We start from the raw sequence: 111,100 nt of genomic DNA, 5'->3' as shown, positions 1-111,100 counted from the left end.
ACACTGCCACCATGTGGCCAGCAGTCCCATGTGGTCCCTGACCACAAACTCAGTATGCAAGCTGTTCCGTTCTAGATTTGATCAAAACTTGAGAGGAAGTACAAGATGTTCAGAGGATGTTTTATTTGATCTGTCTCTGCAGCGTTTCCATGGAGGCAATAAATTCCTTCCGCCCAAAAAAAGCCAGCCAATGTGTCACTGGAGTATTTTGTAGTGTTTGTGTCGACCTGCCCAGCGGCTGCAGATCAGAAGGAGCTAGTAAATCTTCTACAGAGCAAAAGTATGACCTAATTCCACATTACATACTGTGTGTGTGCAGTATACTATATACTAATTATCTTATTATGCTGTTTTTGCAGTTACTTTAAACTGTAAGGAAATAATGGATGCATCAAACTGCAACTTTGTGATGACGCTGCAGATTAAACTTCACAAAGACAGTAAGATGTTTTCTTTCCCCATGGGCTCTTAAGGCCCTTCATAATAAAGCCCCTTTCCTTTCTGTCTGAACTCCTTCATATCTACACACCCTTCCTTACTCTTAGATCCTCTTCTGCAATCCAACTCACATCTCCATCTGCCCACTTGACTACCACGACCTCTAGACCCTTCAGCCGTTCTGCCCCCCGCCTCTGGAACTCTCTCCCCCACGACATTTGCAATATTGACTCCCTTTCCACTTTCAAATCCCATCTGAAAACATGCCTTTTCAAGCTGGCATACTCTGTCTTATTTAATGCTGACACATATATGGTAACCTGCACAGATATTGACTTTATGATGATAATTTTATACCTGATATCTATAATTAGGATTTTGTCTAGTCATTTTCATTAACTTTTATTGCACATTACAGAACTGTTTGATTTTATGATCTATAGATACATTGCTGCTTTTTTTTTAACTGTGTCTTGTAAGGTGTCCTTGAGTGCTTTGAAAGGTGCCTTTAAATAAAACAGAATGCATTACGGAAATGTTTTTAGTCTGCATACGGACTGTTTTGAGAATACCAAGTTTCACATTTCATGACAATTAAGTACTGACAAAAAAGAGATGAATATTAGGAGTTTGGGGCTGAAACAGTGAATTTATAAATTGGTCGACTGACAGAAAAATATTAAGCAATATTTTGATGGTTGATCAGTCTTTTCAGTCATTTTCAGCCACAGATGTCGCTCTCAGTTATTAACATTTGCTATTTTTGTCTTGACTAATAATAAACTGAATATCTTTGAGTTTTTGAGTGTTGGTTGAGCAAAACAAAACATCTGATGACATCTGTCGGGTTTTAAAGAGTTCTGATGGGTTTTGCTAATTTCTGACATTTTAGGAACCAAATGATTAATTGATAAAATAACTGGTAGAGTTGTTTAGAATGAGAATACATGTTGTTATCTTCAGTGAAATGTTGGATTAACTGTTGTGTTTTGGTGACAGTGGCATTACTTGTTCATTATTTGAGGTCCCACAGGTCTCAACTGCTCTACTGTATATATGAAACTAATTACATTGACTTTTTCCCACAAACTGGGCTTGCACATTTGATGATGGTGACGAAATACGGAAATGACCATAAAGCACTGTTAATACACCAAATGAGGCTGGCACATTCAGTCTGATCTCACTCTGGTGGTGATGGTGACACACACACATTGCATTTTGCAGAAATGATGACTTTATGATGACGATTTTATACCTAGCTTTTACGACTATGATTTTATACCTAGCTATTTTATTAATTTATTATTGTCTATTACTGCTTTGCTTGATTTTATGGTGTCTGGATGCAGCGCTGCTTGTTTTTTAAACTGTGTCTTCTAAGGTGTCCTTGAGTGCTTTGAAAGACGCCTTTAAATAAAATGCCTAATTATTATTATTAGGAAATATAAATAGCTTTATATTCTACATATGGGCAATTTGTTGAAAAATAATAAATTCCTTTCATTTGCTAGAAAGAAGAAAGCATCAACAGAGACAGTACATAGAGACGTTTCTTATGTTTAGAGTCAAGTAGACGCCTTAGAGACAGAAATACAGTTATTTGGGATTTTAAAAGAGGTGATGCTGCATAAAAATCTTTGTGTTTAACTGTGTTTTACAGCTACAGACATCAAACACAAGTAATGCATAATTTTCTGTAGCAGACATCTGAAGCTTGTCATCAATTCAAAACCATATTTATAAGCATGTCTCATAAAATTAGGAAATGCCATTAAGTTCCAAGCTGATGTAATAATGTAAGGTATGTTTTGTGCTGTTAAATGGAGCCTAGGGTGTCGAAGACCCTCTACACAACATTAGTGTTAATAGCTAATGTGTGGGAGCACCTCTCATGGTATTAAAACAAGACGAGCATCTTTTAACTGCAGCTCAACTAGAGAAGAACACGGCTGCTCTGTGGTTCACGCCTGGAGCGATTATGTTTCGACAATTTAACTAACCAACACTAAATGTTTTATTGTGCCTTTGTTCTCATCAGCAGTTACATGCTCAGGCTTTCTTGTCTGAGCAAAGAAACCCCAGGATGCACATGGATTATACATAAAAAGCCCTTCAGCGACTACGCAGAACTAACATGAATATTTCAATCAGCAGCACTTAGGGCAAACACGGTCGTCAGGAGATGGGGGGCCACAATAGAGCCGACATGACAACTGAGCAGTGTGAAACACCTTCAGGGTATTTATGGTCACTGACTCAGGTAGCTCTCTCTTTGTGTTTCTAGGAAATAATGTTTTTTATAGAGCAAAAGAGCAAAGCAAAGTTGCAAAATACATCACAGAACAGCAGATAAAAAAGACTGAAACCCAAACTTATCAGCCGCAACAATGAGCCCAAAGAAGGCACGTTAAACTGCACAATGAAAGATAACGATGATTTCTCTGTGTGCAAAGCCCCCAAAAAATTTATAATAATGTGATTTTAGGAGTAACTGGAAGGAAGACTCTGAAGATGCTGGCAAGAACTCCTCTGGCAACAAATATTATATTTATCTAGTCCTTTTTATGCTGTCGATGCATGAAGCATTTCATTTCTTTGGACACGGTGTAGAAAGACTCAAAGACCCAGGGTGAAAACAAATGGGAATTTTTTTTTTTACAAGGCGTGCTTTTTCAAAGAGATATAAATACATCTCCAACGCAAACAAGTGCAAGCTTTAAATTTGGGAATTTAAAGAGGCAAAAAAGGTGCTTTGCCAAAGTGTGTATTACCACCCTAAACTTCACTTTTCTATGCTTTGAAAGCCCAGCACAAATACTCAGTTAGAAATGATTATCTGAAAAAAAAGAGGACTTCATCTCTCCACAGTGGGAGATTATAAATTAGTCTCCATCAACTTCATCCCTGGACATCTGATGTAAAGTTGGAAAAACTGCAAGTTTTCTAGCTTGTGATGTTCCAGCACAGAGATCAGAAGTTGGAGGTGGGGGCATCTTCTTACCTTACATGAGCAGACAGTAAACAGCAGCTGCAGCACCCAAAAGGCTCCAGGTGGACCCATCTCCATCACTTTCTCTCCTTTTGGTCTCCCGAGTCCTGACCCAGGTTTGGCTCACCACAGGCATGAAAAAGAAAAAGAAAAAGGCTATGACCCTGCAGAGCACTTAGGAGAGGCTCTGGCGTCTGCTTCAGGTACCACTGGGGACTGTACACCTCCCTTAGTTAGCCTCAGGGTTATGGACTACAGTCGTGGCTGGACTGGACTGGCTGAATCCCCTCTGGCTGAGGAAGAGGAACACAGTCCTGGTGTTGGCTGCATGCTGAGGAGAGCCACTCAGGCGCCAACTGGAGAGGACAACAGTCTTAGAGAAGGTGAAAGAGGGGGATGTAGGGGAGGAGGAGTTGGAGAAAAGGATGATTTTCTATTACGTCAACACAGGCAGTGGATACAGTTTGTAAATGGGTGTGTAGGTGCACTTGTAAGTGATAGATTGCATGTGAGATAACACTGTTGTTTTGGCCTCATGAACTTGTGTTTAACATGAGCAAGACGAGTAGTGCAAAAATAATGCCAGTTTTATTTCGAGCCCTGTGTTGTGCTGTAAAGATATGGCTGGGGAAAATAACAAACTGTCCCCAGTTCTGGTCCCTGAGGATTTGCTGCTTTTATTTGTTCAATGTGATAATAACTGACTTTTGTTTAGAACTGTTGTTCAAACCAAACAAGCAATGTTAATACAGTGACTTGAGGCTATAGGAATTTGCATTTTTCTGCATTCCCCCCATTTTCTGACACACATCAACCATTTAAATGATTAATTCAGCAGGTAATTGCCAATAAAAATTAGCTGCAGTCCTTCTCTGTAACAGTAGGGCTGATGCAATAAATGAGTTTCAGTACCAATCTCAAAACAATATATTTTTTCAAACCCTTTGCGGAATATAAACAGTTAATCAACAATTTTTTGTGCCCTGTTTTACAAATGTTAAGATGTCAAATTTTTTAAATGATAGCCTTAATGTTTCCTAAAAACAGAAGTTATAGAAGATCTTTGCCAAAAGAAAAAGTCTATAACTACTTAAATAACGGTATAAATCAGGAATTATCTGACAAAAGAAAAACATTAAAATGAAATAGAGTGTGAATATGGAGGCGTAATGTGTTCACTTGATAACAGAAAATTCAAATTAACAAGATAATTATGTCAAAATTATGAAAAGTTTTCATGGAGAAAAATAATTACTGAGATTATTATTATTATCTCTTTAATTAAAAAAAATATATATATAGGAGATTATCTTGTGAATTCAGAGAAACAAAACACTTTTTTTTCCTTTTCATAAAAACCTTTCTCAGGATCATAAGACAACAGTTCAGAAAAACAGAGCAAATATTTTTTCCCCATAAAATATTTTCTCTGAATTTTTGGATAATAATCTGAAAAAACCCCGAATGAATGCTTTATGCTTCTGTATGAGTATTAGACAGTTTTCATACATACATATATAGAAGGTATTACACAGAATATTATTATTATTTTTCATTTTCGTACATTTGCCATGTCATGAAGTAAAAAACGGGAGAATATTCTAACCGTTGCTGTGGGATAAACTGTACTTTAAGCTAGGTCTTCTTAGAGCTAGCTAGCTGAGGCTACATGCTAATCCTTAACATCAAGTATTTAGCTGTAACATGTTAGAAAGAAAGTTTTACCTACTTTTGTTGACGCCTGGTTGAGGTCAGAGAATCGCCAAAATTATTATTTTAATCTCTGAGGACCATAAATGTCTGCATCACCTTACGTTTAGCTATTCAATAACGTTAGCTATGTCCAGATATTTCAGTTACCACTTATTATCATTAGCTACCATTAGCCACACTGCTAATTTAAACGTTAATACGTTAGGGACAGTTCTCTACCTGTCATAGGAGGACTGGGTTTGACTACCTTTTTTATTTTTTTATTTTTTTAATTCGAAATAACTCATTTTTTTCCTCTTGTCTTGCATGCTGGTTAGTAAGTGCAAACAGTTTATTTTGGGCCAAATTTTAAATGAGACGTAAAATAAAGTTATTTGATGAAATATCATTATTTAAACTTGAATTTATTTTTTTTTTCGTGACTGAAGCATTCATAGCATGGGTTTGAAAAGGCATGTTTTCTTTAAAAATCGTGCTAAAAAAAATAAAAATAAAAAAATAACACAAACAGAAATCCTCTCCGAAAAAAAAACAGTCCCTTAGTTGTTTAAGATAAATGAAGAGACAAAATTTCTTTACTGTCTTTCTTGGCTTTCACATGATCTCTGTGGACACTTGACATCTATCTTCAGTACACAAAAAAGAAATCAAATATTGAACAGTGTTGAACCTTCCCTGGGTGGAAGCTCAAAGAGCATAACCTCAAATATGCCCCTTCCCAAGCTTGCTGCCACTGTGGGTGTATTTAACTACTATGTAACTGACTTTCATGTCACACCATCTATATTTAATTGCTAAAAAATTAGCGGTTAAACACTTGTGGTGTTCATCTGCTTCGTCTCATTAAAGTTTCAGCATCATTTTCTCCAGTGTTGGCTGTACTGCAGATGTCAGGAGGATAGACAGAGGAACAGAGAGAGAGGTCATCAAAAAGGGTGAATGAGGGATGACTGGGGCAGGAGGAGAGAATATGAGTGATGTATCCTCAAGCTGTAGGACAAAATGAATACAGAATACTAGCACATTTTCTGCACACATACACACACACACACACACACACACACACACACACACACACACACACACCTTAGACACAATTTCACTTGAGAGTGGAAATTAATGAAAAGCCTGGCCTCACGCCATCCCAGTTTAAGCTTCCTGCCAGAATGTAGGAATTATCTTCAACTCAAATTTGACATTTGAACAAGGGGTCTGTGTGCTGCCGACCTAAAGAAAGTTATTTATGCCTTTATTTCAATTTATACTCCCCATGTTCTGCACTTACACAAAGCACTTTGGAGCTGGTTCAAAATAGTCACTGGGCTTTTATCTGGAACACAGAGCGTACATTTTATCATCCCTCTACTGGCGTCCAGTTGCTTTAAGAATACATATTTCAGGATCTTCCTGATCAGTTACAAGGCATTAAATGGACTGGCCCCAATCTATTTCTCTGACCTTTCAGAATACAGGTTTTTAAACAGCCATTTGGTGCATTGTCATATTACTCCATCTTTTTATTGATATGCTTTTATATGGTCATCAAATACCCCAAAACCATCTTAAAAATGCTATAGGAATAGCAGAAACAATAAATCAAATGCAGATCTGACAGGACAAGTTTACAGCCATTGTGGCTCTGTGAGGTTTTACTAAGGCAAAGCTGTGCTGAGATTATCGGTTTTTACAGTTCATCCTGAGAATGTTAATGCCTGTATCAAATTTAACTGCAATCTTCCAAATAGCTGTCGAGACATTTTACTTAAAAAAACATTATCAACTTGTTTGTGGTCAGAGGAAGTCATTAGGATCAACCATCTCTGCACCACGAACACTTGTTGATAACAATCCATGAAATAGCTGTTGAGACATTTAACTAAAATACAAACATCTCAACCTCATGCTGACACTTTAAGAAAGAGGGATCACTTAAATTGGTATGCTTCTTCCAGGGCCAAAAAAAATTTAATCTGGATCAGAATCCCAGGTTTTGAGTCACATGACCTGGACTCGAGTCACAAATTTGGTGAGTTTAGACTTGACTTGACAAAATCGAAAAAGAGTTGCAATTTGACTTGGACTTAAACACAAATGACTCGTGACTTCACTTGGATTTGAGCCTTTTTGGCTTGAAAACACTTGATACCTTCCCCCAAGCCAAGATTTCTTCTCAACAATTCGGGGACCACGAATGTCTGTCGGAAATTTCATGGCAATCTTCACAATAGTTGTTGAAATATTTTAAAGTAAGTGGACTGACTGACATTGCCGTTCCTAAAAATTGTTTTTAACAGACATGCATTAGGGTACAGTCACACATGAGCGAATACAGGCAAGTGACCATCGCCTGCCGAGGCAATATTCATGTTGAATGTGGGCAGTGACTGATGTGATGGAAATGGAAAGCCAACTTGTTTGCTGATGCTGGCTAGCTTGCTAATAAACACTCTGTAATATGATGTTATTAGTACATTTCCATTTTCTTACGTTCTATCCTGTCTGCCAGCTCACTACCAGTGAGGCAGTGAGCACACTCTCATGTGGGGCAGTTTGTATTTTTTTGTGACTATTATCAATTTATCATACACTATCAGCTGTTTAAACAAAGCAACAATTGTTATCTTCTCCACACATATTTCTTTGTTACTGATTGAGGCTGCGACTTCCTAAAGTTCACCACAGATGAACTCCATGCCATGTGATCATGTGTTGCTTTGCCACCAGAAACTTTAGGTTACTTGTGTAACCCCGGTTCTGAGAGTAGCATGAGTGAGATGTCTCACTATGGGATACGCCTCCCTGCATATTTCTCAAAAGCATTTATCTCATTAAGCCAGACCTGATTGGCTGGTGATTGCAACGTCAGCAACAAGTGTATCCACCTAGCATTAAATTGCCTGCGCTACAACACAGCATTATTCAAACACCTCTTCACGCTTCGGAGCATATCTCAATCTATAACATAGCCTAGCTAGCTTCACTGTCCACTTTCCAAGCCATAAGCTAACAGCTCCATCGCCGGGTGCTACCTGCCTCCAATACACTTCAACCGTCTGGTCTTCACCATAGACTGGAATGTCACACAGTCTACCCGTCATGGTAAGGTTTATATCAGTTAGCATGCCAGCTGATGAAGATGGTCTTATATGTAGGGAGGCGTATCCCATAGTGAGACATCGAAACAAATGCTATGAATGAGAACAAATGTTTTCTTCTTTCCTTCGCTCACACTGAATGGAGGCAAATATTCACCAGTGTTCATTTTGCTCATGTGTGCCCATGCCCTTACACTGTATGTAGCCATCATGCGACCATATGTCACAACAGTAAGAGAAGTGCAGTGTGTGTATTAGTAGAAACAGACTAGAGTGCGGACCTAAAAAGAGCTCACTGAATGAATTCCCTGGTTGGAGAGCAGCAGATGGTGTCTCTCTCTCTGCTCCTCAAACCTTTTCTCTGTTGGCACTGCTTCACAAATGCATTCAATAAAACTTAATGTCATCATATTAACTTAAATGTACATTATGTACTTTTATTAAAATATGTTACTCAGTCACTTCCCCACACAACTATGCACAGAAAGACCTCGAGGCAATCATGTACCACAGTTTGGTTTTGTTATGTTGAAAAAATATAAAACACAGCTTCACAATATATATATAAAAAAATGCACTGCCCCAGTTCCCTTTTACAAAGAAATGTACTCCACAGGGAGCCACATAATAGCACCGTGATGAATTACACTCCAATATACATCACATAACAGATAATTATAACAACAATGACAACAACAAACAAAAACAACACAGAAAATTGAGGTTTGATGACATTGCAGAACCACATGGTGGGTGAATGTTGCTAAAATATGGTGTTTCTGAACATGACTCATAATGTCTGGAGACTTGTGTATGGTTATGAATATGTTATTATTGAGTGCATAGATCAATGAATGTATGAGCAGACATGGATGGGACAGTGAGAGCACCACTCACTCCTTCAAAGAGGAATGACAGGAAAACAAAATGTGTAAGTGAGGATGTGGTTGACAGTCAATATGCACTGCTCCTGAAAACACAGTGAATGTATGAGATGACTAAGGTGAACTAAAGAGAGTGAATGAATGTCTGTATAAAAAAAGTGAATGTGTGGATGAAGAACACTGTTGTAGGTAAATCAACTTATAAATATGTGGCACCAGGTAAGTCTTGAATGTAGTTTTCTCCCTGCATGTAAAAAGTGTCCATGGCTCTTTTTCCTATTAAATTATTCTTGTTGTAAATCTCCCGGCATGGTTAACCGTTGTAGCAGACCGGGCCGACTTGGAAACCAAATTTCTGGTTCCCCTTCCCAAAATCAGGCACAGCCACGTCAATGATGGGGAGCGTGTTGGACAGTGGAGCGTCAAATTCCAACACCGTCCTCTCCTGCCCTGAGCGCGTCTGTGGCACAGAAACACATCGAACAATCAGAAAACAAATCTAGGTGTTCACACTCGCACGTACAGTATATCTGTGTTACTCACCTGACACCCGTCATACAGTGCAGTGATGTAATGTGTGTTCTCGTGTGTCAGCTCCTCCCCGTTGGCGCCTCTGAAGCGCAGTGCATGCTCGTGGCTGTGGGTGGCGGCATGCAGCCAGGCGGCAGAGTTGAGGCAGTGGTAGGTGAAGGTCTGCTTGGCTGTCGCACTCAACAGCTGCAGGAAGGTCAACTGGACCACGTGGACTGGAATGTCGTCTGACCCGCTGTAGGTAATCTGGGGGAGAACGCCAGAATCACACACATGTAAAGTATACAGAAGGGTAGCTGCGTACACTGTAAATTGTGCACATTTCATCCTAAATTAAATCAAGTGCAAGAAAACAAACTCTGGATTATCACTACAAATTTGCATTACACCTGGACTCTACCAGATTTTTATAAGGCTAAAATAACAAAGGGAAAGGTACATATGGGTACACCATCCTAGCATCTTAAAGCAGCACAATTTCGATGAACACCTGGGGCATACTGTTTTAGGGACCGAGAGGTTTATGATGCTGTGTGCAGCTTTGTCCTAATCGTGGTCCTTCATGAAAAATCAGGCGATCATTACAATTGTCTACACAATTGTCTACATTTAATAAACGGTATAAAGTGTATTTTTTGGCAAAATTCTGATGTTTCACACAAATCTTCAATGCTGCAGCACAAAAGATCTATACAATCACATCTTAAGATGGACACCCAAAATTAGTGCCATCAATTCAGTATCTGACCAAATGTCTCCTCTTCTGATCCTGAGTTACAGCGTTGAATAAAGGCCAGAAAACATTATGATGTCACAGTGAATTTGACCTTTGACATTTTGGATATAAAATGTCATCACTTCATCATTTTATCCTGTTAGACATTCATGTGAAATTTGGTCATAATTAGTATATGAATTCTTGAGTTATGGCCAAAAACATGTTTAATGAAGACACAATAACCTTGACCTTGGACCACCAAAAAATATAATCAGTACATCCTTAAATCCGAGCAGGTGTTTTTGCCGAATTTGAAGAAATTCCCTCAAGGGATTCCTAAGCTGAAAACATAATGCCTCTGGCCACAGCTGTAGCCAGCACAGACATATAAAACATAAACACAATAAGAAAATATGTTGACCTGCACTAGAGGTATAATGAGAGAATCACCAAAGTCAGTAGACCAACGAAGACCATTAATATTTGTAAAATTTCATGACAACCCATCCAATATTTCGTGAGATATTTCAGTCTAAACTAAAGCGGTGGACTGACCAACAGACCCTCCCTGGAGCCACTTATATATAATGTTATAGTGCCGGTGGCCACAATTTTAAATAATGAAGTAAACATACGTAAAAGTAATCTCTATGAGTTGCCACTTAATTGCAAGTGTTGACATTAAGTAGCTTACACTGCTACATGTAGCTACATGAAATCATGTGAAGACATTGAATATATGTGTAATGTGTACATATGTGTGTATGTTAATACAGGTGATTACGGGTGTTCCAGTACAGACAGTGTGAAGAAAATAAAGTGCTTTTGACTATTAAAGTGTCTAAACATGTTGTACAAGAGTAACCCAAAATACAATTATGAACCAGGAAATGAGCATAATAAGTATAATACTCTGGTTTTTCCAACAATAAAGTTCATGAGGAATGGCTTTGAAATCCCTATATCACTGTTGTAACACCTCTACAACACTGTGTCACACTGTACAAGGTTAAATGCTAATTATGAGTTTTTCTCAACCACTCCAATTATACTGAATATGTTAATCATCGCTGTCACTGTTTGTTAGTTTTGCTGTTAATCTCTGTTTTGTTTGTCTTTATGAGGACATGTTTCTCAAGACTGCAACTCCTGACATAATGTTTAAAAGGGTTTTTTTTAAAGCCCAGAGCGGACCAGCACCTGTTTTCCTCCAGGCAACCACGTTCCTTCCTTTGGAGCAAAATATTTCCGATCTACTCCTCGCCCACAGCCGTCCTCACACAAAACTCCTTGCAAAATTTCCCCAAGACTATTTTGTTTTCTCTTCTGCGGTTATGTAAGCCCTGGGAGAGATCTGGGCTGCAGAGCGACTCGCCATCTTCACATGCAGACTTTCATTAGCCCTCAAAAACATGCTGCCTGTTCTGGTGGGAACTGCCAGCCCTTTGTTTAGTTTTACTTGCCATGATAAGGAGTAGTTTTCATTGCAGTAATTTGTGGCCCTCACCTAACTATCACTTACTAACACTTCTTTTGCTTTTGCAGTGCAGCGAAATGGACGAGAATCTTTAACCTCATTCAATTTAGTTTGTCAGAATACATGACCGAGGGTTGTGGTGGATGGGAACTTTACTCCTACCCCATCAATGCATCATTGTAAGCAAGGAAGTTGGTTCTAAAACAGAAAAAAAATATGTGTGGTCGGCTCATCACTGATATGATCTGGCTGCTGCCAAACTTCTGACTTTAGTTGATCTGATTCATCTCAGTCAAACACTTTGAATATCAGCGTCTGCCAAATGTTTTAGATGCTGCTTTGAAAACTCACTTAATAAAATTCTGAGTGCCTCTGTATAGCTGACAAATGCTGCTAATTAGCATTCAACCAAATACGTCCCACATTTGCAGCAGTGATTAAACTATTTCTCATTTGAAGTCTTGTATTTAAAACACACACTGGTTTACACTCAAGTAAAATCTTCTCACTGTACCTGCCGTCCTTTCCTGAATTTACTGTACCAGGTGCCGGACTTCTCCCCTTTCCAGGCTGCTAACTTCACCTGATGGCAAACAAACAAACAAAAAAATCAGTGTCCAGTTCTGAATCAACACACAGATGACTAGATAATGTTAAATCTCTTTCTGAGAAGCTGTTAAGCTTTTGGCAAAGGCTCCTTTTTGCTTTTAACGGCTGCTCAAAAAATGCAAGTGTGTGTGTTTCTGCATGCAAACTAACCGACTGGAACTTCTTGTCAGGGTACAGACACGTCTCTCCATGTGCAGTGAAGTTACAAAACACCTTGAAGGAGTCTCTATGGCAACCCTGGTTGGGATCTATCCAGTACTCACCTGGCAAGAGAGAGAAAAAAAGGAGAGGAGGACAGAGGGGTCAAAAAACTCAAGGCTAATACTACTGTCAACAACAAAAACAGAGATATAATCGCACAGACGATAACAGATTCAGAGGCAGACACACAGTCAGCTGAGAAGAAATATAGATAAAATGAGTCAACACATGCAGGCAGACAGCTGTGATAAGCAAATGGCTGGAGACACAAACTGATAAAGTACCATCAGGGAGCTGTGGGTGGAGGAACCAAAGCTCCTTGCAGGTGCGCGCAGGGCTGTGGTATGTCCCTAGTGGGTTACGCAGACCGTCCACCTCCACTTTCATAGAGGACAGAGACGCAAACACTTCCTCCATGCCTTGGCCCTGCTTCTCCTTCATCCAACCATCCTGCTCCGCTTGGTCTCTCTGCATCCATTCCTCCTCTCCCCCATCCATCGCCTCCGCCTCCTCCTCCTCTTCAAATGCAGCACCATCCACCAAGGAGTGGGCTCTCCTTCTCCGTCCTCGCTCTGGCAGAGGGGACATCCCAGCTGCTGGCTGTCCCTGTGGAGCAGAGAGGAGCGGAGAGGAGCGGAGAGGAGCAGAGAGGAGAGGACAGGAGAGGCGAGGTGAGGAGAGGAGAGAGGGCAGATACAGGTGTTGGAAAAGTTAAGGAAGCAGCGTAGGAAACAGATGTTTTTTTCTGATAATTTTAAGTTAATGAGAACTGTAAGGTTGTTTAATTAAATTTGTCTAGGTAAAACTTACTGGTGGTCCTGGAGGTCCTGCGGGCCCAGTGTCTCCTCTGGGACCTATTGGACCCTAAATACACACAGAGCAAAGGGATCACTTAAGGGTGGTAGAGGTATGAGGCTAGGATGTAATAGTACGGACTACTTCAGTCTAAAAACACAATGAGCATCATGGTTACCTGGTTTCCTTTAGAGCCCTTTATACCAATGGCACCCTGTGAGAGAGGTAAAGAGTTAAAAAAAATACAGAGGGAAGATGTGTCAGTAATCCTGATGCTAAAAAGGGTGCCTACATTTTTGCATGTTATGTCAAGATTATCTTGTATACTTACAGACAGACCCGTGGGGCCAGGGGGGCCGGGGGGACCTGCTGGACCAACTGGACCCTGATATTAAACACAAACAAAATTGTCAGATCAAGAGAAGAAGTAGATACTACAAAGTCATTGTTTGTGATGACAAACAGAAAAATACAGATTATTGCCAGCTTTATCCTTTAAAGGTGGATTAACCAGCTGGAGCAAAGTCCTAAACTAGGTTGGGTACCCATGCATCCAGTGTGGACACTCAGCAGATTCTACCTGATCCGATAACTGTATTACACGGTAGACTGACAAAATATGCAGAGGACGTTTGACGAAATGTCACTCTGAAGCTGAAGAAGCAGCAGACTGACAGCAACGGGGCAGTTACTTTGGGTATATGGACAGATAATAATCACAAAACCTGTTATCTTTGTGTCACTTCACATTACATCAACGGCAAGTGGGAGCTGACTGAGAAGGTGCTTTGCATGTATGAATGGGACAGCACATTATGCAAAAAGACGCAGAGGCAAAACAGTGTGTTTAATTACCAGTTAGGTGGCGGGAATTAAAATTATTAGTTAGGGCCGGGTCCAGAATTGACTTGGAAATAATTATGAGTAATGGGTTGGTTCTGGTACTGAGCTGTGCAGATGCAGGTGGGTGCGGGTTTGTAAAACTGCACCCGTGCAGGACTCTATGCTGGGGGTCCCCATGGATAAATCTAATCGGGGTGTATGTACCTCAATAAAAATTAACTTTCCGTAAAGTATCTGAAACCTCTGATAAAATGAGGTGGTGTCATCATACCGAATTTATAAGTTACCACAACATTCACTAGCTATTTGCTGTGTGTCAAACTGATGTTCTTGGTTTTGTTAACTTAATTAATCTGAATGTTGCTTAGGAACACACACCACATAAGCATAAGCAAGGTTCTGTACTGCATGTTCATGCATGGTGTTACAATCTTTGAATCAAATAATAATGTTTACAGTAATTACAATGTTAATAGCAACCTAAAAAGTTTCACCTGAAAAGCTTTGACAATATCTCAGTTGCTTTATGTTAGCTAACTCATGCTAGTCAGGTTAGCCCAGTCTATATACTGTAGTCAGAGCTGGAAGAAAAACTATGCATAGACATTGTTCAACCCACAGAAGGTAACATATCTGGTAACAGCAACATGATATAATATCCTAACTATTAGCTGTCACGACTTTGTAATAAAATAGGAGCAATACAGATCCATTACCTTTTAATTTCATTAACTTAATGACCACATGCTTACGTTTGAGTGCCTTGATTTTTACAGCAAGAATTACGGCCCATAAACCACTTCAGTGTTATTGGGTGTCTTCACATTAATGTAATTAAAGAAATTCTATTTCATGTGTTTCCTCCTCTACAGAAAAAACATTCTGACTCATGAATATAAAACCATGCCGTGTATCAAACTGTATCAAATTCTGCCCACAGCTGCAAACTTAACATAATGACAGAACCCACAAACCAACCTAGTTCCAGGGTTTTGTGTACATGTTTGTGTATATTTTCAGCACCTCATCTCCTTTCGGACCTGGCAGTCCCTGGTTTCCTGGCAGCCCTCTGTCTCCCTTCTCCCCGATGTCTCCTGGCGGCCCTATCAGACCTATTAGACCGCCGTGACCCTGCGCAGATGTCACAAACAAGCTCAAGGTCAAAGTTAGGTCATGGTCAGAGTGAGTGTTTATGTGCGTTAAGTATGTACGTACCTTGTCTCCCTTCTTGCCATGGTCTCCCTTTAGACCTGGTAATCCTGGTGGACCCTGAGGAGATGAACTTATGATGAGGTCACATGCAGGTTGAAATGTAGCAGGTGCATAAAAAACTTATTTAGTTATCACTCTGACAGAAAATATCTGATAGTAAAGGATCATCCTGCAACAGCTCTACTATTTTAACAGCTTAGAATGTAAAATCAGTATTTTTCTTTTCATACTCTCTTTTAACTCTCAGTGAAATACTTTTCTTTTCTCATTTGAGAGGTTTTTTTTTATGTTTGATGAGTCATCTTACCATGGGACCTGGTGGTCCTGTCTGGCCAGGTGGTCCATTTAAACCTTGCTCACCCTGTGCAAAAGACACAAATAATGTCATCTCCTTATTTTCTATGCTCCACTGCAACTGATTTCATTCTTCGCTCTCTGACTTACTGCAGGGCCAGGGATCCCTCTTAAGCCTTGGGGGCCAGGCTTCCCAGGATGTCCCTGGGCACCTACAGGCCCTGTCTTCCCTATAGGACCCTCCAAACCGGGTGCACCCTGAAACAAATGGAGAGCAGGGTGACCCTCAGAAGCTGTAAGCATTTAGATGTTATTATTCAAAGAGTTGTTCTGAACTCTCACCTTTGTTCCTTTCAAGCCTGCCTTTCCTTCCTTGCCTGGTTTCCCCAAATGGCCCTGAAGAACAACATTTTAAAACATTTTAACCTGAATCTGTCACACAGATGCACAAACACACACACACTGTGAGAATGCATTAAGAAAAATACCCTCAATATCCCAACAGGAGAAGAGGGTTTAATCTTTTACTTAACAAAAAAACACACAAACCCTTCGTCCTGGAGGTCCAGATGGTCCAGGTTCCCCTGTTGCTCCTGGTGGTCCCTGAGAAATGTAAAGAAACTATTACATGGCCAGTCGCTGCACTGTATGGTGTCAGCATCTTTTTATTATATAAATTAATGAACATCATGAACATTATGGTGTATGATGCAGAAGGGAGAAGCTCACAGATTTCCCAGGATCTCCTGTGTCTCCTTTAGTTCCAGGCAGACCGTCCACCCCCTGATGAGGAAAGAAAACCAGTGGGCAGAGGAAAACTACACTTCGTTTGCACCAGAAAATAAAGTTGAGGATGTTTTCATGGCAACATGAAAGTTTTTAATTTAGAAAACTTGTATTACTAGAGATGTGATGCTGATGTTGACACAGTGATACAACATATTGAAGAAAATTAATAAAACTGCCAGGCAGTTTCACAAAAAGAAATACTAAAATCAAAACCTCCTCTCTAAAACTTTTCAAAAAATTTTTTTTGTTGTATATACAAAGTGATGTGCAAATATTGACCTCAGATGTTTTTTTAATTTAAAAGTTTCACTCATTCTACATTTCCTTCTACCATTGTCCAATCTTAAAATTCTTAAAAGAAGAAGAAGAAGAAGAAGGAGAGAAAGAGGAAGATGACAAGAAAGAGCAGGTACTCACATTGGGTCCCGCCTCCCCCTGCTGTCCGAGGTCCCCGGTGAGACCAGGAGGACCCTGAGAAGAGAGACAGTTTGAGCTAGTACAGTATTTATGTCTTTTTGGGCTGATTATTTCACTCAAACTAGAATTGCCGCCCCGCAGTTGTATGCCTCCACGCACCAGTCAAGTTTCTCTGACAGTTTACATCCATGTCTGTGAACACATGGATGCTTCACACACATCTTTTCCCCAGCAACACAGATCTATACAATCAGTGCACTTTCATGGTGGACACCGAAGATTAGTGTCACCAATTTAGCGTCCGACTAAATGTCTCCCTTTCTGTTCCTGATATGTAATGTTGAGTGATGGCCAGTTACATGATGTATGCAGAACATTATGATGCCACAGTGAAGTTGACCTTTGACCTTTGGATATAGAACGTCACCTCTTCATCATTATATCCAGACATTTGTGTTTTTTAAATTTTGTCATAATTAGCGTAAGAATTCTTAAGTTATGGCCAAAAACATGTTTTGTAAGATCACAGTGACCTTTGACTTCAATCAACAAATTCCAATTCGTTTATTCTTCAGTCAAAGTGAACGTTTGAGCTAAATTTGAAGAAATTCCATTAAGGTTCATCGTTGAGTCCAAGGGGACATTTCTGCTAAATTTAAAAAAAAAATTCCATGTAGGTGTTCTTCAGATATCGTGTTCAATTGACCCTTGACCATTAAAATCTATTCAGTTTATTGTTGAGTCGAAGTGGATGCTTTAGCCAAATCTGAAGAAATTCCCTTGAGCCTTTCTTGAGATATCGCATTTAAGAGAATGGGACCGATGTATGGACGGACAGACAACCCGAAAACACAATACCTGTGACTACGGCTATAGTTGGCGCGGAGGCATAAAAACACTGCCACAGAGCCTCCATAATATCTAAGAAATGCTGACAATGCACTGTGCCTTTGGATAATGTTCATGGAATTGAAGAGGAAGATGCAGTATACCAACAAAATGTACTCATTCAGCTTACTTGTCCATTTTCCTACTTGTTTGTGTAAGAAAAATAAACTTTATTTTGATTTGAAATCCATAGATCCTTCTGCTATTATCTGTATTTATATTAAAATGAATATAAAAATAATACTGTACAATTATTAACCACCCAACTGTATGAATTTCATTTGTCGAAAGCCAAGATGGCAGTTATTGGGATCTGCTAAGCTACTTAGCTTTAGCACAAACTAAGCAAGTTATTTTCATTCTTGGATTTTGCCACAATGTCATTCAGTTACGTGGTATACTGAGCTGTCAGTTCAATGAAATGGATTTTTCTTTTATAGATAACAGCTCTGGGGGAAAAAAAAAGTAAATTTAATTTCAGCCTTAGCTGAGACAACCTGGAGCTGCTCAACAGCCAACTTTCACCTTATGTAGCTCTCTGTCTTTGGCTGTTTATCTCTCTGTGGTAAAGAGTGCAGTAACAGCAGCTCACAGAGGCCAAAGATTACCAAAGCAGATTTCAGTATCTGCAGTTTGCCTCAGTTTTTAGCTCAGTTTCGTAGCTAATTCAAATTCAAAAAGCTGTTACGGGGTTGATACATTATTATGGTATAATATTGTTTATAGCCTATAGTAAAAACAGATGTCAGAATATCATAATCAGGTCTTAACTTGATTTTAACTTAACTTAAATATGTAGTTACTGTGTTAAGCCCCTCCAGGGAGGTAAAAACTGTATCTAAGTGTACTGTATAGTATAATGTAGGTTAAAAGTGTATTACAGAGCTTTGTGTTGCATTGTGTTGTACACTACAGTGCGGTATTGAAGAGTGGTTTTACTTACAGAGTTGCCTTTAGCACCATCCTCTCCTGTGGTGCCCCTGGCACCTGGAGGACCAGCTGCTCCTGGAGGGCCCGTATCTCCCTTCTCCCCCTGGTCTCCTTTTTCTCCCTAAAGTAGTAAAGGAGCAGAGTGAGAGATTAAGAGGGCTGGAGCAGAGGAGCAGAGCGAGAAAAGCTTAAAAACTGCAGATGGTGGGAGCTAGTTTGAAGACGTCTTTGATCAAGAGAGCAAACTCACTGGCCTTCCTGGAACACCAACTGCTCCAGGGTCACCTGCCTCACCATCCTCCCCCTGAGAGACAAAGACATTTTGTGTAACGCATCCAGAAAGAGACAATATGCATGCAGGAGGTGTAACTGTCTGTTTATTTACCTTCTCTCCAACAATACCTGGCTGTCCTATCATCCCAACTCGACCAGTTGGACCCTGCACAACACAAAGGGGAGATCAGTATTTTCCAAATTCAAAACAACTGCCTGACCATATGAGGATGCATGAACATAAGTGAGACTTACCAGTCCCCCAATAGGTCCTTGAGGACCAGTGGGGCCTTGTTGACCAGGTGGACCCTAAAACCAGGTGTGTAACAAGGAAGAATTAATAATAATTAGTTCATTAATTTGTGTAAATGAAGAATAATGTGATGTAAGTAAGGAACATGTCTTTAAACAGGATATGAGCTCACCATTAGCCCCACATGTCCACTCTCACCCTTCTCTCCTGGTAGCCCAGGCATGCCCTGAGAAAACACACACACAGGATTAGAGGATTAAACCACAGAGAGCCAAGTTCACTCCATCTATTAAGAAGACATCACTTTATCAATCTGCACCATGACTGCTGTGCAAATCTCACCTGTAATCCTATTGGTCCTCTAGAACCCTTGAAGCCACGGAGTCCTTCATCTCCTTTTGGACCGTACATGCCCTGCTGGCCCCGGGGCCCCCGCAGTCCATCTACACCCTGGTACACAGAGCAGCAGAGTGAGGAGTGAGTTTCTTCATGACTTTTAAATGATTAAACGCTCCATGAAATGTTTTATTTAACTCCCTATTCCCTATGATGTCATTTCTGCTGAAATGGGTTGCGCCAGACAATAAACAGTAAAGGATCAACACAAAGTACTAATGTTTTATCAATTATGAATAATTATGATTTGATAGGACTGGCAGAAAAAAATGTGTGATGTTTTTATAGATTGGACTTTTTGGTTACACTTACTAGTGCAGCTAAAGGTCACATTTTGAGGAATAGGCTAATTTGCTTTCTTGCCGAGGGTTAGATAAGAAGACTGATACCATTCTCATGTCTGTCAGGTAAAAATGAAGCTACAGCCAGCAGCATAGCTTAACACCGACTCTGGCATGACGTTTAAGAGGGTAACGGGTGCATTCACACGTGTGGTTTGTTTTCATGTTTGCTTTCAGTGAGCAGCTGTTAAGAGCTGCGTCCCACATCTCTGATGAAAAGAGAAATGGACTGAGATGCAACAAGGTGGAAATGCTTTACAGAGAAAAACAGGCATCTTTCTAGGAAGTACTCTGTGAGGTACCAGTGATTTTTGTCATTAATATTTGGAGGAGCTGGTGTGCTGTATGAAAAAACAAACAACAACAAAACCCCACTGATATCAGCATCAAATTATTAATTTAAAGATCAGTAGTTTCACAAGTAGCACATCCAATCCCTGATATCCCGCATGTGATCAATCTCACTTCATTGCTCTATTTGCAAATAAACACATAGCTACATCGCTTTTGTTTCTAAAGACCAAATGTGTTGTTTTAAAACTGGCAGGAGGTAAATGCACACTCCAGTGCCAATTTATTAGTTTGCCTCAAGGGGAAAGACTGCAGGAGAATGTGGATAGCTTCGAGGAGAGATTCCCCAACACGGGGGAGCAATACATGGCTCTAATATCCCCATCACTGTGCCCTCCAACTATGCAAAGGATTACTTCAATCGCAAAGGAAGTCATTCCATCATGCTGCAAGCTGTTATGGATCACCTCTCTCAGTGAGTAACACGTACACGCACCGTCACGTCAGCTGAGAGGCGGTCCTTCAGTGTGGCCCAGGACACATAAGCAATCACACTGCACGAATGTGGTTTAAGTGACTAGATCTCAAGACACATTGGGTGCATTCATATCTGTATTCAGAGCTGTCCACTTTTGATCTGATTGCACAGAATGCATGTTAATATCAGGTGTAAACAGGGCCAAACAGAACCTCTGTTTTCTTTTAATATGTAGAAGAACCTAAGTGTAAAAACATGGTTCTGTGGGGGGTTGTGTGGAGGCCTATTTCTTGGGCAACAACAGTGATTTCCTGGAGTTTCTGCAGGGTGCCTGGCTACCTCATAGCTCCCCCTCAAATCAACGTATTGTACTTTTTACACTTTGATCTTTGTTCAGATTAAACAACTGAGATCTAAGGTGTTAATAAGTGGGTTTTCCAGCTTCATATTTAACAGGCAGACATGAGGGAGATGTTAATACACTCCTCTGACTTTCAACAAAGAGCAAATGAGCATAGTTGTTAAAAAAGAGCAAAAAAAATTTATTTTGTGATTTATTTATGTGTCAAAGACAAAAAATTATACCAGAGTTTTAAAAGCCAGAGCGAGTGAAAAATACTGCATCCAACTAGGTTTCCTCAATGTAAGAAATGTTGACTTGTCATACTTTAGGGATTTACAAACTTTTCATTATATTTATGTTACAGTGCCCTTTGAGGTTTTTCAGTTTTTTAAGACACGGAACAAACGTAAACAGAATACAAAGAAAAGAGCAGACTCACCGGAAGTCCTGGCTGACCAACTACACCTTGAGTGCCAGTGGGACCTGGAGGACCCTGTGGAGACAGAGAGAGAGACGTTCAGACACGATCAGATCTGTCCTGGTTATGGAGTACAATCAACGTTGATGTGAAGCTCCAGACTCACTGCTTCCCCTTTGTCTCCTTTGCTGCCTTTCTGCCCTGATTCTCCCTGCTCTCCCTGTTAACACACAGCGAGACAGAGAGAGGACACATACGTTATCACCGCGGTACAAACAAACACTCACTTTGCTTCATGGACTCGCAAAAACACACAGTTCACCTTATCCCCATCGTCTCCTGGAGGTCCTGTAGGGCCCGTAGCCCCAGGCATCCCTACAGGTCCTTGTTCTCCATCCTGACCCGCTGGTCCGATCGGACCTTTCTCTCCCTGGAACACAAACACATTCGACATGTGTTTTTCTGCATACAAGCTAAATATACAAACACAGATGTTAAAGAACAACTGATCCAAATGGATATTTTCTTTGACGTTTTCTTTCTATTAAAACTGATTATGAACTTCTACTTCATGTGCTGAAAGTGTAAAAGAGTGTCAGTGAACTGTGGTGTGACTGAAAATGAAATACATCTAAATTGAACACATAATAAAAAAACACTAAATACAGTAAACAAGAAAAAAGGAGATGTAATTACAGGCTCGCCCTTCTCTCCCATTGGTCCAGGTCCTCCGATTGATCCGGCCCGACCAGGCTGTCCGATGGCACCTGCTGATCCCGGAGGGCCCCTCTCACCTGTCGACCCCTACAAAACAAGACAAAACAAGGTGGGCACTTAAAACTACTGATGTAAAAAAAAGGCTAAAATGATGGATGCAACAAAACTCCGTCATAACAATGTTTGATACCGGTATAAATTATAAAACATCATAAAATAGTGGGGAAAAAAGTTGATTATTTATGTGAATTTGTTGCTGTATTCCATGGGAATCAATTTGTGATGGTCTCAGCGGTTTTGTGTAAAATATTGCACTGAAAGCATATGCAGCTGGAGAAATATGCTTTCATTTCACAAACAAAAAACAGATTTTGGAAGGCATCCTGAACATGAACTGTAGTTACACAAAAAGAGATGTACTGTAACTCACTATGGCTCCTGGTGATCCAGGAGGTCCAGACCCTCCTTTCAGCCCAGGTGGTCCCTGGAAAGATCACACACAATATTCACTATGTAGTTTCTATCATTTATAATATAAATGATTTGCAATGAGTTTGGTGTATTTGTGTGTGTGTGTGTGTGTATGTGTGTTTCTGTGTGCTTTACCATAATTCCAGGGGCTCCTCTGCTCCCCCTGAACCCTTTCAGTCCTGGAGGACCATTCTTTCCAAATGTCCCTGGTAAACCTGGATCACCCTGAGAAGCAACAACAATACCAACAACAACTTAAAAAAACATTGCGCAATCAAAACACAAACGATAACTCTATTATAAGATGATGATGATCAGTGTTCATGTGTGAGTGACTGTGTGGACCCACTTTTCCTCCTTCCTTCCCAGCCGCCCCAGGTAAACCATGCTCTCCAGGTACACCTGGTGCTCCTGGGTGACCTCGGTCCCCTGTTGGACCAGATTCACCTGATTTTCCCTGAAACACACACAAGTGATTGGGTCAGTTACACCAATACAGACATGACGCACAGCGTAGGAGGTGGTAGGATGTTACATGACAGGACGGAGTCACATAGTTAAGCTCACCTGTGGCCCCACAACACCTGATGGTCCTGGAGGTCCCGTCTTCCCTTGGAAGCCCTGCAGTCACAGAAAAAGATGAGTAGAAAACATATTCTGGTGTGTGTGTGTCTGTGTGTTAAAGACCATTTCTGAAAGACACGATGCAGTAACTGCTGACCTCTAATGAACTCTCATGAAATTTGACCTCACTCACCGGTTCTCCTCTTTGACCTGGGTGACCTGGAAGTCCATCCTTCCCAGCAGGACCCTACAAACACACACATGCATGCATGTACACACAACCACACACACACATACGCCAAGGTGAGAAATTAATGGGAGCTCAGGATAAAATCTGACCTTCACCCTGCCAGCATTTTATTCATGAAGCTATCAAATATTCAAGTATAACTGCCGGCATATATTTTTTTCTTCACAGTGTCTTCTCATTGAGAATTGCTTTTGTCAGAAAATGACACAGTGCAACACCTGAAGCACGCAGCTTGAACCACAACACAATACCACCTACCATTCGAGCCACAACATAAAAGAACAAGAATTACTGTCTTGGGGTTGTTTGCCTCCACCAACCAGTCAAGTTGCAGTTTACATCCATATCTGTCCAGACTTATGTAGCCATGACAGTAGACAATGCTTCAAATATGGATGTTGCTGCAAAGGAGCTACAAATTCTAAGACATGGACACTTAAAGGGAAATTTCGGTTTATTTCAACCCGTCTCCTATCGTCCTAAATTTCTTTCAAGTCACTAGTGACATAGAAATAATAGTTAGCATGTTAGCTGTTAGCCTAGATACAGCCGTAGCGTCAGACCTGTTAAAACGTAATTGAACGGGCATCCTTTCAAGTGCAAAGTTAGTCTCCTAAACAAGCTTTTTCTCCACAAAGACCGCCTCATATCGTTAGGATAAATGTCAGAGAACATATAGAAAACGACATGTAAACGTGTTGTCTTACCTTACCAGTGTGCTGCCATGTTTGTTGTTTACCATTTAGCTAAGGCTGCAACCGGTCCCATTCCTTGCAACAGAGGTATTCCTCTTCTGTGGGCATTGGGGCACAGCATTCACAGGTAACGTTACACCACCGAGCTCCAGAGCTAAAGCCTTCCAGCAGCCATTCCTCCTCTGTCGTCCTCTAACGTTACCTGTTGTGCCTCTCTCTCTCTCCTCCTCCATTCTTCCATTTCACGAAGCTCTTCGTCAGTGTATTCTGGCTCAAATAAATAAGGGCGGCCATCGCCTCTCGATGTGGAAAGCCTATATACTAACATTCCACATTTAGGTGGTCTTCAGAGTTGTTGTCTTACCTTATGTGTGTTTACCATTTGCCTCTGCTTCCCAAAGCGCGGCCGAAATATCGCGAGAACAAGCAGCGATCTCATACCGTGCCTGAAATATCGCGAGAACAAGCCGCAGCAGCTGCAAGGCAGAACCGGACAGTAGCCTGAAAGGTTCATTCATTTATTTCATGAAAGATTTATAGAATAATGGCTGACTTTTTGCCAGACTTTGACTTTGTGGAGGAGGAATTTGATTTTGCAGAGTTTGATGGCCGCCCTTATTTATTTGAGCCAGAATACACTGACGAAGAGCTTCGTGAAATTTAATGGAGGAGGAGAGAGAGAGAGAGGCGCAACAGGTAGAGGACGACAGAGGAGGAATGGCTGCTGGAAGGCTTTAGCTCTGGAGATTGGTGGTGTAACGTTACCTGTGAATGCTGTACCCCAGTGCCCACAGAAGAAGAATACCTCTGTTGCAAGGAATGGGACTGGTTGCAGCCTTAGCTAAATGGTAAACAACAAACATGGCACCACACCGGTAAGGTAAGACAACACGTTTACATGTCGTTTTCTATATGTTCTCTGACATTTATCCTAACGATATGAGGCGGTCTTTGTGGAGAAAAAGCTTGTTTAGTGGACTAACTTTGCACTTGAAAGGATGCCCGTTCAATTAAATTTTAACAGGTCTGATGCTACGGCTGTATCTAGGCTAACGGCTAACATGCTAACTATTATTTCTATGTCACTAGTGACTTGAAACAAATTTAGGACGATAGGAGACGGGTTGAAATAAACCGAAATTTCCCTTTAACACACATCTTCAACACAGCAGTAGAGAAGATCTATGCAATTAGTACAGTTTCAGGGTGGACACCAAAGATTAGTGTCACCAGTTCAGTAGCTGACCAAATGTCAGAGATATGATGTTGAATAACGACCAGAAAATTTATGAAACATTATGATGTCACAGTGAAGTTGACCTTTGACCTTTTGGATATAAAATGTCATCTCTTCATCATAGTAGACATTTGTTTGAAATTTTGTCAGAGTGAGTGTATGAATTTATGAGTTATAGCCAAAAACATGTTTTCTGCGATCACAGTGACCTTTGACCACCAATTTTTTTTATCAATTCATCGTTGAGTCCAGGCAGACGTCTGTGCCAAATTTGAGGAAATTCCCTCAAGGTGTTCTTGAGATAGTGTATGGGACATACGGAAAAATCAGATTGTTGCTTAGAGGTCAAACCCACCAGTTTGTTAAGGTTTGGGATTGTTGCAGAATTTATTTTGGAAGACTGTATTTTTCACTGTAAAAGCTTGTAGATGAGTTTTCTTGTTTTAGCTATTTTCTGTTTATAACGTTGAGATTTTTGACAGAACTGGACTTGCTCTGCTCCTAGACTCACAAGTCAGTCTTTAGACGCTTTGCTTAACTAAAGACTGATGGCTTTCTCCCTGATTTTGTGTTTAGATGGGCGGATACAACTTCAGAGATTTAAAAAACTCCCTACGTTGCAGAACCAATAGTAAATCCGTAGGGCGGTCCTTCGGTGGCTCGCTGAACTCTTGTGCTCGTAAACATAGTCCGACTAGAAACACGTGCAGCGGTACAAAATGGCTCAAGTCGCTGTAAGTCCTTCATTTCCACAATCTTGTGGACTGAGCACACGTTTGATAAAATGGAGTTAAATCACTCGGCATCAATTTTCAAGCTCTCTGTGTGTTTGTTTCCTTGCGGACGAGAAAAGGGGGAGCGCACATTTCCGGGAGGGTGTGTCCTTTTAAAAAATGCAGGAGGCGTTGCTTTGTTGCCGGCCATTTTCGCCAGTGTGTTAAACACTTTAGAAAGGAGTGTCCCCAGACTATCAGCAGGCGGAGATCTCTGACTGTCTGGTGGCGAAACTACTCTACTCCTATCTTTACTAAAAATGATTAACAACAATCTTTAAGGAGGCAATAATATAGAAAGGAAGCAATCAAAGATGGATTTGCTGGTGGAAAGAGTATAGTGCAGCTGAGTTGAGTTTTTAGCAGCAGAAGTATTCCTATTTAAATGAGAAATGATCCATAGCTGTACAATATATAAGTGTTTATTTGCTAATATGTCATGCAAATGTACTATTGTATACTTAAATGATTTGTCCAATAAAAGATAGGATTAGATGGAGCAGAGTGGAGTAAGTCTTTCTTCTGACACACAGTTACAGATAAAGATTATGATAAATGAATCAATTTTATTGTTTGTGTTATGCCACAACTCACAGCTGATCCTTTAGGTCCTGCCTCTCCATTCCTTCCTTGTGGCCCTTGAGGTCCCTAAAAACATAACCAGCCATTATAACAGGCGATCAATCAAGTGATCAATCAATTCATAACATATGCTAACAGTGTTTTTCTCACCCTTTCTCCAGGAGAGCCGGGAGGTCCATCATGTCCTGAGGCGCCCTATGAGACAGTGAGAGTGAGGAACATGGAGGCAGTGATGGGTAGAAACTGGTGAAGCACAGCTAATAGTGTTAAGTGTGTTCAACCATTAACAATGACTGACGGGGTGTTAGTATTGGCTGAGAGAGAGGAGAGTCAGCTGACCTTTTCTCCAGGTTTCCCTGTTGGCCCTTTTGCCCCTCTGCCACCTCGTGCACCCTGCCGTAGAAGAAACATGTGTGAGACCAAACCCAGGACGGCCATGAACTTTGACTGACCTGAGCCAGAAGGTGTGGTTCGAACAGATCTCAGTTCAGTAGGTAGTGACTCACTGTACAGTGAACTTTCAGGGACTGGTTAGGTTAATGGTTCAGTAAACACGATGTTGACTCAGAGACCTGGTTTTAAGTTGTGTTTCCATTCATATATTTCACAAAAAGAAATATGAGATCAAAGTGAATGCAGCAAATAAAATGCCCCAGCACTTGTCAAATCCTTTGGTGAGCATGTCATTTCCTAATTTCTGGTAGATTGTAGCATTCCATCGCTGTTTTCCATCTAACACTGCTGTGATGTTTTTTTTCGCAGATGAGATCGAGTAGTACTTTGGTCTTATCATTGATCCACACACACCTGTTGTTGCTACTACCAGACATGATTACGTATGTCATGGGATTATCTGGGAAGACGCCAACAGCGGACACAGTTGGTCCATCATGTGACTTAAAGCTATAGTGCTTAACTTCTACAGGTCCGTAAATGTCTGTTTCACCCAAGCCACTACTCGAGGAGATGACACAATGCTGATTAAGCTGATCAGCTCCTCTAACATCTCGCTGTATTTTTCAATATATACGACCGGCGACATTCCCGCGCTGGCGCACAGGAAATGCTTCCTCACAACAAGAAGGGAGGGGGAGGAAGAGCGGAGAGTGTCATAGCAAGAGGTAGAGCGCAGGTAGAAGGAGAAAGCAACATGGCCGAGACACGGTTCAGAAGTGGATCCTACCACAAAGGCAAGTGTTACTCTATGTACGGTGTGTGGTGACTGGCAAGTGTTACTCTGTGTACACGGTGTGTGGCGAGTGTTACTCTGTGTACATGGAAGTGCCGCCGGCTTATTAGTTGTAATAACGCATTATCTGCTGGGAGGCGACAGAAGTTACGCACTATAGCTTTAAATGTTTGCTTTGTCAGAAATTATTCGGCAAATGGGTTTCCATATTCCGTGTAGCGCATCGGCTCTTTTTCGACGAAGGCAAAAACCACCTCAGGTGAGCGTAAAAACTTTTTTGTGAAACTGAGGGCATTTATTGAATTTTACAGTTTCCACACAGATATACTAAAATGATCAGGATGCAAAAGTATATCATAACATCTGTGTCAAAACTCTCACACATCTCGTGCAGTATACCGAGTCTTACGCTCAGTACTTCACATGCATGCATTTTGCGCTAAAACTTCAAGTTGAATTAAAAGTGAAACTCATCCATGCGCTCTTCAACCCCAGACTCCAACACTAAGGTGAGGTCAGAGAGAGGGCAGGACTCTCTATTCCCAGTCACCTGACTCATCTGGTTTCTAAATTACACTGTGCCAATTCTCTCAGGAGCTGAATTCAATTTATTTTTGGCACGTTACTTTCTTTCTGAAAATATCTTACTGTCCGTGCAATTCATTACCTACTGAACGAGGGAATGTTTTGAGACACAGCACTCACATTTGGACCCCTCTGGCCTGCACCTCCTGGCTGTCCTGCAGGACCCTGGATAACACCACAGAAGATAGGACGTTAATACAAATGTCTGATTTCACGACACAAGATCATCATGATCTTAAACCCTCTACTCACTTTCTTCCCTTTCTCTCCTGGAGCTCCCACTGCACCAGGAAATCCATCAGAGCCCTGGGAAACAAGAGGTGCACACATTCACTTTGTATAAATTATATCAACTATACCTTTAACTTCACATAAATTTCATCAATCATTGATTCATTTATTTGTTTCACCTTCGGCCCCTGTCGACCTGGATATCCTGGCAGCCCAGGAACTCCCAGCTTCCCCTAGAAAGAGAGACATTGTGGCTCTTTACTCACATTCCACAAGTTTTTGTACAAGTTCAAGAACTTTTAATACAAGTTTAAGAATATTTAATGATATTTTTATCAATGTTGAGCTTTGTACCTTCTCTCCAGGAGCACCAGCAGAGCCAGCGTCTCCTTGAGGACCCATCTGTCCTTTGGGCCCCTCAGGCCCGTCTTCTCCTCGGCCACCAGGAACTCCATTGTCTCCAAGATCCCCTTTTGCTCCCATCTCCCCTTTGGCCCCTGGGAAACCATCCTCTCCCTGCAGACAGAATAAATTGGAAGAGATAGAAAGACAGACAGAAAGTCCAGTTCGACAGACAACAGAAAATTAGACAGTGAAAAAGCAGCAGGCATACTGTAGTTAATATGTTGGGGTATTGTGAAATTTTCAGACAGCAAAACATCCTGAATGGGCACAGACTGAATCACTTATCTGTCTCTCTCTCACCTTTTCGCCTTTGCTTCCCTTTAATCCTCTGATTCCATCTGCTCCCTGTCAAACAGGAGAGAAAAAACAAACAGGAAGTCAACAAGAAAACAGAAAACACATGATATTTTATCTCTGGCTGTTCTGAACATCTTCATGAGGTGGAGAGCATATCAAATTGCTAGCATGATTTGCAGTCAACCTCAGTGTTGGCGAAAAACCATGATCTGCTTCAATGTTTATGTGGTGACTTTTCAAGAACTACAAAAATACAGCCTTACTTTCAGATGGACAACGTGTTATCTTAATTTATTTAGGGGGGTTTCAAAAGATTTCCTCAACCAACAGAGGACCATGAATTTCATCAGGTGTTAAAGCCAGAGGATCGATAAAACTAGAGTCACAATACTTTAACAGCATTTCCTACCTTGACTCCTCGTTGTCCAGGGTATCCTACAGGCCCCTGCACTCCTGAGGGACCCTATAAATGAACACACACACACACACACACACACACACTAGAAATAGTTTGACATTGTGGGAAATATCTTATTTCGTTTTCTTACTGACTGCACTCTCATATCTCTCTGTTGAAAAGGGTGCCACAGCCAGCAGCCTTTTAGCTTAGCTTAGAACAAAGACTGGAAACAGCTAATCTGCTCCTGTTAACCTCACTAATTAACCCGTTGTATCTTTTTTGTATAATCCTTTTAGTTAAAGGGTCATTTCAATATTTTTTACCTGGGACCAATTTGACCATGTTTCTGTGTCGAAGTAACTGATGGGAACAACAATTTTTGAAACTGGTCCAGTACTGAGCAAGAGGGCTACAGCTAGCAGCAGGTTTACCACTCGGGGCATGTGCACACTGTCATATTATGTCCTTGTCCATTTTCTCCAACTTCTTACATTGTTGGCTGCTGCTTTATAATTGTCCATGGTAACGGATGGTTCTGGTAATCTGCTGTGTCTGGTTGTGGAGTGATTTAACTGTCCACACATCTGACCCCAACAAGATGGCTGCATTGTCGCTTCTCACAAACATGGGCAGCACCGCCTTTGACTGGCATATGGCCGTTATCCACAGCAGGAATGGGACAGCACCTCTCATTCCCACCAACACACCACTCCTCATTCATCTTACAGCACACGTCTATTCTCCTTCTCTTGCCAGAGTCCTCAGCTCTGTCGGATCAGTATCAAAGAGCCTCCTGGTTGAGCGGTGCTTTCCAGGATTTAGCTGAGTGTCTGTAAATCAAAGGCTAGCACAACTCCTGATTTCCTTTGGAAACTGATGCAGCAAGGAAGTCGTCCAGTTTAGTATTCAACCCCTGTACAATGTCTAGGGGGATGCTAGTTCAACTGGTGCCATCTTCTCCATCTTTTCCTCAATGTTCACTGATGTTTACAGTTGAAAACCTCGACCTTGCTAGTTAGCAGAAGTAGCAGGAGAGGAGAGTTTACAGACTGTTGAGTTGATTTTCACATTCCGATGAGTGACTCGCAGCCACGTGCCATTACTTGGTTTCTGTTAACTTTGAATGAAGCGTGTTTTACGATGTTAAAATGTTTATTTAAATGGAGTCTGGTGTGTTTGGCGATGGCGATTTCGGGGCTGTTTCTGGTTAAACAAAAAGGATCTTACACTTAAACAGAAAGATCTGTCTCTGTAGGGATTCTTTCCATAATGTTGTCAGACACTAAGAATAACAATCTGAGCTTGCAAGTGGCAAAAATTAGCAAACCGTGCACACAAGCCCGAGTGGTAACACTGCAACCTGTGTTGCTGTTACTGACTGCAGCTGTCTTGCTCAATACTAGAGCAATTTTGAAAACCTGTTGTTCCTATTAGTCACTCAGACACAAAAGAAAGGAAGATTGGGTCCAGGTTGTTACCCTTTAACAGCAACACAGCATGTGTATGTTGTACTCAAACACAGACAGATGCATACAACAGACTTACCGGCAGTCCTTTTTCACCTGGAGTCCCTTCTCTTCCGGGGTGACCCTGTTGACAAGAGGACATGTTAATATCTGTAATGAGACATGTAGTTGTAAAGTTAAGGTTAGGATTAGGGACTAAAGGCACTGTATCAATAAGAGTCCTCAGCAACATGAGAACAAACATCATTGTACTTACCCCGGGCCCGTCATTTCCAGGTAATCCCTGCATCCCTTTCTTCCCTTGAGGCCCCTATAAAACAAACATCAGTCAATTTAAGACCTGCTTCACCCTTGAAGTGAAGACTCCAAATAAAAGTGTCTTACCTTCTCTCCTGGAAGCCCTACTAACCCCTGAGGTCCAGGAAAACCCTGTAGGAGAGATGGAGTATTTGTATTTCTGTGCATGCTTATGCAGCGGTGTTATTTCTGTGAGTATTTCTTCTCTGCTCGTACCACAATCCCAGGGTTGCCTTGCTGTCCAGGGGCTCCGATGTCTCCAAGGGGTCCCTGTCACAAACAGGAAGTGATGTCATGGTAACCTCTATGTTATCAGTCTCTACTGTCTTTACGACTACCGATAAAATACTCACTATGTTTCCTTTTGAGCCTTGAACCCCGTCAATTCCTCTGATGCCCTGTGAGGAGAGAAGAAGAGTTAATGGAAGGGACAGATTTTTTTTATCTCTGCATCCTTGAGTAAATGCATCAGAACTTTTTATTACAAAATAATATGACATTGGAGGAGAATGCATGTTTTTTAAAAGCAGACTGTGAGCTGCCAACATGATGCTTCAAGTATTAATTCTGCTGTACTGGGTTTATTTTCCGGCTGTACCCTTTATTTCTAAAAAGGATTTTATTTTCCTGTCTGAAGAAAAGATATAAGGCGGGTGCACTGCCTCGTATCTTTAACAGAACTTCTCCTGAGGCTTGTTATATGAGCCTCCTGGGACAAAAACGAAATGAAACTGAAAATTATCAGCCACCCTATCGGTTTTGGCAACACCCCCTCCTTGCTTGAGGCATTTCATGCTTAATTAACCAACACCGAGTGCAAATATATATTACAAATGAAAAAGTGCTTCTTGGTTCCATTAGATTCTTACAAGTGCTTACTTGTGTTTCTACACATGCAAATTGGAAAGAAATCGCTTGGGGCGTATTTGGCAGAGAGACAGTCATCTTATCAGATGAGATAAGAATTACATAACATCATGTTAACAAATGGAGAACCACAGTAACATCATAATGAGGCATTATCATGTGACATTATCTAATAGCGACACCACAGCAACTGGATTTATGTTGGTGGTGAGAGGAGGCGTATTTTTACTGCATGGGTAAACACAGAGAGAGAGATGAGATAGCAAGATAATTACTGGTATCTTATGTCTTTAACTGTTGTCAAAGGTAGAGATTAATGTGGGAGACTGTAGATGTTGTGTGCTTTGTGTGTGTCTGTGTGTGTGTGTGTGTGTGTGTGTGTGTGTGTGCAGAAGTACTGTGTGTGAAAAACTGTAGAATTCACACTCACAGGCTGGCCTGGGGGACCAGGACGACCTCTGGGGCCATTCAGACCTCTGGAACCCTGAAATATACACAACAGTTACATACATTGACATATAATTGCTTGTAATTGAGTGTTGTACTTCTCTCTTTATGAGGACCAATTTGAATATTAGATATTAAGAGTAAGGAGAGTAAAGTCTGAATGCTTTGGCTGGTCCTCACTTCTTCACAGGGTTGGTTAAGGACCAAGACTTGGTTTTAGGGTTTGGACTCTTTGTAGATTAGAAGTCATGGGATTTCTTTTGTTCACATCTGTAACTTTGTCCATAAACCTCTTATAGGGGTTATCGTGGTATAGAAAAATAGACAAAATACAAATATTTGTTTTCTTGCTGAAAATTAGATGTTGGACACTTAGATGAAAATATCGTCCACTCTCATGGAATTTTGACTTTAGTTTTCGTACAGTCTAAACAAATGAGATAATATCTTTGGGCAGAGTCAGCCTACGTTTGTTTCCCTTTGTCCAGGCTTTATGCTAAGCTAACCAGCTGCTGACTGTAGCTTCATATTTACAGTATAGATATAAGAATGGTATCAACAGTCTCACATAGGTATTGGCAAGAAATCAAAGAAGCTTGTTTCTTAAAATGTCAAACTATTCCTTTAAAGGGACAGTTCACCCCAAAATTAAAAAATACATTTCTTTTCCTCTTACCTGTCACACTATTTATTAATCTAGTGTTGAGATATCGCCTGCAGAGATGTTTGCCTCCTCTCCAATATGCTCAAAGCACCCCCCAAAAAAAATGCATTTGAAAAACTCAACAGCAATTTCTCTTTCCAGAAACTATAACCTGGCTTCTCAAGATAATCCAAATACCTTGTTGTGAGCAGTTTAATGTAGGAACTATTTTCTTTTTTTATCAAACTACACCCGTATCACTGTGCAGAAGGAAGCGTGAGAAGTAGATGCACGCTTCCTTCTGCGCTTTGATACACCTGGCAGGTGTAGTTTGGAATAAAGAAAAAAGTTCCTACACGAAACTGGTCACAAGGTCTGTGGAGTCTCTTGAGCAACTCAACTATCTCGAATAACACTCAGCAACTCGCACCAAAACAATCTAGATAGATAAATAGTGCTTCAGGATTTTGGAGTCCGTTTAAAGTTTATAGGTAAAAGTAGGACTTTTTATTGTCTATGTTTGTGTTTTTACTGTTTGTGTGTTACACTTACAGCATCACCTGGCTGTCCTCTTGGCCCAGATGGCCCCTCAGAGCCCTGTGAAAAAACAAAAACATTAATAATTCCTATAAATACCAAAACACGAACCTACATAAAAATGAATACACACAGCCACAGTGACCTCTCACCTTTTCTCCCGGCTCTCCAGGAGGACCTAGAGGGCCCGGCTTACCCCTGTCCCCCTGAGAAAAACACACACATGGAAGTTGGTATTATAAATTATCTAACACCACTCACTCATTCAGCCAGATAACTCACTTTATGCCCTTTGTTTCCTGGGAGACCCGGCAAGCCATCAAACCCTCGATCCCCCTGAGAAAAAGAGACGGATTAGTTCATAATTTAAGAAGACAGAGCAGTCAGTAAGTGAACAGTGTGACATCATTTCTTCTTCACCTTTGCTCCAGTCTCTCCTATTGCACCGCGACCCCCATCTGCACCTCCTCGACCCTAATAAACACAAAACAACAAGTTAGACATTCATTCTCTGACATGAACATACATATACAGATGATAGAAGTTGATATTCATAGCTAAAGGACTCCAGTGAGTAGTCTCACCCTTTTCCCGGGTCGTCCGTTCTGACCTGCGATACCTGGCAGTCCTGGAGGACCCTGGGGAGAAAAGGTCCAAAGAGAGCAGATGAGCATGTTCACATAGAGTTCAAGTGTTCTATAAAAGGCATGAGGTGCTGAGTGTGTTGCCATGACAACCAGACAGCTCACCTTCGGCCCCATATCCCCGCTGCTCCCCTTCAGCCCAGAAGTACCAGGTGCACCCTGGGAGAAAAAGTTTACAACGTTCAGTTGTTTAAACAAGTCAGGTTTGTTTGTTTGTTTGTTTGTGTGTTTGTGTGTTTGTGTGTGTGTGTGTGTGTGTGTGTGTGTGTGTGTGTATCAACTGGTGTTGAGACTGCCCTTCAATTAGCTACTACTATCGCAACAAAACAGAAAAGCTCATTAGTGACAGCGCATCGGCCAAGACTTGAATGTTGATTGTTTCACTTTTATCACCTTACGTGTTGTAAGCTCGTTGTTAACTGCCTAGTCAACCCTCTGCTTAATGTCAAGATATCGTTGTCATAGAAACATAACCCAAGCGTAGCGCTGGAGTGAAGTGTTCCCCAGTGTCCTGCCACTGCTTTTCTGCCAAAGAAAAACACTATATGAACACAGGTCCCTAATGTGAAGCAAGGACAGAAACAGAGGGCTCAGTGGGGACGGAGCACCGGCCACAGCAAATGAACACGCTGTCTGCGGTCATTTTGACTTGATCAGCAGACTTCACCACAAGCCGTTTGGCTGTAGACGCAGGTGACCATCCTTACATTATAAAACCAGCCTCCAGCAGTTTGACCAGCTGAGTTGCAGGTGACAACACCAGTCGGCTTGAGTTGAGCTCAGAAGGCCAGTTCATACTGCTGCTTGTTCTAAAATGGTTTTGTCTCGTTGCGAATCTTTGGTCTGAACTGGGATTTTCAAGTAAAAGTCCTGCATTCAAAATACTGTTTAAGTAAAATTACAAAAGTAAATATAGGCCTACTTAAAGTGCAAAAAGTATAAGTATTCATACAGCTTAATATAATATTATATAAAACACTATATTACTAATTTATATTATTGATACATTGATGTGGTCATCACTTTAACGTTGTAGCTGGTAATTTAATATGAATCACTTTACGTGCTGCTAGGGATATAAACATGAAATTTTACCTCATTGTTTAGTGGTTGATTTATAGTTTGTATTTATAATCCAAACTGGCAAAGCAGCTGGTAGCTAAACCTTTAAAATACATGTAGTGGAGTAAAAATTACAATATTTCCCTTTGAGATTAGTGTATTAGTATAAAGTAGCATAAAGTAAAAATACTCAAGCAAAGTACAAGTACCTAAAACTGTACATTAATACAGTACTTAAGTAAATTTTCTTAGTCACTTTGCTTTGTAACATCATCTATTTTTCCACTGAGTACCAAAATACTGTGCATGACCAAACACTATGTTGTTCTATTGTGTGTAATCTTGAAGAAAAAATAAACCCTCAGACATTATCTATCCTTCACCTGCAACTCTGCATCTTCTGACTGAGGAGAAAATCAAACAGTGGACATCTCTCACTCACCAGTGGTCCAGGTCGTCCCCTGAGGCCGAGTGGCCCTGGGGGTCCCTTCATAGCCAACTACAAGAGGAGAAATAAAAGGAAAAAGTCAGACAGCAACACACACACACACACACACACACACTGCAGTAGCTCTACGTCAGCTTGAGACTGTGATTAGGATGAAGCAGTAATATTTCAGAAGTTTGTGTACCTTGGTCTGCTGCAGGATGGCCTGAGCCTGTGCCTCCTGTGCAGAAACTGCAGTGCCTGTCTTTGGATCCCCACCTGACTGGAACTACACACACAAACACACACAAGCACACAATATGCTTTCAAGTCAAACTCAATACTCCACCCAGTGGCCAATATGCTGCATTGCTATTTAAGTTTTTTTAATAAAACGGCGCAGATGGATGAAATCAAAGTAAAAAATCTGAATCATTTGGTGGGGAAACACAACATGCAGATGCTTCCATACAGGGCACGAGGGGACTGTATGATGTGATGATGTGAATCACATGTTACGGTCCTCACAGTCACTAGATGTCAACCCCAATAAACACCCAATTACGTTTTAAAGAGATGAGTTTAATGAAGGAACACGCCTGTGCCTACTGAGTATGGCTTACTTATTTGAAACAACAATTAGACTGAAAAACTGAAAATCTAAATTGAATGGTTGAAATTTTGATTGACACCTTTATAGCGCATGTGTTTTACATTGCTTCTGGAAAGGTAAGTGAGGGCCAGGTGATGTAACAGTCCTGAGCCAGAACATTTTTTAGTTACGACATTCACACATTCCCACGTGCCCCGAGGCTGTTAAGAGTTAACAGGGCCGAAAAACTGCTATAGCAACATCACTGCAGCTTGTAAGGCTTCAGGCATCACAGAGGGATCTTCATGTTACCGGTATGAGCATAATGTTTCCTGGGGGACCCGGTATCCCATCAGCTCCATTAAGGCCTGGCCGCCCAGGAGGGCCCTGTGAGAGGACAGAGGAGGACAGTTATGGAGAGCACCAATATGTGGTGACTTAGCCACTCTCACAGCAAACAGAGGACAGTCCTCACCAGCTCCCCGGGTTCTCCCCGAGGTCCCACTAGTCCTGTGACTCCGGAGGGTCCTGGCTCTCCCTGCACACACAGACCAAAAACACATAAAGTCAGAGTTTGATGGAATTCTATTTATTATTACAAACATAATTGCAAGCTTTCATTCCCACATTTAAATTCACTGCAGTTGCATGTGTGTCTGCCTCTCACACGTGCAAAACAGGTTTCTCACCTGAACACTGAAGAAAAATGTGCGTCATGTTTCATGTCATGCAGCAAAGATCACTAACCTCAGGTCCTGGCGGCCCGTGTGGTCCTGTAATCTGTGTGCCCTGCAGAAATTTCACAGGAATTTACTTTTTGGTTTGTTGTTGGATGAATATAGAATGTTTGAAGCCATCACGAATATTTGAGAGTTTAACAGACCCAATAAAATAGTGTGACTAGGATATGTACTGAGTGGGGACAATTATAGATTGTATTAGTACATTTTTTCATTGTGTGAAAGGCACTAGTGACATTATAATGCCTATGACAATAAATCACTTCCTTAAACCTTCTAGAAAATCAATTAAGACTTTGTTTATGGATCAAATAAGCAGTCAGGAATATCATGGTTTGGATTATTCAGCAAATCAAACACGCATTTTTTCATATTGATGCAAAAATCATGAAATTCCATTACTGCCATGAAATAATCCTGATCATTGATTTACAGCATTAACCACAATATTCTTATATACCCACAGACATCAAGTGGATAGAAACCATGTTATAGACACAATGGAGTTATCTGTGACGAAGAAGAATGTATATTATCCAATGGTATGTATGTCGTCATATTATTTTTTCCAAGAATTGTTAACTGACTTTTTTTTTTTTTATCACTGTTGTCTCATGTCTGAAATTATTTCCCTCATACAAATCAGGAAATATCTGGTGATCTGATCAAAGGGTTGGTAAAAGAAAATAAGAATCTGACAAAGCACTCGATGCCATTGTTCTGGCACTGGACAGTTTTTGATACTCGACACTGTGGACAGGGTTCTGACCCAATTTGTCATTTCAAAATTCCTTACTTTTCCCAACTTCTCAGTAGATTTTTCAGACCATATCTGACATGTGAGTACAAATAGCTAGCCCTCAAATAACTTGTATTTACCCACTGGGGCTGTTCATTCCACACGCCTACACAGATAGTTGGACAATATTCCACTGCAGTGCCTAACACCTCTGTCCAGAGAGGAAGTACACAATCCGATGCTACTTATACTCCTGCTATTTTACCTTAACATATTTAATAAGTCATATTATATTATTGTTGCCACCGTATGTTTTAGTCTCTTTTATGAAAAAGAAACTAAAATGAGTTGGAAAAAAGTTAAATAATTTATAATATCGCAGCATCTGTGCAGCCTTGTTTATCCACTGTGTCCATTGAAACAACAATGAACACAGCCATTAAAGGAAAAGGTATGTTTACTTTTCTGATAACTCAAATACTGCTGACTCATAAATGTCCAGACAAGCTAATATTTGGTTATTTGTGATGCAATATAAAGATGTAATTTGGTGGCAGATGTCCACATTTGGTTTAGTTACAAGGCACTTGGGGCAGAGCTGTTTTGCAGGCTGTGATGTGCAGGCATAGAGGCAGCTCTGTGTATGAGTGTGCACTCAGTCGACAACATCGCTCTGGCCGGCAATTTCTCACACAGCCGTAAACAATTTGGCTGCACTGCCTGCTCCGAATGCCATGAAAAACTGCTTATATGATCAATTTATTTTTAGAAATTCTACATTTTATATTATAGAAAACAAAACAGGGGCAACTGCATTTCTCCATACTCTGTTTTATTCTTTTTCTATACTTATCCACACCTGCAAATTACTAAAATCATACTCCATACTTTTTCATACTGCGTAAGAACCTTGTGTGGACATGTTTCAGTCGGCATTCAAAACATTTTGAGGACAAAATCAAGGGCCTGTGCGGTCGTGTTTGTGTGTTTAACTCACCGGTCCCAAGATGCCTGGCTCTCCTTTCTGTCCTTTCTCTGGTATGTCCTAATGAGAGAGGATAAATATGAACAGCATTAATGTAAATGAATAAAAGACACAGTGAGGTAGTTTCTTTTTCTTTACACAGGATTCCTTTGTGTAAACTGCGCATATTCTTGGTGTGTGATAGTGTGGATGGTACCTCTGCATTTAGAGAGTACTCGCGTTCTCTCTCGGCCGGTCCGTAGCGATCATCGTATTCTTCCTCATATTCATATTCATTCACATGGTAGTAATCTGTTGTGTTGTCATAGTCTTTGTATTCTACAATCTGTCCAACAAACATACACAGAGACAAAAAATGAGGGACAGAAAAGCCCTGACTGGCACAAAGCCAAGTTCATGCTGCTGAGTCTCACCTCATATTCAGTGACATTGGAACCTGCCGTCACCGTGGAAACTGAAATGTCCTCGTAGAGGTCACTGTAGTCAAACTCCTCAAACTCCTCCACTACATGTTTCTTAGGTGGTCTCTCCACCTGAGGACCATAAATGAATCAAAACAGAGATGATGCATGATTGTAAGCACGTGTAACATTTTGTTTTTACATACACAGAGCAATGAAATGGATTAACGTAACTGATATATATGAATAGAAATGTAACTTTTAGGCCATAGAGGATGCCTATTGAGATATCAGATTCCTCTCGTGGTGCTGTCTGGCTGAGTTCTCTGTTGCTTGAAACATATCATGAAAAAGCCAAGAAATACATGGCACGACTACAGTTCAGTCTTTTTTTTTCTGGCTGCATCAGGATAGCCTTATTAAGCATGACGGCTTCATCAGTGTCATTAGAGTGTCTAAATCCCATGTTTTCCATTGGCTTCTTCTCGCCGATTGCATTTCTGGTGGTGTTACAATAAAACAACTGAATACAATAAACCAGGAATCCTGCAGAGTTCTGAGCTGTAAGCCAGATGATGAATCAAACAGCAGCAGCGGAAGAGGATTTGAAATGTTTCCCAGGAGTCTGGAGCGTTGGCACATAGAACCTGGCAAAGTATACCAGACCACAACACCATGTGGCGTGTTGTAATGTGAAGAACCAAAGATAAAATGAAAGAGAGAAGTATAGTAAGAAAGAGAGGGTGAGAGCTCAATGAACACTAGAAGCGTTTTATGATTTATTACTGTATTCGAAAGCTGAAATATTGTACAGACAGCGAGGAAATAAACAGTTGGAGGCACCTGACTGATGCCTCTCTAACTGCGACTATTAAGGCCCAGACACACCAAACTCACATCAAAGAACTAGTGTGAATGAAGGCTGACTGTTGAGTCACCTCATGTCGTCTATGTCTAGACCAAAAAGTTGCGCCTGAACACACCGCAAAGACAACAGCTAACGTCCAACAAGCACATATGTTCAGCAGGGATATAAATCACAAGTTTGATCATACATATTATACAATATTATATTGATTCTTTGAACAACAATACCATACTAGCTGATATCACAAAGTTTGCCACGACACGATTACGAATCGATTTAATTCAGGGGTCTGCGATCAATATGAGACAATGTCAGTAAATATCCTCATTGTCCTTTTCTTGGCTGCATACCATTATCTGCCTGGTGCTGGGCCGCTAGCTCTGTTGGATTAATTAGAAAAGGATGTGTACTTGGACAGAAACTGTGACACAGATGTGCCATGGGAATTTCAGAATAAAGGTGTATCTTAAAGATGACGATATGTACTGATGGTTTCACCATGCATCCAGATACTGGATTGCTGATCACTGAGTCGTTATATCAATCCAGATGGACATATCGTTACACCCCTAACGTTCAGCACCTGCATGAGAGGAAATAACTTTTCATACCAGCAGGGGGCGGTAGTCTGTATTCGTCATTCAAAAAAGGAAACCGGAAGACCATCAAGACAGATTCAAGATGCTAGTTAGCCAGTTAGCATATTAACAACACTGCCCGATTTTGAAAAAAAAAAAACAAAGGATATTTATCGTGCGCCCGCAAACAGCAGCACAAACAATTATAATCCGTTTCTGCTTAAGAGCTCAATGGCTAGACAAACAATATCACCTTATATAACAAGTTTATCTCAGGCCCTTTTGACTTTAGCTGTTTGCTTTTCTCACGTCCTTTTTTCTTCTCGTGTACTGAGCTGAACTGCCATGAGAGTGACATTATTCACTGAGGGCCTTTGCCATCTCTGAGGCCAATTAAACATGCTGAAATGGCAAAGAAAAAAAAAAAAAGCTGACAAGGGCCAAGTAGTGCAAAAGGTGGGACACACACACCGCAAAAACTAGGGACTAGGGACAACGAACACTGTGTGTGTTTCATGCAGATGCAATCTGCACATGCAAATATTTACAGTTTAATGACAGCCCACTAGTGCTGAGCAACATATCTAAATAACTCTCCAAGCAGTAAATGTTTCCTCACAGCCCACAGTGATCTTTTAATTTATGTTGCCCAGATGGTTTTCTGGTGTGAATATATGACTGAGAAATAATTAAACCATTCATCTTTTTGTCATATCTGCCTACTAAACTGTACATAAACACCTGTAATAGTTTCTCCTCTTTCAGATGAAACCTTGGGGGCTCCTTTGCTTTAAAAATGCCAGTCTGGATTTACAACATTCAACACCTGAGATGCCTCACAGCGTGCGTTATGTGTGGAATGAGACAGGTAGACTGATTGCAATCCCTCTGCTCTTTGAGGGTTCAAGCTGACATGTGTTTCAACTTTCTCTCTCTCTCGCTCTGCCTTCTGTGATTGGCCGTAAGAAGGGGGCTTACCTCTTCAGCTTCTACTAGTATGCTGTTGTAAGGCAAAGGTGCATAACAGTCTGGGATGTAGTCCTGACAGTACGTCTCTGCTGCCCTGGGGTCATCGACAATCAGCAGCTGCTGGATCTCTCCCTGTGTCACAACAACACACACAAATAAAATTAAGCAAATCTGTGACTCTTCATCAGTAAAACCATACCAAGAATGCACATGATGTCACTGCTCCTCACTGTACAACATGTCATTAATTACATGCAGAACATGGCACATGCATCTGTCTCCCATGTCTGTATCTTTGACTGTATGTGTTCATTTAGTCAGATCAAAGTAACTTAACAGGCTGCTTTTATTGTTGCTCTGCAGTTAATCGTCTCCAGAGCTTCAGTCTCAAGTGGTGCCAGTGCGTTAAGTCCACAGACGGACACAAACTCTTTCTCCCTTTTGCTCTGTTTCACACATCCACACACGGACGGGAGTCCAAGCCAAACATGGGGTGGGCGTTTTTCAGTTAAACAGATGGACCACCTGACATTGCACTGAAAACAAAGGTCAAAGTTCACACTCGGGATCTGTCAAACTACCTCCACACTGCTGAGGACACAACAGAAACAGAACTCGTAAAGAGTTTTACACAGTTAGATTGTTCCAGTGCTTATTTTGAGTAATTTGCAGCATTGTGTTTGCTTAAGTAAGACTGGGTTGGTTTCTGCATGAACTAATGATGAACTTGGAGAATAATTCATATAACAGGGCATCTACAAACCTACTTATCTGTCACAGGTTTGAGCTTTGGAAATATTTAAATCATCCACAGCTTTGTAGAGCTCAAGCACTTGAGGTTTGGAACAGAGGTAAACGTGCAGTACATCATCACAACCACTGGAGGGCAGTGCAAGGAGATTAGCCTTCATGATTATTCATTTGATGTATAAAAGCAACAAGCAGCAACAAGTAGAGACACTTCCTTACCACACACAAGGAACTTATTGTGTGTTCTCATTCTCTGTAATTTTTTGCCAAGGTTTTTTATTAGTTTTGACAAAAGCCAAATGAGTTTACACTTAACAAGGTGAGACAGTTTCACCTCCACTCAGTTACCCCCGTCCATGGCTTATTACATAACACATTAACACACAGTAAATGCACTCACCTCAAACACGTCTTCGTCCAGTAGTCGAGTTCCAAACACAGTGACCCCCTCGGTGCTGACGTGGGGGTGGTGACCTCTGAGCAAGTCCAGGGTGTCCAGTTTGACACAGTCCAGGTAGAGAGTCACTGACTGGCCCTCCACACTGTAAGCTACTCTGTGCCACCTGGCAGGAAGGAGAGAAGAAGAAATTCACATATTTCCTGACATTTCTTTTCAAAGAAGGTTTTGTGTCTGAAGTTTATGTAAAAATATGAATGCGAGGCAGACACAAAAGCATGTGTATGGGGTCTGTGTGTGAGTGTGTGTGAGTGTGTGTGTTGTTACCCACTTGCCATCAGCCAGGTTGACCTTTCGAAAGGTGGGATAAAGTTCTGGAGGTGGCTGACCCTCGTGGTTCTCGTACAGGAAGACAGGAGAACGGCCGACTTCTAAACCCAGCTGCTGTGTGCCCTGAGGAAGGAGAGAGGGATGACTGGATAAAATGATAATGGGAAGAGGGAGATGTTTTCATGCCAGACAACTAAAAAATCCTCTGACAATCCACCGCAAGTGAACTCAGGTTCTTTACATTTGGAATATACTGTCTGTTAATCGGTGTATGTGGGATCGGCCAGTGTCCGAAATCAGCTTTTTGACTGGCCAAAAGGAGTGGTCGATGAAAAAATCCACCGGCCTTTGTGTCGCATATACATTAGTTTCAGTACATTTAATTGAGACCATAAGGTATTACGTTGAATACAAAGAAGAAGCCAGAGCATTTGAAGCAAAATTATTTTAATATATTGAACAACTCATCACCACAGCCTCAGCATGTGAACAAGTTCTCTCTGGTAAACAGTGATGCACTGTAGCTGTCTTGGGCTTTCATTGTGAAAGGTAAGAACGGAAGGAGTAAAGATGCAATGCGCTGCCAGTGACAATATAGGAGGCAATAAGGAGTCTGCTATCTTAGTTCAGACTACAGAGCCTCTGTGTTATTATTTTATTACCTTTATGTGAGTAGATGAAGTCCCATTTTAATGCAAAACTAGGGGCACTTGAGACGGTCAGTTGTTTTGCAGCACTGTTTATAAGTGCGTAAAATCATATCTGTAGTGTGTGTGTGTGGCTCCAACACTGACAAGAGAAGTGCAGCAAAGCAGCGTGCCCGTAAATGACAACAAAATTGGTAGAACTCTCAGCATAGTTTTTTATTACGTGACTGTTTTGGTACATTAATCTGCCAATGTGACGTATAGCCTACTGAGATTTCCTCGGCAAACAGAAAATCTACCTGCATTTGGCACTTGGCGGGTGTTAATGTCAGACCCTGAAAATAGCATTTATATAATATTTACATTTAAAAGTAATATTAATGTGCACTTTCAAGCATGATGCATACCTGCGAGTCGTACAAGGAGAGGAGAAAGACCTGTGAGCCTTTCGCAGCTCTGACTGTTGTCATCACTGAGAAGTTCATGGGGAATGGTGAATCTGGAGGGAATGCACACACACACACACACTCATTAGGGCACAGTCTCTCCATGACTAAACACATTCATACCCACATGTGGTTATTTACTTCACTGAACAAGTCCACACAGAGTTTCATTAAAATGTACCAGGGAAGAGTTGACTGGTAGGGGCGCTCAGTTGAATCTTCTTGTCGATCTTAAATGAGAGGTCTGTCTCCTCTCCTCCCTGCCTGCCGGTGCACAGTCCTGACTCCAGTGACACGCCCTCCATGTCCTCTGACAGCTCCAGGACCTTCAAGACATCAATAGGATTGGCTGCAAAGAGACAAGACACAGGATGACTGAGATGATTGGTGTGTTCAATCTGCTGTTGCACATCATTCAAGGTTTAAGCAACTGAAAGGAAAATGCCAGGTTTATTGCCCTTTTAGACCTGAAAGTGACCTGCAGAGGCCTCTCCAGAATCAAACACTGGCAAGCAGTGTTTTGCTCTGCTTCCAATGGCAGACATTTGACATTATCAAATTTAAGCTGCAGCAGCAAAAAGAGATATCTGTGATATCTGTGCTTGTTTGAGTGTGACAACTAAATCCTCCTTCACTTTCTGCAGCTGCTGCCAACAAATTTCCAGCTCCCATTCTGAAAGAGCCTTTAGCCAGTGCTGCCTTGGCCGACCTTCTGCCCCAACCCCAGCCTTACAGAGCCCCTGTGGGCAGCAGCGACCCTTTGTCGTGACACAGAAAAAAAAAAAACACACTCACTGTCACACTTCAAACAGCATACAAGAAGTAAGATACAGTTAAATGACAACAAGTCAAACTGTTTTTAAGTTGCTTCTTTAACACACTGTTGGACTAGGATAATTGAATAAAAGTAGAGTGGGAGAGCTCTAACTCTGGCCACTGACAACACTTTTTCAACATACGACTTTTCTTAAAATGAGGGATACCACACAGGGAAGACGCCTGTGTGGAACCAAACTATAAAGAAGATATAAAGGCTTGGACAGAAATCAGAGGGTCTGACCTGACGCAGTGGTGTCAGTACAACCACCTTTTCCTGAATTTCAGCAAGACTAAAGAGATGATAGAGGACTTAAGGAAGGAGCATGTAGGGAACTACACCCCTTTAATATCAACAGGTCCTTGGTTGAGAGGGTGGGCAGCTTCAAATACCTTGGTGTCCACATCACTGAGGACCTGAATTGGGCGCTGCATACTGACTTGATAAAAAAAAGCAAGGCAGAGACTGTTTCACCTCAGACCCTTGATTTCTACTACTGGCACCATTAAGAGTGTCCTGACGGGGAACATCACAGCCTGGTACGGAAACAGCACTGAACAGGACTGCAAGGTCCTGCACAGAGTGAATGATTCAGCTGGACAGACTATAGGCAGAGCTCTATGCTGCCTAAAGCATGTTTACATCAGATGCTTCAAAAGTAAGACCATGGGAGTCATTAAAGACCCCAGCCACCCAGATGACAGCCTTTTCTCCCTGTTAAGGTTGGGAAGAAGGTTCTGGTTACACCAGGCCAACACTGAGAGGCTCGGGGAGAGCTTCTTCCCTCAGGCCACAAGGATCCCAAATGAGGACCCTGCCTAGGACTGCCCAATCATATGTTCACTATTACAGTCTTTTTTAACAGACAAGTCCACCCCTAAATCCTCAACAGCTCCACCCTCTCGTTCAAATATGGTCACTTCTAGCTAAAAAAAAAAGCTGTCAACAGCCAACCAGAGGCTTTAAAACAGGAGTCCACAAACCAGTTGGTGACATCACAGTGGCTACGTCCATCACTTTTATACGCTGCTATGGATACCTTTAGTTGAACATACTTTGCTTAGTGATTTAAGACAGTGGTGAGACTGCTGACTAAAAGTATGTTTGAGAAGTTTCGCTTGTTTCTACAGCTTTTCCAATCAATATGGTTTACATTAACAATGGATCTCACACTCCATGGAGCCCTTTAGCCCATTTTAGATCATTTTTGGAGTCTTCTGACTCAAAACCTTCTCTTATTACCCTCTCCTGCAGCTGAGCAAACAGCTGTTTTTAGCAAACAAGCTCTGATTGACCCACTGTGCATTTCTAACCCAATAGCTGACTAGCTGATGTTGAATATCAAAAACATGGATTTTCCTTAATAATGGTAAAAAAAAAAACCACAAACAAATTGACAATGTTCTGTAACTGTTTTTGTGTGATGTTACCAAGGCCCTATAATTAAGCTACATTGTAAACAAACTAATGAAATACTTAATCAGTCAAACCATGTGCTCTTTGTTTCTCTCTCTTTCTCTCTCTCTGTCTGTCTCTTTCTAGGAGACGTACTTGTTGCAGAAGCTTGCTGTAATCACATGATAACACCCATCTTGGCACTGACACACACAACATCACACAACAAAGACTAATACCAGAGGGCAATGAAGAAATACATGTGTTCTGATGATGATTGAGCCTGAGAGCACACACACACAGAAACACAGAAAGAAAAAGAGACATTTCTGAAGGCAAGATGTGGTCAGAGTTGTAGCTTAGGCAAAAATGCATATCATATGCATGCACACATTCTTTTGAGCACTGCAGACACAATGGTCACAGAGATCTGTGAGATGGACTAAGCAGAAAAAGATGGGATGTAAAAGATGAGACTGGGAAGGAGACGGGAGGGAAATGTGCAACATATTGAAAGTGAAAAGGGAGAGAAGGGGGTAAAGGAGGGAGACTAGAAGAAATAATAGATGGTAGGGGAGAGGAGGGCATGCCTCTACTGGTGTGGCTCCTTTTCACACGTATTTCTGGGGCTTACGTAAACCCTCCATCTGCTTTGCACCTTTCAACACACACCACCACACAGATACACACACACACACACACGTGCACACACAAAGTTGGCATAATGTCTGAGTCTGAGCGCCAGATGTATTTGTCGGCCTTTTTTTTGTTTGTTTGTCCATCTGTTTGTCCATATGTCTGTCTGCCAGCCTGCCTGCCTGTTGGCATTCTGTCAGCTTGTTATTCTGTCAATAGTGTTCAGGGCACCATATTATTTACTGACACAGCTAATACTGCGCTCCTAAAACCCCCAATTATTTTTGTTGCTTTATGATCTGAGAAAGATTCTGACATTTGCTTTCAGGGATTTGTGCTCTGATTGCTCACTGCAGCTTCAATTTCAATCACGGGCCCCTTTCACACATCAACTGCAAACCTGAAATTACCCTGACATTACTCAGAGACGCTGTATGAGAGAACAGAAATGTCTGAATTAGTTGGATCAGACATTAAATGGACTTTCCCCTGCCAGCCCCCTGGTACAAAGTTTGATTGAGCCCATGTGTGAATATAGCAGGCCACTGACCAGAGAATTTACAGCGAACAAGTGGGCGTGTTGATGATGCATCTATTATGTGGCTCACACAAAACCAGAAGAAAACAAACATCCAAGGGTAAAGAAGATGTCCCATTTACACGAAGACTGCAAAGAAAATATCAGACTGGAGAGATGATGAAATTCTGGAACTTCTCGCATAAGGACTAAAACCAAAATCGTCAGACAGAATCAAGGAACAACAAATGACTCTGTTGTTTATGACCAATTATGAACCGGCTGCGTGACTACAGTGTAATTTGCATCATATCCTGCCTCCTGCAAGCTCCAGACCAAACAAAGTATTTCCAGTAGGTGAGAATGCTTCTGACTTGGACAATCTCCTGTTGTGTGATACATGTGTGTGAAAGGGAAACTCAGGATAAAGTCTGAACCTGGTTCTCGGGGCAGTGTGCGGAGTTCGTATGGGAAAACGACTATAAACTGAGTGATAAGAAAATTTTGAAAAAGACTCGTACAGTGTAATACAATGCAATAAAAGAGCCCTGCAGTACGCTTACAGTAAAAGGTTTGATTTCTTATTGACTACTACTCTACTACTCCAGATGTTTGTGTGTGTTGATGACATTCTGCTGCACAGTTTGAAGCTATATTTTATGTTGGTGGTGCATTGGCCTGCATTGTATTTAAAGGTATTTTAAAATTTACATAAATGGAGGAGCAAAGACATTAGAAAAAACTTCATGATATAATGCAGTAAAATATGACATCACACACTACAGCCACAAAAATGACTGGGAATAAGGGACAACAGCTCATCTGGCTCTGACCAAAGGCAGAAAATCCACCAACAAGCACCTCTAGAGTTCGATAAAGCTTATTATCTTGTTTGTTTAATTGGTACAAACACCATAGTGTAAAAACTACAAGTTGTGTAGTAGACTATTTCTTGGCCAGGTGCAATGTTGCTAAGTATGCTGAGCTAATCAGCTAGTAAATGGATGGATGGAGCTGCACTTATAACACTACATGTCACATTCACCCATTCACACACCGGTGGTCGAGTCTACCATACAGGGTGCCACTTGCTATTCAGTTTTAACACACTCACACACTGATGGAACAGCCATTGGGAGTATAAAGGGGCTCAGTATGTTGCCCAAGCATACTTTGACATGCGGACTGGAGGAGCTGGGATAGAACACCCGATCTTCTGATGACAGGAAGTCCCGCTCTGTCTCCTGAGCCACAGCCACTGCAGCTTCATATTGTTGTGACCCTGCAGGACTAACATGGGAGAAGCTCGAGGGGAGTTCATGGGAAAAAGACGTTGCCCAAAGTCCAGCTGAATGGGTCAGGTTCAGAACGGGGAGGGGTCAAGGGTGGAAAAAGGATGAGAGACTATAAAGGAAGCCTGAAGAGTGATGCTCCTGAAGTTAAACCCAGTTATAAGTTAACTAGCTACCTTCTACTATCAGTCTTTTTGTTGGTATGGGCACTCTTCCAACCCTGTTATTAGCCTGTAGGCTAGGGTAAGCTAGGTTACTAAATCCTGGTTCTCTGGTTAAACTTAAGCCATTGTGTCCTCATCATTCAGGTGGCTAGCCAGCTGTGCAGCTGAGCCAATATTTGACACACATATGACGACGTAAAACATGCTATCACTCTGTAAGGGTGAATTTTGTTTGTTAAAAAAAAAAAAAAGACAAAGTAATGTGGGATTGCAAACCAGTCAACAAAAACTGCAACACAACATTACGATCATTCCGAAATATGACAGAAACGTTGCCTGTCTTTTGGTTTGCATTTCTTATGGTTCAGTTGTGATTAACAGTTTTTCTTTGCGCTTCTCAGTTTTTCTGAGTTTGGTCATTACTGTACATGGACCAATGTGTTAGGGGTGAGGATTCTGTGTGGTTCTGCTGCTCTTCTATTTGTCCAACAAACTCAGTTATATCCTGCAAGGAACTGTCTTCTTCTCATCTAACTCTCAGCAATATGACAAATAAACTGTCGAACTATTTCTTAAAAATCCTCCCTCCTATTTTCCTTTCTATATCATGAGTCTTTTCCCATAAACGCGTTTTAATTGAGCACCATGTGCACATTACTAAATGTATCCATATTTTCATTTCTTTTCAGTAACTCTGCACGTCTGTAGGATTGTAGTTGCAGTATATATTACAGTATAAAGTGGTTTTATTTTTCCGGTCAATTGTTAGCATGACAAGCTGCCAACATGTTTTTCATAAAGCCAGAAATAGGCTACAAGTTAGCTCTTGGTGTTCAGACATGTTAGAGCCATGGTGAGATTTAAGGTAACACTGCTTCTGACATTCATAAGCAGTGTGTACAAGAAGAGGGGTTTCAGTCGTACATACCAAGAAATGATCTGACATCTGAATGCAGCAGAGGACAAGACGAGACAAGGCAACGCTCTGCTCTTACTCTATATACACTCAAACAGGTCATGTATCAGGTAAAGTTTCCCTCCACTGCTGATTCCTAGAATGTACAAGAACAACACCACATGTCTGTAAAGTGGACACACATATTGTGCATATACTGGGCTAATTAATACCAGCACTCAGTGCTGGTATTAATTAGCTGCTGCTGTTATCCCGAGGCTCTAAACTGTGGTGTGAGGGGACACCACGATCAACATGCACACACACGCAGAGCATGTCAAATTTAAGTGTCAACATAAAGCAGAGCAACCGTAGTTTAAACACACAACAAGACTCAACTATTCAACTACAGCAAATAGATAGATAGATAGATAGATAGATAGATAGATAGATTAGATCACACTAGGATGATCTTCTTATGTGCTTACTTTGCAGTAAGGGCATTGAGGTTGTTTACATTCCTGAACAATGTAGGACTTGTAGCCATTTTCATACAAACTTCCGCAATTTTAGGCTGCAGTAGAGGAACGAAAGAGCATCACAGAGGAAGCTAGTGTCTGCTGGTCATAGCCATTGACTGCAATTTATGACAGTTACTGAAAATTATAACTTAAATTTATGTCTATTTGTCCTGTGTGTTCTTATCCTTTATAAAGGAATACGATTCCAAACCTTTCATTTGGTGTGGATGTAAACATCCTTAAAGCCGGGGTAGGCAGTTTAATTTGCCTACACTGTCAAAAAGAGAGTCAGACAATAAACAAAATAAAACGTGTCATTATTAGCAAAGCCTTTCAGAGATGGAGAGAAAACGTTGCTAATAGTTTAGCCTCTGATAACCGGTGTTAAAACTTCAAGGCTGCTGTGTCACGTTCACTTTTGTGTAGGCCTGGCTAACATTAGCTAGAGCCTCAAATCATAGTGTGTTCTCCGCCTTACTGCCTGCCACTTTAGACCACCTCACCGGAAGGAGGGCTGGCAGCAGCTCCCAAGTTAGGCCCCCAGTAAGCGGCTGCAGAAACACCAATCCTGTCAGCACAAACCCTAGCAAACAGGTTAGATATGGCACTGCCGCTGGCCACCAGCCCATTGTCACACCCAGCGCTGGCCAAACTCAAGCCACTACAGCCACTGCCCAAAGGTCCATCTGCCGAGCTGCTGCTTGCTCTCCTCTAGGGGAAGCAGTGCATTCATAGCAGTGGGGAGCAAGGCGAAGGGACTGTGGGATGGCTAATGTTAGTTTGCTAATTCTTGTCCCATTTGTGGTCTGATAAACACAGAGAGAAAGCAGGGCAAAGAGAGGCTGAGTCAATGAACTCTGTGCAACTATACAATGAAATAAGATTAAGTCATTAATGTATGGGAAACACCGGGTTACCGTATGAAGCGTGTGCATACGCCCGTAGTCACCTGGTGGGAGGGCTTGAGACAGAGAGGAAAGAGAGGAAAGCTGCAGGAGGAGGCTGTATTTTCAAATTCTGCCAATTTTTTTCAGGTTTCTACATAGCCTAGCCTCAATTTAAAGCTAAACGTCAGCAGGGTTAGGGTCAAAAAATTTTTTTCCATTTCAAATCCGGTGTGCTGAAGTGGAGAGACATAACAAAGACAAAGCCTTTCTAATACTTTTTGACTGTACTATAAACAGGCGTGCATCAATCCGACTTTTTCCTCTACCAATACTGATTCAGTGATCTCATTACAAATCCAATGCCAGCGCTCTCTCTCTCCAAATCTAAAACCTGTATACCACACTTTGTGGAACTACTACCGGGATCACTTTTATGTGAGTTATGTAACTGATATGTCAAACACTAAATCCCGTGATGACACTGTTGATGATGGATGGATGGACAGACAGACAGACAGACAGACAGACAGACAGACGATGCAAGTGTTGAAATAACAAAAAATAACAAAAAAGTTAAGCAGTGAAGTGTAAAGTGGATGCCACTGTCTTTCATCAGAGATCCATCTCTGGATAAGGTTCCACATTTATACATACAGGATGCACAAGAAAGTGGAGCAGTGAAGCAGACGCACAGACACAAACAACACAGCGACACACTGACACACAGACAACTTAACAGGCACCACATTGGAAAGACTATGGATTTTCTGGAAACCAGATGTGTGTCTGTGTTTGTGTGTGTTTATGTGTTTGTGTGTGTATGGATGAAGACTTTTTTTGGTGTACATGTGTGGTTGTACGTGTGTGTTTGTGATTAGTCTGTCATTAACTCAGTAAGGGCGAAGAATGCAATAACATGCCTTTTGCAGAAACACGAACTAATGTTTAGTTGAGCCTCCTGCATTGCACCAAGACACACACACACACACACACACACACACACACACACACACACACCACACCAGTGTTCAGATCCCCCACAGATGATTTGCCCCAGGAGTCTATCATTACAGTACTTTACTTCTTTTGCCCTTTCTCCAGCTAAGTATCTCTTTCTGCTGATTTTCTCAAGTGTCTTTCTCAAACATCTGACACGACTCTCTGCAGAGACTAAACCAGGAGAATGATAAAAAGAGAGAGATGAAAACCAGAGAGGAGAAGAGAGGGAGAAAGAGCGCAAAGGGAAGAATAGGATGTAGGGACCATATGTTTTCTTTCCTCCCAGTTCAGCTGGCTCTGATCAAAGAAACACACTGGATAGCCTCTCCTGCTGTCTGATGCACACACACACACACACACACACACACACACATGTATTTACTCAGATGAATCTTTAATATAAGTGACAGAGAGTAAGAAGCTAGCAGACAGACAGTCATGCTCTTTATCTCCTTCTAGGAATCTGTGGCACTCGTGTCAAAATCACACATGATCTCATGTCCCAACATTTCCACCGTAATCTCGATTCCTCGTTTCAAATGAACAAAGAAGGGTTTTACAGACATTCATTCCAACAAAGTCACTCTTCCTCTCAAACACAGATCAAAGACTGCATCAATATTTGTCATTCACGGGGCTCCAACTCTTCTCGGACAACTACACATTGCTTTTTGTGGCCCTGTGCTCTATTATTGTTGGATGTTGCATCATACAGTGACTTTGATTTTGGGGAACAAAGACTGAGCGCATTTTAAACATCAGACAAATTTATAGCACACCGACTTATTATGCCAGAATGCAAAGTGCACGAATTTATTTTACAGAGAAATGCCCAATAACTTATCAGTTATTCATGTACAGATGTATCATCTGTATTTTCATTATGCACTTTTTTGTGCATTTCAGTGTACCGCATGATATATTATAAGGCCTCGTCCACACCATAGACTGTAAAAATAACGACTGTAGCCATTGTGACGTTACGCACTGGTCTGTGGACACCCGTTTTGACGCCTCCAGCATTTTGGCTGCCGCAATCTTGGTTATTTTGGAGCCAGAAGTGACCATATTTGGACGAGAGGCTGGGGCTCAAGTAGACATTCAGTAGATTGCAGTATTCAGCACTTCCATGTTGGCTTCATTTTTCAGCCCCAAGGTGGTCCACATGTGCATAGGTATTATTGAAAACGGGGTTTTTCTCTCCTTCATTTCCAAAAAAATTCTTGTCAATGCAATTACTGTTTTAAGAAAATCTCCACATTATTGACCCTAACCCTAACTCAAAAACACAACAGAAGTGCTTTCAAGAGCATGCAAAACCAACAGGCGGCGATATAACCCTAACCCTGAAGCTAAGCAAAAAAGAAGATGAAGAAGAAGTGAAAGATTTTGGCCAATCAGAAGTCTGGGAAAAAAAAAAAGCTGTTGCTAGAAAGCTACCTGGAGGAGTGACCTCGGCTCCGTAGTGCATTCTTCTGACTCCTCTGTTGCTCAGTATAATGGAAGAGTAACTGTACATTTATGCATAAACATGTAAAAAGTCCTGATAGCAAGGTTAGAGCCAGAACTATTTTAGCCATGTCCACCATTGTGCAAAACATTGCCTCATTGGTGACGCCTCACAAAGGAGATAATTGGCACACACTTCAATGATACAACCAGAAACTCAGTTTTCCCTGTCTACATGTCAACACTAAAAAAAAGAGTTTCTGAAAACCCTCACCATGGAAGGAGTTTTACGAAAGGTCCCTTTTCATTGAGCTAAAACGCAGTTTGCATTTGGATGAAAGGCAAAATCACATAGAGAAAGTTTCGTTTTCTAATATACCAGTTTACGTGCAGACGGCCTAAATTAGAAGTCTAGCGTGCATAAAATCAGCTTCACTTGATCAAACAAAATAATTTATGGGGTGACACATCACATCCTGTGTCAAGTCAAGTTTATTACATGCGGTGATGGTTGAAACATCTGGGCAAAAAGAAAAAAAATAACTGACTTTGAGACTAAGCAAAAGCTAATCGCATGCTGCAAAGATGCAACACCAAGACATTGTTTAAAAAATAATCCCTTGTAGTGCAGTGAGGAATATCTGTATTGATCACATGAAACAGTGAGCATCACCTGTAATGAAAGCCACTTTTTTAAACAAGCAAAGAAATGACCAAAGTACCAATTACAAATTCATGGATGTTACCGAGCAGACCAGTTAAATTAAATTATGACCACAGCTGCTCATCTACCTGATATTTTTGCAGCAAACTCCAAGTCAGTGGGCGCCACCGCGTTACAAGTTGAAAAAACTCCCTGGTGTCTGTCAGTTTGATCTTTTTTATGGACTATTAGCTAACTGATCACTACATCTGACTTAACAGTTTTTATACTTACTCAGATGAGTTCAGTCTCATATTTATGCTGACAGTGTTAAATGTGGCTCCAATTATTCTATTCCCACTGCTAGATCTTGTTTTTACTTTAAACAAATTAAGATGGCTGGCTGAATCGACTAATAAGGGATAAAAAGAGACATTATATCAGAGTCAACTATATTTGCTGTAAAATAGGGCAAATCTGACTTCAATTACAACAGGGCACAGTATTAAAAATGGTTTGATAAATGGCACTAAGAACTGTCAAAACAAGGCTAAGAGTCTACAGCGATGGTGTAAGCTCTGTGTGGCTGTACTGAGCTGAATGCTAACGTCAGCATGCTAACATTTTGATGTTTAAAAAAGTTTAAACAATGATACTTTACCATTGTCACCATCTTAGTTTAGCATGTTAGCATGCTAACATTTGCTCTTCAGCATCTCAAAAAGCAGTTGAGGTTGATGGACTTTCATGGAAACCCATCGCAGAGATGAATGGTTGAGACATGTCACTCAAAATCAGTGACAAAAAATCAGAAAGGCATACTCAACTACTGCAGCTCTTACACAGCTCTGGCCTATTGGCAACAGGAAATGAGTCTATCAGCTATTTTTAGCAGATTTAAAAAAACAAACAAAAAAAATATACATGGTAAGTTGGTGGAAAAGAGCTCTCATGAAGGTCCACAGAACATTTCAAAGTTGTTGAGGTATTTCAGTCTGGACCAGAGTGGTGGACTGACAGACGGCTGGACCGCCATTTTTCCCTCCAGATAACTGCTACTGAATTCTGCAGATTTTAAAGGGAGTTGTGTCTACTATAAAGATGATCCATCATCATTTACAGGTCAGAGAAGAAGAATGCTAAACAAAAGGTACTCAACTCACAGCACACTCATACTACATTTTCCATCTAATCACATTTGGCACCCTAAAATTACACACTCTAGACTAAAACATTATAGCCACAGAATCATAACACTACAATAACAAAGCATCCAACTGCATTACTGCCTACATACTTTCTTGCCCTCATTGCATTATCAGTTTCATTCCTGGGGTCCGTTTCACAAAGCAGGTTTAACAAACTGAGTCTAATCCTGAACTCTGAGTTGATCTACTCTGAGATAGGAAACTCTGAGTTTCCGGTTCCAGAACAGCTGATTTGAATCAGTTTAATCAACTCACAGTAGTTTCACCTGGAGTTAAACGCGTGCACCACAACTATAAAAAGCCAGCATCAATGGAGCCCCGATTCGACGAGTCACCATGACAACGGGGAAGAGGAGGGCTGCGTTTTTCACCCCATTAGAATTAGAAATCTTAATGCGCTCATACGGCGAGTTTGCACACGTTTTCAAAAAGAAGTGCAACACCGCTGCAGCTGCAAAAGAGAGGGAGACGGCGTGGGGGAACATTGCTGCTCTGCTCAATGCAAAGTTTAAATGTAGTCCTTTGCAATCACGATAATATTACAGGGGAAAACTGCTTGAATGGTAGCCTATTCGTTTATTTCATTTAGGTGCAATCCCGCGGAGGAGAAGCGCACTTGGCAGCAGTTTAGGATGAAACATAAAAACATTGTTCAAACAGGTAAGACCTCGGCATAATCTCATGGGGATACCTCATTTTGATCATGTTTTACATTGTAAAGTAAATATTAAGTGGCTGTTTGACTGTGCAGTTGTTTTATCCTAACATAATGCTGTTTTCACACACATAAATGTCTTCTCATCTATATCATGTTCTGTTAAATAATTAAGCCTATTTAAACTAACACAGACTTCTACTCAGCCAACAGAAAGAAGGCAGATGCCCGTAAAACGAGCACACTTTTCTGACCGCCCTGCATACAGTTGCCTTACTCAAGTGCTCAGCATCTCCGACATTGTACAAAAAACTTCCATTTGCAAAGAAACGCAGCGCAACACACAATCTCTGCTGGGGTGTGAGAGCATGACTACGATTGGTAATGTTGCAAATGTAAGGACGGATTAGGTTGTGTATGTAGATGATGGGCTGTGATGTGAAATGGTACAGCTCAAAAAGATAATTGTGTGGAAATGCTAAAACATCTATGCGCGGTCTGATAACCATCTCCCGACGAATAGGCCTATTTAATTCTCTGCACAGTAATGCTGCACCTTCATCCATGGGATCGTTATCAAAAGGACATGCCATGTTAGTGAAAAAAGTCGCCACCTACTGTGCCTAATGGACTTCTAATATACTGACTCTGATTTTTTAAAATGACAGACGGCAGAGCTAGGCTACGCCAAAACTCGCCTGCTGACTGAATGAATGAGGAAATCAAATAGAGTGTGTGGCTCTGAAAGAGGTCGGAGACAGAGAGAAACTCGAAGTTCATTGAGAAAAACTTGGTCCCGACCAGGTTAGGTTCATAGAGTCTGTTACTATGATAACTGACGGAGAGCTTAAGTTACCTCTCTCTCTGAAACAGGCTAGAGTTACCCCTCTTTCTCTGGTTTGAATTACCTCCCTTTTTGAAATGGAAAACTCAGAGTTTCCCTCATTTCAGGGTTAACAAACTCTGAGTTTTCACTAAACCTGCTTTGTGAAACAGACCCCTGTTGTGTTCTGTTTGTGGTGAGGAACGCCTTCATCCCCTCTCGCTCTAACTGACCTGAAAACCTAATTTAAACAATTCTGTTTAAACTGTCAGTTACAAGGACTTCTCTCATCAATCACTGCACAAAAATGTTTCCAAATCTGTCATCTGAGCAGGCAACTCCACACATTGTTTTGGTAAGCAGAGGGAAGCATTATCCCCGTTGGCTACAGTTCAACCTGACAAAAAAATCATACATAGACAGCTGGCTCTTTGTTGTCGTCTTTTAGCCGAACCTTGTTCTTTCCTAAACACACAGACAAAAACAGACACCATCTCTTTCTCTCATGGTTGCTACTGGACACCCATGAATTGACACATTGACACATGACCTAAGAAACACGATTCATTTAATGACTGAGTGATATCCAAATCCTGACTTATTGTCTAAGTTTTCAAGTCTGTGTTTCATCTTATTCTCTCTCTTGACAGAAACTCCATTTTAGAATTTGCCCTCATTGTTTCCTTGAAGTTGTAGGATATCTTGCAGGTCAAATACTGTCTAAAAGATGCCCTGGGAGGGGATTTGACGGGAGCTCGAGACAGCTGTACCTTGGCTGTAACTAATAAGGCTAGTCGTACAACAAAAATGTCAAATTCCTCCAAAAACATACGCACTGTAAACCTGGTATTTCACTAATATTTATCATATAACGAGCAGGGGCTACAAACTTGAAAAACACCACCACTACCACAAGGACCTGGACTATGTTCCTGGTAGCACTGATCCAGAGTGTTTATTCCCCTCGTAAAGCAGGGCGAGCAGAAACGGGATGGCACCTCACATTCCTACTATCACACCAGGTCTTATTCACCATAAAGCACATGCCTCCTCCCCCTATCTCTCCAGAGTCCTCTGCTTGTTCATGGTATCCCGTTAGAAACCGATGCAGGCACAGAGATTGGCTAGTACAATGGCCAGCAGGATGCTAGTTCAGCAGAAAGATTCACGCTTGTCCATCGGGATTGTGGCTGATGCCCATTTCTTAGTCTTTTCTTAATGTTTACATTAGTTGCGAAAGTGACTATGATGGCAGTAAAGGGCATACAGCCATTCCAGACTGGTTTAGCGTGTTAGAATGCTACAATTGCTAATTAGCACTTAACAACTATAGTATATTAGTTTTGTAGATATTCATGAACCAAAATATTGGACAAATTAAAATTTTGACCTGATGATGCAACTAGATGAAAAATCAAGAGATGACCAAAGTCATTACAACACAACTTGAAAAAAAAAAACATACATGTCATACAAAACATACAAAAATTTAATGCCAATCCATTCAATAGTGGTGAACCCACTGACAGACACTGCCATGCCTCGAGGTACGCTGCTAGCGTGGCTGACAATATCTCAAAAAGATTATTTCCACACTGAATCACATGTGGTAGAAAAGCACTACTGTTGTGCCTCTGGCTCCATTCAGTGATGTCACAGCAGGTGTTTCCCATCATCTGTCAAATCAACACCTGCTGGAACATCACTGATCGGGGTGTGGCCAAAGGAGCACCATTTTTTAAATGTTTAACTTTTGCAGATCCATGCAGCAACTAATCTTTACCTATAGTATTTCAATGATGCGCTTGGTCTAAAATTAAAAGCTTAGCTGTCGTTGTTGGTGTCAGACAATGAAATATGAGCAACGCACACTGGAAAGGTGAGGTGGGTATCTCCTACTTAAAAACATGTGTCTACCTGGCTGACAGCCTCACCAGATGGAGGACACAGATCTTAAACTGAGTCTGATTTTCTCATCAAACAGAGCTCTGATGTAACTTTTTATCCGCTATCTAAACATCACACTACTTTCTGTATTAACACATCGCACATGACATAAATTGTGTCCAAAACAAATGTATTTCCATTGGGGATATGGCTTCTGAGTTCTTCTCGACTACTGGAGTTTTGGAAGCAGTTAGCTCAGAATATAACAGGAAAGCTTGAAACTAAACAAAATCTAATTTAGCTGCATTACACTGGCAGCCAGATGATTTTACTGAATACTTGGAAAGCAATAAATAACAAGGACCAGGCTTATGGCTACCTGGATGTGCAAGTTGCATACAGAGAGTGAGCCAGGTAAGAGTTTTTAAACACCTTAGGACACAGTAATATACCTGGCCGTAACTTGACCACAGTGCTTGGAAAACTATCGTCATAATTCACAGTCAACCTGCTGACAGCCAGGTGTGTGTGATCGCAATTGACCACAAGCAAAAAATCAAGGGTGACATGTAACGGAAGAGTTTAATTATGGGTGTTATGATATAGTTGTCCGGTAGCTACAGAGGAGGAGCTAAACATAAATCCACATTGTACTGCATGTGTGTGTACACACTTGTTTTTCTGTGTATCTGTGTTTGTCTTTACCTGGGGCAGTACTTACAAAGGCATTCCTGTTTACAAGGATGTGCTCTCTGACCGCCTGTGAGAGGCTACAGGGTTTACACCTTGACCTAGTTTGACCCCAGATGACCCCTAAGGTCCAGAGGTCACATTATTCACTTCAGCAATGACCTTCACAGACAGAGTGAGGTTTCACCCAGAGTGTGTGTGAGTGACAACATGATATAGTGTGATCATCATACTGGAAGAAAAAAGCCTAACAACTTGTCATTATTTGGTTTTCACTTTTTTTAATCTTATTTCTTATTTTTTTTATTGAGACATGATCAAATAAACTATGATAAAATAGCCAGCTGGCAAGTTTTCTTTTAATCTTCAGTGCAAAGCCAGATTGTTAGAAATTCTTTGAAGGCTGCCGCGACATCACATAAATGCTTTTCAGCTTTTTCTCAGCACGTGGAGGCAACATGGTGGAGCCTTTGCCAAGTCACCTGCTGGTTGACTCTTTCACAGTGAATTGCTGTCGTTATCCTGAATAAAGCAGGTGGGATGCTGACTTGCATATAAAGCAGCCATTAAATGAGGAAAAGAACAAATGTAATGAGGTTAAGATGAGGGATGTGAGGTTTTTAAAGACTTTTCTGTGGTTTTTCTCTGTGCGAGATGAGAACTGTTGATGTTTCTGGGCTTGTAAAAGCACATGAAGAAATGTGACTGACTTAACAATTCTAACTCAAGGTCCATTTAGTAGCTGATCCGGAACTTTCGATCATATCACCTGATCTTTATCAGTAGATCTCATCTTGAGTTGAGCTCATTTTGCCAACTGCTGTTTCTTGGGTCAAGAATTAACTCAACTTTTATAGTAGTAGTGAGCAGTTTTTCAAAAGTTTGTTATTTTGGGGAAAAAATATTCTTATTTTCTTTCTTGCCAAATGTTTGTCTTCCCAAGTTTCCAAGGTACCCCTAAGACTCTAGGAATTTACATCCCTGGGCCAAAAACAGCCTATGTCCAAAATCCAATACTAACATGCTGTACCCCAGAACAGTATATGAGATTTTTTAGTAACAGTATGTGAATTACATAATATTTTTGGTGAAATGTTACAGTATACAAACACTGGACACTATGCTTGCATAAATATCCCACAATGCCATGCAGTAGAGGACAACAATCACTATGGACAGCGACCAAGACACCTCTGTAACATCCATAACGTGTCAATTTAAGTGTAAGTATTTAAGAAGTGTACGATTTCACTCTGCTACGTGTGATACAGTTTTTTAAAGTCTTTTTAAATTACTGGTAGAGCTGAGGTTGGCACAGGTTACCATGGTTGCGCGTCTCCAACAGGCAAGGAGACTCTCAGGGAGTGATGTGAGTCTGAAAAAAATACATACTACTGCGTATTTACACAAAAGTATGTTGAATGATAGTACACATTTTGGATATGTAGTGCACAGTTTGCGATTTCAGTCTCAGCCATACTCTGGTACGTAACACCCCAAGACACAGCAAAGTGTTTTTTATCCACTTTGGTTTTGGAATAGATTAAACAAACAGAACACAGCATGTTAATTAGAGAGCTTTGGAGTGCTGATAGGTGGATTTTGTGACCTTTGGACAATCAGGTTAGCTGTTTTCAGTCTTTGTGCTAAGCTAAGCTAACCAGCTTCTGGCTCAAGCTTTGTATTTACTGAACAGACATGAGAGGTGTATGGATCTTCTCTTTAAGTTCTTGGCAAGAAAGCAGTATGTGTATTGTCCCAAAAAGGTCAAACTGTTCCCTTGAGTTAATATGGACAAAAAGTTCTTAAGGTGCTCAAGAAAAAATGGAAATTAAAACATTTACAATTCCATAAGTAACTGCAAACTCCATCTGTTGATATAGTATGCTTGAAAGCTCCAGAAAAATCTACTAAATGGACCTTGAGTTGAGAATGTTTTGTCAACTATTGTTTCCAAGGTCAAGAATGAACTTTGAAGTTCAAAACTATATGTGATGTTCTTGTCTTGAAGCTTGAGAATGCAATGAAAATCACAAAGCTTAATGAGAAATATCAAATTAACTGAAAATCAGTTTAATATTTGAGAATAGCCTGACTCCTCTGGTGTGTCCTGATGCACAGGTCCAACTCATTTGGTCCAAGCAGGTTAAAACAGACACTAGTACATGAGGGTCTCAGCATTTCACCATGGTTCCTTATAGGAGCTGATTTAGGTGAGTTGCCTTTTAAGGGGCTACTTTAAGATCTTCTGTAAGTTTTATGGTCTCATTGCCTTGCATTAGGAGAAACATAAAACTGCTCAAACACATGGATGCACACTCCTGATAACCATCAATGACACCAGGCTCTAAAAAGCTCCAGAAGAATAAAGTCCTCCTCATGTGCCTCCAGTGCAGCTCTGGGGGATGTAACCAAGAGTCCCCAGTACAGTTCAGCACAGCGCACTTTAATTTGCCTCAGTCTGTTCCCCATTACACAGCTGTACAGGTTAAATATCCTGTATGCTGCTGTATGAGAGCACAGACTGATGCAAGTATGGCAGAACAAGTCTAGACATATAGGCCTATGCCTTTTCCACTGTCTAGCAAATGTGCAGTGGGCTAAAGGAGCCCAGAAATATGGTGGTTCAGTTCAATAAGCTTTATGTCTGCATGACCTGGCACGACAAAATCATCTGTCAAAAAGCCCATTTCCCTGGAAGTTAAGTGGAAAATGACTAGGAGTAAAAAATTTGGGGGGGGTGGGGAATATGTCTTGAATTGACTCATCCTTCACAAATCAAGTTCACATCAACAGTCCAAACATGATCTAGATACACACACAGCCAACAGTGTGTGTGTTTGCTGGAAAGGATTAAAGTGATAAGGAAGAGTTAAGGCTGATATTTAACACTTCGATGAACTCATGAGGGCCCTGAGGGCAGGTGGTGACAACTGATGACACATGATGTGACAGAGAGAGAGGAAGAGGAGGACTAATTAAACTTCAGCCTCTTACAGGCTAAAACATTGTCAGGCATTTGAACAGAGCGAGCTAATTATCTGAACAAAGATATTTCAGCCTACCTGCCCTTGAGGTGTAAAACACCGACACGAGCAGCAACAGCAGCCATGTCTCGCGCACTGGACTCCATCGATCCATCATGTTGCGTCTGAAGCTACCGATATGGCGGCCAGTAATTCCCTCGTGGCTCCCCTGCGCTCCGCGAGACACCTGAAGTCAGTCAGAGAAACTTTTGGCTCTGCGCGCGAGAGCTTTAACAGCCTTGGAACTGCTGCCTCGCGCCCGTGCGTCTCAGCGCGCGCTCCACCAGCTGGCAATTAAGAGCGCGCCTGCATACAAACTGATTTAATTGATGAAAAATGGCATTCAGCAGCTCATATGCTCATCTCCTTGCTGTTTTTCTTCTGGGTGGACGGATGAAAAACGGAGACCAGCACGGGGGAAAAAGCTCTTAAACTTGGAAGGTCTTTCCTTCTTCACCCGCAGAGAACTTTCCTCACTTTCTCTCCCCTCCTCCCCCCTCTCCCTCTCTCCTCTCACCTCCTCCGGGGTGACCCCTCCCTCCCTGGAGACTCCTGGTTGGGGCTCGTGGGGCTGTGCAGAAACATAATTACTGCGCGTCATTATTGGCATCATTATTGTCTGAGTGATTTAAGGGACTATGTGATGTCTCTTTCTCTATTTCTCGCGCGCGCACGGGCACGAATGAGCACGCATGCGCCCGCACATACACATTATAACTTTGTCACGCACATAAGCTTGAGCGCACGTGCAATAAGTTTCTGTTTGAACATAAACGTGCAAGCAAAGTCTTCCTCTATAGGACCAAATACAAAACATCCATCATGAACAATGAAAGCTCGTGCCATTTAATTTTCTGCACTCTCTCTCTCTAAAGACACACACACACACACACACACACACACACACACACACACACACACACACACACACACACACAAAGCGTGCTAGGACAGGACAACGGTGCTGCCCAACTAATAAAAATATGCTGCTGCAGATTCCAAATTCCAGTGCCTGTCTGTCTTTGCCCACCCCGCACTCTCTTCAAACACACATATGCCATATTCCTCCTATAGGCACAATAAAAAACAGAATGCACCTCCTGCCTTCTACTTCAAGGGCTTTATCATTCTTTATCTCTGATAGTACAAAAGTCCAAAGAAAAGCAGCAGCTCATTGGGAGGTATCAGAGACATTTTAGGAGTTTATAGGGAGAAGTTTATAGGGTGGAAGAGGCTGACAGGATTGGAGTTCAGTACATGCACACACATGCATGCATACACAAGAATACCTATATGAGCCTCAGGTCTCCCCTGTCCTGCTTCAGCTCCCCTTTATATGAGTCTGTATTGTCTACAAAGACATGTTTTTTTAGATCACCTGTAAGCTAAAGAATGACTCAAACCTGAAAGGATAGTACGAGCAGGTACCAAATATGACTGAATGATCAAATCAAATCCAAATGTATTTATGTAGCCTACTATGGTAGCATATATCATACACCGAAATGTAACAAAATGCATGATATTGGAGCAAATAAAGCTGTGAGAATAAAATCAGTTTTTAACAAGGAGTGACTAAAATGACCCAAAAATAAAGAAAATAATAATAATTCAGCAGAAAAAAAGCTGTGGGGGTGGATGTCTTAAAGATGTCTTTTTATTACACCTTACAGTGTAGTTTCATGTGAGCATTTGGAAGAAATAACGTCTTCTTGGCACCATCTTGCAGCAGCATTTTGTAATTAGCATAACCCTGTTTTGTCATTATGTGAAGGTGAGAACAAAAGCATGAGTGCATGCCAGCTTGCAACAAATGAACAGATACACAGACGTCTCTGTGGTTTTGTTAATGTAAAAGAGAGGAACACGTGGAGACATTTGGTGTACTCTTTAGGCAGTAAAAAGGAGATCAGGCTACTGAAAATTTAATGTACTATAATAATTAGAAGTTCATGTTTTGGTAACAGTGCTGTTGTGGTAACAGAAGTAAATTGCATGCAGGCAGGCACACATACATACTGACTACTTTTTTGGAAGAAGAAGAAAATAGATTCCAGGCATATTTCCAAATGCCCTTCCTCCTGCTTCAAGGTCTTAAAATTATGACTGGCAGCTATGCTCTTGTGTTCAAACGTGTGTGCGTGTGTGTGTGTGTGTGTGTGTGTGTGTGTGTGTGTGTGTGTGTGTGTGTGCAAACAAGAGAGAGAGACAGATAGTATGTACTTGTGTGTATGTGTTTGTTTCATCTATTTTACTGATCTTATTAATAACTTTTCTGACACCCATCCTGCCAAAAATAAATAAATAAATCCTCAGGCATCATGATGATGGAGATAATGGGCCAGATTTGTGTTGGCTTAGAGTAACAGAAGTCACTCCACTCAGAGCTACAGTAGACTGATTTGTAGAATAATCAGATTGACCACTGGGCGGCGCCACTTCTCTCTACCGAGCAGAAGATGACTTTTACATATCAATATGCAACTTCAAATCGGTGCTTATCAGTTTGTTCTTTACACTGTGGATCAGAAACCAATCCTTACTGAGAGTTAGAAGGTTCTGAATAATACCATGGGTATTTTCTTGTGATGGATTCAAATAAAGGAGTTGGACTTGACTTCCACAAGACTGACCTGGACAACCCACCGTGCCCCGGTTAGATAATCCCACTGTCGTTGCGCTCTGTCCATGTGACTCTGTGTGTGTGTCTCTTATCCTCTTACAGTGGCTCTCACCTCAAAGCATCCTGCAGAGCTGCTGGTGCCCTCAGTGTGACAGCACAGCGGGGAGGCAGCGGAGCCATGGCGAGTCCCGGGCAGAAAGTGGTGCTGATCACCGGCTGCTCCTCCGGTATCGGCCTGAGGATGGCTGTGATGCTGGCCAATGATGAACAGAAGCGCTATCACGGTAAGTGCACTCTGTGTGTGTGTATGTGAGAGATAGAGAGGAAGACAGAGAGATTGAGGGAGAATTGTTTTAATTTGCTTGGCAAGGCATGTAAACAGGCCACATTTGTGTTGCCAGAGCATATATACAAGGAAAACAGTTACAGTTAAACTTTATTTGCGTGGTAAATGTTACACAATGTGTTAAACCATCCTTCCATAAAGCTACTGTCACTATCTCTACTTATTCTGCGCTGTTTCCACATAAGATGCTTACATCATGAGTGTAGTGCACATAAGAGTGTTACATGGTTGCCCACGATTGTGCAAATTAAAGCTACTGCTTCTGTGCATCCGAATTCTCAGCAGAGGAGGGATTTCCTCTAAAGAGTAAATGAGGATCTCATTTAGACTTAACCTAGAGTCAATAACACGACTGGTTGATCTTACAGAATGAACATGAATAATTGATACATGGACACAATGGAGCAAAGCCGAGGCTGTGTTCACTACTGAATCCTGAAGGGGAAAATCCACAGCCTACAGTACTTCCTCTCCCCACAGGGAGGTCAAAGGTCATAGTCAACTTCCTATGATCCATATGCAAAGAAGATCAATTTAGGAAGCTCATAGTACAGACAAAAGGCCTACCTCTTAAATACTCACTCTTCCAAGAATCTGTGTCATATGTTTGATAACAAATAGCTATTTTATTTGAAGTTATAATTTTCTAAGCTTTTAATACTTACAAGACAAATATAGAACATGGACATTCAATAAACATACAATCTTTCAGCATGTATCATTTCCACAGGAAAAGGCAACAAGCTACATACATAGTAATTAAGAAAATTGTCATAGAGTCCTAAAATTCTGCATCACCTCTCTCAGCCATAATGTGAAACTGGGAGGTTGCCTAGTTTTTGAGAATTTGCCTAGATTATGGATGTTCCTAATGACTACTTTCCCTGACGTTTAAACCGAAATTAAATATGAAAAAATCCAAACATTCAAAACTGAACACTATTTAATCTTTAAGCTTAAACACTGTCTGGTAAAAAATATTGCATATATAGAAAGAGCTATTTGAAATCATTACTCACATTTTTCAAATAACAAATCGTACTTTAACTGCCTCTGAAACATGTAGCACCATGGACTGTGCATTATGAATATTGTACACTATTGAACAAAACATGACAAAACAACAAACTAAATAAAAGTTAACAATTAACATTTACTTAAAAAAACAAAGATGGAGAATACATCTTTAAGAAACATGCCTGTAGGCACAACTGCATTTTCACAAATGCAATCGCAGAGCACCAGCCTATCCTAAAGTTAAAAAATAAAATAAAAATTGTGTTAATTACAATCAGTATTTTCTAGTGCAGACTGCGAGGGTAGAAATATTTAATTTTGACTAATCGTGCACATCCCTAGATGCTAACAGAGTTACATACTCTGTAGATTACTACAATCAGTTGATCAGGTTGTGTCACTACGGCCTGGAAAACAGATCTCCAGTGTTTAGACAATTTATGAAAGACATGTGGGAAGAAAGCAGGAGGCAGCTTATACCAGTCACAAATAGAGTCAACATTACCGCAGATAAATTAAATCAGTGCAGCATCAGACCATGTCTAATACACACTGGAGCTCCTCAGTAGGCTTCCTACCAATGCTCGGCTGTTACAGCTATCCCCAAATCCTCGTCCTCCCAAACAGATTCAAGCTACAAAGTCTAAACTTTAATATACAAAGACTAAACCGCTTTATATACATTGTATTCCTTTCAGCATAATTACACTGTGTTGTCCGTCCATGACATAAATGATAAAATTGGTAACAGCAGCCATATAAAGTCAATATGGGCTTATTTTTTAGTTCATATAAAGATCTTTACATTTCAGCCTTCTTTCCCCCTTTTTTTAAAAACCTAGTTTATTCAATTGTGTGGATATTATGCAACACAAATAATCATTAAGCAAAATATATTAATTTGTTTTGTAAATTTCAATGTATTTCTTCTATTGTTCAAAGTATCTGTTTGTTTCTATTCCATTATCAAACTGTATTCAAGTCTATTAGTGAGCTATATCATTATGAGGTAAAGCAATATTTTCAAATCAATCTGCCCCTACATTGCTTTATCATACAATGCTTATGTAAAGTTGATGAAGAAAAAAAAAACTTGTAGACTCGCAAGACTAAAGCACGTTTCACTCGTCTGCTATTTAATTTTCATGACTTATTGAATTTAACGGGAAACATTACCTTCCTTTAGAAGTATGAAAAAAAATTGGCATGCACTTGAAAATGGGCAGTGAAAAGTATACATAATTTTGTTTTTAGAGGATAAATGTTACGTTTTCTAGATTTCTAGATTTAAGGAATACTTAACCCACAAAGTGACCATTTGTATATCAATTATTCACACCATATTACCTTGAATTTGTGAGTATAACAGGTAAATTTCACTTTTTCACAAAGGGCTGAGGCAGGGCAATGTAACATGTTTGGAAGTACTGAGTATGCGACTGGATCCATAACACCTGAATTATACTGCACCAGTTGTGTGAGAGTTCATAAACAGATGTTTCGAAATAATTTAACTGTTAAATCTTTTTCTTCACAAATTCAAGGTAACACAGCATGACAAAATGATATATATATATATATATATATATCATATATATATATAAACAGTCATTGTGTTGGTGAAGTATTCCTTTAAGGACACGCTCCTAGCTTACTCAGCCTCCCTGCTGCCACACATAATTATGTCTCTGATCCCAACTTAACCTTTTAGTCACTCTTAGGATAGAACATGTAACACCAGACAATAATTAAAGCCCCACTACAGCCTTGCTTAGGCTAATTATGGCCTGGCTCGCTGAGCTCCATTGTGGACGACAGGCTGGCGAGGGCTATTCCTGGAGGAGGAGGCAGGTGACATGAGCATCACAGCAAGATGCTAATGCTGCTATAAACTGGCTGTTGTAACAGGCCTGTTTTTGAGCACAGCAGGTCTATATTAGGGCTACTTAAGGTAATCTTTACTACAATGACTATCTTTAGCACTAGCTTTTCCATTGTTGTGTTATTTCAGTTATTCAGAAAGTTACTTCAGGAGAACAAACAGTCCAGAGGTTCAGTCAGGAAAGGGATGTATGTGAACATAGTTTCCTTTGTGTGTGTGCTTTACCCTGTATTCTCACCTATCGTCTCATGTCTCTGACAATATTTTTGTTGCGTCTCCCTCCTAGTTCTTCATGACCTTTACACCTTTCTTCCCGTTCACTCCTATAACAGGAAACCTACACAAAGACAGCATCACTCAGCACTGACATTCTCTCTCTGAAACTGCACATACAAATGTGTGCACACAGACAGAACATGCATTGATGCTGCACAAGGACTCATAGGAACATTTTGTACTTGACAAGAGCAACACACACATATGGAGTTGACTTAACATACCATGATGTTTGTGTTTTTGTGTTTATGTGTAACTGTTGCGTAAGTCTCCATGCAGCGGCCTGAGCCAATGAACTCAGTCTGACTTTCCAGATATTGTCTTTTTGTAACCTCATTTACCCGGGCAGGTTGCCTAATCACGTGCCTATTTACAGCCGCAGCCTGAAGGCATAGTGCTGTCAGAGTGTTACATTCATTCACAAACTCACACTTGGAAGCTGCCCATGGAAATTAGACAAGCATAATTGGCAAACTATTGGCAAACAGCAATGGGTAAAAGATTAATGCCTGTTCACAGGTCACAAAGCCATGACGAAGATGTAATTGTGATTGAAACATTTATATTAATTTGCGGTTTGAGGTCAATGTGGAGGTGCTACTCTTTTTGTTTGAGCTGCCAATGGGAAAAAAAGTGGAATTGTGATTTATCTTGATATTTTTGGCCCTGTATAACTGTTGATACTTCTTTTAAATGGGGTTTCTTTCCTCCTTTTCACCTGGTCACAGTCATAGCAACGATGCGTGATCTGAAACGTAAAGATAAGCTGGTGGAAGCTGCTGGAGATGCGTACGGGAAAACTCTGTCTCTGGCTGTGCTGGATGTCTGCAACGATGAGTCCGTCAAACAGTGTATCAATGGCATCAAAGATCGACACGTGGATGTCCTCAGTAAGTGACATGTAGCCTATTTGTGTTGCAGTGCTACGCTGTCTCAACATGATGCTGATTTCTCAATTTCTACCTTGCTCTTCTTTGTCTCCTTCTTTTTCTGACCAGTCAATAACGCAGGTATCGGCCTCGTGGGTCCGATAGAGAGCATCCCCATCGAGGAAATGAAGAAAGTGTTTGAGACCAATTTCTTTGGGGTGATCCGCATGATCAAGGAGGTGATGCCTGATATGAAGAAAAGGAAAGGAGGACACATCATCGTCGTCAGCAGTGTGATGGGACTGCAAGGTTAGCAGACAGGATGAGTGGTGGGAGAGGAGGCGGGCTGGGGCGTTAAATAGCACAGGGAGAAATGACAGGTTAGTCAGCTTCAGTTTGATGGATGCATGTGTTGATGATGGACGAGTGGAGGAGTGGGTGGATAACTAAGGAAGTACTTAAGTATGTCTCTTTAAACTGGGATGTGTCTACAAAACAGGGAAGAAGAAGAACCAGACTATTAAACTGTTCATGTTGCCTGAAAGTGAAATTTAACCATTGACTGTGTCTCTACAGGTATTGTGTTTAATGACGTGTATGCAGCTTCCAAGTTTGCAATGGAGGGCTTCTGTGAGAGTTTGGCTGTGCAGCTCTTGAAGTTTAACGTCACGTGAGTGTCACTGATGCTACCTCCGTCATTACTAAACAGACATAGCAGAAACCAAAGCCCCTCCTAGTTATGCCGTTCAGCCTTGCTTCCAATTTTTCCCAGTGGCCGCTTATGGCTGCTGTTGCCCAAAAAACATTTTTTTCCCATCGACCACCACTGTAAAAGAGAAGTCTGTAAAACTGCTGAAAGGACACCTCGAACTGAAAACAAGGTTAATGTGACACTTTCTATTGTGACATTTTGATTCATGGATGTTTTATACTTGTAAACCTTACTTGAGCCCAGAAAAGCAATTAAAAAATCGATATCATCACAATGTAAACTCCATGAGCCGAGCAGGAACTCTGGGGCGGAGACAGTGGGAGAAACAAAAACGTGCATATTCAGTGGGCTGCATCTTGGCAGAAGTAAACCTGGAGGCAGGAAACCTTTATGGCGTATGTGCCAGACAAGCAGTTCCAAAGGACTGAATAGGCGCCATCTTGGGGTCTGGTATCTACACTAGTTACAATTAAATATCTATGGTTTAAAAACAAGTCAGCACTCTTTAGAGTCATTTCTTGTATTTAACAGTGGCTAAACAGTCAAACTGTAAATATGGAGCAAACATTAAATTTGTACTGTATATAGTGTTGTATTGTTTTGAAATGGTAGCGTACATCATATGTACACATAACGTTAGCACCCAAAGATTTGCTAATTAGCACAAAACACAAAGTATAAATGAGGTGGATGGTAATGTCATTAGTTTTACATGTGTGTGGTCATAAATTGAAGCATCAGACAAATTTAATTTTGGCCTGATGACAGCGCTTTGATGAGACGTTATTGGTGGATTTTTCTAGCTGTAACCTACGAAATGTTATTTTTATTTGGTAAATTATTTGTAATTACCTTAAAATCTTCTACCACCCACTGTTTTTAGCCTGTGTGGATTATTTGAGGCACTGCCCGTAAGTAAAAACAAAATTAGCCTCGGTCGAATTATCAGGCTGTCTGCTCTGCCACTATGAAGAGATATGCATCTATAGATTGGACTCTAGTCTTTTGGTCATTGCGGTCATTTCCAAACAAAAATAATATTCCAGTTAACTGTGAGGGCTTTACAAAAAATAGTGTATTTGTTTTAATTCAGGCAGTGTACACCCAAATGCTGATGGCGTTAATGAACTATTGCTGATTAATTTTCTGTTGCGCTATTAATCAATAAATTATTTTAGCAATAGTGTTAGCCATTTGCTCATAGTGGTCTTCCTTCATCTAACACTTCTTTGTTGTTGAGTTCCAGTCTTCTCATGTTAACTCTTTGTTGTGTGTCTCTGTCCTCAGACTGTCACTCATTGAGCCAGGACCGGTGCACACAGAATTTGAAGCAAAGATGATTCAGGATGTGAGGCAGAAGGAGTATCCTGGTGCTGATCCAGATACGGTGCATTACTTCAAGAACGTGTATCTTCCTTCCTCTGTTGACATCTTTGAGACCCTGGGACAAACGCCTGATGACGTTGCCAGAGTAAGTTCAGAGGCAGTCTGTGACTCACTGTGTCTCATCTGTCTGTCCGCATCAGTGATTAATGCTGTGGGTCAAACTTGTGTCTTTTTTGTCCATCCTCTACAGTGTACCAAGAAAGTGATTGAAGCAAGCAGACCCCGTTTCCGTAATCTGACCAACCCCTTGTACACGCCAATCGTAGCGTTGAAATATGCTGATGAAACTGGAGGCCTGTCTGTCCATGCCTTCTACCACATGCTCTTTAACTTGGGTCCTCTGATGCACGTCAGCATGACTGTCATGAAGTACCTCACCTGTGGATGTCTGAGAAGCAGGACAGTGTCACCAAACTAGAAACATGTTTTTTGTATGCAAATGTGAACAACAGACTGCAAATAAAGACCACACACTACTTTGGCTTATGCTGTCGGAGGAAAAAACAAATACCTGCATACGTACACAGTTTCAGAGAGTTTATCTTTTGTGACCTGCCATATTTACCTCTATATCTGATTTGTAATGAATAGTCCTCTGTATATCCTCCTTTCTGTATAAGATTGTAGTTGTAGTTATAGTCTAGATGTTGTAGTTGTCTAGATGCCACACCTGAGTCCAGTTGAGTTGAAATATTACAACAGCTTTAAAAATTGTTTTGGCCTACCCAGAGTGCCAAATGAGTAGAGTTTACATTTATAAGACTGTAGCCTGATTTCCTTATTTTATCCCACCAGTCCCAAACAACTTCACATTTAAGACTGTTGTAAACTCTAATTGGTTCAGAAAGCTGGGTCTACCCCACCTTGTTTATTTGTAGCCTATGTATTTGCATCTATGTACATATTTTTGGAATCCTGTCAATATATTGGAGCAACTATTTTGACATTAAAAACTGTCATATATATCTTCCAAGAGTCTTGTTAGTGCTTCTGATAGTTTTCAGCAAACATGGTTGCATGCACATTACTTATGATCAAGATAAAGTATGCATGTGAGTTCCATCAGAAAACAGTCTTTTCTGGCAGTGTCTCTGTCATGTCTTTTAGGCGACAAACATGTCTCTGTAACTCCTTCACACTGATGGAAAACAAATTGCCTTTCTAATTGCGAATAAGAGTCACTGGCATATTCTGGTTTTACATGATACATTCATAAAAACAAGCAAATCTCTTACTACAATTAAAAGTATATGCGATTAACTGACTGACTAGGTTTATCCATACTGCATTGTTTTGGTTTAATAAGGGGGATTCAGACAAACACATGTTTATTTACACAAAAATAAAGAAATATTGGAATTACATTTAAGTGCTAGCATTTGCAACATTGACTAGTCACCTACAAAAATGTCAGCTATTTGTGGGATTATTGTATGGAGACAACCTTTTATTTATTGGTTTACTTTAGTGAACTGGAAGGCCTCATAGGAAGCCTAATATCTACTTTATCACTGTAAAAGTTAAAAAATCAATTGCAAAAATAAGTAGACTACATGCATATATTTGACCACTTTAAAAGTTTATTACATGTTGTTCCTGAAATCCACCCTGAGTCCAGCCTTCTGCTGGGATAAGGATAATCCTGATTATGTGGATCAAAGGTATCCCAATCCTACTAAAAGTTTTGAACAACACATACATAAGGTTTGATCCGGCTCAAAACCAAGACTAGATAATGTTGATTTCAGAATCCTTCCTTTCTTTTGAGCAACTCATTGTCAAGATTTGATCTTATCTGACAGCCGAAATTCAATAAAATTACTGGGCCATGGTTTTACAGATACATCTGTGTAGCGTGGCAAATGCTTTAAAATATGTCTTATGTCTTTATCCATGCAATCTGGAAATCCATCAGTAAAAAAAAAGAAAAAAACATTTTTTTTCTTCCTTTACAATGTAAAAATGTAAATTGCATAATCTGTCTTGAGATATTATTATCCATGTGACTTTAGAGAGCATAGAAAGCAAATATACATTTTACCAACTAGTAACTTAAAAACATTTTGAATCACTTGTGTTTAATTGTGGGTAAATTCTTAAGGATTTCCTACCCCTAAAAAGAAAGAAAATAGACCATAGAACTTTTCTAAAAGGACCAAAATGGCGCTCCGTAAAAATATTGAGCTAACATTAGCTTGTTTGTGTCGGACTCTCAATGCATCTGTCAAGTTTGATGGTTAATATCAGTTTGAAAAAGTTAATAGTCAAATGTCCTCCTTCATAAATGGACCGTTTCATCGCTATTCTGTTGCTAGGGCAACAACTTTGGTCCCTGTTTACTTCCTGTCAGCTTCTGCATTAACATACATTCAAACAGTACTTATTGGAGTAATTTTGTTAGTAACATTCCCTGGATTAAAGTGTGGGCATTGCCCCATAAATATTTAATTACTAATAAGATTAAGGAGATTTCTTTTAAAATTTTGCACAAAATGTATCCAGTTAAACATTTTCTCAAAAAGTTTAAACCAGATCTTTAAATTGTTCTCTGTGTGCAGTCCATCCAGAAACTGTGTCTCATCTGTTTTGGAAATGTCATTTCTCTAGTAAATTATGGAAAGATGTTGTTAAATTTATAAATGACATGGTTTACAAGGACTTTGTATTATTGTATGAGCATGTTTTATTTGGTTTTTACCCCAATGATAGGAAATTGCATGAAAAAGCGTATATGATAAATCTACTGATCATTCTAACCAAATTTCATATACACAAGTGCAAATTTTTAGATAGAAGACCCCTGTTCACTGTTTTTTACAAAGAGTTTGAACAGTACTTAGAATCTATTAAATCCTCTACCAATAATAATGCCTTACAAACAGTTAATGTTTGTGTCAAACTTAAAATCTGTATTTGATTACAGTTTATGTGGTAATGGATTGTGAGGTAATGCTTGATCTGATGCTTGGACTGACTGCTGGACTTTGGTCTGAATATGCCTTGAATACTTGTTTTTCCTTTTATTTTCTATTTTATTTATTTATTTTTTTTCTTTTTTTAAATCCTTTCTGTGTCATGACCCCCTGGCTTATTTTGTTGAATGCACTCTGAAATTGCACGATGGCTACTGTGTGCATTTGTAAATGATGTGCAACATGATCAATAAAAACTGTTAAATCAAAAAAAAAAAAACATACATTCAAACAGGAAATATAAAGGGACCCAGAATGTTTATGTTGTCCGGTTTGAAACGGTCTATAGCAATTTTTACATCTTTGACGTCCTAAACCAAGCGCGTTTTATACGTAAAATTATAAGAGGAGTGCTACAGTATTTTTTAGTGAATATCTAAACTTTAAGGTCATAAAATGAGCAAATTTTTCCATTTACCTGCGTCCTCTGACTGAACTGATCGAGTAATCGGAGCTCCACTGCTCAGGCCTGTTTGAGGCAGTCGCGGGAAATTGGCGCTAAATCGATACCTGCATCATCGAACATCAAAATAAACTTTCCATGGACACACCGGCGGCTCCTCTGTAAGTCTGCCAAATTAACTAACGTTATAATTAATGTACAAATGGTCATTTCAACGAACTAAGTGCGTTTGTGTGTGGATACACTTACTGTCCTCTCCGTTAAATCTTAAGGTTAATGTTTAGGTGTGCTCTCAGCAAAGAACATGACGAAAGTAACGTTTACTGTCGTTTACCTGTACCGTTAGCTTTCTAGCTACGTTAAGCTAACGTTCTCTAACAAATAAACGAAGACACACCAACTAAACCAATGTCATATTAGCCACGGCATAGCTAAATCTAACTTTTAGTCGTGTGTGTCCTGAATATGTTTGGGCCCAGGGAGCAGGATGGAGAGATACGTGGAGGTATAATGCAGTGTGAGCAGCAGCTGAAGACCACACTGCACTATGATGACAAGGAGAAGGTAACTGAACATAAAGCCACAAAGTGCTACAGTGAGCTTTGAATACAATGTCTTCTGACAGCTGCTGACATGTTAATATTTCAGCTTCGTAGGAAGTTGGCACTGTTACAAAGGGAGTACCTCAGGACAGCTGAGAGACTACAGGTAAGAATCACTCCTTCATTTTAGTTGTATAAGCCCAGTTTAGGGATTCTCTGTCTCACACACACATGTTGATCTGCTCACAGCGTGCTGAGCGTTTGGATGCAGTGCGGAGACATGTGAGGAGTACTATTGATCAGCAGAACCAGCAGGACCAGAGAGACCCAGAGGTGACATCTAACCCCTGTCTCAACCCATCTCCATTGATACCAAACACCACCAATGGGACAGCCACAAGTGAAGCTCAGTGCCAGGGACACACTGAAGGTGAGTCTGTCCCAATCAGCTGCAGTATTATTCATTGATTCAATTCAATTTTATTTATAAAGCCCAATATCACAAATCACAATTTGCCTCAGAGGGCTTTACAGCATACGACATCCTCTGTCCTTTGAACACTCACAGTGGATAAGAAAAAACTCCCCATAAAAAAACCTTGAGCGGGGGAAAAAAAAATGGTAGAAACCTCAGGAAGAGCAACTGAGGAGGGATCCCTCTTCCAGGACGGACAGCAGTGCAATAGATGTCATACAGAACAGATCAGCCTAATAAATGTGCAGTAATCCTTATGACAAAATGATACATAAAGAGAGACAGAGAGAGATGCAGGGCAGACACTAATGACGATAGCTACAATAAAATTGATTTTAATAATAATATTATACTAATAATAACAGCAATTGTGGTAGCATATTTTGTAAGTATACATTAATATGTAATAGTATATGTATGTGACAATAATATTCATATGTGTATAATAACAGTAGAAGTATGACTAATAATAGCAGCAGCAGGAAGCATCAGGCAGGACCACGGCAGCAATACAACCACAACACACGATCCAGGCAAGGCTGCGATATGAGGGAACCTGCGAGACAGTGGAGCACAAAGGCTCCGGAGAAGAAGCCGAATTAGTGACGTGCAGTAGAGTCGTGTTAGCGATATGCAGTAATAGGACGTGAAGGAGAGAAGGGGATCAGTGTATTAAAGGAGGTCCCCCAGCAGACTAGGCCTAAGTCAGCTTAACTAGGGGCTGGTCCAAAACAAGCCTGAGCCGGCCCTAACTATAAGCTTTATCAAAGAGGAAAGTCTTAAGTCTAGTCTTAAATGTGGAGAAGCTGTCTGCCTCCCTGACCGAAACAGGAAGATGGTTCCTCAGATTAGATTGTATGTTGTAAAATATGTAAAAGTGAATTAGGGAATAGATTTATTTACCAAATATACGTATATAGCATCATGTAACTCTGTGCAATACAAATATAACTATTTTAGTTATACCATAAAGTCATCTATTGTATATATCTATTATACTGCTCACAGCATGTCAGAGATCTGGTTGTTGGCATTTGCTCTACCTTCTAATTAGTGAAACTTATACTGACTACAATGATCACTATAAAATTAATATTTTTGTTAGTGTGCTTGTGAACTTCTGGGAAATATCTAAGGAGACTATGCAAAGAGGGGAAGGAGATATTGGCAAATAACATTGATGGTAGAGGGTAGAGTAGTTTCTGAAGATTCACTGAAAATCTGCTCATCATGGTGCCAAATTTGATAAAGAAATGAGCAATATATTTCTTGGATGTAAAGTTGTATATATGTGCACCTGTATGTGTACCTGTTACTCTTTCTTTCTCTGTCTTATGCAGTTTTGACACATAAATTGCTAACATGCCTGTCCATCCCCAAACAAAAAAAAACATCTTGTAATATGGTTGAAATTACTCTGTCTTTACTCTGAGAAGTGGTCAATGTTTTGCCTGTTATAGCAGAGCAAATTAGAATTCTGAAATATTCAGATTTTTTTTTTTTTTTTACCAGGTCCAGCAAATTCTGATAACTCCAGGAAGAGCCAGGTGATCAGGTTCCTGCTCCCTTCTGATGCTGCTTGCCCACAAACTGCAGATCCCAGCCATGACACAGCTAGAGATCACAGACCCAGTCCTGGCCTGCGCCTCAGGTCTCGGCGCAGCCGCCTGCGCCTGGAAAGGAGTGCTGAGGCTGGCAGGAGCACAGACGACAACAGTGAAGAAGGACTGGGGCAGAGTGAAAGTGTGGAGAATATTAAAGCAGGAGGAAGTGAAGAGAGAGTGAAAACAGAGGAAAGAGAGGTTGTGAATGAAAGTGAAGAGCTATTTTCTGGTACAGACTCCGAGTCTCCCTCTCTGCTGCTTACACACTGGAACACTTGTGGACAAACTGAAACAGGAGGTATCGTGGGAAAAGATGTACAGGGCCAACAGGAACCAAGGGAAAAAGAGATCGAGCTGAGCGCTGAAGGAAAAAAAGAATCAGACTCAACATCTTTGCTGCTCACACACTGGAACCCTGCTATACACACTGAAGGGAGGGAACAAGATTGCACACAAAATGGAAGAAGAAAGGAGATAAAGGGAGGAGGGCAAGATGGGAATAGTAGAGAACAGAGTGATAGAAGGCTGTGTGAAGACAGCAGCAATAAAGATACTGCGGCAGAGAAAATGGAAACTGAAAAAAGCCATGATAACAAAGCTGAAATAATAGAAGAAAAAAGTGAGATGGCTGGAGGAGAGCATGATGTAAAGGGTGTGAGTCTCTTGGACTCCTGTACCCTAGTGGAAGGACTACTTTTCCCAGCAGAGTACTACGTACGAACCACAAGACGTATGACATTTTCTCAGAGCCAGCCTGACATGCAGGCTGTCATACTCTCCCAGCTGAGCATGGGACAACGTCGCAGGAGCCAGGGCCGTGGCCGTGGCAGAGGATTGAACAGGCACACACACAACCTTGAGCATTCAGATCAACACACTCAGGCCGGTTCGTCATCACTGACACCTGCATCTTCAGGTCCTCATACGGAATCACAGTCTGCTGATACATCTGCTGAGCTCAACAGTCAGAACTCCGGTGGGATTTCAGATCAAACCTCAGCTTGTCAGATTGACATGGATGCTTCTTTTTCTCCCACGGTTACAACTACTCGTCCAGCAAGAGGTAGGAAGAAGAGAAGAGGCAGGGGCAGAGGGAGACCTCAGACCCCACGAAGCTCTCTCAGTTTAGACACTCATCAACTGGGCCTTGGACAAACCTCAGATAATCTCCAGCCCACGAGCTCCCTGGGCTCTTCCTCGCCATCTCTCCATGTAGCTGATGGACCAAAGCCCAGCTTCACTCCAGGAGAAGCTGTTCTAGTGCAGGACGACCCCCTGCCTGTGTCCACCCACGGCACAGATACACAGCCTTCCTCTGGAGATCGGTCTAGCTCTACCTCTGGACATCTTGAGAAGGTCTATCCCATCTTTCTGAAGAACAGTGGCAGGACTAACGGATCCTCACAGATGAGTAGAAGTAAGTTTTGTGTTGTGACTCTGTAAATCTGTGCGTGTCACTGGTCTGCAGGTTTGTCTTGCTAAGATTAAAATATTGATTATGATTAGCATTTATACAGGTTTGGATACTGTAAGATGTATTATGTAAAATTAATTAAAGGCTGGCATCACCCTTATATTGCTGTTCCCCTGAAGTGACTAAAAGAAAATGTTTCTGCTAGTTTTAAAAGAAGCCTGTTTATGACAGAGTGTCTTACTTATATTCCCTTTTTCACTCTGTTTTTGATTTTAGTGATTGAGTGAAATTGTTATGGCTTGTATAACATCGTTTTAAACAAACACTGTGTAGGTGCAGCAAGACGACACTCACCAGGGTTGAAAATTAGCACCAGCCACCTGCCAAATTCTGGTAAAATATCCAAGTGGCTGCTAGATTTGCTTCATTCACCACCAGCCAAAAAAACACAATGGTAATCAATTGAGCAGCTGGTAGATTTTGGAAACCACCAGCTACAGTGGCAGGTGGACAAAAAAAATACCTTGGTAATCACATATGAAAGTTAGGAATCACCTGCCATAAAAGCTTGAGAAAAGGTCAAGCATGGCCAAAGTCCAGCCCGGGGGCTGATTGCAGCTTGCAGACCGATTTAAACAGCCTGCGGCTTGTCTCTCAAAATAAACTATAGATTGCCCACCACACAATATCGGTTGATTAAACAAGTTCACTTTGCATTTTTTTTCGTTCAACTCACAATTGCAGCACTGTCATACAGTTTGTAGACATGCACCAAGTTGGAACTACGCAGGTGGAACTAATGAGTTTCATAAACAGGATGGTTACAAAGCAACAGACGTTTCCTGCTTGGTAGCAGACATTTTCACATTACCTAGTCAGGCCCCCATTCAGAAAAGTTTGGACACCCCCGTTTTAGGTTATAGAAAGTCCTCTTTACAAATAGATGATATTTTGTATGAAGGCAAAAAAGAAGTCATGTTTTGCACATGGAGAACAAAACAAAGATACCTCTGAGCGACTTTTAAGTAAGAATGGAGGAAGCTTAGCATCAAAATCTGTGTAGAAATGTAAATAATATATTTGATGTCTGAATGAAACTGTTTTATCTATGTTATAGCCATGATTGAGGCAAGAAGAAAAAGGTCAAGTTAACGGTGATTACAAACTTTAGTACAGACAGTTGTGCTGTCAGTTTAGACAGTATAGGCTATACATCAGCATATATACTGTGTGTCCACCATACAATGTGACCCCATTTTTTCCAACTCACCAACCCACACTTACTGCCACCCCCTGTCCTATAACCTAAAAATAAAATTTAAAAGGGTCTAGGAGATAACAGAGATAGGTAGAAATTAGGAATAGGCATGCAAACTTGAGTGCTTGATTCTGGACCTCAGTATTGGTTCAACAAACATTGCATGGTTTTTCTTTTTTTTTTTTTTACTTTGTAAAAGAAACAAATATAAAAAGATATATCAGCAAAGACAAATTGACTCCCTTCCATGTGAAACTTTTACACGTTTTTGGACGAGAGGCAGTGGTGTAACTGCTGTCTATTAATATCTTCACAGATCCATAGAGCAAAAATGATAGATCTGCACAGCTGCAGATAACGTTCAGTCAAGACATCACTCAATCTAACATTACAGGCAGAATGGCGACCAGGCATAAGAATGATGACTTAAAGTATTTCAACAAATTAACAAAATGAATGTGCAGTGCAAGCGATGTAACATTAAATTTGTGCATCATAGCTAATCTCTATAGTCTGTGCAGCACAGAAAGGTAGGCCAACCCTAACCCCAGTGCCCGCATTTTCACTTGGGCGTTCATTTTGGATCCTATTCTTAGGTTAGATTTTTTTTTTTGCAAGTCCTCGAATATCGGAACTAGAAATCATGATAAATATAAAAATAAAAATGGAATTGTGCTCTGAAACTATTACCTTCCATTACATTTTTTTTCACTCTGTGTCCTCCAGGTGCAGCAAGCTGGCAGTCCCTCCTCTTGCCCTCTTCTCCATCTGCCCAGTCATCTCTGCTTCCTCTGCCCTCCCTGTCCCCTGGCCTGCTGGTCAACAACCTCACGAACTTCGACATTCCACAAGATTTTCATCTCCCCGATGACCAGTTTGCCTCCCTAAAGCTGCACAAGCTCCGTCAAGTTGCTCTGGAATCAGGGGTCGAACATTTTACATCGCCGTCTTGCAATACACGCAGCAGCAGCAGCCGTCGCTTTGGCACTCATTACAGCAGCAGTGACCCAGCGATGTCTCTTCCACTTCAGCTCAGCCTCACGCCCACAATCACAACCTCCCCCCATCCCACTGAAGCAAAACAAGCTGCTACACAGTCTGTAGACCTGCAGAACATGTCAGTAGAGCACAAGCTCACAAATAAATTGACAAGCCAGCAAACTGAATGTTTATTAGATCAAAATATTGCAGAAACCCCCGGAGAGCAGCAGACTGAAAACCTTCACCCTGAGTGTCAGACTCACACCACCTCCACAGAGTCTGTGTCAGTGGTTCAAGATTGTGCTGCTGACTGTGTTGATCAAAATAAAGAGCAACATACTGTGATTCTAGATATTGACCACCCTGTCAAGCCACAGCCTCACATCAACTTTGCAGACAGACCTGCAGGCCAGGTGAATGATGATATCATCAGGCGTTCAGATGAACTTCAAATAAAAGAGTCTTCTGTTATTTCATCAGAAGAACAAACAGATTGTCCTGCTGTGCTCCGCCCTTTAGCGGATCAGTGGTTTACAAACCACCAAGCAGAAGACAAAGCTATCATCAAGACTCTTTCCTTTAATGGCCCTCTACAGGAATCCTCCGAGGAGCCTTCTAACAGCTGCACTGCTGCACAGTTATGTGATGACAGTGAGTCTCCTGTGCAGCATCTGAATGCTGCTAAAGATTCAAATGAATCCTCTGAGCCCACCACAAGTCCTGCCAGAGACAGATTGCTGGACAATGAGAATCAGGACAAGTGTTTACTGCAGCACAGAGTCCACTCTCAGCTCCTGTTGAGCCCTGTGGCATCAGCACCCTTTGTAACCCCGCACATGCCCTCCTCTGCTCTCCTCTCCAGCCCCGCATTACCATCCCTAGGACTCACCCCACACCATTTCCCTGCTGCCCGCCGTTTGACCTCCTCTCCCAGTGCCCCACCTCTCACCCTGCCTCCCCCTCATAGCCCGTCCACCCAGGCCCTCTCCCCTCCTGTTCTGACTCCCTGTCCATCCCTCACTTCCGTCCCTTCAAGCCAGCTGCCCACCTCCCCCGCTGTTCAGATCCAGGCTTCACCTGAGCCATTATGTACCGATGATGACCGCCCGGCTGTATCCAGCATCCAGTCACAGGGCTCAGGTGGGCAGGTGGGGACAGCAGACGAACACATGATGAGATGCACACACACGTTGAAGGTACGTGTAGAATTAAGGATTGATGTTTGGCTGCAACATGCAGTTTTGAATCAAAGTCAGCAATTATTTTTGTGTGTAACTGCAGCATCTATAACATTTTTGAGTGAACAGCTGTGTGTGTGTGTGTGTGTGTGTGTGTGTGTGTGTGTGTTTTCAGGCCCCAGCAGGAGGCTGTCTGGTGGATGTGTGCTGTCTATCCAGGTCCTCAGGTGGTTTGTATGTCGCAGCAGCTGGAGAGTGGGCAGTGTGTCTCTGGAGTCAGACCTCAGCTTCTGCAGCTTCTGACTGGAGCTTAACACACACCTGGGCCTTCAATGAGGTGAGTGTATGGGTGATTTGTGTAATGCTATTTTGAAGCTTTGAGTCCAGCATTTCAGCTTTTGCCACCTTGGTTTTTTGGAGCCAGAAGTTACCATATATGGACGAGAGGCTGGAGCTATAGAGGAGTGAGGGGTGGATCTGTCTGTTAGACTGTGGTGATGCCATGCAGACCGCTTGTCACTCAAAGCAGCCCTTCCCTTAAATATGCATAACTTTGATTAAACCTAATTTAAATGTAAATGGTTGAGTTATATAAAAATTCACCCCTCATCATTGTTATGAATGGTGAAATTAGCCTAAGAGACCCAAACTGAGGTTATAAACTTGCGTATTTCTGCTGTAAAATTGGTCATTTTAACATGGGGATCTGTGAGGACTGACCTGCTCTTGGAGTTAGCCTCAAGTGGCCATTAAAGGAACTGCAGTTTTTGGCATTTCTGTTTTGGCTTCATTTTTCAGCCCTGACGTATGCTGCTCAGTAGGGCTGACCTTCGAATCAAAAAAAAAATTATGGCGAAAACGTAGTTTCTTCCAATACTAGAATTAAGATAAAAATATTCACAAACGAAAAAACACTAATGGTCGGTGATAGGTAGTGTTTAACTTTTGATTGAACACTAAATTAAAACCCTCGGCACACACTGCAGCACAATCAAACAGATGCGCAACTCAGAGCATCAGAAGTGCCTCTGACACCAGACTCAGAGCGGACCGGTGGAACTGGAAAATGCATATTTTACATCAATAAAATCTATTTTATTTTAATAGCAGGTCTCCATTGTGCGTCGGGCTTTCTATTTCCTTGTCGGAGATTTTTTCTTTTTTAATTACATGATATATAGGCTATTCTGAGCCAAGTGCGGCTCATGTACTACTACCATATTATTAGGCCTACTAGTTATTACTTACGTTTTTCAAGTGATTTCCCAAATTTGTTGTTGAGTTGTGATATGCCAATTGCTTTTGGCAAATCTGGCACTCTGCTTTCTGGGAGTTGTCGGGGCATATTTTAAAGTGCAACCACACATCTGATGACCTCTTGGACATGTCTGCCAGCTCTGAGTGCACTCGTTGTCAGTATCGGACTGGTGGAGGTTAGTGTTGGGTTTAAGGCCTCCCCCAAAAAAACGGGGAAAAAAAGTGCAGAAGCTTCAAAAAAAAATTTTTTTCACAATCGAATCCCGTGCCATCGAACGAAGCTTCGAGGCTTCGAATTTTTTGGGTCAGCCCTACTGCTTGGTGTGTACCTGCAAATGTGTGCATACATGTCAGAGTCATTGATTAATGGTCATTCAAGGATGAATGCCATACATTCGCTGGTTCCAGCATTTAAAACATGAGCATTTGCTGCATTTCTGTTTATATCATTGTAAATTAAATAGTGGCTTTTAGCCCCTTGTTTGGACAAAATTAACAGTTTTGTGACGTCATGTTGGGCTCTAGGAACTTGTAAGGAACATTTTTCACAATATTCTAAGATTTTATACATTAAGCAAAGAATCTGTGAAAAAAATCAATACTGAAAACAGTCATCTGTTGCAGCCCTGATAGAGATACAGTTAAAACTAAGACATTCAGCTGAAGCTGATTTTCAAATCAGTAGATAGGAGTTATGTTGTCTGCTTACTCTGTAAGGTGACCTTGGGTGTTTTGAAAGGTGTCTTCTAAATAGAATGTATTATTGTCATTATTATTATTTACAAAATACAAAAACAACTGTTGACTCAACGTTTACTGTTGCAGGGACCAAATATGACACCCTCTAATATGGCACACTGAAATTCAGTCAAACATGCAGTAATTTATTGTTTGTATGTCTGTGTTTGTTTACAGCCAGTGATCAATTTGTTTCCAGTCCCAGATGCTGCTGGGCTGATGTGTGTGACTCTGGGTCAACTGGAAATCAGAGAAGTGAGGTGAATAAAACACACAAAGTGTCTTTTAGCATTTTTGGCAAAATGTATGTAAATGAATTAAAGGAATACTTCAGTGAATTTCAACCAGTTTTGTTTTATAACAATGTGGATAGTATGTGTAAATGAGCTGTGGTAAGCTTCCCTCCATCTTGCCTGCACTCAGATCTCCCTGCTTTTCTCTCAGTGAAAATTTCACCGGCTCCAGGGCTTGAACTATAAATTGTGCTTTTCATTTTCATATGCCTGCTACATATCTTCTATATGTATATGATTGAGAGAGCAAGAGAGAGAGAGAGAGAGTAAGAGAGAGTGCTGTGCTGATCAAATATAAACCAAGATTCTGATACTGTATTGCCTGTGTGTTGGCTAAAATGGCATAGACATATTTTGGTGCACTGTTTGCCTGTAATATGAGAACTTATGAACTGAGTGGCATACTGTTTCCTGCATAGTGAATATAGAGGTGGGGCGCTGGTGGCTTAGTGGTAGAACAGGCGCCCCATGTACAAGGCTGTTGCCGCAGTGGCCCAGGTTCGACTCCGGCATGTGGCCCTTTGCTGCATGTCACTCCCTCTCTCTCTCTCCCCCCCTCTTCACACTTGTCTGTCCTATACATTAAAGGTTAAAAAGCCCCCAAAAAAATCTTTGAAAAAAAAAAAGAAAGAAAAGAAAATAGAGGTTAAAAAACACTGATCAAACATTAAAACTAAGCAGTGCTGATAAAAAATGAACTAAGATTCTGTTTTTGCGTTGCCTCTATCTGGCCTCAAATGTTTTCAAAAACATATTATTGCAGACTGTTTAACGGTAATTTGAGATTGTTTGTTACTAGCCGGCTGCCATGTTGTTTCAAAATTGACGAACTCACATTATGTCACCCGCTAGCTGGAGCGCTAATTGGTCTGGTAGTTGTTGGTTGTCTACCTCTTGAGCAAAAGCAAATGCCACAGCTGTTTTTCTCTGGTCATGTAGCAATTTCAAAATATATAGTAGTCTTTCTACTGAATACACAGCCGAGTTTTATGAAACGGCCATTTTCCAGCAGTGAAATACTTTTTTAAGTGCTAAACTGAAGATATTTTTCATTAGACATGAAAATGAAACAATGGGCATGACAATGGAAACCGGCTTTTAAAGTTTAAAAAGCCTCTTACACATAACTACATGCATGTCGTCCATGTGCACAGGACCCTGTCGTGCTCCAGCCTCTCACAAGTGCTGCTCTCTAAGGATGTCGTCCAGGCTGTCGTTGGTGTGTCCAAGTCCAGAGTGGTTACATCCTCCCACTCGGCCTCTGGTTCCACCCTGCAGGTGTTTACGCTGTCAGACAGCGGCAGGTAACACAGAGTTGGCAATGTTTCTGTTCTGTCTGTTATTTCTTCATGGCACAGTCCGATATCTCACTGTCTCATTTCTCTCAGCACATCGAGCTCTCAGCCTCTCATGTCTCCTGGTGTTTGTGTCGGGGCTCTCGCTCCTGTGGACGAACTTTCAGATGCTCTGATCGGCTCTGACGAGGGCGGACGCCTCTTCATCTGGTAAGCAAAACTGTAACACATCACCATGCTGATAATAACCTCACAGCAAAAGGTCTTAAAATATTTGATGACATCTAGCTTTTTGCTCCTACAGAGGTTTAATGCATACCATTGTTTTCTCTGGACTAAATAATGATAAAACAGTAAAATATACAACAAAAGAAAAGTTTGTACGGAATTAACAGGATCATTTTAGCCTGATAACAGCATGTTAGCCTGGATTAGTTAAGCCAGGTTTGATTAAAACAGGGCCCACATCCCTTAAGGACCATGAGGCGCAAATATTTGACACTTTAAATGTTGAATATGTCAACTTAAGCACTCCATGTTTCCTCTTTGATGAAAAAATAATAATGGTTCTAGAAAGTGTCAGAGAAACATCTAGATTTGTCCCTCACATGCGCATCAGCTGTTTACAGTTGAATGTATCATTTGTGTTGCAGGAATTTAAAGACTGGACAGCTGCTGCGGAGAATCATCCTCGGAGATGAGTTATCACACACAGCCTGTCTGCGAGGATACTCCTCTTTGCATGTAAGGGGGACTGACAGTTCTCGTAAAATTGCCTGTGTCTCCATAACTGTCTCGCTCTTCATGATTTGACTCCCATGTGTTTTTGTGTGTATGTCGGTGCGCAGGGAGTGCTATTCGTCCTGCTGCAGCACCAGTTGCTGAGCTCCCTGAATGAAGAAGAAAAAGAAGCCACAGCCAAAGAGCGGATGTTTTTGGACGAAGGGAAGGAAGAGGAAAGGAAGAAGACCGTCCTGTTCTCCTTGGTGGCCCTTAACCCTCTAAGTGGAAAATCTATCCTGGCTACTCGGGTGTATCCGCCCAAAGCCTGGTCTGGCAGGTGAGATGAGGACTGATGTATTTTTTGCATCTCTGCATATATACACTCGTGTAACATCTGCGTCTGTGCTCTGCAGGCTGTGCGAAGCTGATGTCAACAGCTCCAGCGTGGTGGGCCTGAGTCAGAGTGGCAGTGTGTGCGTGTGGGAGCTCGGGCGCAGGGGGGCCTCGAGGATGGTGTGGGCTCCTGAGAGCGAGGGCTGGCAGCTGGCTAGATGGGGTGGAGGAGGTACTCTGGTGACTGGTCATCACAACGGAGATGTTTCTCTACACTGCTACAGCACGAGTCAGACTTCACTCTGCCACTAATATTTAAGGGATAGTTTTGGAAGTGGAGATGTATGAGGTACTCATCCAAACCCAGCGTATTTGATATTGATATTTTTTGGTTGGACTTTTTTAGGAGACTAAAAATGTGATTTACAGTTTCCCCCATCCGCAGCAGTACATTGCTCAGCTTCCGTGACAGTACTCCTGCCTGCTTCTTCAAACTTGAAAATCACCGACTGCCATCTACTGTAGGAAATACACTGAGTGTGGATCTTATACAACCCCACTTCAAAAAATCCAAACTGTCTTTTTAAAGACTCTATGATTACTTTTATCAAGTAAATATTTCACTGTTAGAAAGTTTACATGAAGGTTTTAACCTTTTAAAATACTTCACTATCACATTTGTTAACTCAACTTGATCCTGAGCACGTTGCAAAAAGGTTTTTGTCACTTCCCTTAAAGACGTTTCAGCTTGACGAAATTCATCTTTCATGTACAGGAGTGTCACTGTAATATCCATATTCCACAAGTCATTTGCTGTTCTAAAATAACCTCAATGAGACTGAATCTTTAAAAGTGGAGTGCTTCTAAATTGTGTTTGTTGTCCTGCAGCCTTTCTACCCTGTTTTTAGAGTAACACACACTGAACCTCTTCATGTGGGAATGTTTACATGAAGGTGGATTTTCACTTTTTAGACCACTATGTTCCCAAAACTGACTGTGTTCTGTTACTGCTGCTGTTTGACTGTTCGTTCCTGTTCTGTCTTGAATACATTGTTGTATTTCTTATATTTTAAAAAAAGTGTTGCCAAAGTTTTCTTTTATAATTTACATTAAACATATGCAAATTCTGTTGTATTTCCTGTCTGCTTTTATTTTCCTGACCATCTTAGACGCACTGATTTCCCATTTAAAAAGGTAGACAGTCAGGATATACTTTCTTGTTTTGGCAAAGATTACAGACAAATATTTACTCTGCCAGCACTGACTCAAAAAAGGAAGTGGATTCTATTTTACTAACGTCAGTCTATGTGGATTAAACTATACTATAATTTTGAACTGCTTTGACACAAAATTCATACAATGACTGTGTCACTGCATCAGTGTTGTTTTTTCTGTGTGATTGAGGTCATAAATTTATTAGTGACAAAATATACTTGTTATAAGTCTAATTATGAAAAAGCTATCCATGAACCCTGAGGTTTCATGGATAGCAACCAATGTGACCAATACACTCTGTATTGGTCACATTGGTTGCATTTGAGGGTTAACTGAAAAATAACACCCTAGAAATGTATGACACTTAATATGAATTGCTGTAAATGAAGCTGTAATTGTTCTTTGTGTCCACCAGGAGGCGCTAAAAGACTGTCATTCTCAGGGTGTCAAAACTCATTTTAGTTCATGGATGACATACAGGCCAATTTGATTTCAAGTGAGCTGGACCAGTAAAACCACTTTAAAATAACCAAATAACAACTCCTCAAAATGCTTGCCTTTTAATGTAAAGGAAGTACATTTGGAAAATGTTCATCCATTTGCAAAACAGATGATGAACAGCCTGAGATTGTTAAAGAAAATTAAGTGCAGTTTTAACAATATGCCTCCGTTTTTCCACATTTAGTCAGTCTAATACTTACTGTGCATTTTGCCGTACATTTCCACTCCTGTGTGGAAATGCTGGTGTCACCCCACCAAACTAAAGTGGAAGCTACTGAGGAGGCAGGTTAAGTTATCCCCTGTCTTACAAAGCATTTACAAATCAAATGTTCTGGCAGTGCCTCAGCCACAAGGTTCAACCAATACTGTTTTAACACAGGAGTCTGACAGAGATTATTTTACACTGACGCTGCTGAGATGTTTTGCACAATGATCAATATCTTTAAATGTGGCCCCAATAAGTATTCAGTGTTTGTCAGAGGACTGTGTTCTGCTCAGGGTGGAAGAGCCTCTGAAGCAGCACTTTACATGAAGAAAGCTGCTCACTGTTTAACCTGCTCCTGACACCTCTTAGCCTTCAGAAGTACATCAATATTAGGTGTGCAGTGGACCAGATTGGACCCTTTGGCAGGCCGGTTCTGTCCCCCGGGCCGTATGTTTCACACCGATGCTCTACATTGTTCAGAGCTTTGACACACAGGTGGGTTTATAGCCTTATTCAGAGTTCCCTTAAGCTTTCTGTCAGCTGACATTATTAAAGACAGTATAATAGTTACTTTACACCAAACAATAATCTCCTCAATAGGAGATTCAAATAATTTCTGAGGATAAGATGTGCATTATTAGATTTAAGCAGGTCAAGACGAAGCAAAAATACACATGTGGAACCAGACAGAACAATCTCACCACAGGATCTGTTCTGGAGTGTTCCTGGCTTTTACCAGCTGTTATGGAAATGTAGTTGCTCTAATTTTTTAACACTGTTAGGGTTTTTTCGGTCATCTTTTGTTTCCTATGCCTTGTTGTTGCAGAAAATGCAAATAACTGATCAAAAAACAGCAAATGCGACTGAAACATTAAACCACAATACCTTGTAAAGTTTAAAAAAATCTTTATTAAACTTGGGTAAAATTAAACCATCTTTACAACACATAAGCATATTCAGCAGTATGTACATGTTTGCACATCTTGTTGAAAAAGACAAGACATCTAAAATAGACTTATTTAAAAGTGTAAAAAGTAACTACAGGAAGAATGTGCATGATGAAGATGTATTAACATGGTACATTTCTGCACATACAACACAGATAAGACAGACACATTTAGAGAAAACACACCAGAAAAGATTTCCCCATCCACAAAGCCGGTCTCTCTCAGTCCTCACCACATGTTTGTCTGCTCGGCTTTAGATTTAAAAGCACCACTGATATATTAATGCAAACAAGAAGATATAACATTCATCTTTTCCTCTGAATTCCATTTAAACATACAGAACGTTAACTTGTCTGCAGCCATCTTAATTTCAACAGTAGGAACGTGTCAGGATTCATCAAGTAAGTTAAGATAACAGAACAGCAGGAAAAAGGATTAAAATCAGTGGCTGAAAGACTGAAATACCACAGTTATGTACAATAAATTTAGTTAATTCTCATGGTAGAACCTCAAAGATGTCATAAGATCATTATGCTGAACCCCTTCAATAAAATACATGAGATTTTTAAGTGTCTGTTGCGTCTTTAGAGGCTGGCAGACAGGAAGTGGTGGCCGGTGATTAAAGACAGAGAAGTGATTGAAGATGTGGTGTGAGGTGGTCTAATGTGCGGCGGCGGTGGGCTTGCTGTCCAGCAGTTTCTCCACCATTAGCTTGGCGTAGCGGATGCGGCTGGCCAGCTCCTTACTGCAGCCGAACTCCTCCAGCAGAGACAGCTTGTAGGTGCGGAACTCTCGCTTCTCATCGATGTAGGTCACCGCGCTCATCAGCGGACACAGGATCAGCTTAGTGTGGTCCTGGCAGAGACGGGTTAATGGAACATAGGGTCAGGATGTGTGTGTGTGGGGGGGGGAACGTACTAATACAAGACAATTAGAAAGACATCAGTGGGAGAAGATGTGGCGTGTCCAACCTGGAAGAAGTTGATCTGAACAGTGCCGTTGGTGAGGTGCAGGACGATGGCGCTCTTTGTTCTGAACCAGAGGGAGAGGTAAGGCAGCCGCGCCAGCTCGTCTCCGTCTCGCCGTGCCATGTTGGCGCCGGCCTTCAGCAGGTGTTCGCTCATGTAATTGCGGAAATATTTTAGCAACGTTATCTAGAACGGGAGAGAACAAGTACATAAGAATCTGTACCACAATATGGATGAGACGATGTGACATGGCTTTAGAAATTATCCTTACAAATTACAAAACTGAATCAAAGACTTGAGAAGTAACTCTTAAGTGGGAGACTGACCTTCTTGTTGAGAGCAGTAGGGTAAGAGCGCACGCTGAGGTAGGATTCAGCTGCTGTCTTGTCGATGTACTGGAGACTGTCTCCATCAGCATACATGATCAGCCGTGTGTAATCATTGAACAGCACGCCAACACTGTTGTCACAGAGCTGGTAGCCTAAAATAAAAATGAAAATTTTGATGAGGATGACGGTACCTTTTTAATTTTAACCAAGATATTTTCTTTGTGGGACACAGTCAAAGATTTTGTCAGTGCTCTCTTGTGGACACAATATGTAATGACACCACTTTTGCTAAACTACCTTGAACATAACTTTGGCATTTCACTGTAAATGTTATCAGTTACACCTGTGCTTTCCTGCTATTCCAGGTCAAAATATCTGCTACAAAAAATGTCCATTGGCTGACATAAACCAATACACAGGTTCTATGTGCAACATTAAATGCATCCAGGACAGGCTACAAGGGAAGTGCTGCATCTACAAACTCCTGGTTCAACATTTGTGCATGTAGCTTTTTTAAGTTCTCCTAATGTAGCTCAACTACAGTTTAAGTGTATCTCACTGCTTTAGATAGGGTCTTTTCACAAAACTAGGTTGTGTATGCAGTAGTAAGATCCAAATACTTTTCATACTGGTGTTACATGACCAGGGAAAAGAGAGAAAATGGGCTGTGGGTTTTGGTCAAGAGGTAGGAAACCTACAACTACCAGCCGTAACAGCCCCAGCCTGTGCTTTACTATGTTTCTGAAAACATTTTAAGCAAGAGAGGCAACACAGTAACAGAATCTTGATCTATATTTAAGCAGCACGGCCTAGTTTTACAGTTTGATTAGAGACTGGTCTGAAACACGTCATCAGATGGATTTTAGCAGGGAGATGGACAGGACGATCTGGGTGTTGGTAAAATAGAGGAACCTTTACCACAGCTAATTTTCAAATATTACCCACCATGCTTTGATACAAAGCTGGTTGATAATCAGCAATATATTCCTTCAAGTCAGCCACATTTCATATTTATCAAGACCAGCCTCTATCCATTACCTACACACACCTCAACTGTGCAGCAAAGTCATTAATTCCCTTTGCCAATTTGTGTTTTATTGATGTCCATAGGAACCACAATAAATTAAAAAAAAATCCTGTTCAATCTGACTTCATGAAAGGGTTCAGAAAAGTTAATGCACTGTGGAATCAATCTAATGCTCACCTAATCCATATTTGTCAGAGTAGTCTACCCATTTGCTGATCCAGAAGATGGGAATGCACGCGGGATCCTCTGCCTCTTCTGGAAACACAAAAACAGAACCAAGTCTTTATAGGCAATGCTGACATGTGCACTGTGATTATTCAAACCACTCAAATGTGCAACACTGAAACTAAAAGGATTTGTCAACCAAACTAAAGAGTGTGCACTCACCTTGGCAGATGACAGCCTTCTCAGAGGGTTTGGCAGCAATGATGCTGTTGAGCTGCTGCAGCATGTCCTTCAGGTGATTCTCTGTGGGCTCAGGGTCCCTTTGATACACAAGGCACAACAGTTATATGCATGAAAAGATGATTTCATCAAATAATGTACCACAAAAAGCAACGCTGCATCGTCACATGGCTCTTTAAAGTTTTTAATTGTGTGGTGTAAATTTTGTCTCCGTGCATATGCTTATATTGTTTCATTCTTCCTGTGTGTTTGTAAGTGTGACCTTTGCATTACTCTTTTGTAAACATCTGTTGTTACTTGACATCATCAAGAGATTTACTCTGAGCTCTGAGCCTGAGGTTGCGCCTTCTCTTTAGTGAATAAACTCTCGTGCATGAAGCTATTCAGTCCTGTTTGCTGATTCCGAAGCAGATCGGCTAAAAATTGCCATGACAACTGTGAGCATCTCAAACACGGTGCAAACATCTCTCACCTTTGCACAGGCTCATCCTTCACGTCCACCTTCTCTGTCCCTGCTGGAGAGAGAAAAATAAGTCACTGAAGCTGAAACCAAAACGTGTTGTTTCAATAATCTGTAGACAAAAGACTTGTTTGGTAAATATCAGCTGTTTACAGCAGGGACCATTACCTTTGTTGTTAATGGCAGTCAGTGGCCGCCTCTGGTTGAGTTCCACAGTTGTGGAGGGAGCGATTGAGAATCGCGGGGGCACTGTGAGGCAAGTAGTGGGCAGATGTAAGGGGATGTAGCCAGATGTGAAGTACTCGTCTGACTGGAGCTCAGTGACGGTCGGCCTTTGGGTGGGATCAGCATGCAGCATCCGCTTGATGAGAGCAGATGCCAACGGGTTGATGTGCTGCAGAGAGAGTTGTAGATTTGGGTTATGAATCAGATGTATAAAAAAAAAAAACACTCATTAAAAACTAAATTTGCAGCAACATTGTGTGCTACATTAGTCCTGCTTACCCAGGGGATGGTGTAGTTGTTCTTCTTGATGCGGTTGTAAGTCTCCTTCAGACACGAAGTCTCAAACGGGGGCTTACCCACCAGCAAAGTGTACCTGAGAGAATACAGACAGTGAGGAGCTTGATCTAACCGTGCTGAATCATGTGGAGTGGGGCTGTTTTTGCATTCTCAGCAGTAAAACTGTTCAGTGTCTCTCAGTTGTGCTTGTGTGTTCAGACTTACAAAATGCACCCAAGTGACCAGACATCCACTTCATAGCTGTGGCCTTTCTTACAAAGCACTTCAGGTGCAATGTAGTTGGGCGTTCCACACAAGGTCTTCTTCCTCTCGCCATCAAACTCGATCTTAGTGGCCAAACCAAAGTCCCCTGTGGAAGAAAGACAGACGAGCTTCTGAAAAACAGCAACAGACTAAAAGGGAAAAATTTAGCATAAATGTCCAGAACACATTGATGTTTTTAAATATGCTGTTTTGGTCCTCATAAGAAAAGGTCCACACCAATCAATGGAAACCACTCATGCAGGAAGTATGACAAATTTCCATTGTGAGGGCCGGGCCCTCTGTGGTATTACTGGAACAACAGGCTTGTTCGTGTAATACTTGACAAATGTCACTGGTATATATTACACCTGTCTCAAATATGACAAGAGGACTGGAGTTAAATCATTTGCAATCTAACGGAGCCACATTACCTATCTTGACCTCCATGTCATCATTGAGGAAGATGTTGCCCAGTTTCAGGTCTCTGTGGATGACTCTGTTGTTGTGCAGGTACTGGACACCCTTGAGCAGCTGAGTCATGTAGTAACGAGCCTCGGGCTCAGTCACAGCCTTACGACGCTTGTGCAGCTCCAGCAGGGACTGAAATGGAAATGGTTTGATTAAAGGCAAAGAAAAACTATAACTTAAACTCTAGTTTCCTTGCTTCAAGACTTTAAAGGGCCACTGTGGCAATGCTGCAGCTTTGAGAGGGATGTAATGTCAAAGTGTTATAAGTTAGTTAACGGAAATAACTCACCAACAATTAATAATTTTTGGCATAATGACTGATTTAAGGTTAAATAATTACATTAAGGATTAACTTAGGCGACTGTTTTCAGTGTTTCACCAGCTTTCCTTACAATTTAATCTACACTGACTCAGGCCTGGGAGGACAACGGCAGAGACCGTCGTGTTAACCGTTGACCCTGTGCAGTGTGCTCACGAGACAGAGAGCAGGCATTTTCCCACGACACTCACCCTTCTCCTGCAGATTTCCAAGACAACGAAGACAAAGTCGTCGTCCTCGAAGAACCCGTGGAAACCTACGACGTTTGCGTGATTTAGACTCTTGTGAATGGCGATTTCAGAGGTCATCTTCTCCCTCTGGTGCTGTTTCAGGATCAGGGACTTGGGCACGATTTTGCCGGCGAAAACCTGCTTCGTCTCCATATCTGTGATTTCGTAGCATTTGGCGAAACCGCCCTTACCGAGGAATCTTCCCCTCGCGTATCTCCTCATGGTCCGTGGGTCAACCAGAACATCTGGGATTTCTTTGAGAGGTGCAGATTTCGGGTCGACATGTGCCGACGGATTCGCCGGCTTCGCGATACCTGCGCTCATTTTGGATTAAAGTGCACTCCGGCGTCTTTAAAATAAACTGTTAAAAGTCTTCAGCAACAGAGGTATCGATAATATCTGAACGGGTCAACTATTGTTAACCCTACCTCAACTGACGTTGGTTTGGCCCTGGATACTAGCTTGCTCCCATACACTTGTGAATTCGAATAAAAACTAACGTTAACCAACTTTAAAAGCGAACGTTACATAAACATTAAATGCAACGATTAAAATGAAGTGCATACGAATCTCAATGTTTTAAAAAACCTGACGAAGACGTGAAACTGGTCGCCAGGCTTGTCCCTCGGTGGCTGCAGCGTTTCTCCGTCCTGCCTTATGACAACAGTCTCTGGTACAAATTTAAAATGCTGCCTCGGTCGTTACGGCGCTCTCTGATTGGTCCGCTCGATTTGAATTCCGAAGCGGCGCAGCAAAGCATCGTGGGAAGACTAGTGCGAAATAGCCAATCACCGAGCGAGAAAGTCGTATTCTGCGATGTGATTGGTTGCTGGTCGTCATCATTTCCTAAAACCAGAGCGCTGACGGGAAATGTGGTCCGAGTGGGATTTAAAAACAGTTGTCGATTACAAGTTGATGTTTTGGGTTTGAGGAGAAAGGGTTTTAAAATTCTTTATTAGAGTTAAAGTCGCAACAGCATCGAGATAAATCCTCATCGTAGCTATAACTTAAACCTCCACATTTAACATTTTATTAAAACATCTGATTACAAAATGTAGTTGAAAGTGAAAGTAGGCATCTTTTATGCAGAGTAGTGTGGATCCATGAGCATTTTAACCTCATATACTGTAACTATACCTCATATAATGTAACACAGTACATTTATTTAAGAACTGTAATGAGTACATTTTTCTGCTAGTACTTTATGCTGTTACTCTATATATTAGTAGGAAGTTGCCTATTATGTTTTATTTGACAGCTTTTACACCAATAACTTTTCAGATTAGAATTTTATACATAGAACATATGAAGAGTTTATAAAATGTTTATCTGCCCATTAGCAGTAGGCTATAAAGTAGTAACATCAGCTGAGTCTCAACCAGCTACAACGTTAAAAAGATTTTTGCATGTTATTACAACAGTGTGATCCTTACATATAGCCCAGTATGTAATACTATATCACTGACAGGCCTCTGTAGCCAACATTTACTTAATTCAACTTTTAATTGCAGGGATTTTTCTTGGAACTGAGTATTTTTACATGATGGTATCGGTAGCCTACTGTCACTCAAATAAAATGTACTTCTTCCACCACTACTGGCTTACCAAATACAGCAGAAACATTTGAATATGAGGCTTAGTTGTGTATACTTTCTTGTCAGTGAGGGGCAGCACTTCACGAAATACAGTGTGAGGGGCACATGGTTCTTTTGCTCACCTACAATATTGCTAGTATCTACAGTACCCATCAACTGACTACTGCTATGCCTATAGGCGTTGTATTTCAGCTTTACTTGTAATTATGATCGTCAGTTGTCAGCAACTAATAATCATTGTTACTGTCATTACCTTAATCATAAAAACCTACCAAACAGGGTGCCCATACAAAAGTTTATAAATGGCTATGTAAGTCCATATTAAAGAGAATATGCAGCTAATTGGCCTGCTGCTGAAGCCTGTGCTGAGTCAATGCCATGTGCTCGCTTGTATTTTTGTATTCTTCTTTAATTGTATTTATTTTTTGCTTAATGTGTGACCTGCATAGTCTTTCAAAATAATATTCCAGTTTCCCTTTTTTTATTGGTCGTGACTGAGAAAACAGTGTAGAAACTCCAATGTAGCTGTTATTCTGTACCTGTGCAATTGGAAAATAAAATCACTTGAACTTGATGTTACTGGACTTCTTCACTGCACCAGACTCCTTCTCGTTACGTCACTCCATTTGGTGAAGATTAGCACAGGTAGCACTCAAAACAATATTATTTTTTTCAATGTGTAATCTTGCAGCAACATCCTTCTCATGTCAAAAAAATGTCATAGGATAAGATAAACTTTGTTGGCTCAACATCAAATAAACACTGCACATTTAAAACACATTTCAAAACACACACAAACCACAGATGACAGGAACTGAACTGACAAGGACAATGTTTAACAGGTCAGGATACAGCGCCTATTTTTATCTGGTGAGGGTGATAATGCTTTAAAATAAAACAGATGCATTATAGTGTACATCCCCTTTCATCAGCAGTGCTAATATCTTCCTTCTTTTTGATGTTTCTGTGCCCACGAGTGTTTCTGTTTTCGGATGCAGATTATAGAACTAACATGTATCAGGACAAGTAGAGGAAGACAAGAGGAGAATAAGTGGATGAGAAGAGGACAGATGTATGAAAAGACCATGAGATCCGTGGGTTTGTTTATCCTCTTTGTTCCACTTTACAGTGTGTGTGTGTGTGTGTGTGTGTGTGTGTGTGTGTGTGTGTGCATCCAAAAACAGCATAATGTGGAGAGGAGGAGCTATTTTTATTTATGAAGCACTGACTGATCTAAATATTTCTTCTGTGCATCCACGGAGGCGAACAATGGCAGCTGACGTTCATCATCACGAGAATGACAAGGAAAGAGACAAAGAAAAAGCTCAGGCATGTGCACTTATTTGTTTACGATGATGACAATTTCAAAATGTGAATTCTTATATTTTGAAACATTTTGTTGATTTATAATCATGATGTGTTGATTTATGGGAAATTCAGGGATGCATGAGTCTTAAAGGCACAAGAGCAACTTTCCCAATAGTTACAGGATTTCTTTAAACATTTTAAAACACTGTATCTATTGTGGCATATAGTAATCTAACTCTTACGTCTCACAGGATACTCCAAACCCTATCTCACTGCTCATTCAGGACTAAACTGTAGTGAGATTCAGTGAGACTTCAACTATTTCTCATTGCTAAATACATCTCTGAAATCAGGAAAACCTGTTTGTCCAGTCTTCATGTGGAGTGGTGAGGGCAGTGGTATCATGCTATCATGACGGGCCCTAAGGCACTCTAGTTACTTGTTATGTGCCTAAACAGCTACTGTACAATAGAGACTTGACACTGGATAACACCAACATCAACCAGAAATCAGCATTGCATAAATGTGTAGGTATTAAATAAGGAATTGTTCTTTTAATTGAACAGTTTTTATACCTTATTTGTAGTTTATGTAGTGTAAGCATATATTTTATAACATATTTTGTTATATTTTATTATTGGCTATTTGACAAAAAAAAAGAAAAGAAAAACATGATGGTGATGGTTTGCCTTTTCAATTGCACATGAAGCACATGGCACCAAATGTGAGCTGTACTTTGAACACAGGCATATATCTAAGGTGGCAATCTAAATTACTCATACGGCCCAGTTTTCTGCCCATATCTCTATGGGCCCTCTCACCCCACGGGCCCTAATGCAACTGCCCTGCCTTCACTGTCTATTTTAAGCCCCTGGGTGAGGGTATTGACTATATTTTATGGTCTTAGTAGTATAAAAATAGTATAAAATCAAAGTTGAATGTTGGTTTGTGAGCTTTAATGTGAGCACTAGTGAATGGGCAATAGCTTTCAAAAGGGACACAGAAATCATTATGGCTCCTGACTGCGGTAGTGAAGGGACGTGAGCATATTTACTCAGCTGTACTGCAGTACAATTTGAGGTACTTGAAATTTACTAGTATTTCTATTTGATCTTATGCTTCTAGCTACTCCACTACATCTCAGAGGCAAAGACTGTACATTTCTGACTCTGAAGACTGTTGTTTTAGATCAGTCAGCCTATATGAAATATGATGAATTTTACAGATTATATTGAGCAGTTAAATTAGCTTTAACTCAACCAGCTGCATATCCACTATCGTAATCCAAACATACCATAGGCTATATATCTTATTGCATAACAAGCACTTTCACTTTTCTTCTAAGACTGTATTTCAAATGAAGATATTGAGAAACATTTTATTGCCATAGACTTCTCTGAAAACTTAATTTTTTATTAAAAAGAAGGTTTTCTTTAACCATTAGTTAAGGTGGTGGATTGAAAATGTATGACACAGCAGACGAAAATCACAACAAACATTTTATTCACATAAGATAAACAATGTAAAAATGTGAATTAAAGTGCATCCCATATCAGGGTTTCCATCAAACTATTATGACAGTCATTACTGTCCAGACTTTCAAAGGCAGTAAAGCTTCGATTAGTTCAAAGGGGACCTTCTTCCCACCTCTGGACAAACCAGGTAGAGTTCTGTGTCCAGCTGCAGTCCAGCTGCAAAGTCCTTCATCCACTGCAGAAAATGCTCCTAAGACAAGATACAGCTGTTGTTCTTCTTCAGTGGTGGTCTCCTCTTGACCGCTGGCCTTGGCACCGTGTCTCTTCGCTTCCACGCCGCAGGGTTCAGCCGGGGCGGCAGGTTCACCTGCTGCAGCAGCGCGCCAAACACTCCGACCGTGTTCCCACCTGTGCGCGCGGACGCCTCCACGAAGTTGGCTTCCCACTCACCTTCCACTGTGGCCATGACATCAGCCGCCTGCAGCACGCGACCCTCAGTGTCTGTCAGGTCTGCCTTGCTGCCGACCACGGTGATGGGCGCGCTCTTGCCGCCCCGCAGCTCCAGGATCTCGTCGCGGAGCCGCCGCACCTCCTCCAGGGACCCGGGGTCGTCCACCGCGTACACGAGCGCGAACGCGTCGCTGTGTCGGATGCTAAGCTCCCGCATGGCCGGGAAGGAGTAGCTCCCGCTCGTGTCCAAGATCTCCAGGCGCATCTTCCCAGACCCCGCAGTGTCGTACTCTAGCACATGGAGCTCTTCGACTGTGCGCGTGTACTTGTGCTCGAAGTGGTCGTGGAGGAAGCGGCGGATGAGCGCGCTCTTGCCGACCCCGGCTGCCCCGAGGAACACCAGCCGGACCTTGTTGGGACCCTCCGACGGAGACATGCTGAGCTGAGGTGTGTGACTGACTGGAGCGCGCAGCGATCCTGCTTCGGTGGTGCCAGCTGCTCTCTGCTCTCCACCCAGCACTTAAGGGCATTTATACTCTGACCACCGCTGCTCTCCACCAATCATCTCCCTCCTTCTCCCCCTCTGTCTATCTGTCTCATGAGTTTGATTCAGAATATAGGTCAAGTAGTTGGGACTTTAATTCCAGACCACGCAGCACTGTGACATTTGGCAGCATGGAAACACAAATGCATTTAATGTATTTTTACTAGTTTGTCAACAATCACCCGGCATATTAGAGATGCCCACACTGGTCACACATGCACTTGCACTTGTTTACATCTCCAATGAGTCATGGAACATGGAGCAGTCATCACTGCAGCTTCCATAGAAACTTTAAAATCATACCAGCAGGTAGACCTGGTCATATATCATATCCGCACCATACTGTTTAGTTTATAAATGTGCTGATAAGATTAGCACTTGCAGCCATACAGGATATTTGCCCAACAAACTCCAGTCCTCATCATAGCCTACTCAGTGCTGAGAGAAAGATAGGCTGGTCAGATAATAATTTGAGTAAAGTAAAAGTAGGCTACTTATCAGCAACTCAAGTAGCCTAACAGCTACCAATTACCAATACTTCATTCCAGTCCAGGTGACATAACATACATTAAGTGCAATAACAACATCTGCCTGTTATCACTGATTATTAGTAATGCGATAAAGGTATTTTTCTGGGTTGACCATGTCAAGTTGCACCATGTACAGCTGTAGCTTAAAAACATTTCATTGTACTGGTACAATGACAATGAAGGACTTCTATTAAAGTTGTAACTGGTCAAGGTGCAACTGTTTCCAGCTACTGCATTTACTTTTGGGTAGTTTCAACTATAAGGCACATGTGCAACCTTAATCCACAAAGTAATTTTGCATATTTTTTCTTCTTTTTCCCATAATTATTTAAAAAAGAGAGACTTGATCAAGTCTGCAGCATTACAATATTGGCATTGCTGCGTTATAACACACTGGGCCCCTGTAGGAGAGGTGGTGGGGCTGTCCTACATGTACATAGGAGCAAGAGTCAAGACACAAAGACTTAGTGGTGGTTTTGCATCTCTTTGTAGTCACTGTGCATCTTTTTGTATGTTTATGTCTCTTTGTGGTCATTTGATTCTCTTCCTGGTCATTCATTCATTTTCCATAACCGCTTACCTGTTAGGGGTCACGGGGGGCTGGAGCCTATCCCAGCTGACATTGGGCAAGAAGCAGGGTACACCCTGGACAGGTCACCAGACTATCACAGGGCCGACAGACAACCATTCACACTCACATTCACACCTACGGCCAATTTAGAGTCACCAATTAACCTGCATGTCTTTGGACTGTGAGAGGAAGCTGGAGTACCCAGAGAAAACCCACACTGACACGGGGAGAACATGCAAACTCAGCACAGAGGGGCTCCCCACCCTGGATTTGAACCAGGAACCCTCTTGCTCCACCGTACCACCGCCCTTCCTGGTCAGTATTTGTTAATTTGACATTTCATGTTTTGCCAACACATTCTCACTCTGACTTCGGCATATATTGATGTTTTTTTTTGTGATCAATTTTTTTATTTTATTTTATTTCATTTGATTCCATCCAAACCCCTTACCACCACCCTTGTCCCGAGGGCAACATTAATTATGGAAAATTACAGGGAAAAAAATAAATAAATTAATAAATAAATAAATAACAACACAAAAAAAAATTTAAAAAAAACAGCCGCACATAGCAAACATATTCATAAGGTGTTTCTCACTTTTGTCAAAAAAAAAAAAAAAATATATATATATATATATATATATATATATATATATATATATATGTAGGGGTATAGCCTCAAAACAGCGCTTTGACTTTCTCTGCTGCCGATTCCAGATTCTGTATCGCTTCTATCTTTGCCATTTGAGCACAGGCACTGGAGATTTCTAATGACAGGACTTCATAAAATGATAATTTCCACAGATACACATTTAGAACATGTGGTGGTTTCCATCTCTTTATCAACATTTTTTTTGCTGCAGTTAAACCTGCAAATAGTACTCTCTTCTTGTGGAGTGTTAAATTCAGAGAAGTATCATCATTTAATAGCAATATATGTGGTAAACAAGGTATGTTTGTCTGAATTAAACAAGAAAGAATGTTTGAAATACTGAGCCAAAAGGAATAGACCCCAGGGCATTCCCACATCATGTGGAGGTAGGTGCCCAACACTTTGTGAGGACATAACTGACATAGTGGGCTCTGAGTAATACGGATCTGGCAGCATCGTCTTGGGGATAAATAATATCTTTGTATTAGCTTATAATGAATTAACTGATGATTATGATTACGAGATGTTAGGGGAATATTACTCCACACTCTCTGCCAGTTAATGCTAGGCCCAAACTCTTTAATATCTATATTCCAAACAAGAACATTGCCTGTGGGTCCAGTTAGTCTTCCTTGTAGCTCATTATATATTCGAGAAACGAAACATTTTTTAACTTTTGCAACATTCAAAAGATGCATCAGGGGATGAATTAATAAAGTTTGATTCCATGGGACACCATATGTACGCATTGCTGTGCGCAACTGTAAATAAAAAAAGAAGTACTGTTTTGTTTGAGGGTTAAAAGTTTTCCAAACATCAATCAGGGAAAAGGTATCTACCATTTTTCTCAGTGTTAAATTGGCTGTACTCTGAACAGCCTGCCCTCCAGACCTATCCATAGAAGGATCTAGCACTGCGTTCATATCACTACCCAATATGATTAAGCAGTCTGAAAGGTCCTGTAACATCTTTGTCAATTGTGCATAAAATGAAGGGTCAAAGATGTTGGGAGCATAGGCTGATATAAATGCCATCTTTTTGTCAGCAAGAGTGCCTTTAATATAGGAAATTCTACCGGCAGAGTCATTTCCTTGCTCCGTTATAATAAAATTAGAAGTCTTGCACATTAGAATCATCACTCCCTTTGTCCTATTGATAGAATGAGAAGATGAAACAACATCATATTTACTGTTATCTAATTTACCTATATCTAATGTCATTATGTGAGTTTCTTGAAGCAGAGCAATATCAATTCCTTTCCTATCTAGAAATTCAATGCAGCTTGTATATTTGGTATTCTTATTAATACCTTGTACATTCCAGGAAAGTATTGAGAGTTTCAACATTTGAAGGTTATATTAACTAATTTACAGAGTTTTATTTTACACATTCCATAACCAATAGGCTAGTCTTACGGCTACTTTCAGAACCAAAATAATAAACATAATGAAAAAAAAAGAAAAAAAAAGGGGGAAAGGACAGGAAATAATTACAAAATCCTGTTACCCCAGAGAAGCCCATCCCCTTACACTTGACTTCATCCCTCCCATACCTCCCGCATTCCCCTTTCTGCCCCCTCCCACCCTTCCCCCAGGAAAACGGTCCCGTAAACACAAGACCCTTTTTTAAAGATATTTTTTGGGGCATTTTGTCTTTAATGGACAGGAAAGCCAAGTGTGAAGGGGGGAGAGAGAGAGAGAGAGAAAGAGAGAGGATGACATGCAGCAAAGGGCCACAGGCTGGACTCAAACCTGGGCCGCTGTGGCAACAGCCTTGTACATGGGGCGCCTGCTCTATCCACTAAGCCACCGACGCCCCCACATATTGATGTTTGGTCATGGACTTTCCATGTCCTCATATGATGTGCAAGGTACCCTGGGTATGTTGGTTGTTGATGTTCTGGGACACCATGTCGAGTTCTGCCTGTTACATGCATTGTCGTCTTTCAAAATAGACTTCCGTTTTCACAGGAAATTTAACGTTTACATACAGTCTCTTTCAAAATAAAGGTGAAAGCTGGTGTTTGTTGAACCCTTCCATCACCGGACTTTTGCTGCATTAACTTTCATCCTTGTCCCGCCACGTTTTCCTCTGACAGTGCCTGGCCCTGTTAAACTATAATGGAAACCGGCTGTGTATCACGCTGACGTTAAAGGAGGCCTTTTCTTGTTGGTTTCTGATGCCACAAGTCACTGCCAAAGCCCCGGATTTCGACAACTTCGGAGTAAGACTGGGCTTGTTTTGCGAGTGAAGGCCAGGAGCCTCTGACACTTTGGGCCGCTGGGTCTGTACACGGTAGACCCGTTCAGTAATCCATTTATGACCATTGGTACAACAACATAAATACAATACAAAAACCTAAACAGGCTAAAACAACCGTTATATGTTACAGTAGAGAGTAAATAACATCCTGTAAAGATGCAAACTAGTCGAATAAAAACAATAAATTAGAGGCTACAATATTTAAATATTACTTTACTTTACTAACCAAGTGTGCTATTTTCCAGATCCTTTAAAACTGATTGGAACAAAAGAAATCCCCTCTGACAATGTTGAATATAACAGATAATTAAACACACTATTTGCCTTTAAATTGTACTTGTGTAAACATATTCAGTCACATTCCACCACCAGTGTAATCATCAGTGATCCTCCGCCCTGCTTTGAATCATCAGACCTCGCCATGTGTCACCAGTCAAACTTCCCATCACAAGCTGATTTAAAATACCATGGAATACACCTGGTGATCAAACCTTTGGCTCATTTCCCTTACTAGTGTTGCTCTTGGTCCATTGCGCTCACATGGTTTTGTTATTGTGTTCCTGATAACTCCCAGTCTGAAGTCTGGCAGTCATAAAGTGATGGTCATTCATGCACACACAACCAAGGTACAGACACGTGCAGTAATATTTACACCGGCTGTGAGTCATGGAAGGTTTTCTCCGTAATGACACAGACACACACACGTGCTTCACACATCCTGTTATTAAAACACTAGAACAAATAGAGTTTGGTGTAGCTTTGGTCTGTATTTTAAGGCAAAAATCATTTCAGCAGTCTGATCATTACTGCCTGAGTGAGCCACACCTATATGGATTTCTTGAGAGGCACTTAGTGGTGTGGTTAAGTCAAACAGCTTGATAGCACAACAGATGGGTAGCAAGAGTGAGATTACATAGAACCAGACAGATTGTTTGAGGCCATCAATGGGGTTCGAGATAACCTCCTTATTATTATCACAAGATAGAGAATAAAACTCTCATTCTGTGTCTCATGCTGACTCATACTGTCTGGCTGTAGCTATCAGTCGGTAAACAGATACTGTGATAATCTGCCAATGGGTGCGTGCATTTGGGTGTGTGCATTAGTTTGTTATACAGTATCTCTTATCACTACCCTTGAAGAAGGTCAGGACTTCCTGTTTAATATAAGAGAGTAAATAAGACAGGAGCAAAATTAAATAGAGAAAAGAACAAACTGCTGGCAAACTAACCCGAGAGTCTGGTTGCGAAACCACGTTCAGTGAGTGCACCTGTCAGGCATCCTTTACTCTGACACGCACCTGTTCACTGTCAGGCATTTTAGTAAGGCTGCACAATTAATGGAAATATTAGAGACATTGCAATATGGCCAAATGCAAAATCCAAATTGCAGGAGCTGCAATTTTTTTGATAAAGGTAAAATGTGTCACAACACACCATTATAAATGAAACACTGCTGTGCTGCAGAGATGCCCCAGCCTGTAAAGTTATCATGCTTGTTTGGCACAGACCCCAGCAAAATCACAGCATCAACACATTATATATTATTTTCAGTGAAAAAGAAATGCAAAAATTACTATTTCCACTAAAATTGCAATTCATACCGCAATTGCATTTGTCAAAAATAATCTCATTATGATTTTTTTTGCATCTTGCAGCCCTAATTTTAAGCCTATCCTTTGACATAATTTGCAGCATTTTTGCAAAGCAACACCTTAACACGTATTTTTCTCTGCAGCTGAATTCTCAGCAGTACTGCAAGGAGTGGGGATAAACAATACTGATGTACAAAACTTGGTCAAAAGTATGCGGACACCTTCACATCACAGCCACATGTGACTGTTGGTCATCTCATTCAAAAACTTTTGCATTAATATGCTACTATAACACTGGCTGCAGGGATGTGCTCACATTAAACCACAAGAGTGTTACCAAGGGTCAGCCTATAATGTCGGGTGATGCAGTCTCGCCACTCTGAGTTCAAGTTTATCTCAGATGTGTTGGATGGGGTTGAGGTCAGGACTCCAAGCAGGTCAAGTTCATCCACAACAAACTGATAAAACATTTTCTTCAGTAACCCGGTGCTTCCAGCACCTCAGCAAAGTCTGTGGAGTAATGATCATCCTGCTTTATCTTCATTTACCTAGTTGAAACAGAAGACTGAATTCACCAAACAAAGATGCAAGTTCCATAAAATATAATTAAATGCTGTGGTAATAACACTGTTTCACTGGAAGTAGCCTAAACCATGAAAAGACAGAGGTGTCCACGTCTTTGGCCATAAAATGCACACAGTGAAATTAAAATCATTGTCACATTATCCACACTAGATGGCAGCAGTAGACTCATTAGGATGTTACATGGCACTCAGGTTAAAACTGTTAAGTAGTGAGCTTGAGGATGACTGATGTTATAACTGTAGACTCACAAAAACAAAGAAGCTACAAATTTAGAGTCATGCCCAACATATGTAGTGTGACAAGTGTTATGAGCTACCACCTCATAAAAATATAAATTTAACAGCAAACACAAACAGTTTAGTCACAAAAGTGTACATGTTACATTTTTGATAGTAATCAGAAAAAAACAAGAAGATTTAACTTCAGACCCGCTTACTAGCATTCTCCCAGACCTTTAAACCGCTTACATTCTGAGCAACCTCCATGTACAGATGAAGACCATGAGATGTGGTTTTTATGGCGCAGAGGATGCAAATGTTGGTCGGTCAGTCAACCCACCACTTTGTGTCAGACTGAAAAAGCTCTACAAGTACTGAACTGATTGTCATGATATGTGGTACAGACATGTTACCCAGAGGATGAAGCCTACTGACGTTAATGATCCTCTCATTTTTTATCCAGAAGCTAAAAGTTTTCACCTATCCAGTAAAATATTTCTTAATCTATCACTTGGATTGCCACAACATTTGGCATAGCCATTCATGGTCCCAAGAGGATCTACCATAATGACTTCAGTGATTGACTTTTTTTCAGTGAGTGACTTTTAGCCTACCTCTAGCACCGCTTTGAGTTTGATGTTTGTGATTTTGAGTGGGGGTGGGTATTAGTATTCGATACCTTTGAGGTATCAACTGAAATAATCCAGTACCAAGTAGTGTCAAAATCTCTCCGCTCAAACAATACCTGCATTTGATCCTTTTTGAACTGTGGCTCTGATCCTGAGCATTCCTGACTCCTTGTTGGATCAGGAAACAGTTCATCATCTGCCCAGTTAGCACAAGCTAACACAGCAGGAACAGCTAATATCCAACACTGAGCTGTTTAACTTTCCCAACAAATCACAACACCAATACAGCTCAACTCTGTTGTTAAACCTGTTAGCCGTGTCACTGTGTGTGTGTGTGTGTTTGTGTGTGTGTGTGTGTGTGTGGCTGGATAGCCTCTCTTAACTGACCCAGGTGCAGAGCTCACACTCCCTCAGCAGCAACCCATACAGTCTGTGGTGTAGTGATGTCAAGCACGGTGTATTTGATGGAGTTTGCAGTTCAGTGTGCCGAGATGCCACCAACACACTCGAAAGTATGGCTGTATAGCCTACTACACACCACTCCAGTCACATTACAGATATGGAATAAAGTACACAGTTGGTATCAGTATCACTTTAAGGGTATTGGAATTTTTTAAATGATACCCAGTCATAGTTTGGACTGAAGTGTCTTGACAACTGAATGGATTGCCATGAAACATTCATGTTCTCCTCAGGATAAAGCTGAAGGAAGGAGGACACACAGCTCCAATATTTCCAATCGTGATTGGTGCAAGTTGCAGAGAGATTCCAAAGAAACTAGTAAGCAACAGCACTCACACAAAAGACTAGAGTCAAAATCTATGTTTTAATAGGGCAACACACAGCCAAACAAAATGACAGACGCGTTTCGGCCTAAGCCTTCTTCACTGTGTCAAGAGACTTTGGCCGTTTTTGACTCTAGTCTTTTGTGACAGCTGTTGCCTACTAGTTTCTTTCTCCTCAGGATAAGCCATAAAAACTTTGGTGATCCTCCTGATTTTTTATTTTTTTTTGCATCTAGCTGGGTCATCAGATCGAAGGGTCCATGTCATTGGTTCGACAGCCCATTGGTTCTACATCCCATTAGTCTGACTGTCCGCAGTGCTGAACGGCTTGAGGCGGAGCAGGCTCACGGCTTATGTGTTTGTCACTTTCTTTTTCATTTTAACCCACACCATGATCTTTTCCTGACCCTAACCAAGTGGTTTTTGTGCCTAAACCTAACCAGACCTTAACCACAGGGCATCATGATGATTTCGGAACGGACTTCGGAACAATGAGTTTGATATGGTCGGAACAATGGGATGTCGAACCAATGGGCTGTCGAACCAATGGGCAGTTCCCAGATCGAAATGTCAACTTGTCCGATTCAAAACTAATCATATTCGATCAACTTCAGCTGTACTTTGTGTTTAGTGCTTATAAGTAAATGTTAGCATGCTAACATGCTATACTAAGAGTGTGAACATGGTCAACATTATACCTGTTAGGCATCTAGAGGTTAGCATTGTCACTGAGTGTGTTAGCATGGTGGTGTTGTTAGCAGTTAGCTCAAAAGATTCCTTGCACATAAGTATAGACTACAGACTCACATTAGCTTGCCTATAGACTTTTTATTATTAAATGCGTCATGATATACTAACAAGAAGGATTTTCTTAACCCTTTAGTTTATTTGAAAAATACAAAAGCACCAAATGTGAGGCATCATGCATAATTTTCACTGGACAGGAGCAGTATTCCCCTGCCACATGCACAGTTTCATCAAGCACAGATTGAACACGCTCTTCTTCTTCCTCTGTTGTAGAGATTTATAACCCTGGCTGACTCAGGACTCTCCTTGCGCAAGCATAAATGCAGGGGAGACAAAAATCTGTCCTACTTCTCATGGTCAACAATAACCTTTTTGCCGCTCATCTTTTCATCTTCCACCTCATTCATTTCCTGCTTTGTCCTCCCCTCTGCTTATTAGTCTTTTCGTCTTCCACTCAAGTGCCATATTAGCATGGTCTGGCAGGCAGATTTGTTAGGACCCTGCCAAGTGTTTTCTCTTACACATGTTTTGCGCACCTAACACACAAACACAGACTGACTGAAAGGATGTGGGAATGGGAGTATTATTGTATTAGTGTGAGCACAGTGGAAGCTCCAATTCATTTAGGGACCATCACATGTCTGCGCTTTATTTCCTCTTCCACTCACTTAGAAGTGACTCAGGAACTGTCTGTGGTTACTGACTCTGAGCATTACAAGGTTTATTAATATTATTGATCCATGTGTGTCTGTTACATCTCCAAATATTCATCCTCCTCCAGCCCCATCCCTGCCATTACCTGTTACCATGGCAACATGCAGAGCTCCTACAGCGGAGGATGAAGGATGCTTGACGCTTCCTCTCTGTCTGTATCAGAACATGCATGTAAAGTTTGGCTCACATCAGAATGACTGTGTGTTTTCTTTATCAGAGGACAAGAGCTGAGTTTCTCTGCAGAAGGACGGAGAAAGTGGAGTAGGTTACCTCCCTCTACCCCCGCCTTCCTTTCTCTTGTACAGTTTTGGCTCAGTGCAATCTCAAGGGGACGTGATGCAGGCGCTTTCATCTTTCTCCCACACACAACAGCATTTGCAAAAATCATGACAACGGATTTTCTTATCTGAGGAAGATGGTTTGCTGTATCAGATAAACCATGAAAAGTCACTAATGATGGCCTACTTTCTATTCAGGTTGAGACTGAAGGAGCAAGACACCAAGTGACTCACAGTGAATGATGGAGCAATGGACCTCTATGGCACAGAGGAATAAGCTACAACATATCAAGCTTCAGAAACACAGACAGCACTTAATAGGATCAGTTTATCATTGGTTTTGGACTTTTCATTGGATTTAATATAAAAAATATATATCAGACGTAGGCTTTAAAC

General features: G+C 41.1%; 5 protein-coding genes across 7 annotated transcripts; 2 read left to right on the top strand and 3 right to left on the bottom strand.

Moving 5' to 3' along the window:
* Window positions 1-8,649: 8,649 nt before the first annotated feature.
* LOC117254645 (uncharacterized) lies at window positions 8,650-63,820 on the bottom strand. Its single transcript, XM_078166142.1, has 66 exons — window positions 63,391-63,820; window positions 45,029-45,196; window positions 44,809-44,900; window positions 43,756-43,877; window positions 43,428-43,590; window positions 42,287-42,409; window positions 39,875-39,994; window positions 39,658-39,786; window positions 39,474-39,521; window positions 37,745-37,786; window positions 37,473-37,535; window positions 37,310-37,384; window positions 36,611-36,694; window positions 36,421-36,477; window positions 35,022-35,075; window positions 34,857-34,910; window positions 34,693-34,746; window positions 34,555-34,608; window positions 34,425-34,478; window positions 34,288-34,332; window positions 33,076-33,129; window positions 32,132-32,176; window positions 31,995-32,048; window positions 31,866-31,910; window positions 31,738-31,791; window positions 31,561-31,605; window positions 30,025-30,078; window positions 29,619-29,663; window positions 29,268-29,429; window positions 29,093-29,146; window positions 28,935-28,988; window positions 28,803-28,847; window positions 27,248-27,301; window positions 27,059-27,103; window positions 26,921-26,974; window positions 23,565-23,618; window positions 23,375-23,428; window positions 23,157-23,264; window positions 22,943-23,032; window positions 22,767-22,820; window positions 22,316-22,423; window positions 21,942-22,049; window positions 21,786-21,839; window positions 21,641-21,694; window positions 19,695-19,802; window positions 19,525-19,578; window positions 19,355-19,408; window positions 19,212-19,265; window positions 19,077-19,130; window positions 18,840-18,947; window positions 17,009-17,062; window positions 16,532-16,585; window positions 16,352-16,405; window positions 16,145-16,198; window positions 15,953-16,060; window positions 15,816-15,869; window positions 15,512-15,565; window positions 15,320-15,427; window positions 13,785-13,838; window positions 13,632-13,667; window positions 13,469-13,522; window positions 12,943-13,264; window positions 12,608-12,720; window positions 12,363-12,431; window positions 9,666-9,899; window positions 8,650-9,582 (listed from the first exon to the last, which is right to left on the bottom strand). Exons 1-66 carry the CDS (start codon window positions 63,467-63,469, stop codon window positions 9,436-9,438), a joined length of 5,229 nt encoding a protein of 1,742 aa, XP_078022268.1. The 5' UTR covers window positions 63,470-63,820; the 3' UTR covers window positions 8,650-9,435.
* Window positions 63,821-66,097: 2,277 nt separating this feature from the next.
* Window positions 66,098-73,428, top strand: LOC117255046 (retinol dehydrogenase 8-like). The gene is made up of 6 exons (XM_033623600.2): window positions 66,098-66,258; window positions 70,224-70,385; window positions 70,494-70,673; window positions 70,941-71,034; window positions 72,364-72,547; window positions 72,653-73,428. Exons 1-6 carry the CDS (start codon window positions 66,153-66,155, stop codon window positions 72,878-72,880), a joined length of 954 nt encoding a protein of 317 aa, XP_033479491.1. The 5' UTR covers window positions 66,098-66,152; the 3' UTR covers window positions 72,881-73,428.
* A 2,529-nt stretch (window positions 73,429-75,957) lies between these two features.
* Window positions 75,958-89,055, top strand: palb2 (partner and localizer of BRCA2). Of its 2 annotated transcripts, none has more exons than XM_078166141.1 (13): window positions 75,958-75,998; window positions 76,317-76,401; window positions 76,486-76,545; window positions 76,629-76,809; window positions 78,373-79,875; window positions 81,857-83,307; window positions 83,465-83,626; window positions 85,462-85,544; window positions 86,732-86,881; window positions 86,966-87,082; window positions 87,526-87,616; window positions 87,721-87,932; window positions 88,009-89,055. In XM_078166141.1, exons 1-13 carry the CDS (start codon window positions 75,976-75,978, stop codon window positions 88,238-88,240), a joined length of 4,350 nt encoding a protein of 1,449 aa, XP_078022267.1. In that variant the 5' UTR covers window positions 75,958-75,975; the 3' UTR covers window positions 88,241-89,055. The 2 variants fall into 2 exon arrangements, with proteins under 2 accessions (XP_078022267.1, XP_033479105.2); XM_033623214.2 differs by having other exon boundaries at window positions 78,367-79,875.
* Window positions 89,056-90,735: 1,680 nt separating this feature from the next.
* On the bottom strand, window positions 90,736-96,442 carry plk1 (polo-like kinase 1 (Drosophila)). Of its 2 annotated transcripts, none has more exons than XM_033623182.2 (11): window positions 95,729-96,442; window positions 95,182-95,350; window positions 94,712-94,856; window positions 94,490-94,583; window positions 94,154-94,379; window positions 93,998-94,040; window positions 93,508-93,605; window positions 93,298-93,375; window positions 92,091-92,245; window positions 91,768-91,950; window positions 90,736-91,651 (listed from the first exon to the last, which is right to left on the bottom strand). In XM_033623182.2, exons 1-11 carry the CDS (start codon window positions 96,089-96,091, stop codon window positions 91,457-91,459), a joined length of 1,749 nt encoding a protein of 582 aa, XP_033479073.1. In that variant the 5' UTR covers window positions 96,092-96,442; the 3' UTR covers window positions 90,736-91,456. The 2 variants fall into 2 exon arrangements, with proteins under 2 accessions (XP_033479073.1, XP_033479074.1); XM_033623183.2 differs by having other exon boundaries at window positions 93,998-94,037.
* A 3,750-nt stretch (window positions 96,443-100,192) lies between these two features.
* LOC117255954 (GTP-binding protein Rhes) lies at window positions 100,193-101,085 on the bottom strand. The gene has a single exon (XM_033625220.2). It carries the CDS (start codon window positions 101,029-101,031, stop codon window positions 100,396-100,398), a length of 636 nt encoding a protein of 211 aa, XP_033481111.1. The 5' UTR covers window positions 101,032-101,085; the 3' UTR covers window positions 100,193-100,395.
* Between the last annotated feature and the right edge of the window lie 10,015 nt (window positions 101,086-111,100).

Source organism: Epinephelus lanceolatus, chromosome 3 (genome assembly GCF_041903045.1).
Source record: "Epinephelus lanceolatus isolate andai-2023 chromosome 3, ASM4190304v1, whole genome shotgun sequence".
NCBI classification, from domain to species: domain Eukaryota; kingdom Metazoa; phylum Chordata; class Actinopteri; order Perciformes; family Serranidae; genus Epinephelus; species Epinephelus lanceolatus.
This window is presented reverse-complemented; position numbering and strand designations above follow the sequence as displayed.

Excerpts from the sequence above, each read along its gene's own strand:
- plk1 (XM_033623182.2), bottom strand. The coding sequence starts at position 96,091 with ATGAGCGCAGGTATCGCGAAGCCGGCGAATCCGTCGGCACATGTCGAC. Across the intron at positions 94,584-94,711 it reads TGGTCACTTGGGTGCATTTT|GTACACTTTGCTGGTGGGTA; the intron begins GTAAGTCTGAAC and ends GTATTCTCTCAG. Across the intron at positions 93,376-93,507 it reads GAAGGCTGTCATCTGCCAAG|AAGAGGCAGAGGATCCCGCG; the intron begins GTGAGTGCACAC and ends TTGTGTTTCCAG.
- LOC117255954 (XM_033625220.2), bottom strand. The coding sequence starts at position 101,031 with ATGTCTCCGTCGGAGGGTCCCAACAAGGTCCGGCTGGTGTTCCTCGGG.
- LOC117254645 (XM_078166142.1), bottom strand. The coding sequence starts at position 63,469 with ATGATGGATCGATGGAGTCCAGTGCGCGAGACATGGCTGCTGTTGCTG. Across the intron at positions 39,522-39,657 it reads AGTACTCTCTAAATGCAGAG|GACATACCAGAGAAAGGACA; the intron begins GTACCATCCACA and ends CTCTCTCATTAG. Across the intron at positions 33,130-34,287 it reads GAGGACAGCCAGGTGATGCT|GGTTCCAGAGGTCTGAATGG; the intron begins GTAAGTGTAACA and ends TGTATATTTCAG.
- LOC117255046 (XM_033623600.2), top strand. The coding sequence starts at position 66,153 with ATGGCGAGTCCCGGGCAGAAAGTGGTGCTGATCACCGGCTGCTCCTCC. Across the intron at positions 70,674-70,940 it reads CAGTGTGATGGGACTGCAAG|GTATTGTGTTTAATGACGTG; the intron begins GTTAGCAGACAG and ends GTGTCTCTACAG. Across the intron at positions 71,035-72,363 it reads CTCTTGAAGTTTAACGTCAC|ACTGTCACTCATTGAGCCAG; the intron begins GTGAGTGTCACT and ends CTCTGTCCTCAG.
- palb2 (XM_033623214.2), top strand. The coding sequence starts at position 75,976 with ATGGACACACCGGCGGCTCCTCT. Across the intron at positions 76,546-76,628 it reads GGACAGCTGAGAGACTACAG|CGTGCTGAGCGTTTGGATGC; the intron begins GTAAGAATCACT and ends ATCTGCTCACAG. Across the intron at positions 83,308-83,464 it reads GATGCACACACACGTTGAAG|GCCCCAGCAGGAGGCTGTCT; the intron begins GTACGTGTAGAA and ends GTGTGTTTTCAG.